General features: G+C 38.2%; 6 protein-coding genes and 2 pseudogenes across 11 annotated transcripts in view; 4 read left to right on the forward strand and 4 right to left on the reverse strand.

The window, feature by feature from the left end:
- Positions 1-16,534: 16,534 nt before the first annotated feature.
- LOC127939745 (dual specificity protein phosphatase 12-like) lies at positions 16,535-17,347 on the reverse strand (annotated as a pseudogene).
- An 8,786-nt stretch (positions 17,348-26,133) lies between these two features.
- Positions 26,134-46,433, forward strand: LOC128027352 (retinoic acid receptor RXR-gamma-A). 3 transcript variants are annotated; one of them, XM_052614899.1, is made up of 10 exons: positions 26,134-26,298; positions 39,352-39,557; positions 42,570-42,708; positions 43,124-43,303; positions 43,417-43,577; positions 44,287-44,416; positions 44,505-44,637; positions 44,934-45,025; positions 45,591-45,696; positions 45,832-46,433. In XM_052614899.1, exons 1-10 carry the CDS (start codon positions 26,268-26,270, stop codon positions 45,977-45,979), a joined length of 1,326 nt encoding a protein of 441 aa, XP_052470859.1. In that variant the 5' UTR covers positions 26,134-26,267; the 3' UTR covers positions 45,980-46,433. The 3 variants fall into 3 exon arrangements, with proteins under 3 accessions (XP_052470859.1, XP_052470877.1, XP_052470868.1); XM_052614917.1 differs by lacking the exon at positions 26,134-26,298 and adding an exon at positions 36,352-36,483; XM_052614908.1 differs by lacking the exon at positions 26,134-26,298 and adding an exon at positions 36,366-36,489.
- A 9,231-nt stretch (positions 46,434-55,664) lies between these two features.
- LOC127939761 (proteoglycan 4-like) lies at positions 55,665-60,099 on the forward strand (annotated as a pseudogene).
- A 39-nt stretch (positions 60,100-60,138) lies between these two features.
- On the reverse strand, positions 60,139-80,052 carry LOC128027364 (nucleoprotein TPR). Of its 2 annotated transcripts, none has more exons than XM_052614931.1 (51): positions 79,902-80,052; positions 79,294-79,398; positions 79,153-79,208; positions 78,960-79,056; positions 78,456-78,559; positions 78,170-78,334; positions 77,981-78,073; positions 77,808-77,888; positions 77,635-77,722; positions 77,216-77,356; positions 77,032-77,126; positions 76,747-76,944; positions 76,543-76,650; positions 76,052-76,272; positions 75,771-75,931; positions 75,555-75,682; positions 75,247-75,395; positions 74,007-74,169; positions 73,786-73,920; positions 73,560-73,700; positions 73,293-73,464; positions 73,040-73,206; positions 72,796-72,948; positions 72,593-72,709; positions 72,301-72,504; positions 71,726-71,916; positions 71,481-71,628; positions 71,100-71,237; positions 70,178-70,309; positions 69,893-70,023; positions 69,568-69,778; positions 69,321-69,467; positions 68,276-68,474; positions 66,593-66,789; positions 66,295-66,368; positions 65,974-66,164; positions 65,639-65,887; positions 65,147-65,295; positions 64,699-64,779; positions 64,422-64,622; positions 64,215-64,346; positions 63,543-63,633; positions 62,772-62,944; positions 62,568-62,639; positions 62,398-62,489; positions 62,202-62,311; positions 62,014-62,112; positions 61,763-61,922; positions 61,578-61,687; positions 60,709-60,798; positions 60,139-60,378 (listed from the first exon to the last, which is right to left on the reverse strand). In XM_052614931.1, exons 1-51 carry the CDS (start codon positions 80,050-80,052, stop codon positions 60,320-60,322), a joined length of 7,020 nt encoding a protein of 2,339 aa, XP_052470891.1. In that variant the 3' UTR covers positions 60,139-60,319. The 2 variants fall into 2 exon arrangements, with proteins under 2 accessions (XP_052470891.1, XP_052470885.1); XM_052614925.1 differs by having other exon boundaries at positions 65,138-65,295.
- Position 80,053: 1 nt separating this feature from the next.
- On the forward strand, positions 80,054-90,824 carry LOC128027384 (protein odr-4 homolog). The gene is made up of 14 exons (XM_052614956.1): positions 80,054-80,234; positions 81,158-81,263; positions 81,341-81,478; positions 81,573-81,668; positions 81,821-81,927; positions 82,022-82,058; positions 82,147-82,284; positions 82,387-82,482; positions 82,559-82,618; positions 82,719-82,850; positions 87,103-87,190; positions 87,606-87,785; positions 88,366-88,488; positions 88,776-90,824. The coding sequence occupies exons 2-14, from the start codon at positions 81,165-81,167 to the stop codon at positions 88,841-88,843; spliced, it is 1,362 nt and encodes a 453-aa protein (XP_052470916.1). The 5' UTR covers positions 80,054-80,234; positions 81,158-81,164; the 3' UTR covers positions 88,844-90,824.
- A 304-nt stretch (positions 90,825-91,128) lies between these two features.
- Positions 91,129-96,543, reverse strand: LOC128027393 (phosducin-like). Of its 2 annotated transcripts, XM_052614969.1 has the most exons (4): positions 96,404-96,494; positions 95,256-95,321; positions 93,772-93,920; positions 91,129-92,894 (listed from the first exon to the last, which is right to left on the reverse strand). In XM_052614969.1, the coding sequence occupies exons 2-4, from the start codon at positions 95,299-95,301 to the stop codon at positions 92,376-92,378; spliced, it is 714 nt and encodes a 237-aa protein (XP_052470929.1). In that variant the 5' UTR covers positions 95,302-95,321; positions 96,404-96,494; the 3' UTR covers positions 91,129-92,375. The 2 variants fall into 2 exon arrangements, with proteins under 2 accessions (XP_052470929.1, XP_052470941.1); XM_052614981.1 differs by lacking the exon at positions 95,256-95,321 and having other exon boundaries at positions 96,404-96,543.
- A 15,616-nt stretch (positions 96,544-112,159) lies between these two features.
- Positions 112,160-115,561, reverse strand: LOC128027375 (prostaglandin G/H synthase 2-like). The gene is made up of 9 exons (XM_052614945.1): positions 115,394-115,561; positions 115,150-115,266; positions 114,913-115,056; positions 114,498-114,802; positions 114,311-114,394; positions 113,701-113,947; positions 113,321-113,607; positions 112,871-113,018; positions 112,160-112,769 (listed from the first exon to the last, which is right to left on the reverse strand). The coding sequence occupies exons 1-9, from the start codon at positions 115,452-115,454 to the stop codon at positions 112,357-112,359; spliced, it is 1,806 nt and encodes a 601-aa protein (XP_052470905.1). The 5' UTR covers positions 115,455-115,561; the 3' UTR covers positions 112,160-112,356.
- A 1,329-nt stretch (positions 115,562-116,890) lies between these two features.
- The window catches only part of LOC128027394 (cytosolic phospholipase A2), a 12,905-nt gene continuing 4,488 nt past the window's right edge, over positions 116,891-125,307 (forward strand). The window contains exons 1-14 of one of the 2 annotated variants that reach the window (XM_052614996.1): positions 116,891-117,043; positions 117,253-117,353; positions 117,797-117,878; positions 117,968-118,116; positions 118,732-118,845; positions 118,957-118,994; positions 119,089-119,233; positions 119,342-119,478; positions 119,698-119,920; positions 121,130-121,244; positions 121,800-121,937; positions 122,952-123,041; positions 123,658-123,723; positions 124,810-125,049. In XM_052614996.1, the coding sequence (XP_052470956.1) occupies positions 117,321-117,353; positions 117,797-117,878; positions 117,968-118,116; positions 118,732-118,845; positions 118,957-118,994; positions 119,089-119,233; positions 119,342-119,478; positions 119,698-119,920; positions 121,130-121,244; positions 121,800-121,937; positions 122,952-123,041; positions 123,658-123,723; positions 124,810-125,049 (1,570 nt within the window). In that variant the 5' untranslated portion in view covers positions 116,891-117,043; positions 117,253-117,320. The remainder of the gene's footprint in view (positions 117,044-117,252; positions 117,354-117,796; positions 117,879-117,967; positions 118,117-118,731; positions 118,846-118,956; positions 118,995-119,088; positions 119,234-119,341; positions 119,479-119,697; positions 119,921-121,129; positions 121,245-121,799; positions 121,938-122,951; positions 123,042-123,657; positions 123,724-124,809; positions 125,050-125,307) is intronic. The other variant, XM_052615005.1, reaches the window with a different exon arrangement.

Consider the following 125,307-nt stretch of genomic DNA (forward strand, 5'->3'; position numbering starts at 1 on the left):
CAATTGGGCAATTAGTTGAAAGGGGTGTGTTCAAAAAAATAGCAGTGTCTACCTTTGACTGTACAAACTCAAAACTATTTTGTACAAACATTTTTTTTTTTTTCTGGGATTTAGCAATCCTGTGAATCACTAAACTAATATTTAGTTGTATGACCACAGTTTTTTAAAACTGCTTGACATCTGTGTGGCATGGAGTCAACCAACTTGTGGCACCTCTCAGCTGTTATTCCACTCCATGATTCTTTAACAACATTCCACAATTCATTCACATTTCTTGGTTTTGCTTCAGAAACAGCATTTTTGATATCACCCCACAAGTTCTCAATTGGATTAAGGTCTGGAGATTGGGCTGGCCACTCCATAACATTAATTTTGTTGGTTTGGAACCAAGACTTTGCCCGTTTACTAGTGTGTTTTGGGTCATTGTCTTGTTGAAACAACCATTTCAAGGGCATGTCCTCTTCAGCATAGGGCAACATGACCTCTTCAAGTATTTTAACATATGCAAACTGATCCATGATCCCTGGTATGCGATAAATAGGCCCAACACCATAGTAGGAGAAACATGCCCATATCATGATGCTTGCACCTCCATGCTTCACTGTCTTCACTGTGTACTGTGGCTTGAATTCAGAGTTTGGGGGTCGTCTCACAAACTGCCTGTGGCCCTTGGACCCAAAAAGAACAATTTTACTCTCATCAGTCCACAAAATGTTCCTCCATTTCTCTTTAGGCCAGTTGATGTGTTCTTTGGCAAATTGTAACCTCTTCTGCACATGCCTTTTTTTTAACAGAGGGACTTTGCGGGGGATTCTTGAAAATAGATTAGCTTCACACAGACGTCTTCTAACTGTCACAGTACTTACAGGTAACTCCAGACTGTCTTTGATCATCCTGGAGGTGATCATTGGCTGAGCCTTTGCCATTCTGGTTATTCTTCTATCCATTTTGATGGTTGTCTTCCGTTTTCTTCCACGTCTCTCTGGTTTTGCTCTCCATTTTAAGGCATTGGAGATCATTTTAGCTGAACAGCCTATCATTTTTTGCACCTCTTTATAGGTTTTCCCCTCTCTAATCAACTTTTTAATCAAAGTACGCTGTTCTTCTGAACAATGTCTTGAACGACCCATTTTCCTCAGCTTTCAAATGCATGTTTAACAAGTGTTGGCTTCATCCTTAAATAGGGGCCACCTGATTCACACCTGTTTCTTCACAAAATTGATGACCTCAGTGATTGAATGCCACACTGCTATTTTTTTGAACACACCCCTTTCAACTAATTCAACTAATTGCCCACTTGCACAGCCTTAAGAGCGTGCATATCATGAATGCTGGGTCTCATTTGTTTTCTGACAATCTACTGAACCTACTGGTAGCTTGTTTGCCACGTAGCAATAAAAGAATATACGAAAAACCTTGATTATTCTGGTTAGTCACATTGTACTGCTATTATTTTGAACAATACTGTAAATGTTCAAAGATGCAAACATATAGTGGGAAGAAATAGTAACTTACGTGTTTATTCTGTTACTTCATTTGACCAGACCATGTATATTAAATATTATATATAGCATTGTTATATTATATATTATATAACTGACAAATCAAAGGGAGACCTGTGATCGGAATATCATTTATATTAAAAGCCTATAAATAGATTCTCAGTTATTTGCATTCAGCTTGGTTGAAATGGTCTCAATGAAAAACAGCATGCTCGGTCTTTCTCCTTATCAAACGTGTGCATTCAGTTTCCTTTTTGGTTAAATCTGTTCCATTAATGTCAGTCTGGTTTGAGGAAATGACTTCTTGAGTGGAAAAGAAAAACTTAATAGAGATTTAGATAAGATGAAGTGACAGCTCTCAACATAATTTATATACTGTATGTATGACATATATGACAACCTTGTGGTTTAAATGACCTTAAAGCATTATGAAAATGGCAGGGAAAAGCATTGGCTGTGCTGCAGGTCTGAGGAAGCTGATGGTGTCACACTACTCCAAAGAATTCATATGCTAACACAGTCTGATGTCAGCCAAAGTCATTCATTGATGTTGATGATGGGGTTCCCTGCTCTTATTCTCATTCTCCTGTTGGATAGATCAATAACCCTTTACCATGAACCCTTGACAGCTAGGGACCTACTGCATTACTTGTTAACCAAAATACAAAATGAATAGCCATCAAGTGCCAAATTAGAGTAAAAGTTGGCTTTCCCGGTAAAGAAAACAGTTACTCGCCAATTGGCTGGAACTTCAGCATTACATGCTTTAAGTTGGACTGGACATATGAATGACCCCCACTGAGGTACGTACACGTGCCTTCAAAAGAAATAATTCTACCAAAGAAATCATTGGTAACTGTCGTGGCTTAAAAACAATAAAATTAAATGAAACATTTATGAATTAAACATTTACTACCAACAATGAAAAATGAACTGTGTTGACATTGTTCAGAAAAACAAGATGAGTGAGGAAGGTCATGAATCCCACCATACTGTCAAGAACTATAGAAATATGTTTGGGTTTTTGTCTGATTCTTACTGTGGGCCTCTTCATACTCACAATTACCAGGTGGTTCGACCACTAGGCCATGAAAAACCAGCTCCAGACTTTTAAGATAGTCTTTATAGACTATGTGAAATGGCTTTACAATGTCCTTCCCTGTGTTCACACATTTCCAACTGAAATAGGATGTTGGGGCAGGACATTCTGTATCATTCTGTTTAATCCTTGGCTAGATCAATACACCTTAAACTACAAGGATAGCGTAGGATTTAGCATATGTATATTCATATATACTCAAGGGTTATTGGACGTGGAGAAACTCTGAGCCAATTACATTCAGACATTATGGAAAAATGCTGTGTCTCGTTGGATGGCTGTATTTTCACGATTGCTATCCAACAAAGCCTTTAGTTCCAGCTTTTCAATCCCAGAGCAGTTTACCATACCAATGTGGTCCCAGTCTGTGCTTTCTATCACTGCAACAGTGGTATAATGTACGTGGATGTGGTCTGACCATATAATCAGCCCACGAAGGTTCTGAGAGCAGAACTTCTTTTCTTTAGCTTTGACCTAAAAGGAACTGTGTATTAGGATCTTTTCTCCTAATACACTAACTCCCAGATAAAACAACTGGTCATCCAAACCTGGAAAAGTACCATTCGGTTTAGCCTTTAGTTGTGCCACAGTCACTCAACATATGGCTTACTTATACGGTATTTGCCAGTACTTATTAAATTCAACATGAAATGGAAGTTGAGCTTCTTTTTCCTTTTGTGACCTATATCTGTCTGAAATAGCTGAAAGTAGGGCTGGGCTTGAATTAGTTTTTTTTTTTTTTTTTTTTTTTTTTTTTTTGTAAGACATAACTGTATATTTTATAAGCAGTCAAGAGCATTAAAAGAAAACACACACGAGAAACTACACACATGCATACAAACCTCATAATAGAACTGCCACTCTAAAAGTCCAGAGATTGAAATCAGGCATGGTGATTTTCTCTCATGAGTTCCCATGAGCCCCAGTCTGGCACATCATCAGACAGAAACACATTCGTCTGCTCATCTAGTAGTCATCGACTCGAAATAACGCTGAAAATCAGGTCTGAAACTTCAGAGGAGCTGTCTGAATACAGCTAAATGTGGGAGTGTTATCCCTGCATGGCATTAGGACTCCTTTCACTGTGAGACTCAATGGTGATTTGTCAGATTAGGATCAAGAGAATGCTTTTACCAAACCTCATCAGCCTATATATGCAACCATCAAACACAGCATTCCTGGAGACCTTTCAGAGGGGAACTCAACACGCTGTATCTGTATTAGATCAGGCTTTACAGATCATTCTTTGAAGTGAATGCAATTATTCCCATTTGGGCTATAAGGATGGCATGCTTTTACTAGCACTGAGCACTGCAGGTTTTAAAAGGCAAAACATTTGATTTTTTATTTATTTTAATTTTTTTTACTGTAATCAATTTTAAATAGTGTTGTGTATTTAAATTGTGTATTCTGAGATAAGTGTTAATACTTACATCAATCGTACCTGAAGAAAAACCAAATGTTAGTAAAATATTACACAACTTCATTGAAGAGCAAGTTTTATTTTATAAATTATTTTAAAGAACAACCAAAGCATCTGTACATTTATTCAGTTTTTCCATATTTCCACTGCTTCCACAGACAATCACCTGTTACAGCAGCTCCAGTACTCATTTAATTAAAAAATAAAATAAACAACTTATTATTTTGGAGGTTGCAAATATGCTTGTATAATATTCTCTCAGTTCCACATTTGCTCATAATTATATTACATTTTCCAACACACACTACCATTCAAAAAGTTTGTGATCTTTAAAACTTTTAAATAGTTTAATAGTTCAGAAAGGATAAAATGAACTGATCAGCAGTGGCAGTGAAGACATTTATGTTACAAAAGATTTCCATTTTAAATAAATGCTGATCTTTTGAACGTTCCGTTCATCAAAGAATTCTGAAAAAGAAATATCAGTTTCCATAAAAACATAACGAAATGTTTCAAATCAACACTTAAGAATGGCTTCTGTAGGATCACGTGACGCTGAAATTTCAGCTTTGCAATGACAGAAATAAAATACATTTTAAAATAAAAGAAAAAAAGAAAAAGGCTTTTATTTTATTTTTTATTGAATTAATATTTTGCAATGTTACTGTTTTTACTGTATCGTTGATTAAATAAATGCCAACTTGACGAGGGGACTTCTGTACAAAAATTAAAATAAAAATATAATCTCGAAAACTTTAATTGGTAGCATATAAAGAAGCGGACAAGGAGAAACAGACTTGAACATTGACATTTACTTTTATGCATTTAGCGGATGGTTTTATCCAAAGCGACTTACCTTGCATTCAAGCTAAATTGCATTCAACCTTTTTATAGTTAAATGCTTTATTACTCTAGTTAGTTTCAGCTAGTCAGTCTCGAAATATAATTCTATTTATATTCATATTTACAGGATTTAGATCTAAAACACATTGGAAGTCGGGGCACATTCAGATGCAGCTGAATCAACACACGGTTACTGATTTTCAGAAATCAGGCCTCATCACGTCCAGGATTTCCATTGACATTCCATGACCCTCTCAGGACTCTCCCATTACACAGAAGAGGGGGATTCTTCCGCCTGCAGCCGGTGGAGAATGATGTAGAGTCACAAACACTGTGTACAGGGTGATTAATGAAATAACAGCAGGTGGAGAAAAGGACTCCCATGTAGAGTCTCATCTGTGAGATCCCTGGCTCTGAACAGAGATCATTTGTGAGTCTGATGATTGTCTGATGAAGCTCTAATAGTCTGTTTAAAATGAGGCACCATCTGTTTGATAGTAGTGAGAGAGCTCTGCTGGCCAGCTGTGTGACACGTCACCGATATCTACTGCTTGAATGCATGATTTTTCTATATATTACAGTTATGTGCCTGCTGGGGCCCATGGGTATGTTTAGAATGGGTATGGTTTAGCCTGTCTGTGATTTGAAGAACCAAACGTGCAAAAGATTTTTCTTTCTCTCGCGTCCTGTCCTCATACAAGGTGACGTTTATGCTGATTTCCAAAGCTCCTTAAGTCAGAAACAAGTGAAACTTTCCAAGCCTGTGCTTTACGGAGCATTTCATTGAGCTCGATGGGGTGTTAAAACTGAGGACCAATAAAAGCTTGATATTTGTTAAAATCATTTACAGGGTGAACCTCCCCTGAAACCGTAGCTATAGCGAATTTATATTACACCAAAAAACTAGTGGAAAGGCTTGGATGAGATAAGAATTCAGTAAATGCCAGATGTATAATTCACGCAACAATATTAATTTGAAGTGTTGATGTTTCATCCAGCTAGCAAAAGAGATATAGCCCACCAGCAACTGTTGCTAATATAATTTAAAGAGTTCAACTTTTATCATTCAGGTTCTCCATGCACATATAAATACATCTACCATTTGTAGATCTAATTTTGTGACTTTAGAAGACATAAACAATAAACTGTGGCTATACAGTTGCATAAACTGCTAAGTCTAATGTTGTGAGTCTTCTAATTTTTATCCTTCAAGATTGGTCATAACAATTTTGAAAAGTAAGACTGATTAAGACAGAAAGACAAGCATGAAAACTAGGCCAAAAAGGCTTCTCTGCAGTTCTAAGATCATGGTAAGATGAGACTGACAGCTGATGTTTGACAGCATGCTTACGGTATATATTCTCCAGTGTGTAGAGAGCTGTCCTCATATGCTCTGAACAGTCCTAGAAAAGCACTTCAAAATAATAAAAGGGTTCCTAAGAAAAATGGGTCCAAAACTAAGTAGACCAATAACCACACTCCTGTTAGAGGTTTCTTGAACAATACAATCAACAGGGAAGAAGTACACAATACCTCTTGCAGCCATTTCCAGTGTTAAATTGAACTCTACTGTTGACAGATTGAGCAACAGATCTCACTGTTATAATAAATAAACTATGCAGACCTGTGTGCACCATTAAACTAACATTGAAAGACTTTGGGGATGAAATAGAAAAAAAGCAATGAGCCAAGATGACCTTGTGACATTAATAAATGCTATCGTTGAGAATCCTGTACAGGATGAAGGTCTGCGGTGGGTTGTGGAGTAATTTTGTGCCATCAGGGAGCAGCTCTACAGCAGAAGGGCTGCCAAAACTAGAAAGCTGGGCCATAACTCAGAGAGAGACTCTGGTTACATAAGCAGGTCCTGCTCTTACACTCCACTTCTCCATCAGCCACATTCACACAGACCAACTGCATTGAAAATCTTCATACGTCACCCAGAAGCCCACCAGACCACCCCATGATGATGACTACACAGAGGTTTACCAAATGTGCTGAGATAGAAAGAAGAAAGACTGCTTTGAGATCGGTGATTCTTAAAAGGGCTGTTGTGAAAAAAATTGTATAATACTGATTAACAATACAAAAAACATAACATTCTAATTAACCACAAAAATTTGAAATTACTTACAAGTTTCATGCTTCAGTACATTTCTGTTAAATATACTGAACTATTCATTTAATCTTAAAACACAAGCAAGCCTGACAGTTAAGGGGCACCCGTAAGCCAACTTTCAGCAACTTTAAAAGACCCTGAAAGACAAGCAACACCAGACAACATTCCTGACATCTGCTTTTGCTGTACATATAGACTCATGCATTGATGCACACAAGTCCACAAAGTCACATGACTGACCTTCGGCTTGAAAGTTATCTTGAAATCTCTTCTATTTGAATGGGGTACTTAAAACTTATGATAAACTCTGCAGACTTTTGTTAATAAGCAAATCCTTGGCGGTCAGCGATGAGAGCAAACAACAGCGCTTGCCAATTAGCAGCACAGCCAGGAAAAGCTTACAGTACATTCGTTCTCTCAGTTTATTTAACTAACATTAGAGATGGGTTGGAATTGAAGTGGCAGCTTGGGTTCGACTGAGCGCTTTATTTCTAAATGTAAGCATGTTTGTTTCAGTTGACATCTCAGCATTCCGGGTTCCAGGAAGCCTGAGCGCATGGAAAGTCCGAGCGGCCCAGAGTACCGGTGGGCCAATTTTATAGAGCATCCATCAGAAACTGCTGTTTCAAAGGTGGCTTTTCCACACATTTATGAGGAGAAAGAAATGAAAATATGAACTTAATTCAAGCAGGTTGTTCACGGAACAATGGACGACATGCAGCATTGAGCATCTCTTTTTGAATCACATCACTACTAGAGCATACTATCAAGAAACCAAAGTCAGACTTGTTTGGATTTCTCTCAGGGTTTCCACTATTTTCAAGACATTATATTTCCGGACATTTAGGGAACTAAAGAGATTTATAATAAGCATTCCATTAGAATCTCTGGTACAGGACCCATGGAAATATGCCATATGTTAGAAAACACTTTCTTACAAACACACTTTGGAGAATATCAGAGTAAAACAGGCCATTTCGGAAGTATTCAAGCGACTGTTTTTCCAAGATATTTTAGTTTAATTTTAGCATTTTCCATGACTGTAGAACTGTATTACTGCACCCTTACCAGCTCACTATTTTCCACAATGTTCTCTGTGTCTTCTGGTTGTCAAGCCTTATTACAAACAATCAAGTTCAATTAAAATGCTCTTGGCTTATTTTGGCTATGGATATTGCATTGGTAGCAGAATTTCAAAGGTAGTTTAGGTTCTTTTCATGTGGTCAGTGTTTTCAGTCAGGGGTTCTGTGCTCCTGTTGACTGGGTGGTTTCAAGAGACTTGAAAAATAAAGCCATGTGCACAAATCAAAGCCTGTAAAGCAGGATAAGTGTGACTGACAGGCGGTTGTTACAATTTCACTGATTATAGAATCTCTCAGAGTCTCAGAAACACACACGCATGACATGAGAGATGAATAGCCATTTGTTTTCAAAATTACAATTAAATTCAGTGTGGGTTTGGAGTCAAAGCAAGTTGGAAATGTAAGTTTTATGTTGTCATTTTCTACTCTGCACTGTCTAAAGCAAATACAATGTGGCAAATCTCTAAATAACCCTGAAAACTGCAGGCCAGACGGCAGCTAAATCTCATTCAGCTGGTTATTGCATAAGTCTATATTTTGCAGTGTCCAGACATTTTCTGAATTGACAAAAGACTATCATCCAGCCAACATGTGGTATGATGAGTTACAGACCTAACAAACAACACCTAACAAACAGGTGCCGCTGCAGCAATGGAAAGAATGACATATACAGTCGTTAAATGTAGCTTAATTATCACAGCTTGCTATAAAAAAAATTAAGCAATTTTCCAAGTCCCATAGATATTAACAAACATTATATTATAGCTGTGGAATATAGTGTGGAATGGAGAAGTAATTTGATGTATCCTCACTGTCCATCCATTCACAGATACACATAAAAAGTCAAAAGAGGATGACTTCAGTGTCCTCCTGCAGCAGAAAGCCCTCACTCAGCTCAACTTCAGACCTGCTCTGGGGTCAGTTTGTGTGGGCCATCTAATAGGGTTGACTTTAAAGCAGTTTGGGTTCCAACCACAATGTTGTATTTGGTTTCCAAAGAAACCTTTTCAATCTGGGAGCACAGCCATCTGTGTGGTCCGTAGGAAAAAAAAAAAACACTTTTCTGGAATTGGAATAAAGGACTGATATGTATGAGGAAAACGCCTTAGCAATCATGCTCAGCAAAAAAAAAAAAAAAAAAAAAAAAACCTACCCACTGTAAATATAGCAAAGATGGAGACAGGAACCTTATTCTTCGAATCATGCTACTGTAAACACTGAGACGAACACAACAAACAATTGATGCAAAATGAATACATCTTGTTTAGTTAAATCATAATTTTTAATGCTAATCTGAGGTTGTGCAAGTTTGTAGACCTATTTGTTTCTTTGGTGCTCTGCTTACTGCAGCAAAACTCTTTAAAGAACCAATTCTCAATTGAAAACACGTTGCAAAACCTCACAAATATCCTCTTTGTGGCAACACAAGCTTCTTCAGTATTAGACTCTGAGGCTCTCCAATGACCTAAAAAAGACCACTGACACAGGATGTACTGGATGTCTCCTGAGCCTTTTCAACAAATGCCAAAATATTTAGACTTAATTGCACTTTAATAGGGGTGAAAGAGTTTATAAGGCCACCCTGAGGAACACTTTTATTTCCAAATGCATTCTGAATGATTTGATAAGTGAATCAGTTATACTGTAGTAGCACGATAACTGACTAAACCGGTAGAAATGTCATGGTCACAGAGTCTGTTTACATTTGGTGACAGAAGAAAATCCTGCCTTTAAAGAGAGAATTACTTTAGGGCTTTCACGTCTACCTCCTCAACAACCGCAGCAACAAATCTGGGTTTCAAAGAGAAAGATGCTGTAAATTCTGGGGGACACAGGGGAATCGGAGTGCTTTTCCACTGACCGCATCCTGCATTAAAGATCAAACAGCTCCAGAGAAAAAACGATGAAGGACTGTAAGATTATATTATAAAAGGCTAAGTACACAAATGCAATACCAAAAGGCAAAAATACACAAAGCCTGCCAGTTTCACTCAAATAACATTCATGATCATTAATTGAGTGATTAATTTTTGGTGATTTTTAGATAATATTTGTTTAAATTAACACCACATATACGCCGCTTTTATTCAGCAAGGACACATTAATTTGATCAAAACTGACAAAACTTTCTATTCATCAATGAAAATGTATCATGGTTTCGCCAAAATGAATAAGTAGCCCGACTGTTTCCAACATGCGAAAATATTAAAATGATTTCTGAAGGATCAAGTGTAATGATATTTCACAAAATAACAGTTTAAAAAAAAAAATATTATCGAATGCTTAAGTTAACACGAGAGACCCCTTTCAAAACCGTTAATCTTAATGTTGATTTTCACTTGGTGAAAAGTAACACATTTTGTCATAAGGATGACAGTTAAGTATTTATCTATTGAAATATTACAGTAGTTTCTGATGGATATAAAGATGAAATGGTAAATTAAACAATTATTTAATGAAATGACTGGTCTGAGGTACAAATAAATTGCCTAACTGGTCATTAATGGAGTATGATGACCTTATATGTGTAAAATGAGAGCAGCTGCTCATGCCAGATATGCTAAAGATAGAGCAGACGGATCAGCTTGATTCAATTTTCTGCAGCTGCTTTGTGGCCACTTGCAGTTTGTGTCTTTGGTTGAAAGAAGCATGTATCAGTGCTATCACATTTCTGTAGGGGAACATTTGGAGACGAGGCATGAAGAGGTCTATCCCCTGAAATGAATTAAAACTAATCCAAGGTTAATTTATTTAAGACAGTGTCTTAATGCATGCCATGTGTTTAATGCGGACTGCAGAACAGGGTTGGCTGGAGACACATGGACAAAATGGAATGTGCTGGATATAGTTGAGAATCAGCTCTTGCCTTGCTGAAAAAGCTCATAGAAAACATTAACGTTTCATATTGTAAAGGGCTAAACTGTTAATTTAAAATGCAGTCTGGTTTGTAGTCAACATCACTGTGGGGAATAATTCACCCATAAATGAAAATCTGTTTCATGGAAAAAAAATACAATTTATAGGGGGGAAAAAGTAAACATTAAGGTCCACTCCTAAACCGAACCCTCAGTGGAGCAATAGCAGATCGTACAAAAATGTCTAAATGAGATGGTGTAAACACAAAATGGTTATAAATTTCAGTGATTGTGTTGGTGCTACTGTATTTTCCAAGACTTCTGAAGCCATATGATAGTTTAGGTCTAAGACAACAATGTAAGAAAATCTTACCTAAAAAATATTTATTGACAGCCACTTTAATTGTTTGGACAACAGAATCTTAATTGGTCATTCTGCTTGAGCTCCACGGGTTTTGATAGACATGGGAAATGAGATGATGATTATAGATTAATATTAATAGATCAAAATAAAAAACATTTCATTTAAAACAAGGGCAGAATTATTTTTTTTTAACTTCTGTGATAAACTAAAGAGAAAATACCAATACCAAAAACTGACACCTTACATTTGTTACCATGGTTACTGATTTGTTCATTGATTTCTTACACCTGTCCATAGTTTTACATCACTTTATTTTGTGTAACATCTTGCACTCATTCAGTTCAGTTCTTTGTCTTTACTACAGTATATTGTCATGTGGTTTCTCCTGTGATTTTTTTTTTTTTTTTAAATAAAAGAGCTGCAATTCTGCAAGAGATCCTCCTCTCCTTGTTTTCCATCCATGTGCTCAACATTTGATCCATATAATTTTGTGGTTTACTACTGCTGTCACATTCAAGAACGATGGAAACTGTCTATAGCTTGTTTGTGTAACTACATGGACTCATTTAAGAAAAAATGCCAATGTTAATTATATGCATTATAAGCATATGTATTGCTATCATGCACATCTGCATATAAAATTTAAAGCTGCAGTCGGTAACTTTTGACGCTCTAGCGGTTAATAAACAGAACTGCTTGCGTCTTGTGGAAGAACATTGTAGCCAGAACTACTTCTCTCTGTTTATGTCTATGAAGAATCACAAAGGTACTGGGTTACTCCGCCGCGGTACCCCCGAAGCAATCTAAAATAGTCCGAATATAAACACTTATTATAGGTGCACCCTAGTGATTTAGGACAAGCCAAAAACACGGTTTGGAAAATGGATTCATGGTGTACTCGCTTATTATATAAATTTTTTTACATTTTGAACACAAACAAAGTTGCGGACCGCAGCTCTGATTGGTTGTTTCTTACCAGGAGCGGATGACTTTCTGCAAATGGCAATAGGACCGCTGGGAGGAGCCAGAGGAGCTTGATTTTTTCACAGATTAACTGTCTCATTTTCTACTGTCAGGACATAATGACAGATTTAGCAAATATGTAAAAAATATATTTTTACAAAAGTTACCTACTGCAGCTTTAAGTAAAATATTATATGTGGGTCATTTTACAAGGATAGTTTACCCCCCAAAAATTAAATCTTTCTTTCTTAAAACACAAATATATTTTGAACAATGTTTCCTGACATAGTTTTGTTTGATTTTGAACAACTGTTCAAGGGTCCTAAATAACAAAATCTCTTTAAAACTGTATTTACTTGGAGAGTTGATGTTTTCAACAATAAACAGGATGCCTTTAAGAATATGCTTTGGCACATTGTCTTATTCTTTTAAACATTTATGTTATATTAACATTTTGATTTTGGAATTACTTTTGAAAATGCTAACAGCCAGGCTTAACAACTGTTATATTGATATTAAATTCTTGATAGAAAAAAGTCCTTACACTGGGACACAGTGTAATATAGGTAAGTGTACAGTATCTACATGTACACTCTCTTGTGCTTCAGTCTCACACACCCAGCCAATACCAGTTTCACAATTAAGGTAATACTGTCTGTTCCATTTATAGTCAGATTCCCAGTGAAATGCTCTCAGACAGCAAATGCAATGAGTTTGCTCCCTTCTTTTCTGAGAAGATCATCAATATCAGGAAGGTGATTAGCACATCATCAAGCAATGCAGAGGTCACACAGATTTGGTCACAGTTTCAAAAAGATATGTCTACTTTTGAAGCAATTGATAGAAAAATTTTGGAAGCAATAGTGCAGCACCTAAAATTGTCAACCTGCTACCTTGATACACTGCCCACATCTTTTTTCAAAAGTGTGCTTGATTGCTTAAAAGCAGATCTCTTAGAAGTGGTGAACGCCTCACTTCTTTCTGGGACATTTCCAAACTCTCTGAAAACTGCAGTTGTTAAGCCCCTCCTGAAAAAGAGCAATCTTGATAACACCATTTTGAGCAATTATAGACCAATATCAAATCTTCCTTTTATAGGCAAATTATAGAAAAGGTAGTTTTTAATCAGCTGAACAAATAAGTAAACTCAAATGGATACCTGGACAATTTTCAATCTGGTTTCCAACCGCATAACAGCACAGAGACAGCACTCATTAAGATAATAAATGATATTCGCTTAAATTCTAACTCAACAAAATATCGGTGCTGGTATTGCTAGATCTCAGTGCTGCGTTTGACACTATCGATCATAACATACTACTAGAGAGACTGGAAAACTGGGTTGGGCTTTCTGGGATGGTTCTCAAAAGTTTCAGGTCATACTTAGAAGGGAGATGTTATTATGTGAGTCTAGGAGAGCAAATGTCTAAGTGGACGTCCATGACATGTGGAGTCCCACAAGGCTCAATTCTTGCACCGCTCTTGTTTAGCCTGTATATGCTCCCACTAAGTCAAATAATGATAAATAACCAAATAGTCTATCACAGCTATGCTGATGATCCCCAGATTTACCTAGCCTTATCTCCAAATGACTACAGCCCCATTGACTCCCTCTGCCAATGCAATAATGAAATTATCAGTTGGATGTGCCAGAACTTTCTTCAGTTAAACAAGGAAAAAAATGAAATTATTGCATTTGGAAACAAAGATGAAGTTTTCAAGGTGAATGCATACCTTGGCTCTAGGGGTCAAACAACTAAAAATCAAGTCAGTAATCTTGGTGTGATTCTGGAGACAGACCTTAGTTTCAGTAGTCATGTCAAAGCAGTAACTAAATCAGCATACTATCATTTAAAAAACATTGCAAGAATTAGATGTTTTGTTTCCAGTCAAGACTTGGAGAAACTTGTTCATGCCTTTATCACCAGCAGGGTGGACTATTGTAATGGGCTCCTCACCGGCATTCCCAAAAAGACCATTAGACAGCTGCAGCTCATCCAGAGCGCTGCTGCCAGGATTCTGACTAGAACCAGAAAATCTGAGCATATCACACCAGTCCTCAGGTCCTTACACTGGCTTTCAGTTACATTTAGGATTTAAAGTACTTTTACTCGTTTATAAATCACTCAATGACCTAGGACCAAAATTTATTGCAGATATGTTCACTGAATATAAACTTAGACAGACCACTCAGATCACTAGGATCAAGTCAGTTAGAAATACCAAGGGTTCACACAAAACAAGGGGAGTCCGCCTTTAGTTACTATGCTGCCCGCAGTTGGAATCAGCTTGCAGAAGAGTTTAGATGTGCTAAAACATTAAATCATTTAAATCTAGACTCAAAACTCATCTGTTTAGCTGTGCATTTCTTGAATGAGCACTGTGCTATGTCCGAACCGACTGCACTGTATTTTACGTATTCACTGTATTTTATGTAAAATCATTTTCTATTTTTAACTGTTTTAAATTCATTTTAAATAAGTCTAAATAAAATAAATACGTTTTTATTTTCGTTATTCTTTTTCATGATTATTTTCTTTTCTTTTATGTAAAGCACTTTTAATTACCATTGTGTACGAAATGTACTATATTAATAAACTCACCTCGACTTGACTTATAAGAACAGCATCTTTTCTTAATTTCAGATGTGTGGCATGTCTGTAAAAACTGTTATTTACACTACTCTAAGTTTTTTTTTAGGCTAAATTGCTACTATTGAAAAGGTGAAGAGTGGTACATGCACAAAAGTGCCGAATTACAGCTTTAAGTGAGTCTCTGATCCAATCAGACGCCTAGCTTTTCCACACCTCCATCTCAGCTCTAACCAAATAAACCACGTATATTCCTGCCAAAACACCAATTTGATTATTTTAATTTTTAAATGTTCTTGGCAAAACAAAAACAACTAGTCTGTGTAAGAATTTCATTTTGAGGAGTGTGTTCCTGAAATCCTGCTCCTCTCTCAGCTGATGGAGTCTCTCTTATTATGCACGTGTGCAGCGGGTGGCTCTTCACTCCTTCACACTTCACAGAGAGAGTTCAGGTCATTACATGAAGGATATGACCCTCATAAACACAACAGGATCTCACAACTCAATGCCATAACCACCCACAATGTCACTCAGACTCCCTCAATAAACATCATATAAACATCCATGAACTGAGGGCCAGGAAGAAACCACATGGTCATGAATCTGTACTAGTGCTACATTTCAAACAAATATACAGTACATGATCTCCAATGGAGGAACTGTTTTCTGTGTGGCACTTCAGTGCAATTTATAATTTCTGTGAGCAGTTTATTTTTATTTATTTTTTTTATACAGCAGCAGATTAAGCGAGCCAGAAGCCAAAACTGTTAGAAGAGATTAACGCATTACACTAACACATCTATTACTTCATAACCAAGACAAATAGTATCACATTTGCATTAAATGCTGATCATATGTCATCTATAGCACCACTGTAAACGAAAATTAATCCTCCTTTGTCCTTCTCAGTTTTGATTATCACGCAAAATGTAATCCAACTGTACAGTACTAGCTATCTGTCGCCACCTACAGGATGGAAAAACCCATGTCTGCAGCACAATTGAGATCTTTGTTAATTTACAGTGTGATGCAAAAGTTGGTTGAATTAACCATACTAAGCTTCTTATGAACAAAGACAAACCAATTAAATATATCCTGAATATAGACTTATGTTTGGGGTCAGTTAGGCCTGTCGCGATAACAACTTTTTGTTTTGAGATATTTTGCCCCAGTATTCTGCATATTCCATATGCACAAAAGCACTTAACAAGGCCATATCTGCAGATTAAACTTTTTTGTAGACGCATTTTGAACTAGCACCAACTACACCACGTTATGTATGAGAAGCTGCAAAAGACACAGGTGTAAGTAGAATGCAAAAAAAAAACCAATTTTTATGTAAATATAATGGGCAATATATTGCATCACCAAAAATTATTGAGATCTTGTACATATATTGTGTAATAAATCGATATATTATTACGACAGTCCTAGGGTCCGTAAGATTTTTTTCAAAAAAAAAACTCACAAGGATGCATTAAACTGTTAAAAAAGACAACGTAACAGTAAAGAAAATGATCATGTTACAAGAGATTTCTATTTAAAACTGTTTTTTTTTTTTACTTTCTACTCATCAAACAATCCTGAAAAAATTGCAACACTGATTTTCAACACTGATAATTATAATAATGTTACCTGAGCAGTACATTAGCCTATGAGAATGATTTCTGAAGGAGCTTGTGACACTGGAAACTCATATGATACAGATCTTTAATGGCGGGTCATTTGAGTTCAGACATACTGATGTGTTTGAGTTAATCCACTCTGTTCTTGTGCATCTGCAAGGCTGGTGTTACCCAGCTCCCACACAAACACTGCTCACCAGACCAGTTAAAGGAGCCCAGCTTTGAGCTACACCAGGGACACAAAAGCCACAAGAGAGATATTACTTTGAAATGTCATTTAAAAACAAAGAAACAGAAAAGTACACATATTTATTGCACAGCAAATACAATCTCTGGCCTCCCAAGCACAAAATATCATGCAATATCTTTAACCTTTTAAATAAAGGATAAATCAATATTAAATCTAACTCCATTTTCTTTCTCAATAATCAAAGAATATACGCTTAGCATTAAACAAATGTACAGTTGAGAACAATGTTTTGATAATTCTATTTAATTGTGTGTCCAGATGTGTGAAGCAGTGAGGTATTACCTGTCCTTCCATAACACCCAGTAAGGCTCCATCCACTGCACCGGCTCTATAAAGTAAGATGTGCACTGTCTCTGATCCTCACTATCACTCACTATCCTCATCTTCTTATGAGAGAATGCAGAGGCTCCACTTCCCACACAGTGACGGAGAATGCTGGAGCGACGGAAAAGTGTGCATCTGTAGGGAACAAGACAACAGCAGGTTGTGACTGCAGTGTCGTGAATTCAAAATAACTTGAGAGGATATCAACAGGATTTTTTTTAAAAACTAAAAACATTTCACCTGCACTTTCTACATCTCTATACAGCTTCTGCATTCTGGGTTTGTGCAGGGTCAACAGCGAAGACATCTTTAGGCACATTCTGGAGTTCTGAATTGATCGAAACACGTGACTTCTGTATACGTTTCATTCATTAGTGTATTCATATTAAAGGGTGTAGAAAGCTGAATGAAAATCACAGTACACTGTTTTAAGCAAAAAAGGAAATTATGTACAAACCAGTATATTTCTGTCATTTTCTTCAACCTAAACTGTTTATATAACAGATCTGTGGCGCCTAAAAAGGGAAAATAATATATTACAATATATCACAATATATTTTAAGAAATATATTGGTAAATATATTTTCCTTTCGTAAGGGGTGCCAGCTGGTCCATAAATGCTTCATTCATTCTGAGAAAATGAGTGGAACTCTATTCAATAATAATGCTCTCACAAGTGGTTAGTATATGCATAGTATATGCATCCTGTAAATTCCGATCTTGTGTTTTCATCAGGTGAGCAGTCACCACAGTAGGACCCTGTACCATGAAGCTGGATTAGGTGGCTAGCCAGCTATGTTTCAGCTTAGTTTCCGCCAACCCTGGGTTTTAGGTACTATGAAAGTAGCTCGGCTTTAATGGGTGTTCGTTGCCATGGTATCTTACGCTGCACGGCTAACCTGCTCCGGGGCAGGTTATGTTCTGGATTCAAGGTCTCAAACTGAAGGTGAACCAATCAGATGTGAGAGAAGTGACACATGTCTGACACAAAGTCACTCCAGTTTATCTTGCTCCAAATTAAAGGTCACTAATGCTAAAAAAAAAAAAAAAAAAAAAAAAAAAATTGGAAGTCTGGCTTTAATGATAATAACTGAGTCATTTTATGATTTAAATAATTATTGTGATTCATATTATTATTTATCCATTATTAAGCCATTTTAGTTTAACAGTTATTTTAAATACATATTAATGTATACATATAATGTAATGTAAATAAGCTGTAGTATCAAAAGATTGCACTATTTTAATTTATTTTTTCAAATGTATAAACTTAGTTAACAAGTTCCACTTGTGACTACACTGATGGAGCAAGATAATTTATTTTATAAGTCCTCCTTCATTTTTCATATGACATTTAAATTTGTCATATTCTTCAATCTCTTAACCTTAAGCAAAACCTTTAACCTTTAGTTTTGAATCTCGCTGGGTCTCTCACGAGAAGTAAATCAAACAGCTTTGTGTTGCAAGGCTCGTGATTGGTTGTTCGCCAGTGATGTCACACATTCATGTACACGCGCTCCACAAACTCAGGATCAAAGCCTGAGTTGACAAAGAAAGTTGATGAACAGCATCATGGTACCAACAAAGCCGGATTGGAGAGGTTTGGTTTTGTCAACTCAAAACTATGTAACTCTGAATTTGTTCAGCTACCATCATGGTACAGGCCCCAGCACTTCTGCTTTGCCCTACATGGCTTTTTAAATTAATTGTAAAAATCTGAATCTAAATATTTCAATGAATACATTGATACTTTATCAAATAGTTAATTATCTGAATGTGTATTAATTAATGGGCTGTTGGGTATTACATACTTTTATTACATACACATTACTTAATACATAATTAGTTTCTTAGCTACACTTCTGCTTATAACTAAGTTAAATTTCCTGGGCTAGGTTTTGAACAAAACATAAAATTAGCTGTAGAGTTTATTCATTCAAAATCATTCTGTTTGCAGATCTTCTTAAGAAGACTTTAGTGTAAACATCAACGCTAAACGCAGGTGCTACTTGCTGTCAAGAAGGACGTCCGGTAAAATGTTCATAAGAAACAAAACAAAGTCAACTTGTTAGTTCCGGGCAGAACGTTGTTATTATTAAAGCTTCACAAAGCCTCTAGAGGGCGTTAATATGAAATAAATAAACAGTTGATGTTTATATTGCAATATTGAAAAACGTGTTAAGATTTCTACCAATAGGAATCGCAAGCGAATATGTTTTCATTGCTCTCTATGTGATTTATTTTCTAAAATTAATCATGTTTATGAGCAAATAAAGACACTGATATTTGCATTTTTACATCATTATTTTTCAAATGGAATTGAATTTCAATGTACGAGGACATTAAGCTAACTGTAATTGATATGGACACTGGCAAAATGACAATTTAAAAATGAAGCCCTAGAAACACTCCTTCAATCTGCTCCATTTTTAGACAGACCTTTCTAGTGTTGTAGTGTGATCTGCCATCTTCATGTTCAGCCAAGTTCATCGAGAACAAGAAACAAGGGTTTTTTCTAGATTTATTGTAGAACCATAATCAGTTTAAAACATACTTTTACAGTAGCTGTAGTCTACCTTACAATATTGCCAACTCAGGGATCTGCACTGTACTAGATTTGATCTCTTTTGCATCCTATCATTTCCTGTTGTGTGGTCTAGACCTGTAATCTACCCCTTTTGCAAAGCTTTTGGCTGTCCTGCATGTGCTTAATGAAAGCCAAAACTAGAACATTTGAGTGAAGGAGTCCAGTCCACTGCACCTCATGACCAGCACATGCTATCTCTTTCACTTACATATATGCTAATTCTTCCCTCATTCCTGTTAACTATGTCTTTTCTCAGAGATATTAGACTACAGTTGGATTAGAAGTCTTCGGTGAGCATGATGGTGGAGTAGGCATTCTATATGGCATCTAGATGAACACATAAACAAGTCACTGCACCCATTACAGAGCAGATGCCTGTGCTTTAATCTGACTGGTCCTCTCAGGACAAGTCCAACTTAGCCTCACTTGGTCCCTCAGAATCCCTGTCCAACCTGTTGCACGTATGTCTTTCCTGGGATTCACAAGAAAACTGATTATCACATGAAACCCAGATTAGCAGAAACACACGTTTTTTTTGTTGTTGTTGTTTTTTTGTCAGCAGCTGTCACGTGATGATTAGGGTTATTGATTTTGGGAAGAGCATCAGAAATTTGCACCAGAATTTTCAATTTGTCTGGACCCAGGAAGGCAGATTTAGGATTAAGGGCTTAAAGCAATAAGAACTGATGCTTCCTAGAAATGAACATCTGTGCGGACATCAACAGCCTTCAAGTTGTTCTCCTGCAATCTTCGTGGTTGTTCTCCTGCACCATTCATGAAATTTAGAGTTACAAAACTTCATTCGCTTTTGCAACAGGACATTGATAGGAAATGAAAAGTACAGATCATTGTTGAAAGTTCCTCCTTGACTGAGTATTTTCAATGAAGGAAATGTCATTTACATGCAACGATTCTTCTGGGCAAAATAAAATAATTTATAAAAGCATACGGAAATACATTTTGGGTGTCACATTTGTTCCTTGTCCGAAATTGTCAGAGGTTCTGAATTCTATGAAGACCTAAGAACTCAAAATATTGTTGAAATCTTTACTATAAAAAAAAAAAAAAAAAAAAAAAAAGGTTATGCTCTGTGCAGTAACTGGTCTCTTGGTCACTCTTACACTAAACTTTTTTGACAGTTTGACTAGTTCGGCAAAATTTTATATGAACATTTTTAAGCATTTATTGCATGAAAAACAACTAGGAAAGCAAATCAATGCAAATAAATTATATAAGACCTTTCCTCAGAACACACTTAACTTTTCGAGATAGTTTTTGGTATGACAATTATTTATTTTTTTATTTATTTGCCTGCTTGCTTTGAGGATGCCAATTTGATCCATGGTTGATCATTTAAAACCTTAGAAATGTATTTATATGAAAAGTTTAGATTAAAGAAATAGTTCACCCAAAAATTTAAATTTACTCACCCTCAAGCCATCCAAGATGTAGATGAATCTGTGTCTTCTTCAGAACAGATTTGGGGAAAAGATTGCATTATGAGGGTTCAAATAGTTGTTAAAAACCTCATAATAATCCACAAACAATCCACACAACTTTATCCATGCATGTTTCCTATGCAGTTTTCCACTTCACAAGATGCTAATTGATGGACTGCATGCAGTCATCTGGATTACTTGTGGATTATTGTGATGTTTTTATCAACTGTTTGAACTCTCATTCTGACGGCACCCATTCACCGCAGAGGATCCATTGGTGAACAAGTGATGCTAAATTACTCCAAATCTGTTGTGATGATGAAACAAACTTATAGTATATTGGGGTTGGCCTGAGGGTGAGAACATTTACAGCAAATTTTCATTTTGGAATGAACTATTCATTGAAATAGTGTGCTATATTAAAACATATTACTAAAATACATTTTAAATGTTATATGTTATAAAAAGTTTGTATATTGCAAAGAAGTCCAAATACTTTTTGTGGCCACTGTGTATAATAACTTCCTTACTATAGCCTTCCTTACTATTACCTTTCCTCAAAAGCACCTGGCCTTGGCAGCCTCTTTGAAAGTTCCCTGCAGAGCTCATGATTGTTATTCGTTCAAATGACTCTACTAGAGCTGAAGCAGAATGCATCACAACATTAGTTTTTCTCAGCTGGCAGCCCAAGACGTGTGCGCTCTTAAGGTACAATTGATTTCGCCCTGTTGTTTCCTCTTTAAAGTTCACTCAGGGTAGCCTTACTTCAGCTGTTTCTATTTCAGTGCTTCAAGAAACGAAAGCTTTATTGCCAAGTGTGTTCCTGCATTTGCGTACATTGATTAATTAAACCATTGTGTAATATATATTCTGATCGCTCAGTTCTTTCCTCTTTTCTATTTATATGCATTTGCTTTTTACTGACGCTAGAGAAAGTATCCCATGACCATGCTGACAGAAGTACTCACAAACTTTCACTTCACATTAACATTGGAGGGATTATGATATTTTAGATATTCTTTCAGTTTCATTATTCTCATGTTTTCCATTAAAAAAAATGCATGCCTGTGGAGAAACTCAACAGTGGTGTTATTTAGAATATTCATAGTATGTGGAATATTGCTAGTTAGTCAGATTAGGAATGAATGAATAAATGTATTATTTCTAATTTAGTCTAACCAGACTGCAGCATACTGCAGCAAATAAATAAATGATTTCATTTTTATTAGAATCCAACTGAAGGCCAACAATTAAATGCTTGTGAAGAAACTCATCAGTGGTGGGTTTCAGACATGCATTCTTGACTTTAAACCTTTAACCTCTGAACTATTTTTAAATGCTGGTCTGCTGGGTTTACAATGGTTTCCACAAAGACGCTTCCCTTGATACATATTTTATAGGTCTCGCTGCTTTGTGTGCCTGCATGTTGGTTTAAGTTTAGTACTTATGTGTTGATCAGTATGTCATGGGTCACATCCCATGAGCTTGTCTGTCATTCGGCTTGAGTAAGATTTATGACGCACATCCTGTGGTGAAAGAGTAGCAGGACGCCACTCATGAGGTGACGCTGGCAGTCCTTCCTGGAGGTCAGCTCTGGATCTCTTGCTTAAGGCTTTTCTCTCACTTGGTCACAAAGCAGCTGAAGGATATTTGATATTATAGCACTCTGCCATAATACTATGGAATGATTTCCGAGCTGGAAGTTTAACCCAGTTTTCTGGGGATCACACAGTTTTTGATCAAGTCAAATTCTTTTCATAACTCCTTAGATTGATCAAAGTGATTGTTTTTTCTTGTCTTATGCTTTTTAAAGTGTGTGAATGTCATATTTTTTCTCCTGTAAGAAGTGTGCAACAGCATTTAGGCTCCTCATTAGACATCTGAAGGCCAGAGCTGACCTTTAAATGCAATAAAATATAGTGATTAATTAATTAATTAATTTGCAATCTTGCTCTCATTCACACAACCTGATTTAAAGCAGACTGATATGGTTTTTTTGTGTGTGATTTGTTGAAATGGTCTTCATCATAAAGAGGTTTCACACCCAAAAATTGCAGCATGTTTTACCTTTGTGTTTAGATTAATGACCTGTGAGATTGATGATACATGGCGTGGTTTCACTAGTGTGTGTGCGTTTGTGTGTGTGTGCATGGGTGTGGTTTGCGTTTGGGGTCTGATTAAAACATGAGGGGGCTTTGTTAATGAGTGTATGACAGATGGAGAACCACCCCCCAAACACACACACACACACACACACACAATCTATCCTATGATATGATCAGTCGAGCAAAGAGGAAGGTTGTTTCTCAAACAGGTTTTCACTTCACTCGATCAGATAAAAAGCTGACCATTGTTGCACGCAGGGTTTAAAGCAATATTCCTGGTTCCATAGAAGTGATGCTCAATCAGCAGCACTTGTGGCATTATATTGATTAACACAAAAATGAAGTGGCACTCGTCTTTTCTTTTCTTTAAAAAGAAAAATCTAAGTAGTTGGATATTTTCAGTGGAAGTGAATGAGGCCATAAATGTTAAATGCTTAATTTCAAAAGTACAGCCACAAGATGAACATAATATGTGAGTTAATATGATTTTACTGAAAAAAAAAAAAATAATAAACCTTTTATGGACCTGTGTAAAATCTGATTTTACTTCTTCGTCATGGCATAGAATACCTAAAAGCAATAATATTTCATCATTTACTCACCTTCATTTCGTTCCTAACTTGTATGATTTTCTTCTATGGAACATAAAATATATTTTGAGGAATCTTGGTAACCAAACAGTTTTCTTCCTGTTGTATTTTGCGTGCGTATAATAGAAGTCAATGGGAACTGAAACTGTTTAGCTACAATCTTTGAAATATTTTTGGCTACAAGTGCTTTTACAAAATAATTTTATATTTCTGCATTCCAATTAAGAAAGCTACTTTATTCACTTCCATTAAGTTTCACTGTAGCCTCCTTTCTTTTTCTTTTTTTAAGAAAACAAAGGACAATTAAAAAATATTTTTGTGGTAATCAGCCACAAATGATGTCGGTTCATCTTAACTTGTATTGAGCTCTAAATATTAAGACAAAGACCAGAGATGATTAAATAGGCTTGTTTTGTTCAGATTTACTTTTTATTATTATTGCAGCACTAATTCACTTTACCAGTAAAAAAAAAAGGCAAGTGAGGGTTTGATATGGATAAATATTGATCACTCTTGCTTGCATTAATATTTAGCTTGAAGATGAACATTTTAGACGTTTGTGGCACATTTGTCTGGCTCTGTGTTTGTATTTGCCACATGGTGCCCCCAGACACGGGCTGTTGTCTGAGGGTGAGATGACCAGACTGCTCGTTTCTCCCGGCTGGCCTCAGAGCACTGACTGTTAGGTTAAGGGGTGGGCCGCTCTGCTTTTAACTGGTGATAGATGATTGCAAGGGTGAGGTCTCCAACACTCTGCAACTGAATGGTCCATTGGCAGCCATTGTTGTGGACAAACAGCAAGATAATCCCACAAGCCGTCTCTCAGATCTGCAGTGATTTAGAGCTTTCTTTCGACCACCTGATCTCCTTTAATTTCCCTATATTCCATTAGCCGTATTAAAAGCAATTACACCTATTTGCACTGAGAAAAAGAAAAGCATCATGCTTGCCATTCTCTCATTAACGGAAGCAACAGGATTGAATACATCACCGGGAATCATTACGTCGCTCATGTTCGCACCGAAATCTAATCCTCATTCTTGTTACCCTCTTTTCAGCTCTAATATTCTTTGCAGCTCAGGGGCGATTGTAATGCTCTGGAACATGTGGCTCCATTAGAGGGATAAAAGGGAGGTTGATAAATTGTCCTTTTAGTCCCTTTCTTTGACACCACAAATTTACATTATCTAACAGGGAACAAATGAAAAGGCCCTGATTAGTGTGGAATGAGTTGGAAGAGAAGCCATTCATCTTTGTTAGCATCCCCCTGTGTTCTTTTATGTTGGGTTTTTACAAGGATGGGAGCCAGTGTGCTTTTCCCATTCGACAGCCCAGCTCATGGACTGACAAGAGTGGTCATCACTAACACTCTCTCTCAGTGTCCTCCGAAAACAGGAGTTCAAAACTCTGAATGCTGGTGACTTCTGAATAACCTCCTGAGGTAGTGGGAGCTCACCCTTAAATGACCCCTCACTCTGAAGAGATCTTGGGGGGCGTCGAGGGGGTTTCAGACCCTCTGGTAGCTTTGTGGGGACTGAGCGCTTGGAATTTGGAGAATTTTTTTTCCCCCTTCTTCAAAATCTCAAAGGCCATGGTCAGCAGATCTTGCACTTAGCAGTTTGTAGACAGAGAACATTACGAAAATCCTCTGACCCAACAAAACTACAAATGAGAATGCTAATCTACAATGATTACTTGGTGTCGATAGGTTTAATGAAAGCTGTTTCGATTATTTTACACGGATAAAAACTGTAGTATTTTTTATTTGTATGAAAATTTTACTGTTTAGACATTAAATAAGAAAACTTCAAATTACACCTGCTTACTTTTAATTTATATATTTAGCTAACTGAAAAAATTTAAATGAGCAAATTGCTTTATTGATGCTACATGAGTGTTAGAGTGAGTTAAAGTCACTGAAAAAAACAGATGTGTAAATTTTCACTCAGATAAAGGCAAGTAACATTGAATTAAGTGTGAAATATGTAGTATTTTATTTACACTACAATTTATTAGCAACTTTGAAAATGTATTTTAAACATTAATTGTAGGAAAAATCTTCAATGGGTTATTAACACATTTTTAAAACATTGTAAATCACAGTAATGCAAAATAATTAAAAAGATAAGTAGCTAGTATGCATTCAACTGACTAGATAGCAACTGTATGTTGCATATGACCGAAATTGTATAATAGCTGGTATGACAGTTTACAAAACTAAAATATTAATAATAAATACAAATTCTGTATTTTTATTTTCTGTGAAACATATGGGGGGGGGGGGGGGTGCAGTATGTTGCATGCGTTTAATTTTGTAAATTGTACAGCTTCGGTAGGATGTCACTGTGAGAGGTCTGGCCCTCGCCTCCCCCTCGGTGGGGCCCCAAGTGTGCGCAGCGAATCCTCAGTCAGCTCGCGGACAGCAGCGGGGAGATGCTGCCGTCCAGAACGACAAACCTACACACTCTGCGAGAAAATTGGATAGTTCTTTCACATTCTTCCAAACATGGATAATAACGACACATATCTGCATTTTAGTAAGTGCTTCGTAGTTTTACGTCTTTTTTATTCCCGGAAGTCGTGCTATTTTCCTTCCATGTCTCTGCTTGAGTGTCCCCCCGTGCCGTGTGTTATCTGAAGTACGGATTGTTCCGACGGACTTTGGACGAAATGCTCATAAATTGTACGTGCTTGAGCTATCGGCTCAGTCGTGTCATGTGTATTGACTTGGAACCAGTGCCAATGTTAAAATCAGGTGATAAAGATTGTGCCTCTCAGTCAGGGTCAGGGGTTGGCACTTTAATTGCGGTTATGTAATTTATAGCTTTCCAGAGCGCCTCTTGTTAAACTGTTTGCTGTCGAGTAGTTATTAATGGCTCTCAGTTGGTATCTGGACAGCAGTGTGCTGTGCGTTATTTATTTGTTTATTTATTTATTTCGCAACAGTTTTGACTAGAAGGCATTTAAAATCAACCATTTACGAGCCCATTGAAGATCCGAACACATTTTAACTACATGTGGAAAATGTTTATTTATTTTCTTGTCATGCAGTTAGACTTAGGAACATCTACATTTGCCCCAGTCATCAAACTAAGTTAGAGGGAAATGTTGCCCGATGGGTCTCACAGATCACAAGCATGCGCAGTTTTCTTCTGTAACTTAACCCAGCATCCAGATTTATCGTATGTTTAATTTCTTTCTTGTGGTGTTGAAAAGTATGCACACACTCGTGTTTGTCTTAATGTGATGAAATTCTTCATCACTTCGTTTTTCCCATTATGAAGACTTCACAAACTCGGTTGTGAAATTTATTATTTTGCAGATGCTATTATGTCAGGTAACTGTCGTAGTTTAACGATTTAACAGAATGCATCATTTTAACCATCACGAGCGACATGTAATTTACCTTGAAAAGTAAAAAATAAATAAATAAATGAAAAGGCATGTTTTTAACATCTCTGACCATGAATGATCTTCCTGAGAATGGTTTACACTGCGTTCAGGTTTGTGTATCGTCCAGCTTTTGTTAGAATGACTTAGTGTATAATATTAGCTAACTATCACATGTAGAGCCTTTAATTCCGGTCTCTGTGCTTAAAGTGTGGATATTTACCACAAAACTTAAGTGCCCGAGTATGTCACAGCACATAACATCTGCCTGGAGTCATTTTCTTTTTTTGCTTTCATTAAGACCCTCATTGTTGTGTTTATTAATATCACCCCAGATGCTGTTGTTATTCAGAGACAATTTAAGGAATATGAAGTCTATTTTAAGATTTTATCAGACACTCAGTGAGTCGCATGCTCTCTGATGTCAGTCGCTGACTCGAGCTGCGTAATTTGTGTTTAGGCGCGTTTTTACGCAGAGAGCAGTTTCGCATGCTAAAAAAAACCAAGCTCCTTTTTCAGCTTAACCCTCTAGTATCCTTCGTATAGCAGTCCTTACTTGGTCTTTCGTGGACAAATTTGGGCACGAATGTCTCAGGTGTGATGCCATTTTGTTTTGTTTTTAAATAAATGTCATATCACTATATTCGATTATATATATATATATATATATATATATATATATATATATATATATATCTATATATATCTATATCTATATCTATCTATAGATATATATATATATATATATATATATATATATATATATATATATATATATATATATATATATATATATGTTTGTGTGTGTGATTATTTTATTTACCTCTTGTTATGTTATGTTTTATTTATTTTACGTCAGTAAAAAAAAAATTTAAAAAAAATAAAACAATTCCTGTAAGTTCAGACAACCAAAATCTAAAATTTGGGGACTTTGCTGAGATCTGGTGACATATGATGGTATAAAAATATGAAAATATCAAAAATATCAATAGCCACTATTTGGCTGTGGTACTCAATGGCTGCATATAGGCTGAAATCTATAAACCATTGTTGTAACTAATTTAACCTCTTGAGTTTAAGATTTTAAAATTGTGGAATATATATAAAACATTTGTGTTGGGTGAGACTATGCAAAGATGCCAACATGCTTACAGACGAATCTTATTTAAGTAATTAAATAAGACTAATTATTAATTTCTAACAAAACATCAGATTTCAATAACTCAAAAAAGAAAAATGGTACCAAATAAGTAAGAATAAACAATAAACCTAGCAAGAAGCATGTTTCAGACATGTTTTGTTTAGAATCAACAAGTCTTGCGGTAGGACTTTGATCTGACTTTGAAGTGTGTGTGTGTATGTGTGTGTTGTGTGTGCTCTTGTTTTTGTGACATATCAGGACACAACTCTGTATAATGACATGGGTATATGACACAGGTATTACAAAGAGAGGGTGACTTATGAGGACATAACCCATGTCCCCATTTTTCAAAACGCTTTTTTTTTTTGAGAAAGTAAAAATGCAGAAAGCTTCCTGTGAGGGTTAAGGTTAGGTGTAGGGTTGGTGTAGGGCCATAGAATATACAGTTTGTACAGTATAAAAACCATTACGCCTATGGGATGTCTCCACTTATCACAAAAACAAATATGTGTGTGTATAGTGGCTGAATGGCACAATAAAAAATGCTTTCATTGGCTCATTCAGTTCTTTATTTTTGTATGTGTGAGTTACTGTTGTGTGAGTGACTGTTTGTATTCGAACAAAAAAAAAATTGCTAATTCAATGCTTTGTTTATGGAGGTGTGTTCGTGTGTGTGGGGTGGGCTATATAAAGAACACAAAAGACCATCATGAATGAAGTGTGTGCAAGCCAAGAGGGATACAGCTGCAAAGAATTTATACTAATTATCTCCAAAATGTGGAATGGACAAAGCATCTGATGATCCCTGATTTTGTGTATCCTGAAAGAGAGAGGCCTTGGCAGGCCCTTCAGCATTGTTGTAGCCATGTGTTCAGCTCATGTTACAGTAGTCAGTGAATGGTGTGCATGATGGACAAGGCCAGTGTTGCATCTTGGGTGTTTAAAGACTTTTTCCTTCCTTGTGTTTGAGGTGGTCTCATTAGATAAACTGCTGTATCCTATTCCATCTTCACTGTCGCAGCTGAATGCCTGTGTTGTCCTTCTCCCTTCCCTAACAACCATTGCTTTGACTGACCTTTCACCTGTGTCTGTTTGATGTTGAAAAAGTATGGGATGATTCAACACTTTAGTGAATTTTACTTAACATAGCACAGGGCGAGCATTGTTCTCTCAGCATCATTTCACCATTGATAAAATCTATTGGGATCGGGATCAGCATGCATTAGTTTGCATTAAACGCAGTCTTGTAGCTACTGTATTCTAGACCTACACAAAAACACTAGAGCACAGAATGCCTGATGCATTAGATATCATTCAGCCCGAAAAAGCAATGGTGGAAACCCGCAACACAGGCCGGGATGTTATTCAGTTTGTTAATCTAATTGACAATTTTTCTGCCCCAGTTATGACAGTCTCTCCTAAGGACAGTTTCAGAGACAAACCATGTTCCAGATCCATGCTCTTGGTTGTGTCACTTCTGGTCCAAGGTTATTCCTAGATAGAATGTATACAGCTTCTTTACTTACTAATTTATATTGCTCTCTGTATTATCTATTGTAATTTTACACTGAAAAATCTGATGAATAAAATAAAGAAATTTCCATTGACAATGTGAAGGTTTTTTTTTTCTAGATCTCGTCATTCAGGATGATTTATTAAACACTACCACAAAAGCCAAATCAACACACATTCCTTCTCTTGACATTTAGAACTTAACCTTGTTATCAGATTTTGGGCTTGCATCAATAAAGCAGTTCCCCTGTGAGCCACGGGATGATAATCTCTTTAATCAGAGTAGGTAATCCAGCATCAGTCCACCACACATCCCCGGGCTGATTGTTCAATCCAGCCTCACCCCCTTATTTACCAGGAGAACATACTTTAGGATCCAGCATAGTATGTATATCTATGTTCCTGAAAAGATAAACAGACAAATTAACTGACTGCATTTTGTCAAAATTGCATAGCAGGTCATGGCAGTACCAAAACAGAACAATAATTGTAACTCGATTTAGGATCTCACTGGTACATTTTGGTACTCAATTTGCAGTCTCATCATTGGTAGATTTGTATATGATCTGTTTATATCTCACTGACAGATTTAGGGGATAGTTAGGTTTTCTGTGATCTGGTTGTAAAAAGTAGTCCAATTTTGACTGATGAAATTCTTCTCTCTTTGTAAAGTGGCAGTCCTGAAATGTTGGCAAGGAGTACAAGGCAAGGAGTACAATCAAATAACCACGATTTTCTCCATGTTCTTAAACAACGCTTTGCTAAACGCTAATAAGACAAAATGTTCTCTGTCCTAAAGTCAAGGTTTCCTTTTTTTGAGATAGAAGTCTAGGTGTTTTGGTTTAAACACTATACAATCATCTCACGGTTTGTTTCCATGCAATTTCAAATGACTTTGGGGGACTAACCTGAATTTCAGACTAGTTTTCAGCCTAATTTCAGTTATATTTTACATTTCCATGATAAGCACTCCCAAAGAGTCTTCTTTGAGATGAATTCATTTTCTTAGGGGGCTTTCACACTGGCAGTTTAGTGCGAAACGGGGCACGGTTCGCATGAAAAATCGCTAATGTAAACATTGTCATCAGACCCTGGTGCACACTGGGGTACCGAACCCGAGTCTACCTGGAGAAGGTGGTCTGAGATCGGTTGCAGGAAGTAAAGTATCCCGCGCATGCGTAACACTGTCGATATAATTGTTTCCTCAACACAGGAGAGAGCCAAGTTTGATTACACACACTCCTTAAAGTCAAAATTACATTAATTAAAATTAAATAATTAAAATGAATTATTATTCTGTGCATAATAGCACCAAAATAACAAAAAAATTGCAACTATGCTCAGTCGCGTTGTGTTCTCCATGCGAATTCCATGTGTATTTGCAATGCAGTAAGGTGACTGCAAACGCACATGGGTTCGATACAACTACTGAGTGTGAAAGCAGAACAACGTTGCGGGTGGCCCCGGGAACAATCACGCTCGGGCTCGGACCGCAGCAAACGAGCCCAGTGTAAAAGCCCTCTTAGGCTCCTTAAAATAATAAATGTGACCTACAGTACTATACATAGTCCATTATAAATCCACACTAAGTTGAATTGTACTAACAATACACTTCTTACACAAATGTACACTCCACAATCCTGTTGAAGAATAAAAAAAGAAAAACATTGAGAAAAGAAATGGCAGTCACATGTAACTTTACATGGTGTTGTTGAATATTTGAATGATTAAAGTGGTCATATGATGCAATTTAAATTTTCCCTTTTTCTTTGGAGTGTTACAAGCTCTTGGTGCATAAAGAAGATATGTAAAGTTGCAAAGACTAAGTCTCAAATCCAAAGAGATATTCTTTAGCCACTCCTAACTACATAAAACGGCTCATTCTATCAAACCCCCACGTCTAATTCATGTGGAGATGTTGTAGGGGTGGCGGTGGCTCAGTGGTTCATGTAGGTTGTTTACAAACCAGAAGGTTGATGGTTCAATCCCTGGCTCCACCTGACCAAGTGTTGAGGTGTTCTTGAGCAAGACACTTAACCCCAGCTGCTCCCGACGAGCTGGATGGTGCATTGCATGGCTGATACTAGAGGTGGGAATCTTAAGGCACTTAACGATTCGATCCGATTCCGATTCTGGGAGGAACGATCCGATTCCCAAAACGATTCTTAATTAATTATCCTGCTGTGCAAAAAATACTCTAAACTTTTTATGTTAACCAAAATTGGAGTTACTATGCTTTTTGTATATAGTTAGAATATCTGTTTGACAGTATTGCCAAATTAAAAATGATTATCAATATTTATTTTTTAATACTTTTAATTTATTAACAGTTATTTTCAGGATTAACAAACTCTGAATTAATGGTAAGCCATACAATTGCAATGAACAATCATTAAGAATAAACAGTTCTAAATTTGTATGACAGGGAGAATTAGGGATTCTAAGATGTGATCTTTAAACTCACTGTAGAGTGCGGGGACAGCCGTCTCACTAAAATAACGAGGCGGGGGCAAAGTGTATCGTGGCTCAAGTACCTGTAACGTCGTGCGAAATCCTTGGTTTTCCACAACGGAGTACGGGCACAGATCTTTGGCAATAAAACCCGCCACTGATCGGGTAATTCGTTTTGCCTTTTCAGAATTCGGTGGAAGCTTTGCTACTTGATCCAGGGTCCTTTGAATGTAACCGGGAGTGTTCGTGATTGGAAGAGAATGCTGTTTCTCCAGCTCTGAGTGGAACACACAGTATGGCTTTTATCAACGACACCTTCGGTGTCTTCAGAAAATCCAAAATGTTGCCACACATCCGACTTTAAATAAGATGGTGCAGGTCGTAGTTTGTCCATTTTATCTTAAACGAAGCTAATTCACCAGCATATGAACGGTCGTCCATCACCGTCTTTTTTGTTTGGTCACGTGAGTCTTGACAGCGCTCGCATTTGAATTGAACACAGAATCGATTCTGAATTTTTGTGAATCGATTCTGGATCGTTAGATAACGAATCGCGATGCATCGATGCATCAAGCTTTTCTCCCACCACTAGCTGATACCACTGCCGTTGGTGTGTGAATGGGTGAATTTGAGGTGCTTTGGATGGCCATGGGTCTGTTGAAAGTGCTATATAAATGCAGTCTGTCTGTTTGTTTCGTTGTGAAAGAGAAGCTCTTTGTGAAAGAGAAGCTACTTTGTTTGGCCTTCCAAAAGAGGACACAACTAGAAATCAGTGGTTAAGTCGTATTTACAACACTGTTCCAGAAAAGTTCAACCCAAATGTTCAGATGTGTGCAGCACATTTTACAGAGGACGAGGACTGTTTCCTGTGAGAGTAGCCTACAATGCATGTCTCTGTTTCTATAAAGTGGGGCAATTCCAACTTTGCAAGGATAGTCTGTCACTTCTGTCTGTAAGTACATTTTTACATTTAAAGAATGTACCACTGATGATGCAAATGCGAGTTTTGAGATGCAGAGACGGTTTTGTTTACGCAGGATTCCTGCTGGATGCAACAAATGTCTTGTTTGTAATGGGTTTTATTGGTTTTGTCTTGTCACACCAGGACAAGGTGTTACAGTACAGTAAGGGGCATAACATCTCCAACACACGCTTGAGGTATTCGGCCAATCACAATGCACTGGATAGATGGCTAATCAGTGTGTACCTCGCCTTTCAGACCGTTGAGCTTTGTAAATAACGACATGTTTCAGAAATGCGGGGCATAGAGGAGCAACAATAATGTACAGTATGTGGAAAATAATTTATTTTTTTAACCTTTAACTGCATAAACACAATGCATTACACCAAATACACAAAATAATGTTCTTTTTAGCAACATAATATGACCCCTTTTTAAATGACTATTGATCTTCCATAATCTCCACTACCAAACAAATTATTGCTTATCATTCTGTCATACAGATTTGCTGAATAATCAACAAAATGATTACTTCTATTCAGAAGTACCACATCCCATTTAAGAAACAAAGGCTGCATTTATTTTAAAATGATAACAGATAACGAACTAACGATTGACTCGTTCTCGAGTCAAGAACCGGTTGCATCGGTTTTCGGATCACCAGTACTTCTTTCGGACAGTTTGATTCAATAAACCGGTTGAAGAAAACAGTTATCTTGTTTTTTTGTGCTCGACGTAATCACGTTATTTGTGATGATTGCCCTTGATTTAAGCCTAGTTTACCCGCGCTCATAACACTAGCACAGAATCAGTTCAGAATCAATCACCAAAAGAATCAGTTCGGTTCAGATGCTCTGTGTGTCGGTCTGCTTCACGGTGAATCACACATGCGTAGTAACAACAGCTCCTCGGTTCACGAATCGGACGCGCCTGACAGAAACGGTTCTTGACTCGAGAAAGAGTCAGTCTATTGTTCGTTATCTGGCTCGGCTCGGTATTCATCTTCAGTTCTCTCTTCACAGCAGTTCAATCAGTGTACTGTTTGAGTACATGAATTACTCCGGGATATTGGTTTGTTTGAACTCAAGAGGGAGTGTCAGCCACATTAAAAAGTTAACAGCTTAAAGGGGGGGTGAAATGCTATTTCATGCATACTGACTTTTTTACACTGTTAAAGAGTTGGATTCCCATGCTAAACATGGACAAAGTTTCAAAAATTAAGTTGTACGTTTGAAGGAGTATTTTTGTTCCCAAAATACTCCTTCCGGTTTGTCACAAGTTTCGGAAAGTTTTTTTCGAGTATGGCTCTGTGTGACGTTAGTTGGAGCGGAATTTCCTTATATGGTTCCTGAGGGCACGTCTGCCGGAAGAGCGCGCGCTCCCGTATAGAAGAGCACTGAGAGGCTGAGCACAGACATTCATTCAGTGATCAGAGCGAGAGCGTCACGAAAATTCACAAAAGAAGTGTGTTTTTGGTTGCCAGGGCAAGACAACCCTGCACAGATTACCAAAAAAAAACATCATTAAGGGACCAGTGGATGGAGTTTATTTTTACAGAGCATCAACAGAGTTGTGCAAGTGTTTTTGTTTGTCCCTGCATTTCGAAGATGCTTGTTTTACAAACAAGGCCCAGTTTGACGACGGATTTGCGTATCGTTTATTTCTTAAGGATGATGCAATCCCAACGAAAAAGGGTCACGATCTTGTGTTGGAACCGCAGGCGGTGAGTAAAACTGCTTCAAATATCTCTGCCTCCTTGTTAGTGCGTCCGCCTCCCATGCCGGAGACCCGGGTTCGAGCCCCACTCGGAGCGAGTTGTTGCTGCTGCTGCTCTTGTTCAGTTTCAGCCTCGGGATCTGATTCTGGATCATAAATAAACGGCTGAATCTGACTGTTAGCCATGGTTTGTTTTGGATGATGGGTTTTTTTCCTCAAGGTAATGTCAAAACTTCCAAACCCTCTCAACACAAAAGCCTACTGGCGCGCGTGATTCTTTAGCTCCGGCCACACGTCACGCCTCCAGCCGGGAAAAATCGGTACAGACTATCTTTCTCTTATGAATATAATAAAACTAAAGACTTTTTGGAGTTATGAAGGATGCAGTACTACTCTATAGATACTCAAGATTAACAGGATATTGAGTGAAAACGAGCATTTCACCTCCCCTTTAAGTCATTTGTGGATTAATGCGTACTGGAGACGCGAACCATTTTAAACGATTCAGTTCGATTTGGTGAACTGGTTCAAGAAGATCCGGTTATATTGATTGATTAGTTTCCGGACTGGATATCACTAAACCTCAGTGTTTTGAAATCTCACAACAGACCGGAAGAGAAGACAATGCTGAATTTGGACCCAAATGTATTTTTGATGCTTCAAAAAATTCTAACTGACCCTCTGATGTCACATGGAGTACTTCGATGATGTTTTTCTTACCTTTCTGGGCATGGACAGTATAACGCACACAAAGCTTCAATGGAGGGACTGAGAGCTCCCAGACTAAATCTAATATATCTTAAACTGTGTTCCAAAGATGAACAAGGTTTTACGGGTTTGGAATGACATGCGGGTGAGTCATTAATGACATAATTTAGATTTTTTGTTGAACTAACCCTTTAACAATTCTGAAAACAGTTGATTAATATTTTTGTGGAAATCATGATGAATTTATTCAGGAATCTTTGATGAACAAAGTAAAAAAAAAAAAAAACAGCAAAAGAACATAACAATTTGAAAGTCTTTTGAATAATTTAAACCATACTTGCTAAACAAAAATTTCAACATTCAACTTTGTCAACATTTATTTCTAAATTTACATTAGTGATCTGTTAAGCTTTATAGAAGTTAGATGTTCAAAAAACAAATCAGCTTTACAGCACTTTTCTGAGGCTAAAAACAGAAATGGCTCATTATAAAATCTGTTCAGAACACTTGCACAAATTCTTACGACCTGTTAAAATTGTATTTTGAGTATTCAAGTTAAATAAAGTACTGTGGCTTTGAACATGCACACCCAGGCTTTCCAAGGATAGATGTTCCTTCTGATCAGAATGTGACATTTAGAGGTCATTAATAGCACCGGAATCAAGCCAGGGCATACTTGAGTAAGTGTGGGTGCTGAGGATTGCTTTTACAATGTTCCCACTGGTCATCCAGTGCATTACCGGGCATGTCACAGACACAGAGCAACTTCAGTGTGAGGAACAGCAGGCATCACAAGAAAGACATCTTTGGAAAACTACCACTCAATCATGCCTTTAAAATACAGTGAGTGTGAGTGAAAATGGTTTATTGGGATGTTTGGCTGACTTTGGACTGAGTTTGTGCATGTGGCTGATTGTAACATGAATGTTAAAATTAATGTGTATGTATTGTGAAGGTGTGGAAAATGCAAAGGTCTAAAACGGCATCTCCTTTGCATGATAGGCCTCTTGATTTTTTGGTGAATGCCATGTTTTGGTTTTAATATTTAAAGCGAAATTGATATTTTAAGAGATTTGTTTGTTGTTCATTCTACCATTTTAACCTCTTTCAAAAAGAAAGGGTTTTTGTGAAGAAAATTTGTTCTTGTGAAAGTGGGGACATCCCATAGGCATAATGGTTTTTATACTGTACAAACTGTATTATTATATCGCCCCTCACCAACCCTACACCTAACCCTAACCCTCACAGGAAACTTTGTGCATTTTTACTTTCTCAAAAAAACTCATTCTGTATGATTTATAAGCGTTAAGGGTGTGCATGGATAGTCGAACATTCGAATATTCGTTCAATAAATAAAAATGATATTCGAATTTCGCAAAAAAATTCACAATAAAACCTAATTTGGTCACTTTCTGTGAACGAAGTCTGCCGTTGTTAAGCATCAATGACGCGCTCTCTCCATGAAGGCGTGGATATTCCTTCATCTTGGCTGAGCTTTCAACGTTGTAACGGGAAAGGATGAAGCTGAATGTTTAGTTCTTGTCACATGACCTGCGGTGCGCTTGCGGCATTCTGAAAAGTTGAGATGTTTTTAACTCGATGCGGTGCGGACGCGCCTGGAAAAAGACGGGCACGTCGCACAACATTCGCATCGCGACCGCGTCGCTTCCCTTAGGGCCGTTACATAGTCAACGTGAGAAACGCGAGCAAGCAACGCGAGCGACGCGCTCCCTTTCATAGTCTAAACAGTGGACGCAAGCGTCACGGACGATGCATGTATGCAATACACCTCTCACGCAACAGGGGGTAGTAGAGTCGGGTGATATTAGTAGAGTTTTCCCATCGTGGTTGCAACCTCTCATGCATTTTCCAACGCTATTTTATTTGAATGTAATTGCGATTAACTATCATATAAATGTGGATGAATACGTATAAGTTCACATAATTTTTCCACTTCGCCCTCCATTGTATTCAAACCTGGCGGCCGAAGCCTCGGGGACGCAAATGCGTACAGATGCGTTGACTATGAAACGGCCCTTATGAGCGCACATACCGTGGGCCTTCATTGGAAATAACGAACTTGATCGCGCAAAAGAAGCGATATGTGAACGGCCCCTAAGAACTGCCATGGAGAATCACACAAAGTGACCTTGTTGTGGCATCCCTCAAGCAATGAATAAACACCACTAACTTGGAGAATGCAGTGAAAACTCCCCTTCTCGCATCTGCCCTAGACCCTCAGCACAAACATCTCATGTTTTTCATCTCACGAGAGAAATAAGAATTTTTTTTTTTACATTATTAGAACATTTTCCTTGATGCAAGTGGTGCGGATGCTGCCGCCGTCACCAAGATAAAGAGGATGCAATGCTCACTCGTCAGAAAAGGCTGAGCCAGTTCTTCAGCGATGATTATACAGAGAGTCCAGTCGAGATGTTTAACAGAGCCGACTTCCCCCGATCATGTAAATGTAAATGCCTGTGTTTCTCAACAAGAACATGTAAAAGAATAGAAAAAAGCAAAAAAGATTTGTTGACAGTTTAAAAGTTTCAAAGTTAAGTGTAGGCTAGAAACACATTGTGTAATTTTCAAGCTTATTGTGTGTAAGCTTATTCAAAATGATGGAAAACAATAAATGTTGCTGAAAAATAACGTCTGTCTCATTAAACTTCATTTAAATAAATGAATATTCGAATATTCGTTTTTTGTGAGCTCAAATATTCGAATGTGATATTTGCGGAAAACGACCATCCCTAGTTTTGAAAAATGGGGACATGGGTTATGTCATAAGTCACCCTCTCCTTGTAATACCTGTGTCATACCCATGTCTTTATACAGAGTTGTGTCCTGATATGTCACAAAAACAAGAGCACCTACACACACACACACACACACACATACCGTATTTTTCGGACTGTAAGTCGCACCTGAGTATAAGTCGCATCAGTCCAAAAATACCTCATGATGAGGAAAAAAACATATATAAGTCGCTCTGGACTATAAGTCGCATTTATTTAGAACCATGAACCAAGAGAAAACAGTCCACGAGAGGGCGCTCTATGCTGCTCAGTGCTCCTATAGCTTACGGTTATTTAAGTATGACAAATTGCATGTATGCTTTACATAATATTTACTCAAAATACACAAATATGTTAGTACTGTTATGTTAATCTGAAAATGGCCAAATATTGTCTGATTATTCGTCTGGCTGCTAGTATCCTTTCATTAGCTAAGTTACAGACAATTCATGCATATTCATGTATATAATGTATAAATAATGGTCATGTGAGAGACCTGAAATTTGATGTGTGATGATCCATTAGTGCTCGCAGTCACTGCTAGTCACTTTTTTGACCCCTACTACTGTGCAAATGCCACCAACCATTACTTCCATCATTGACATGGCCCCCAGATGTCTCACGGCATTTCTAGCATGAAAATGTCAAACTGTCACATTACATTTTCTGTATTTATATAGTAGATGAGTAGAGAAAATATATTTCTTAAACATTAACGAATCAACCACATATTCATATGTATTTAAGATCTGAATGATCATTAATGCATTTATTTTAATATATATTTTAATATTAATATTGAAAAAATATATATTTAAATCAAATATTTAGATGTACAAGCTGTTCATATTAATTTCCAATTGCATTTACTATTGATGGTGGATACAGGCTAATGCCCTCTTTCTGTTCTCAGGTTCTTCTTTGCAGGTAACACATGGTCACCTGAGCTCCCCTCCATCCCAGCCTCCTCTCGGCTCCCTGGTGTCCCACCATCACCCCTCCATCATCAACGGTCTAGGGTCGCCATACTCAGTCATCACTTCTTCCTCCCTGGGCTCACCTTCAGCCTCCATGCCCACTACCTCCAACATGGGCTATGTAGCGCTCAACAGTCCACAGGTACAGCACTAAGAACGACTCAGAAAGAGGGTCTGTCAAAGTGGTTCAACTAGGGGCAAACATTTGGAATAATTAAGATTTTAAAATGTTTTTGAAAGATGTCTTTTATGCTTACCAAGGCTATATTTATTTGATAAAAATACAGTAAAAAAAAAAAAAGAAACGTTATTACAATGTAGAAGAACTGTTTTCTGTTTGTATATATTTTAAAATGTAATTTATTGCTGTGATAGCAAAGCTTCATTTTTTTGCATCACTACTTCAGTCTTCAGTGTCACATGATCCTTCAGAAATCATTCTAATATGCTGATTTGGTCATTTATTTGTGGTGGCAAAGTCATTTGAAGTAATTAGTTAAAAACACTGGGAACACTGAAGAACAAACCCCGAAATGTAATTCTTTTATACTTTAATTTACTGTAGCTATTTTTGTAAAATATTACAGAAATTAGGAGTGCTCATAGATTTAAAATAAAACTTGAACTATATTGGAGGCCTTTGAATATTGAATATTGAAAATCAGGCACCTTGGAGTCAAAAAGGCTGGTCTATTAGACACGAGGACTTATATCACAAGTCTCAACATAAGGTCCGCTAGATTTTAACAGCAAAAATGCTCTTTTAATGCATTTCTCCTTTCCTCTGCAGGGCCTCCTTCCAGCCTGAGGGAGAACAGCCCATTCAGTTTAGTCTAGCCTAAAAAGAGCTAATGTAGCGTGACCGAAAACCCTAGTATAACCTTGGCTCACATGGAGAAAGATATCATTGCGTTGAGCCTGCGCTACAGCGGGCGCAATATGCGACACTTCAAGAATGCTGTGGAAACCTGCCATACTATTAGCTGTAAATAGCGTCATGTGTGAATGTCTTGCCTAAAAGTAGGGATGCCTTTATAGAGCAGTGCTTCTCGTGAGTGAGGGCCAAGTGCTCTAAATAATATATGGGCTATAGGCAGCAGATTAAAAGGAGTGAACATGATGGTGACTGCTGTGTTTCACCTTCTGAGCATCTTTCTGTCTCACTGAATGGCTCACCGTTTCAGGATAGCGCTCTCTCAAAATGAACATTTGTGTTGACTTGTAATCATAGAGGAACCACCTTAAGTACATTTTTGAGTGAAAAAATGATTATTTGTGGATAATTTTTGCAATGTTCACTCAAAATCTGAGGTGCATAAGCTCAGATCAGTTAGGCCTACAATCAATAGGTTCCAAAAAGAAATCAAGATCTTTTCTAAATGAAGGAAAGCAGGGACACCATAAGTGTAACAAGGTGGGAAACAATCACAACAATTATCACATTTTGGGGGGATCATCACATCTTGTGTGAGCAAAATCAGTAAGTTTTAGTCCTATGCAATAACATTATAGCATTTCCATTATAGCAAAAAAAAGTGCACTTAAAATAGCCGGATGATGTACTTTTAATACACATTTAATCAAAAACCTGTACTGTGGAATATTGGACACTCTGTCACAACTGAATGACAAAATAAGCATTTAAAACTCATACACAGAGTATAGTGTGTAGCACAAGTGACCTTGTATTTTCATTGATTTCATATTATCTGCAGTATTATACACTTTTAAGATCTGAAGTACATTTCAAGTGCACATTCAGAACAATTAAGCTCACTTCTTTTCCACAAGGTTAGTAAGTTCACATTCAGGTCTGACTCTATTCTGACTCCCACTTTTAACTATCAAATCTATTCAAATAAACTCACGAGCTTGTTGAATACATTAATTCTACAGCATTTATGTAGCAGGAGCTGGTTGTTGTGTATCATGTTTGAAGGCTAAGATTAGTGCACTAATCTCACAGAATACTTCTTCTTTGCAAAGTTTGGGAAAAGACAAAATTATAAAAAAATATGCACAAACAATTGCAGTGCTCCCAGCATCATTAAAAATGCACATCCTGACATTGTATTTCAGAAAAAGTTCAGCTTTTTAACCCTTTAACTGCCCCACCAAGAAAAAAGCATTTGAAAATTGTTTTGTTTGCATTTCTTATCTCCTTATGTCATTAGTTACCACACTCAATGTATTTTTTTTCAACACGTCCCATCATTTTTAAAACATTAGCTTAGCTTTTCTACGTTTACCATAAAGTGACAAATCAACCATTTGGTTGAGCACGTTTTTGAAAAATTATTGAAAACATACTAAAGTTTTTTCATGGCACCAAGTAAGATAATTTTGTAAAGTTAGGGCTCTTACAGTGTAATATGTCAAAAAAAAATTCTTACCTTGCAAAATTTCACCAAAAACAGTTTACATGGCAGGAGTGATTTCTTTCTCTCTGACATCCATCAAAGAAGAAGTGTTGTGACAAATGCTGTTGATTGACACTCTGACATCTAGTGGATTTTTTTGGCTTAACATACCTCTACCAGATGGTAGAGATGGCTCAATCAGCTTGAATTAAGTTATGTACTCCTCTCAATAAAATATGGTGACTCAAAATGTGCTCAACCATTTGGTCGAGCAGGCAGTTAAAGGGTTTAAAAGTCTGTTGACCCATTAGGGTTTAGTTGGTTTGTTTTCAGTTTCCATTCCATGACCTTACTATCTTTCTCTGGGTATGTGTGTCTAATTCTATAACAGCTTCTGAACTATTCTTGAACATGAGCTTGTTCCGCTCATAAAACTTGCCATGTGGAGTATGACCGTTTGCTGCCATCTAATGGTGAAGACAAGCTTTCATTGACATTCATTCATTGGAATTAATTACTTTTATTTATTGTAACACTCTAAATTCTATATTCCATAGTTTCAGATGTCACATTTCAACCATGTTAACATCTGGAAAACTGTATACTAAAACATCACATGTCTAATAGGGCAGACATAGAGTGAATGCAAATGGTGTGAAGGAACATTCAAAGGAATCAAGTCACATGATCCAAAAAGGAAGTGCTCATTGTGAAACAATTTGATTGTTCAGGTGGTGGGAAACCACACACACACAAGCTTATTCTGTTGATTGTTTCTCTCTCTGTCCTTGCAGATGAACTCTATGAACAGTGTTAGCAGTTCAGAAGACATTAAGCCTCCTCCAGGACTGGTGGGACCGGGCAGTTACTCCTGCAGCAGCCCGGGATCCCTGTCCAAACACATCTGTGCCATCTGTGGAGACCGATCCTCAGGTGAGTGCGCTCGCACACTAGTACATGTTTAGTTATGACTTCCTGGAGCCTGAGGGGGATAGTTCACAGAAACACATTATAAAGCTGCCATCAGTTATTATTATTACAAACTTGTATAAATTTCTTTCCTCTGTGGAACTTGAAAGAAAATACTTTGACGAAAATTTTTAACCCAAAAGTTTCTGCTCCTATGGTCTTCCTTTGTATTATTTGTCCATGCTATGGGACTCGGTGGAAACCGAAACTGTTCGGTTACAAACATCGTTCAAAATATCTTCTTTCATTTTCCAGAAGAAAGAAAATCATACAGGTTTGGAATAACATGAGGGCAGAAGTTTTGAGTGAACTATCACTTTAAAGACAGATCATTTATTATCAAATGATATGATAATATACCATCTTTATCTACCTACAGGGAAACATTATGGTGTTCACAGCTGTGAAGGATGCAAGGGCTTCTTCAAGAGAACCATCCGGAAAGACCTTACATACACGTGTCGAGAAAATAAAGACTGCCAGATCGACAAGCGCCAGCGTAACCGCTGCCAGTACTGCCGCTATCAGAAGTGTCTAGCCATGGGCATGAAGAGAGAAGGTGAGTGACTCAAATGAAAGAGGCCGTCAGAAATGACTTGTGCAGGTGTTTTTTTTTTTGTTTGTGGATTATAGTTTGAAGTTTTAAGTAGTAGAAATGTTCTGTGTGTACAGCGGTGCAGGAAGAGAGGCAGCGCGGTCGGGAAAAGAGTGATAATGAGGTGGAGTCTAGCAGCAGCTTTAATGAGGAGATGCCAGTGGAGAAGATCCTGGATGCTGAGCTTGCAGTGGAGCCCAAGACTGACGCTTACATTGAGTCCAGCACAGGCAACTCGGTCAGACGCCTCTTCCAGTTCTGGAAAAAGCTATGTGATGTCCCTTAATATTGTAAAAAAAAAAAAAAAACACAATATATATCATTTAAAATAATGGTATTCTATGGTAATATATGAGAAAATGTAATTTATCTCTGTGATAACAAAGCTGAATTTTCAGCATCATTATTCCAGACCAGTCTTCGTTGTCACATGATCCTTCAGAAATCATTGTAATTTGCTGATTTGATGCTCAAGAAACATTTCTTATTGTTATCAATGTTGAAAGCAGCTTTTTTTGCCTAAACCTAAAACCTTTTTTCTGGATTTTTTGAAGGAAAGAAAGTTCAAAAGTACAGCATTTATTTAAAAAGAAATAATTTGTAACATTATAAATGTCTCTCCTGTCACGTTTGATCAATTTAATGCATGAATAAAATAACAGGAAAAAAATGCCTTTCAAACAATAGTGTACCTATAAAATAATTGTATCTTCTCAATTAAATATATATTTTTTTAAGGATGAAGAAACAGGATTTGTTACAGTGCATTATTAGGAACTAAAGTTATCATATCATTAGCAGGATACTAAATAATAAATTCTCTATTTCCTCTAAAATAAATAACTGCACTCAAGAAGAAGCGGGGATATTAGAGAGATGTCATTTTTAGTTTGATTTTTGTGCCAATGGTCGATACTTATAAATATGTACATATTTTTGATTCTCAGACAAATGACCCAGTGACCAACATCTGCCAGGCTGCAGACAAGCAGCTCTTTACTCTTGTGGAGTGGGCTAAGAGAATCCCGCACTTCTCTGACCTTCCTCTGGATGACCAGGTCATCCTGCTGCGAGCAGGTCATGATCCCTCTATTCTGATCTTAAATGTGTGTGTAGAATATACGGGCCACTCTCATCATCAGTGTGTGTGTGTGTGTGTGTTTAGGTTGGAACGAGCTGCTCATTGCTTCATTCTCACACCGTTCTGTGACGGTTAAAGACGGGATCCTTTTGGCCACTGGCCTGCATGTCCACCGCAGCAGTGCTCACAGCGCAGGGGTCGGCTCTATATTTGACAGGTCGGGTCACAACACTCCTCAAACCCTTCCTAGATACACATACCCTACCTCCAAAATGATATGGACATTTAAGCCACAGTTACAACGTGTGAAGTTATAACAAAAATACCAAACCATAAAACATTTCATAGCATCAAGTGCATGTATGTACAGATTTTCCATTCATTGATGACATTGATTAATATGACGTTGTCTAATTTACTTTTTTTAATTTCAAGATGATTACAATTAGATTTTTGTATATTGTATAATTGAATCCTTGTAAATCCAATCGAAATACATGATAATGTTTGCAGGGTATTAACAGAGCTGGTGTCTAAGATGAAGGACATGCAGATGGACAAGACGGAGCTGGGCTGTCTAAGAGCTATCGTCCTCTTTAACCCCGGTAAAGACCCTCCTGAGCAACTAATAAATCCAATCTAAACACTCCTTTGACTTCTAATTCATTATTATAATTAATAGATCAAGTGTTACACTTTGGAATTGCAGTTAATTATATCAAAATGATTAAAATATATATATATATATATATATATATATATATATATATATATATATATATATATATATATATATATATATATATATATATATATATATATATATATATTTTAAGTAAATCTAAAATATATTCTTATAGAATTTATAGGGGCATTAGAATTTTAGGAGAATTGATATGTAAGAAGCATGTAATAAAAAATAATTGATCATTGCAACAGATCTTTTAAAAAGATGTTCATGAACGATTTTCATATTTAATATAATATATTTTATTGTTGCATTTATTATATTGATTATTAAATATACTGCATTATATTTTATTGTTATTGATTATTATAATACAAGATATACAAGATTTAGTATATAATACATTATATACAAGATTTAGTCTTCTTTTGCTGATTCAGTGTTTTACAACAGCTTGTCAGTTAAAAGGTTTTCTTCTATAGATGCTAAAGGATTGTCAAACCCGTCAGAGGTCGAGGCATTACGGGAAAAAGTGTACGCCTCACTGGAGGGCTACACCAAACACAACTACCCCGACCAGCCCGGCAGGTAGTTCCCGCTCTGCCACCTTGATATTTTATTGATGCAACAGCACTCCTGTTCTTCTTTGGCTCATTTCTAGTGTGGACAGACACATGCAGGTGTAGTGATGGAGTCTTGAGTGCTTTTTCTCTTTTCACTCAGGTTTGCCAAGCTGCTCCTCCGTCTGCCCGCTCTGCGCTCCATAGGACTGAAGTGCCTGGAGCACCTGTTCTTCTTCAAACTTATCGGAGACACACCTATAGACACTTTCCTCATGGAGATGCTGGAAGCGCCGCATCAAATCACATGACACAAGTCTTACTGCATGTAAATATTCCCCAGCGCACACTTAATATGCATTATAACAAAAAGAAGTTCTTATTTTGTACCAAGCACAATGTGAAAGACAAATAAACGCAAACGATTTGTATTGGTATTTTCAAAGAAAGAGACACTGTTGAAGTAAATTGTAAGAGTACTGTAAACCTTTCTTTTGTACATAGATTTTGCCATCTGTGATAGCTGCAGAAACTAAATGTGAAAATATTTAATTCAAAACAAAACTGTATAAACAGTCACCAGCAATGAGTTTAGAATTATGTGGTAATAAAAAAATTATTTAAAAAGATCTTTTAAAATGTTGTTTTATTGTTGTGTTATTTTGAATGATCTTCAATGGAAGAGATGTGGTGTGAGACATACAATTTCTACCTAAATATATGCAGCTAAGAGCTGTAAAATAAAATAGAAATTGTTATTTTGTTCTCTGGTGTTTTTTTATATATTTTTTTCATCCTTATAATATTAATTATTACTAATATAATATATTTATATATTTAATTTATGTATTTAATTAAAAAAAGAATCTTAACAATAATTATAACAATAATAATTGTATGAATTCAATATATTTCATTGTATTTGTGATTATTTAGTATATTTTAAATACACTGCCATTCAAAAGTAAAGTACTTAAAAAAAAAAAAAAAGTTAATTTTATTATTAATGGCAACAGTGCATTAAATTGATCAAAAGTCACCGTAAACATTTATATTGGTACAAAAGATTTCTATTTCAAACTGTTGTTTTGAACTTTCTCATTATCAAGGATCCTGAAATGAGAAAATAAATATTCAGTATTTTAGAATGATTTCTGAAAGTTATTTATTTTATTATAAAAATATTTTAACTATTTAGTAAACCAACTAAAATATGTATACTAATTATTTGATGTGATAATGAAAAACATCCATTTAGTTCCATTATGAGACCCCGTGCGGAAACTTTATGTAAGTGAGGTGTTGTATTATTCGCGTCTGTCTGATCTTTCTAAATCAATTAATCTGTGACTCACTGGACGGGAAGCTATTTTTCCCCCTAAAATTAAAAAGCTCTTGTTAAATGTCTGGAGCAGGCAGGAAAGGAACACAATGAATGTGTTTCTCAGCAGGCATGAATGAAATGTGCTTCTTTCATCTGTCTCTGTTTTGTGTCCAGACTGATGGTATTGGAGCTGAAAATGCATTTTATGTGTCCATGTGTTTTGATAAAAATGTCATAACGATATGTGATTATATGATTTCCTGATTAAACAGACACTTCACAAAATAGCAAATATTTCATGTCAGAGTTTCACCTGTGTTCATCTGATTCAGTCACTTGCCTCATTTGTCACATTTATGATAATCAACAGGGCAAAGTGACGGCAGTGAATATAACATTCAAAAACATAGATACCAAACAATAATTACGATCGTTGATATTCACTGTATAGTCAAGTCAAACTCTCTATATGTATTTTCATTATTCAAGTACATTATACCTATAGAGAAATAAAAAGAGGTTAAAATAACTAAAAATTAACTCAAAATATTAAATATATTTATGGCTATTTTAGGGGGTTTACAATCTCAGAAAGAAATGTGCAAAAGCTGTCACTGGGGCAAGTTCAACCTTTTTTTAATTGCTAATATTTGGGTACCAATATATGTACCCTTTAGGGATAAATAAGGTAAGGTACAAAATTGGATCTTTTGAAAAGGTAAAGCTCCAGTGAAAATTTTCTGTACCTCTTTTTCTGAGAGAATACAGTATATACACCTCCAAATATTATTATCTTATTTTATTTTATTACTTTTATAGCAAGGATGCATTTAAATTAATCAAAAGTGAACTTTCTATTCATGTATCAGTGTTTAGTGTTTTTCCCTTGTTCGGGTGTGTGTGTGGGAAGGAAGGAGACCAGGGCCAGCTGTCTGAGGCTCATGAGGACTTTAATTAACAAAATAAAACAATCGCGCCACTTGCGCCCACTTTCAATCGCTATCTTCCAACTTTGCTCTGATTTCCGGCTTCCGCTTTTCTGCTTTCCATCCCTCACGAGTCCTCAGCTCTCTCGCTCCTTGTCGGCATTCGACTGGCTTATATCCCGTCTCCCCATGCCCATTACTGCAACGAGACCCAGGTGTTAGTCCTTCCCGCTCTTTCTCCCGTCACAGACCTCGCTGAACCACGCCAACCCCCCCTCCATTCCTGGAGAGGAAGTCAGCCGCAGCCATCTGCACCCCAGGCCTATGAATCACGTTGAACTTATAAGGCTGTAAAGCTAGATACCAATGGGTGATTCGTGTGTGGGAGTCCTACATGCTGTTGAGCCACTGCAGGGGTGCGTGGTCTGAACAGAGGGTGAACTCCCGCCCCAGGAGGTAGTAGCGAAGGATGAGCACCAGCCACCTGATGGCCAAAAACTCCTTTTTTATGGTGCTTTACTTAGTCTCTCTCTTTGAGAGCTTATGGCTAATGTAAAGCACCGGGCAGTCCTCCACCTCCTGGGACAGGACAGTGCCCAGCCCCCTGTCCGATGCATCAGTCTGCAACAGAAAAGGGAGAGAAAAGTTAAGAGAGTTCCGGAGTGGCCCGCCACACAGGGCAGCCTTCACCTGGGTAAAACCCTGTTGGCACAGCTCCGTCCACTGGACCATATCTGGCACCTGCTTTTTAGTGAGGTCAGTCAGCGGGCTGGTGAGGTCTGAATAACCAGGAATAAACCCTGTAATATCCTGCTAGCCCCAAGAACTGCCTCACCTCCTTTTTGGTCTTTGGCCTGGGACAGGTTACAATTGCTGCAGTCTTTTTTGGGGACTCACCTGCCCATAACCCAAGTGGAAGCCCCGTTAGCCCCATCTGTCTCAGCACTCCCAGGACGGCCCTCTAATGCTCCATACACTGCTGCCAATCCCTATTGTAGATGATGATATCATCCAAGTAGCCAGCGGCATAGGCAGCATGAGGCCAGAGAACTCTATCCATGAGGCGCTAAAATGTGGCCGGGGCCCCGAACAGCCCAAAAGGAAGTGTCACAAATTGGTGTAAACCAAACGGCATGGTGAAGGCTGTTTTTTCTTTGGACATGGGAGATAAGGGGATCTGCCAATATCCTTTTGTCAAGTCCAATTTCGAATACACTGCTTCAGGATATCGTGTTGAGTAGTCTACAGGGTATTCCACTATATCCCCGTGTACACACCTCACCTTAACCATGCTGCCCGTTTCCAATGCCCCAGATTGTATCAGGCTTTGATGGATGGAGGTCTGGTTGCAACCTGAATCCACAAAAGCCAGATAAGTACCCCCCCTTAATACTCACAGGTATCTGGTATAACCCGGCTTGATCGGGGGCGGCCTGTGGGTCATCCGGGATCCGGACCAACTTCCCCACCTCCATTAACGAGCATCGATCCACGAAATGGCCGAAATCCCCTCAACGCCAACAGTCAGGCCCAGGCCTCCTCACTGCCCTAGTGGTAGGAAGTGTGTCAAGGAATGGGCATGAGGATACGGTAGGAAATTCTACAGCCCCCTCCAGATGGGGCCTCAGGGCCCGGCTGGATCCTCAGTTCCCGTCCTCCAGTGGGGGGAGGTCCAGCAAACCAGGTCCGTGGAGCTAGAACGAGTCTAGGGGAAGAGGAAGAGAGAGGGGAAGGGGACAAGAGAGAGAGAGAGAGAGATTGCAGGGATTCGCCGACCCCCGGAGCACACACCAGCTGGTCCTCCGCCAGTTGGATGGCTAGATCCAGCAAACAGCCATTTACGGCACGAGTCCTGGAGCCACTGCGCTGAGACAAAGGGTCAGCCTATTCCACCAATTCCAATTATCGGAAGTTTTGTTGGTGCTGTTCAGGACTGAGGCCGACCCTCTAGAGGATTGCTCATCCTAAGTCTGCGTATACCAGGAGGTTCTGGATGGGCAGTTGTTGGGCAGCCTTCTGGGCTTCCCCCTGAACTAGAAAATACAAAAAAACATCCAAACTAATTTAAGAGTAACAATTTAATTGATGTTCAACAAATATAAAACATGTCATAGTTTGGCTTGTGCTCTGTTTGACAGAAACCTGGCTAACACCTGATGATTACATTATTTTAAATGAGTCTACCCACCAAGATTGTTATCAACATGAGCTGCATCCCAAAGGTAAAGGGAGAGGTGTTGCTACAGTTTATAACAATATTTTTAGTATTTCTCAGAGGGCAGGCTTCAAGTATAACTCGTTTGAAGTAACGGTGCTTCATATAACATTATTCAGAGAAACAAGTGTTGATGATAAATCCCCTGTGATTTTTGTACTGGCTACTGCATACAGGCCACCAGGGCACTATAAAGAATTTATAAAAGAATTTGCTTATTTTCTATTCGAGTTAGTGCTGGCTGCAGATAAAGTTTTAGATGATGGTGATTTTAATATCCATGTTGATAATGAAAAAGTTGAATTAGGATCAGCATTCGTAGATATTTTGAACGCTATTGGTGTTAGACAAAACATCTCAGGACCTACTCATTGTCAAAATCATACTCTAGATTTAATACTGTCACACGGAATTGATGTTGATGGTGTTGAAATGCAGCAAAGCATTGACATCTCTGATCATTATCTAGTCTTGGGCAAACTTCATATACCTAAAAATGTCAATTCTACTTATTGTTACACGTATGATAGAACCATCACTTCTACCACAAAAGACTGTAAGTAATCTTCCTGGTTTATCTCAAATCCTCAGCATATTCAACAGAGAAAAACTTGATAATGTTTGTTTGTTTGTTTGTTTGTTTGTTTTAGAGCACAATTAAAACAATGCAAGGTTGACCAATGTGCTGTACAATAGTAACTAGTAAAAAGGAGACCAACAGCACAGAAGGGAAGAATAGTAATTAATAAATAAGCAAACAAAAAAATAAAAATAAAACAAACATCATAGCAAAGAAAGAGATCCACTTTGTTTACTCAGTGTGATGAGCCATAGGCGAACTCTAATAAATACAATTTCAAATTTATTTTAAAATAACCCAATGTAGGTAAAAGTCTAAGATATAAAGGAACCTATTCAAATACTTTGGAATACTTTGAAATCCCATTATACCTCAAGATTAATCCAGAAAATAGTTCAACATGTTACTGTGCTGTTGATGTAACAGAAACTATGGACTCTCTCTTTTCTAGCATTTTAGATAGAGTTCCTCCTTTACGCTTAAAGAAGATTAAGGAAAACAGTCTGACACCATGGTATATTGAGCACACTCGCACCCTAAAGAGAGCAGCCCGGAAAATGGAGTGCAGTTGGAGGAAAACAAAACTAGAGGAATTTCATAATGCTTGGCAGGAAAGTACCTTATCCTACAGAAAAACATTAAAACTTCTAGATCTGATTACTTTTCATCTCTTTTAGAAGAACACAAACATACCACCAGATATTTATTTAATGCAGTGGCTAAATTAATGAAAAATAAAGCATCAACACGTGTTGACATTTACCAACAGCACAGCAGTAATGACTTTAATTCTAAGATAGATACAATTAGAGATAAAATTGTAATCATGCATCCGTCATCTACAGCATCACATCAGATGCACTTTAGATCCCATGAGGAGCAACTCCACTCATTCTCTACTATAGGAGTTGAAGAATTGTAGAAACCTAAATCATTTAAACCAAAACATTTATATTAGACCCTATTCCTTCTAAGCTCCTAAAAGAGGTGCTTCCAGAAGTACTAGACCCTCTTTTGACTATTATTAAATCACAATTTTCAATGGGATATGTCCCCAAAACCTTCAATTCTGGCTGTTATTAAGCCTCTTACTAAAAAAAAAACTTGACCCCAAAGAACTTGTTAATTACAGACCAACCTCGAATCTCCCCTTTCTCTTCAAAATACTAGAAAAGGTAGTATCTCCACAATTATATTCCTTCTTAGAGAAAATGCTCTCTGTGAGGATTTCCGGTCAGGATTTAGACAGTATCATAGTACTGAGACTGCTCTCCTTAGAGTGACAAATGACCTGCTCTTATCATCTGATCGTGGTTGTATCTCTCTATTAGTCCTAATGGATCTTAGTGCAGCATTCAACACTATTGACCACAACATTCTTTTGTATAGACTACAACACTTTGTTGGCGTTAGTGGAAGTGCATTAGCATGGTTCAAATCATACTTAACTGACTGCCATTAATTCATAGCAGTGAATGAAGAGATATAATATAGATCACAAGTGCAGTATGGAGTACCTTAAGGCTCAGTACTAAGGCCGTTACTTTTCAAGCTTTACATGTTACCCCTGGGAGATATCATCAGGCAACATGTTGTTAGCTTTCACTGTTATGCTGTTTACACTCAGCTGTATATTTCTAAATGGCCCCGTGAAACATATAAATTAAATAAATTATCAGAATGCATAGTCGATGTAAAAAAAACTGGATGACGAGTAATTTCTTACTGCTAATTTCTGTAAAAAAAAAAAATTAAAAAAAACAATTAGACAAAAGTGGATCAGCCCAGATAGTGGATCAGCACCTAGAAAGGATCTCTACAGCCCTGAAAAACAGCGGAGACCAGGACAACTAGATGACCCCCATACAGAGATCCCCAGTGAAGACCTTGTCTCCTAAACGGCCACTGGGACAAGACCACAGGAAACAGATGATTCTTCTGCACAATCTGATTTTGCTGCAGCCTGGAATTGAGCTGCTGGTTTCGTCTGGTCAGAGGAGAACTGGCCCCCCAACTGAGCCTGGTTTCTCCCAAGGTTTTTTCTCCATTCTGACACTAATTGAGTTTTGGTTCCTTGATGCTGTCGCCTCTGGCTTGCTTAGTTGGGGACATTTAATATCCAGCAATATCGTCGATTTGATTATACAGATACTATTTAAATTGAATAAAGCCGGTTGATGACATCACTGGATTTAATGATGAACCGCCTTTAACTGAAAATTGAGTGTTTTATTGTCATTTTGCATTGTTGCATATTTGCACTATTTTTCTATTTAATTTTTGACCCAATCTGTATTGTTAAAAGCACTGAAGACAGGAGTAATGACTGAAAATCCAGCTTTGACTACAAGTATAAATTACAATTTGAAATATATTACTGTAGAAAATTGTTATTTTAAAATGTTTTAACATACACAAGTCCAGTCTTGAGTGCAACCTTTAGCAGACTTGGGACCCAGACTTGAGTCCACCTTTGTCCATTTTGGACTCGACTTTGGTGGACTCAAACATAACACTAATATACACAATATTAATGTTTGTTTGTTGTTTGTTTTTATATTTTATTTAAGCAAATGCATCTTTGGTGCTATAATGGACTTCTTTTAAACACATTTGAAATCAACAGAATTTTTATGTGCAGGTTACATGGTTAGTTATAAAATGTCTACAAATTCAACATCTTCAGACTATAAAGCAGTGCATGAGCAATCAAAAGCATGATGCAAACCTCAAAGTACCAGTGTCAACAACATCTCTGAGCTGGAACAGCACTAGAACAACAGCGATATAATGAAGCAAGACACTGAATGAAGTGGCCCAAAAGTGGTCCTCAAAGTCTCTCAAACACTTTGAGAACATGATCTGTCTCCAGGGTTTTGCTTTTTTAATTTTCTATAACTTTCTTCAGACTATTAACAACAACAGCGTCTGAACAGAAAATCTATTGACTTTGATTGTTGTGGACACGTGGACTAATGCGTCTCAATGGTCCCTGAGGCAACATTGAGTTTTGAAGCGCATTTCCAAACCAGAAGACAGAAATAATGACTGCAGTGTGTTTGGAGGTGTGGTACACTGCTTTAACATTTGAAAGACATTACTTCAGAACAAATACCACTTCCCATAAAGAGGATGTTTTCTCTCTCACTTTCTTCACAGCGCGTGAGCAATTTATTCCGTCAGGAACTGAGAGAAAAGCCAAAACATTTATTACATATAGATTTTTTTAATCTAAAATCTTTTTGCGGATGATGTTGTCGTGTTGGCATCCTCAGACCAGGACCTTCAGTGTGCATTGGGACGGTTTGCAGCCGAGTGTGAATCGGCTGGGATGAGAATCAGCACCTCCAAGTCCGAGGCCATGGTTCTCAGTCGGAAAAGGGTGGATTGCCCACTTCAGGTTGGTGGAGAGTTCCTGCCTCAAGTGGAGGAGTTCAGGTATCTTGGAGTCTTGTTCACGAGTGAGGGAAGGATGGAACGTGAGATTGACAGACGGATCGGTGCAGCTTCTGCAGTAATGCGGTCGCTGTACCGGTCTGTCGTGGTGAAGAAGGAGCTGAGCTGTAAGGCAAAGCTCTCGATTTACCGGTCAATCTACGTTCCTACTCTCACCTATGGTCATGAGCTGTGGGTCATGACCGAAAGGACAAGATCCCGGATACAGGCGGCCGAAATGAGCTTTCTCCGTCGGGTGGCTGGGCGCTCCCTTAGAGATAGGGTGAGAAGCTCGGTCACTCGGGAGGAGCTCAGAGTAGAGCCGTTGCTCCTCCACATCGAGAGGAGCCAGCTGAGGTGGCTCGGGCATCTATTTCGGATGCCTCCTGGACGCCTTCCCAGGGAGGTGTTCCAGGCACGTCTCACCGGGAGGAGGCCCCGGGGAAGACCTAGGACACGCTGGAGGGACTATGTCTCCCGGCTGGCCTGGGAACGCCTCGGGGTCCCCCCGGAAGAGCTGGAGGAAGTGGCTAGGGAGAGGGAAGTCTGGGCGTCTCTGCTTAGACTGTTGCCCCCGCGACCCGGCCCCGGATAAGCGGAAGATGATGGATGGATGGATTTTTTTAATGACTGCATTTTTGGATTTGGTTTGATTTTGGGTATTAGGAGATCATTATTCCAACGTCCTTCTCAGTCCAGCTTATGAATCAGCTTTGGCAGCTATTTGAGACACATGCATACTTACCAACCACCCAAACAATCACAAAACACTCAAATGACCATGACCTCCTACATGAAACCAACTCTTGGTCCAAATCAAGTGACTCAGATTTGAAACAAAAAATCTGTGGGGCCTTTTGTCAATAATACGTAGTTTAGTTTTCGTGACCACATTAGAAAAGTCAAACACCATCTGTGTCAACTAAATAAAGTCTGGGAATAGTGCAGGACCTCTGCAGTGACATGTCTTGGTTTCTCTGAATTTGATTAAAGAGCTTCATTTTGACCCATAAGCTGACCGCATTATGAGCTTTCATGCACTGAAACCCAGTATCAGAAGCACTGGACACTGAAGTTTTAATAGCCATAATAATATTTAAAAAATAATAATAAATTCATCCCATTTGTGGAACATTGAAATCCAAGGATATTTTAAAGAGGTCAATGACTCTTCTGTCAGCATTGTGGACACATTGCTGACAGTGTGTGTGTGTGTGTGGGAGGTTAGCCTTTACATCATCATGCTTTAATTTGGCTGTGGTGTTTAATTAAAGTTTCTGGCCAACAAGAGAAATCCAGCTGCCATACAGTATAAAAGAGTCAAAGCAAGGACAGAACAAGGTGAGCTCAGAAAGACGCTTCCCCTTGGTAAGTCCTTCTCTGCATGCAGACGGCTTTGATGATGAATGGCTTCTTTTTGAAATAAAGAAACTTCAGTGTTTTGTGATCATATCATGTCTTTTTTAGACAAACAGGTGTTTTTGAATCAGTGTGATCTGCTCTGTTGAGGGTTATCATGACTGGATCTGCTCTGGTTTCATTTCTCCTGGCGATGGCCTGTGTTCTCCTACAACTCTGTGCTGCTCGAGGTGAGTCGGATCATTTCTGGATCTGTCCATCTTGGTCCTGGTGAGGTCTGATGGACTCAGCCTGTATTGTTGTGTGCAGGCAGTTGTGTGGGCAGATGTGGCGAGCAATTCGCCCGCGGGCAGGTCTGTAACTGTGATTATAAATGTTTTGTCCATGGAGAGTGCTGCAAGGATTTTGAGGATGCCTGCACTACTGGTAAGACCCTACCATCTCACAATGTACCAGGTTTTGAAATTTGAATAATAAATAATCAAAATTATGAATTTACGTAGTGATTCAGATATATACTTTATTTTAGAATGCCGGATAATTGCGTTTACCGTACTTCACCTGGCCCAATTCATTTCTTTTTTCTTTTCAATTATTTACTATAACAATTATATATATTTAATATATAGTATATTATATTTTTATATAATGAAATATAATTATAATATATATATATATTATTAAATATAGTATATAATATATAATTATTTTTATTTTTATATATATATATATATACACACACACACACACACACACACACATATATATATATATATATATATATATATATATATATATATATATATATATATATATATATATATATATATAATTATTTAAATATATTTATTTAATATAATTATATTATTTTATGTAAACAAAAGCCTTAAGATCAAGTTTTTTTTTTCATCATGAGGGGTCCAAACTTTTTTATAGAGACTGTAAGTATTACTGTAAGTAGTGACTGATAGTTATTATCTGGCTCGGCTCGTAGTTCATCTTCAGTTTTCTTTTCACAGCAGTTAGGTCTGTTTGAGTACATGAATTACTCCGGGATATTGGTTTGTTTGAACTCAGAGGGAGTGTCAGCCACATTCAAAAAGTTAACAGCTTAAGTCATTTGTGGATTAATGCTTATTGGAGACGCGAACCGTTTCAAACGATTCAGTTCGATTTGGTGAACTGGTTCAAAAACTGGTTCAGAAATCCCCTTTGTTTTGAAATCTCTCTCACAACAGACACGGAAGAGAAGACAATGCTGAATAAAGTCGTAGTTTTTGCTATTTTTGAACCAAAATGTATTTTCGAGATCATTCACTCAAGCTGCAACATGTTAGAAATAAAGACCAAACTGTCCCTCCCAAAACTAAAACTAAGAAATCTGATCTGAAGCCCCTCTGAGCAGCTGAGAAGCCTTCTGACAGCTACATGTGATATTAAAGACAAACTGTATTTTACAGACTACTGAAGAGCATCACTGGCACAAAGGTTGGAGCAGAAAATAAAACAAAGCATATATGTATTGTGTAATTAAGTCAGCCATCCGCTGGTGATCCAGTCTGACTGGAACCCCTGTAGCTCTCACTTTGTATCAACTTCTGATTAGAGAATCAAAAAGTGTATTTTTATTCAAATTACTGTTTCTGTATGAATTTTTTTTTTACTGTAATTTATTATTTTTATCAATTTTGAAAACTGGTGCGCTTTGATATGTTTGTAGAAACTGTATTTTTCTAAATTCTTGAGTTCGTAAGAACAGGTTTTATTTGAAATAGGAATATTTGTCAACATTATATGTCTTTACTGTCACTTCCGAACAATTTAATGCTTCCTTGCTGAATAAAACTATACATTTCTTTCGATAAATTAATAGATAAGTCTTACTGATTCCACATTTTTGAATGATGGTGTATATGGATTTTTATTTATTTATTTTGTTTTCAGACACCAGACTGAATAACTTTATGGCACCATCTGATGCTGCATCACTTCCTGCGGGTGGCCCTCTGTCCCAGGACATCAGCCTCTTCGCTCCTCGGACACCCTCTGACATACCCGGTAACAGCTTTGTGAGTTTGCTTAAAAAGTAATTAACCTATTAAAACTAAAATTGGTTTGACTTATTCTAGGAACGATGCAACTAATTCAAATCTACAGACATTTCCATGTGAGCTGGTGATCAAAATATTAACCAAACTACATACATGCCCTTGCAGGCATCGGTTCCAATCCTTCTGGGTTCCTACTGCCGGAATCTGGTCCGGATCCTGCAGCTGGACCACTACAGGCAGCGGGACCTTCCTCTGGGAACCCCCTACCCATCCCAGTGCAGGCGTCCCTCTCCATGAGTGGACCTGCCTCTGCTGCAGGTAAACCCAGCACTCTTGCAGACATTGCCCAGGCCAGCAGCCGCAGCTCCAGGTATCACATCCTTGTAATTACCACCTATGAATGGAAAATATTTGAAACGAGTTGTATTCTGTAATTCAAACATATTTAACCACATAAAACACAATTGAAAATACTGTGTCAGTCTTTCATGTTATATACATCTGTTCAATCGATTCATTAAAATACACCACTGGTCAAAGGTTTGGAATTTGTTTGGGGAAAAATACAGGAAAAACAGCAATACTGTGAAATATTAATACAATATTCTTCCCGTGATGGCAAAGCCTCATCTTCAAGAGTCTTTACTCCAGTCATCAGTGTCATGTGATGCTTCACAAATCATTTTAATATGCTGATTTGGTGCTTAATAATTAAAAATGGTTCTTATTATTATCAGTCTCATTACTACCAATAAAAAAAATTATCACTTCTTGAGAGCTTTGTGGAAACCATGATGTTGATTGAGCAGCAAAAACAGTTTTCAACATAAATATTAATACTAATACTAATAATAAAAAAAAAAATGTTTTTCTTGAGCAGCAAAGCAACATATTAGATATTAGATCATGTGACACAGAAGACTAGAGGAATGATACTGAAAATTCAGCTTTGATCAGAGGAATACATTACAGTTTTAACACTGCATTTAAAAAGCAAGGTTCTTTTAAATTGTAATATTTTACTGTTTTTTTTTAAACAAATAAATGCAACCTTGCTGAGCACAGGTGACTACTTTCCAAAACATTACAAATCTTGAATATTTTAAACTTTTGAGCAAAAGTGTAAATTAAATCTGAATATATTTGAACCATTCATTTGTTTTTTTTAAGATGCAAACTCAAACCCTGATCTCTGCAGTGGGCTTGTCATTGATGGAATGGCAACTTTCTTCAACAACTCCATAGTTTTCAGAGGTAAAACTTCTTTATGTATGTACTGTTGTGTGTAGTGCAATTTTTTATGATTACACTAATTAAGAAAAGTCCTATCCATCTCAGGTCACTTCTTTTGGCAGCTGAACCCCAAGACTAGAAGAGCCGGTCCTGCTGGTGGAATCACTGAAGAACTGGGCATCCCGTCTTCCATCGACACGGCCTTCACACGCTGCAGGACTTTAGTGGGCTCACTGGTGAGATCACTGCTGCTCTTCCAGTGCCAGCTACCAGAAAGAGGCTGGAGTCTGTGTACTTCTTCAAGAAAGGTATTAACTAACTCTGTGTCTGGTTAGAATAATTAGAAATGACCCAAGTGAGAAAAGTAATGTAATTTATGTTTTCTAATTAGGAGGCACAGTTCAGAAATGATCTTTTCCTTATGGAAGTGGGCCAGCTTGCCGTGGAAAGAGATCCAAAAATTCAGACAAAATTCCAAAACAAGTAATCTAAATCTGGTAATCTAAATGATTTTTGTTATAATGGCCTTCAATGCACTGAAAATAATATATAAAATGTAATTTTAGCAACAAAACGGTTAAGTATTATTTGTGATAATGGCATTTATTCATTTAAATTTGCTTTTATTTTCTGTTTACATTTAATATTTATATATATATATATATATATATATATATATATATATATATATATTTATTTAGCTTCAACTTACTTTTATTGCAATTTTAGTCATTTGCATTTTATTCCATTTAATTACCAAAGCAACATTTTCATCTAATATTTATATTTTATTTCAAGTAATGTAAAGATTTTAGTAGAAGTCATTTTAGTTAACGTCAACGCTGCAGCAGAAAAACATACGATTCTTTATTTTATGATGCTGTTCTAATCTGACAGAGATGCAGTTGTCAGGGGAGATCAACATCAAGCTCATAATGAAGGGCTTCCCGACCCCGTGACATCAGCCTTGTCCCATGCCTAACCCCCGGAAGACTGATGGTTTCGATTACTTTGTTCTCTCTTGGTGTAAGTGACAACATTTAGTCTTGCAACACAAGTCTTTCCAGTGAAATTATATGAGAAGACCATTTGTGAGAGGATTTGAGTGTGAAATGTGTTACTGATTGAGTCTCATCTTGGTTTCTTTGAAGCAGTACATTTAAAGTGATGCATTTAATAACACCATCTCTGTGATTTACAGCTAAAGTCCTAAACGTCAAGGTTAGCGGTGATCTGCCCTCTTTGACAGCCCCTGTCAGCCATTCCTCCCAGCAGAATTACATCAGCAAGTGGCTCAACTGCGCATGAAAGACCAGCATGAAACAAACAGCACTAACAACTACATGGTGAGAGAGATTCTCCATTTATTAGCAAAAACCATTGAACAATGCGTCAGTATGATTACTCACAAAATATAAAATAAGTCTAACCAATGTTTTAAAACACACTGAAAGAAAACATTAAAGTAAAACTGCAGTAGGCTGAATCCGTGTTTCTGCTGGGCAGACGCTGGGAAGGGCGAGTGGATTTAGAAGGGGGTGCCTCTGTTGAGTCCTCGACCCCGACTTCCACGAGGAAAACCACCGCCTGCAAGACAAAAAAAAAAGAATTGAGATACAGACCCAGACAAACCAAATCTAATTACACTGAAGATCTTTGTAGACATCCAAAGTTATTAAAACATCTGTTTTCATAGAACAAACTATAGCAAATTATGCAAATTAAGCACAAAACTGACAAATGAAAAGCTTCTGTATGCATTTCACGTAACCTTTGCTTCATAAAAAATAAAAAATAAAAGAGAGAGAAAAGTTTTAAAAACCAGTCTGTGTTGCTTTTTGTGAGAAATGTGACTGATGATATACTGAGAGGTCATGAATGAGTAAGAGGATGGATGTAAAAGCATGGGCTCTTGACCTCTCCTGATGATCTGGTTCCTGCGCGGCAGCTGGTGCTGAGGAAGGAGCCGGCTCGCAGGTTTGGCCTGACCACTACTGGTGCTGGGATCTAAGAGAGGAAGAGAAATGTGGTGATAAACACCGTCAAATACTTACGGGTAGAAAGAAAAAGAATGGAAAAGAAGTTGGTGATTCACCGAGTTGGAAAAATGATCACCCCCCATACTCTTACAGTATACTATAAACCTTCAAAAACTCATACAAACACTGATGTAGGGTATTCGGCACAGAAATACTGTCATACGTCCAACTCAAGTTTAGAAATTTTGGCCATGTTTATAATAATAGAAAGTGACGTGACATTCACCCAAGTATGGTGACCCACACTTTTTTCAGAATTTGTGCTCTGTATTTAACCCATCCGAAGTTCACACACACACACACACACACACAGAGCAGTGAACACACACCCGGAGCAGTGGGCAGCCATTTATGCTGCGGCGCCCTGGGAGCAGTTGGGGGGTTCAGTGCCTTGCTCAAGGGCACCCAGGTCATGGTATTGAAGGTGGAGAGAGAACTGTACATGCAATTCCTGCCATCCCGGGACTCGAACTCACAACCTTTCGATTGGGAGTCCGACTCTCTAACCATTTGCCCATGACTTCCCCGGATTATTAACTAAAGAGTTAATAATCCAACTCTTTAACAGTGTAAATAAGGCAGAATGTTTAAATTAAACCTCCCCTTAATAACACACAACAACTTTATAACCCAACAAAATAAGAACATTTATTTAAATTTAGACTCAATAAGATCAGATTTAATTTGACATTATAATAGAGAAATTAAAAGATCCAGAAGTAGTGAAAAAAGTGAAAAGGTGTGTACCTGTGGAGCTGGACGTGGGCTCTTGACTAGTGGAGGGCATGCTTGCATCATCGGTCGGCTGTGCAGATTCCAGCTCCGACTGGCCCTCGAGACATGCCTCACTACTCGCCCTACACACAGATAACACTATTACTACAGCTCCCCTGAAAAAACTGAGCCACTCCGAAGTGAAGCATGAAACTCACCCTTCACTCTCAGCCTCCCCCACAAAAACGTCATCTCCATCGTCCCCTGGGACAGCTTCTCCTGGTGCGCTCAGACTGCCGGTGGACGTGCTGACCATGGGGACCGACTGAGAGGCCGTCTCCGACACATCAGAGGGGTGGCTCTCTGTGAATACGGTCACTGTCAAGACGAATGAAAGGAAGAGAGCAGTTAGGTTTGACTGAAACATATCAGCCAAACAAATCTGACAGGACTTCCACCAGCTGCTCACCTGGAGCAGCCACTTGTAGAGGGGTGGTGGGGACACTCCTGCCTCCAGACTCTTCTTCATGAGCAGGCAGGAAGAGAGGACTTTCATACATGCCCAACCCTGAAGAAAGAAAGAAGGAATGCCAGGGATTACTCAATGTTCACAGTAATTATAATATTTACTAGAATTAGTGTTGTGTTTGTACTCGCCTCCATGTGTGGCCAGATGGCTCAGGTCAGAATGAGAGGAGCTGGCCTGGGGCATCATATCCTCAGGAGGGCCGAAACGGAAGCGAGGAACTCCGGCTACCTGAGGGGAACTGAGATGGGGGGATGCATCATTAATCAAGATGTTTAATGATGTATCCTCCATGGTATAAATGAGTTAAAAGCTGCTGTGACTCACTGAATGGCCTCTGCAAAGCCATCTGTACGGTGTGGCACCACAAGGGTGGGAGTGCTAGGAACCATTCTGTCATCATCGTCAAAGAAATGTTGCTGAAAGAACCAAAACACTCGGTCAGAAATTATGAAGCACTCAAGACACAGGATGTTTATATTGGTTAGATCGCACACCATGCTTCCGATTCCAGGCGTGAGCTGGGGTGCACGACCCATCGAGGGCCGTCTGCTCTGTCCAGACTGTCTCTGTCCAAAAGAATAATAGAGTCATCAAAATTCTGTGATATAAAAAGTATTTAATTGATGCTGTGTTCAGGCAAACAAATAAGAATTATTATGATTGAGCTGCTTTCAAAGTATGGGAGATGAGCTATATACCTGCATGATGGGGGGTCCGAGCTCAGGGACGGGGTGGATGTTGAGGCGAGGGGGTGGGGTGTGATGTGGTCTCCGGGGGGGTTGGGGAAGCCGTAGGCCCAGGCAGGATGTGGTGGTGGTGGTGGGGACTGGCTCAGCAGGGAACGACTCCAGGGTGCTAACACTAGCTTCACCTGGGAACACACATAAGAGTTACTCGGATTCAATATTCATAGATTTGTCACTTACTCCTAAAGGCACCATATTGCACACTTCCATAGTCTAGACTTCATTGTACATTTACCATGACGGTCTGGGTGGATAGAATATGCATTTATTTTATATAAGGAATTTATAGTTTTATTCAGTAAGGACAAAAAAGTGACAGTAAAGATATTTGTAAATGTTACTGAGAATGAAGATTTCAATTTTTTTTCTTTCTTTTTTTAAATATCTGAACCATTTATTCATCAAAGAATCACAGTATAAGTTTCCACACAAATTAATTTTTTTTTTTAAATCACAATAATAATAATAAAAAATTTAGCAACAAATCAGTATATTTGAATGATTTATTCATGTGACACTGAAGACAGGAATAATATATTAAAATAAAAATACTTTTTTAACTGTATTTTTGAGCCAATAAATGCAGCATATCCTGAGCATAAGATAATTCTTTCAAAAACATGTTTTTTTTTAAAAAGTCACAGCGGGCCAGACTTTCACATAGCAGTGTATCAAAGCATCAGCATGAAATAGGAATGTACAGTAGTGTGTGTTTTTTTTTACCACTGCTCTGAGAGTCCGCTTGCTTCTGGATTGAATCGGATGCCTCTTGACTCTCTTCGTTGTCAATGCCTGGATCAGCTGCTCCATCACCCTGCCAACACAACAAAATCACGTCACAACAACCAGCCAAAAGTAGTCACAATCATTTCACAGAAACTTACTATAAAAATATATATACCGTATTTTTCGGACTATAAGTCGCACCTGAGTATAAGTCGCATCAGTCCAAAAATACGTCATGATGAGGAAAAAAACATAAGTCACACTGGACTATAAATCGAATTTATTTAGAACCAAGAGAAAACATTACCGTCTACAGCCGCTAGAGGGCGCTCTATGTCTTCAGTGTAGACTACAGGAGCACTGAGCAGCATACAGCGCCCTCTCGAGGCTGGAGACGGTAATGTTTTCTCTTGGTTCATGTCAAATTAATTTTGATAAATAAGTCGCAACTGACTATAAGTCTCAGGACCAGCAAAGCTATGAAAAAAAGTGCGACTTATAGTCCAGAAAGTACAGTATATACAAAAACCCTAAAAGGTTAAGATGCGATCACACTAACTGTTTGCAGAGACCGAGTGGCACAATGGAACAGCTTGTTTTCTAGCAGCCAACTGGCTTTCATTACAACAGAAGCTTTGTTCATCGCAGGGTTAGAAAAGTCGGGGTCACCTCTGCCTCATCCCCCTCGTAGGCATCATTGGCATCCGCACTCCCACTGCCTTCATTACTCTCGTCTGCTGCTTCTGCCATCCCTCCATCACCATCTTCATCTTCATCTTCTGCATCATCATCGTCTTCATACTGCAGAATAAAGGGAGGTTAATAAGCGCTGCTAATGACACAGTTTCTGCTTCTCTGAGAAACACACGCACGGACCTCTCCAGGCTCCCCCTGCTCCTCCTCTTCCTCCTCAGTGCCGCTATCTGTCTCTATGATGATGACGTCATGCTTGTACTCCTCGATGGAGTCCTGTCCGCTGATCTGAGACTCGGAGGGTTGGGACTCACTCACCTGATCCATCGGGACAGACTGAGATAAAGATTCTTCGTCTCCCTCACCTAACACGGGAAATGCTTCCTGTGAGAGATGAACAGACACGGTCAGTGCGCTAGCTGTTCATTGTTGGGATGAGTGGTTGTGGTTAAACGGTTACCTCACTGGCATCAGGAGGCTGCTGGCTCTCTCCTGGAGCTTCACCCATAGCATCATTACTCTCCTCAGTGCCTGAAGCATCCTAGAAAAAGAGCAATGCAGGATGATGTAGAATCGAAAGTGTGTATTTTTAATTGCTAAGGTTATAACCACTGTGAGTGTTTTCAGCAACACAAGTGCTGCATCTACAACAAAGAAATTATATTTTACATGCATTGAGAGCTTGTAAAGACTATAAAATAAAGACTATGTAAATAGAAAGATGTGGTGTCTGTTTGTATCAGAATGCCTTCACTGGCTTCAAGCAAAAGCATATATGCAGTGCGATCAGTGTACATTATAATCTCTTTCACAAAATAAGTTGCCAGTATAAATCAAACTAATTTCTCAACTAATAACACGATCCACTCCCACAAGATGACAGTTGCTCATGTACGTACACTGCTCACCTCCAGGCCTATTCTTCTTATGATACGGAGCTTCTTCGTGATGGGTTGGTGGGTGGAGTCTTCCTGTGTGGTGTCAGTCACCTCGGTGGAGCTCTCCTGCTCTTCCTCTCGCGCTCGCTTGGGCACAGATGAGCCTGCAGTTGCTGACACTGGCAGAAGAATGACATGTTAGTCAGAAACCTCATATCAAAATTAGGGGAAAAAACAGTCCATATTTATCGAACCTCTACCATTTTTCTCCCAAATTTCCCTTTATTTATAGGTCTACTTAGATTTATTGGTTAGTTAAAATAATCGCTGACCTAGGGCAAAAAGCAACTTGTTTAAAAAAAATTGTTCTATGGAATAAGACACATCAATTAAAGATGGCGATTTAATACTGATTACAGAACAGGCTTTACTGAAAAGATGCACATGACAAGTTTACTAGGGCTGCAGGATTAATTGAATGCGATATTCAAATGTTTACGACCTTTTCACTGTTCTTTGTACCTGAACCAAAGACAGCAGTGGAAGTGGATGGCCTCTCCATCTGTGAGCTATGTACTGCCTCCATAACGGTCGTTGCTGGCTCCGGACTGGTCTGCTGCTGAGTGGGCTGGACGAAGGCAGTGGCTTGGGTCTGCTGTAGGCCGAGGATTGGCTGTGTAGTCTGAATGTTAGGGCTGGTGGAACGCACTGAGCCGCTGGTGCTGCCGAAGACAGTCACATGTTCCACTGGACTCTCTGTGGACTGGAGAGCTGATGGAAAAAAACAATGACAATGTACAACTCATTCACTAATACGGATATCCTATCAGATGTCAAAGCCTGAACTCCACCCGTACCTTCCTGCGTTTCCACCTGTGTTGTGGGCATGACTGTGGCTGTGGGCGTGGTCACAGGTCCGGGTGTTATCATTGGGCGGATGCTTGCCCTAGGGGTAGACTTACTCCCTGCAATTGGTGAAGGCTTGCTGGGGGCAGCAGCCACTGGTGTGGGCTTGATGTTGGCAGTGGGCGGCTCGGATGTACTGGCACTGTTAACAGATGGAAAAGAGAGAGACAATATTTAAAACCACTAGAAAAATAAAAGATGCAGAAGTCTTACACATTCACGGAAAACAGATTACTTCCGCATTGCAAAATTAGGTGGATCTGAATCATTACCTTCCTCTGTCAGCAGCAGGTGTGGGTTTGAGAGTGATCTGGCGAGCATCTGATGACCTCTGTGCCTCCTGAACCTGTAAAAGATCAATTACTTTTATCCTTACCAAGGACATTTACATAAATACTTTCATTTAGTAAATAAAGACTAGGATTTCTCTTATAATACACATAAAACCTAATAGTAAAAACCCATCAATGCCAAAAAAAGTCACATAGTTTTCATACATATGTTTCAACATACGTAACACAGTATTTCTACATACATTGGTCAGACAATAGTGCATTTGTGGTGCTGTACCTTGCTCTGGCCAGGCTCCTGAGCTTCATCTTTCTGATCTCCGTGTCTCTCCTGTTGCTCACGGAGTTCCCTCAGCTCTCTCTCCTGCCGGCTCAACCGGCCTTCATACTGGGACTTCAGCGCACTCATCCTCACCTCCAGCTCCTCTCTTTGCTGCTTTAGCTCCTCATTCTCTTTTGCCAGCTGCTCCTTTGCACCTAAAACACATTGGATGTAGGGATTTTAGGATGCAAGACAATTGGATGTAGGATGTAAATAAAGCTACTTGCTAGGGAGAGGGAGGACATTTGCATCCTAAAGAGCATTTTATTAGACAAAAATGTACATATCCCCCTGCATACAAGAGTCAAATCTTTCAGCCCAACAAAAGAAATACTGTAAATATTATAAAGAATACATTTTCAAAACATGTCAAAAATATTTTCCCATTTACATATATGGTTTAAATATTTAATGTTTTTATTATTTTATCATTTTCTTTGAGGTTCACTTGTAATGTTAGTCTGATTTTACATTAAAAAAAAAAATCAGAATTTAGAATTAAACAGGTAATTTTTTATCCTATTTTTGAACCTGTCTGCAGAAAGGTTCAAAGGTTTTTATAGGCGGGGCAGATTTAAGACTTGCAAGTTAATGCCCACTGCTATGATTGGCTAAAAGATTTGTTTATTAAAATAACAGATTGACTGCTGTGAAGTACTCTGAAAATAACTTGGGTCATTTGGATTAAAAACAGTCTGCTACAGACAATACAATAGGGGTAAAAACACATTTACTAACACTTATGTGTTGACAATTACGGTTGAATCCACTCTAGTTAGACTCAGTGCTGCATCATCATTTATTTTCAGTTTTTCTGAAAAGTCTGCATCATACTGCCTGGTTTAAAAAAAATGAACCCATAGCAAAGTAAATCAAACAAACAGTGTTTCACTGACACGATCTGGAGCTCCTTTACACTGGATGCTTGCGGCGCAATGTGAATTTAGACAACAGAACCCGTTTATAATCTGCAAATCTGTTTTAACACTGGATGCAGAACGGATTGACAACAAATCCCAGACAGTAAACTAATGTCCTGATCAAATTCTGACATATAGCCATTCGCGCAGCTTCTGACCTGAAAGAGAAATTGATTCGCTACATGACGCAGCAGCAGGGATCTTGATATGTTAGGATCACAAAGAAGGCAATTTAAAGACTGTTTTTCACAACTTACACTACACAGCGTCTTAAAATCTTGTAATGTCATCTGTATGGTTTTGTTGATGGAGTAACCCTGTGTTTGCATCTCTCTAGTATTTCCCCTCCACCTACTACTAAAGAGGCAGTGATGTAGAAGCAGGCATAAATCTTCTCCTGCGGAGGCGGGGCTTAGCCACACTATTACATCATAAAGTGGCACAATCCAAAACAAGTTGTTTTTTGAGCTTGGTTTCAATAAAAGCTGTTTTTAAACTAATGAGAAAATTGTTAGTTTTTCAACTTGAATGTTGATGTTTTTTTATAGTTCATTGACCTGTTAAAAAGATGTCAAAAGATCAAGGGAAATTTGATTTCTCAGATCATGACCCCTTTAAATCATTAACTTGTAAAAAAAATGGTCATGATTATCTGGTTGGACTAAACTGCTTTGGACCATAGGAATATCAGCGAGATTAAAGCGTGTTCTGGTTTACTAACTGTTGAGCTGGTTGATCTTCTGCTTGGCACCCATGAAGGCTTTCTTGGTCTTCTCCTCTTTCTCAGCGATCTGCTGTCGGAGCTGCTCCTCCAGGTTACTCTTCTCCTGAAGCTCTGCTCTCAGACGACTGAGCTCCGGCTGCACCTGCGCCAGCTGCTCCTGCAGGCTCTTCACCTCAGCTTCACGCTCTTGCACCGTCTGTACGCACAAACATCACCACATGTTTTGAATGCACTACTGACAGTCTCACTGAGTTTGTTCACTTCATCACTTTTATGAAGTCAACAAACGCTTCATAAGCAACAATGAAAGAGGACCCGAAAAAAGAAAAAGAAAAGCTCTTTAAACTTTAAACTTCACGGTCTCAAAAGTTAATGAACACATAACACTCCATTACTCTTTCACTTCCTGGATTAAACACTTTTATTACAGTTATATAACGTGAGCCAAACCAGAGAAGCCCACAATGGCGATGTTTGGACATCCCAGTGCTCTGAAGGGTTATACAAACTGTGGATCTGTAAAAGCATTACTTTTGAGCCACTTAATTAACTGTTGTGATTCATTTAAAAAGTTTTGTTTAAAAAGAATTCAGTCACCCAAAAATTAAATACACAATTTAGCCTTTAATTCACATATAAACAATGATCAACATACACAGACAGGCTACATCAAATATGTTACAAAGAAGCTTAAACCAATGAGGTTTGTTCTTGTGTGTCTTGCTGTTCAAGTCTATTCAAGCTTCCGCAAGAACAACTGAGGTTTGTTCACGGTTGATCTTATGGGTTTACAATGCATTTCAGACCTAATGAGGTCAACACATTCAGTAAAAGGCTAATGTTCTACTAACATTCTACTAACTTGTGTTCATGTACTTGTTCAGCATGAATATATGGCTATTCCTGCTTGATCCAATAGAGGGCTTCACAATTTTAGCCTCTCTAGATACCAATGCAAGAAAGAATCATCTCGCATAATAGTTTATCCCACCTATGGGTAGACTGGTTTGTCAGAGCAGCACAGTAAGTCTTAAATGAGTACCTTCTGTATGCTGTCCAGCTGAGTTTCCAGTTCGGAGGTTCTGTTCTGTGTCTGACTCAGTGAGCTCTTCAGGTTTTGAATCTCCTGCACTGAGGCCTGACGGTCTTCATGCTCCTGTGCTGGCTTAGACGCAGCCTCTGCCACCATCTATCAGAGAGATGTGGCAGACTCCGATGAATCCAGGACATTTTCATTGCTTCAATTAGTAAACATGAAAAAAGAACAACCATCATAAATTGTGATGTACCTTATCATGCTGTTCTTTGAGCTCTTCATACTGGGTTTTGTACCGACGGCCGATCTTCTTGACCTGCGTGATGGTTTTGAGTTTCTCCTGGATATCCACGTTCTTTGCCTCCAGCTCCTTCTTCAGACTGTCTCTTTCAGTGGTGACCTTCCCAAGGCTATCCTGCAGGTTCTGCACCTGGCTCTGAGCTGTTGTGATTGAAGCTTGGCTCCTGTTTGGACGGCAGGGAATGAAGATTGTGGTGTTAAAACCTCTTGCACAAAACTAACAACAACAAAAATTCTTACATTTTCAAATGTCACATGATTTAAACAAGCACTCTGACCTGGCCACCTCATTCTTGAGTTTCCCCGTCTCCTCTATGAGCTGCTGGATGCGTTTGAGATGGGTCTCCCTCTCAGAATTAAGCCTTTTACTTTCCTCCTGATCACTGTCCTTCTGCTGACTAAGCAGTTGCTGCACAACCAATTGAATTACAGAGTTAGATACTGAAAACGACACTACCAGTCAGTTTGACTGAATTAAACGGACCAAACATACTGGTGTTGTTTAATATAAGATTCTACAGGTTACATTCAAGGTAGAGAAATCCATGCGTGAACAGTGAGACCTGTGTTCGAGTCTTCAAGCGCTTGACGTCCTCCTCCAGGAGTCTCTTCTCAGCCTGTAGCATGCCACTCTTCTCACTCAGCTCAGCATTGGAGTCCTGCAGGGGCTTGATGTCTGCCTCCAGTTTACGGATCTACATCATCATATGACAATCAATGTTATACATATGTGACCCTGCACCACAAAACCAGTCTTATGGGTATATTTATATATATATATGGGTATATGATAGTTAAGCAAATAAACAATATATTATACACAAATATGAACAGATATATCTGCAAACACATAAATGGACTTCTACATTAAAGCTTACTTATAGCGGAGTAATGTTTCATGATTAATTGACTTGTTTTAGAACAAATATAAGACACTCAACCTTTTTGACTTAAAGCCCTCCTGTTGTCCAACACAATATTTGAAAGACTACATCTCATGTATTATATATAAATATTTTCAACGTTTTTACTGTAATGACAACTAGGCTTTTCAGACAATCTAGGAGTACTGATATATTAATCATTTTCTGATTCCATAATTAAGTACTAAATGTTCTTCAATAAAGCCCATTGTTATTGAGAAGGCAAAATAAATATGGTTCCTGTTTATATATTGTTTCTTTGTGTTTTTAAATAAAACTTAATTTAAAGATTAATTTAAATACTTTTAAGACTCCTGTGGTCTCCTTGGATGATTGCTGAGGGCCTCTAGTGGGCCCCGGTGCCCTGGTTGAGTCATGTTGCAAAGCCTCTAATTACCTATAAACAATTACCTTGTTTCTTAAAACGACATTATATCTAAATTGTAAAGAAGGTGCCTGTAGGAGAGATTGATTCTTGGCCTCTGAAGATCTCTTAAACTAATCAATAAGACAGGAAATGGTCCTAAGAAGTGATGCACACAATGTGCTCTTAAAGTCTTGCCTTTGCTTGAGTCTGTTGTAGTTCATGCTCCAGTCTGTTCTTCTCATTCTTCAGCATCTTGTTGGTCTCAGTCAGAGCACTCATACTCTCCATCCGCTTCATTATGTCTTCCTGCTGTGTCAAGGTCTTTGTTGCTACCTGCAGATAGAGATGTTAACTGACTGAAAGATATGCAATTTTTCAGATCAATCAGATCAAGTTAGGTGACTTGACAAAAACCTACAAATAAATAAATATAAAAACAAAAAAAACTGATAAATAAATATATTTTTATATATAAAGACTGTTTGAAAAAAGGTTTCTGGCGGAGCTCTCAGTTAGTCCAACCAATAGCAAATGTACAGAAAGTTTGGGAAAACTGTTTGAAACAACTTTTAGGACCTGTAGCTTTTCCCTCTCCACATTCAGGCTATCCTGCAGTTCCTTTAGCTCTCCCTCCAGGTACTCCATGCGCTGTTTATATCGCAGGGTCTCCACTTCCGCCACTTCTCGCCGGGTCTCAGCTATCTCCTTCTCCCGCCGTACAAACCTGTTGGGAAAGAAAGGCCACATGAGTATTACCCCAATCTTCTTTAGTATTATAAGGCATTTTAATTGAGAGGTTTGCGCTTGATGAAGGGTTTTACCTGAGAATGTCCAGGATCTGTTCATGAGATTTGCCCTCCTCGTTCAGAGAGATGTTCAGACTGCTCTCTCCAGCGGTCTGCTGCTGGGTGGAGGCCATTATCTTGCTGCTCAGCTCTTCCATCTGATCATGAAGCATGGTGTTCTGCTTCTGCAGCTCCTCGGCTCTCTTCTGTTCTTTAGAAAGTTCCTCCTGAAAAGAAACAATATAGAAGTTGTCAACCAAGCATGAGCTCTACAAAGGCTGTTATGCTAAAGGGATTGTCCACACAAAACTGAAAAACAGTGTCATCATTTACTGAATTTGTTCTGAACTTGGAATGGAAGACAAAACAAGATATTTTGAAAAAATGTCGAGAACTAAACCGCCTCGGTTCTAATTTACTTCCATGGTCTGGACAAAAAAATTTAAGAAAAAAACTGACTGGTTAAAACCATTCCTCAAATATATATTTTTTGTTCAGAAATGCACACAGGTATTTCATTTATGATGATCTCCAAGGCTCTCTAACATCTTTATGCATAAGCCAGTTCCTTTTACTAAATTCTTCTACCTTTGCCAACCAGTTGATTTTACCTTCAGTCTCTTTTCTTTTTGTTCCCAGTCCACACGGCCCTGACGCAGCTCAGATGCAGCTTTCTGAGCCTTGTCCTCAAGCTGCTTCAAGGTCTGCACTGACTGCTGTCCCTGTTTCTTGGCGGCCTGTAGGGCTTCCACATCTGCAGCATGCAGCATGAGCTCTCGCTCATATTTATTCTGAGCCTCTGCAGCCAGTTTAGCCTGGAGCCCAAAATAAGACACGTGTGATTAAACATCGAAGAGAATCAGTGGGTAATAAGCTGTTTTTATCCAGCAGTGTCACACTCACCTGTAGTTTGCTGTCCTGAGTGGCTCTCTGTTCCTGGGCCACTGCTTCCACAGCTCTCTGGAGGGCATCCTGCAGCTCTGTCTGCATGTCTGTCATGCTCCTTTTCAGTTCCTTCACCTAAACAAATGGTTTCAATCCTCAGAACTTTCCTATTCAGATACACTCCAAAAACAATGGACGTGCCATCCGTGTACGTTCCATACCCGTTCTTCAATGCTCTCCACAGCTTTCCTCTTCTCCTCCTGGAGCTCTAGCTTTTCCTTTTCTGCTTCCACCAGCCGGGCTTCCAGCTGCTGGTTCAACTCTCGCGCGGTCTTCAGCTGGCTGTCAGTGGAGGTCCGTGCTTGCTCACCCAACTATAAGTGAAACATTGGGCAAATTTGTTTGTACTGTGGCCACTTAGGACTTGCAGTAAAAACAATTGGACAGGATGAAGTAGATTAATACCTGCTTCTCTTTGTTTACAGATTCCTCTAAGCTGAGCACCAAGGATCTGTACTGCTCTAGGTTGGTGTTGACATTCTTCAAACGCTCCTTCAGGTCAGAGTTCTGTTCTTCGGCCTGCTGTAGACATGCACGGAGTTCATCCACCTCTTGTTGAGGAACACCAGGAGCTGAAGTTGCACATAACATGACCTTGAGTTCCACAGCACTGGAAAATATGACACCCACAATTTCATTTTCCAACTTCTATGTTTACCTCTGGGTAACGTCCTCACAGGCTGCTTAGGAGCTGTGCTCTGGTTCTCGGTGTTGTTCAGTTGCTGCCTCATGGAGGTGACCTGCTGTTCAGCAGTTCTTAGCAGCTCTTTAGTCTTCTGATGTAGTGCTGTCTGTGTCTCCAACTGCTTCTTAGCCTCCAGAAGCTGAGTCTAGTCAACAGAAATGAAGGAAATTAGTCTTTCAGGTGTAGACCGTTTCACCAAGCAGTTGACATTTGAAAGTCACCCCTAATATTAAAGCTTACATCTTGGTGGCGTTCCAGTGCGTGTCTCTGTTCCACCTCCTGTTCCAGCTTCTTCTTAAGCTGGACGATATCTTTCTCCAGACGCTGAATCTGGTTATTGTAGCGCTGCTTGGTATCCGTCTCAGAGCGTTCCATGGTAAGCTGTGACACAATGAGGAAGTTAATAGGAAATAAAAGCAAAGAGTGATTTATAAAAAGTTGGTAGCGATAGGTAGACAAACTGTACCTGAATGGATTTGAGATTGGTAAGCAGGAGGTTCTGGCCCCGCTGCTCGGTCAGGATGGACTCTTTCTCCTGGGCCAGTCTGTTCTCCACCTGCTTCAGAATGTCTTTTTCCTTCCGGATGTTCTCAACGCGCAACTGGCAGAAAGAGAAAAAAAAACTCATCTGAATACTAGCCATCTAGTTTGCTGAAAGTTTATTCAATGCATTGAACTTTGGCTCACCTCAGCCATGACTAGTTTCTCATTGGCCTCCCTTAGATCTTGAGTCATTGTGTGAATGATTTGTTCATGTCTCTGATGAGTGGCAGTCATCTTTTGATTCCTCTCACGTAGGGCTTCAATCTCTCGTCTAAAGCCATTCACATTGTCCTGAAGCATCTCATACCTGCCAGGGGCCAATTCAGTACTATTTAATCCTTTACAAATGTAAGTCGGTATTTGAAATGAAATAACTATTCAAAAATGTTCAATTTTGTCAATCTGATTTGTATTTTGAAATACAGCACTATGAAATACCTCCATTGTGTTTTCTGGTTTTATATAGGTCATAATATATGGTTACAAAGCTATGTATTTATAAAGTTTTTGCACCAAAAAAGGTCCAATACCTCTAAAAATGACAATTTCCCATCCTCATTGTCACTCTTTGTGAAAAACAGTCAAATTCAAGGGACGCTACGCCTTACAGAAATGGAAGTAAACACCTACTGCCCACTGTGTGTTTTGATGCTTAAGATGGGACGTGCTGTGATAGAGCGCATATGTTTGAGCCCAACGGGACAAACATGAGTTATATAGAACACACCTCCTTGATTACTTTCGGTGATAACGTATGTTAAAGGGCATGTCGAAGAGAATCATCACAAGTCTCTGGATTTCAAACAGGCATTTCAGAGGGGTGGAAAAAGAATAATTCATTCATGATCTAGGGAGTTAGTTTTGTGTTCTGAAACATGCCATGTCTGTTTTTATCCGAAGCCATTTTTTATAAATCAAGAACAATTTGATTCACCTATTTAATATTTTGGTGTTGACAATGAAAAATGGATAAAATAAAAATACTAAAAAGCAATCGCGCATTCAAAAGCAGTTTCAATACCAGGCATAATAGTGGCTCCCTGATGCCCGCAATTTATATACGGTTTAATTGGCCAATGATGTAACTGCAAGAGAAAATACTGAAACATATTTTCCTCCCATCACGTATTTACTCCCTTTCCAGGTTCAGTATTACACATCATTTTGTTTCAGAACACAGTATTTGAGATGCAGCGGATGGGGATTGCGATGCCAGCTCAACATCGTGATGTCTATCAGCCATCAGCATCGTCTATCTGCCCAACCTATACATAGCTATGGCTTTAGCTTGTTTTGCTCAGATTAGAGTGAGGTAAAAACATTCAAATCCAACTTAAATGTATAATGCCATCAAAGGGAGTTCTTTCAGGAAAGTTGTGCTTACCGTTTGAAGGCAAACTCCAGCTGAGAGGAGAGTTTAGCCTTTTGTGAGAGCAGGTCCGACACTTGACCATGAAGCCTCTCAATCTGTTCGTTCAGAAGCTTGTCGTTTTCTGCCTTCTCTTTTTTATATGTTGTAAAGGCATCATTAAGCTATGAGGAGAAAACTTTCAGTTTAATGCTTAATACACAATGTTCAAATGAGATTTGTCTTTGAGTCCTTTTTAGGGAATACTTTACCCAATAATGAAGATTTTAATAATTTATTCAAATTTATGTAATTCCAAACCTCTAGAAGTCAATATGTCGAACCTGTTTAAGTGCTGCTTTGGCCTGAGTAGCCTGGACAGATTCTGCAGCTGCAGCCCTGAGGGGTGTAGATCTGGTAGGCATGGGTCCTGACCTGCTGGCAGCGGTGGCTTGAGATCCAGCGTCTGGACCTGAACACAACCATGGGTTACACGGAAGTGAACACTTTCGGTTAAAAAGTAAAAAAAAAAAAAGAAATTGATTAGAGTTAATTTTCACCCTGCGGTGGAAGCTCGACTCCAGCTGTCTGCAACAGGATACGGTACATGTCTCGTTGCCGGGCGGCTGAATCAGCCAGCTGCTTCTGGTGGTTATGCTGCTCCTTTATCTGCTCCAGCTCCGTCTGAAACTTCTCTAGATTCTGTTCCAACTCGGTTTGCCTGAGAGAACGAGTTTTGTTTTTACTGATTTCCATGGTGTTACTGTAGAATAGCAGGGCAATGTATGTGTTGGAAGATCTTTCCTAAGATGAACACTAATGTAAGGTAGATGGTCAGTACCTGGCAGTCTTCGCCTGGTTCTGGTCCCGCTCCCTCTGCTCCTCCAGATCTCGGATCTGGGCCAGCATGTTCTGGTTCTGCTGCTGAAGCTCTTGGACGCTGCGGAAAGCCAACTGGCGTGATCCCTGGACCTCAGAGCTGCTGCTCACAGCCGAGCTCACATCCTCACGCACCACCTGATTACCACGTGCTTCCTCCACCTCCACCAGCAGCACACGCACCTGAATCATGGAAAGAAATAGATTGCTATTAGAATTATTATTGTTTATAGACTAGGTGTTTATAGGGGTGTGTGATACTGACAACAACAAAAAAATTCAAAAGACACAAAATGTTTTTTTGAACTGCGTTCTACTAGGCTATATCACACAGAGACAGTGTGCACCCTTAAGGCACCACAATTCCAATATTATCATAAACTATACATATTTCACACCCCTAGGTATTACATCTCAATGTTTACTGTAACAGACAGACAGTGTGTGGCTTACCTGTTCAGACATGTCTGCTAACTGTCTCTCTGATCTCTGTTTATCTCGCTCTAGCCCTAAAGATCTCTTATTGGCTTCATCCGTCTCCTTCTGGAGTCGACGGACCTCCTGATATGCAAGAGAAAAGACACTGATTAATGTGATAACGGTCGAATTACCACCGTGTTTTTTCTGTGCAAACCTTCATAGCAAATATGTGCTAACCTTCATAGCCTGCTCCAGTTTGGCACATAGGCTGGTCATGGACTTTTGCATGTTTTCATATTCTTCCCTCTGCCGTTTCAGGATGGGAGCTTTGTTCTCCACCTCCAGAACGATCTCATCCAGAACCTTGTGCACACGCTTGCTCTCCAGCTTCTCAATATGCAGCTGGTCTTGCGCCTCAACGAAGGCATTATACAGCTGGGAGCGAATATAGAAAAGTTACTCAGAAAGATACACACAGTGTCACAAAATTCTGAGTAAGTTTGTGATAAACATCTGTTGTACCTCCATTAGCTTCATGCCGGGCTTAACAATCTTGGCCACTGCAGCTGCAGTTGGGGAGAGGTTTGTCAGCTCCTCTTCTGTGAGAGCCGGAACGCCTGTTGAAGCACACAAATACAGAATGAAGTCTTGCACAATTACATGATTTAACCTAAAATCTGCCCCTAAAAAGTTACATGCTCATTACCTCTCCTTTTAAAGTCTGCAAGTCGCGTGTTGGCATTTTCCAGCTCTTTCTCCAGATGCCTGACCTTCTCGTGTAGATCAGACGCCGCTTTCTCCCTCACACTCTGCAGCTCTGACAGCTTCTTCTCTGTGCCTTTATTGGCTGTTGATGAAAGAAGCAGAATGTCTGCTTAGCACCACATAGCATCCAAACTCGGCACAACATTCAATGTGAAGCAATGAGAGAAAATTAGCGAATAAACCCAAAACAAGAAAATAGATGTTCAGAGACGCATGCTACAATACTGCAGAAAAATGTTTATAGTATGTATACTGTGCACAAATTTTGTTAATGCAATGCCATTCTCTAATGTCTGAGCTACAGAAATGAACAAAATAAATAAATATATGAATTAACTGAAGAATATTTCATTTCCACACCTTCCATCGCCTCCTTCAACAGTTTGTTGAGCTCTTCTACAGCTCTGTTCAGTTCAGCGTTCTTAACTTCAGAGTCTGCTGCTGCGTTCTGTGAACACACAAAAGGATTCACATATGAATTATATGATACAGTAACACTGGACCCTGCACAACAAATATCAACATTAACTGACCTTGTACAAATTACAGAGTTTGAGGTTAGCATTCAGCTCATTGCGATACTTTTCCTCCATGGAGGCCCACTGGTCTTTAGCCTAAAAATAGACGACAAACAATGCAACCATTATTTAATTTCCATTTGACGTGAAATGGTAAACTACATTAGAACAGGAAGGTAATGGTGAACCTCTTTGAGTTTGTTCATGAGCTCCTCAGTACTCTTCTGCATGTTGTCATTGTTTTTCTTGAGCGTGGTCACTTGGTCCTGAAGTCTGGTCACCTGATTATAACATACAGTCCATATGATTGTTGCAGATAAGTGATCTAATAAGAATATAGCTCAACTGATAAATAAGGTCTCAAAAATGCCTCCCACCTCTTCCTTCTTGCTCTCTAAAGAGCACTTGAGCTCCAGGATCTCTTTGCCCTTGTCTCTGGATAATGCGTACAGCTCATCCGTCTTACTCTTCAGCTCTGCATTCAGCCATGTGTTCTGGTTCTGAAGGAGCTCCTTTTCTTGTTCCATTCGCTTCTCACGAAACTGATGAGAAAGAACTACAGTAAACCTTTCAAAAAAATCTACTTCAAGTATGGACTCAATGATCAGATGAATGATTTCATCGTAGAGACAGAATGACAGATAAATGAGAGTCACTGTTCACCTGAATGGAAACCTCAGAAGACTGAAGTTCATCCAGTTTAAGCTGGAGCTCCATCTTGATTGTGTTGGTCTCCACAAGTTTGTCGTTGAGACGTTTAAGATCCTCTGTATAATAACGTTAAGACACATTATAGCTGTTCTGGATGTCAAAAGCATTGGTTTAGGGTTACTTTAGGACTAAGTACCAACTCAATTTCACACGTGCGCAATCAGTGTTTGTTTACTTTTTAAAAACCAAAAAATATTAACAATACTTAATGGCTACATCTCACTGTTTTTAATTTGATTGCTAGCATCTACACTACCACTCAAAGATTAATTAAATTGTTCAAAGGTCATGATAAACTTTCCACTTCAAATAAAGGCTGTCCTTCTGAACTTTCCACAAAACATATTAAGCAGCACCACTGTTTTCAAAACTGAAAAAAATGTTTCTTGATCATTCAACTCCAAAGTCGGTGACAACCTTGATCACGAATGCAAATAACAGAGTCATAACTCGTACCGCTGAGGTTTTCCACTTCTTGAGATCTCTTCTCAAGCGACCGTGAGAGCTCTCGGTTTTCTGCCTCAATTTCATATTTGGCTCTTGGAGGCTTACTCTGAAATGCAAAAACATTGAGATATTTGCATCATCTTTAACTGCTCAAATATGAAGGTCCATATGAAGCATGACAAGGTGAGAGACTCATTGTTACCGCTTGTGTGGTCCCCTGCTCTTCCTCTACATCTTTTAGCTTCTTAAGTTCCTCCACTTTAAGAAAATCAAACACATGATGTTATACAGCAACACTGATTCAACACAATCCAGATATTAAAAACATAATGCTAGTACTTACAGAGGCGGCCGTTCTCCTCCTTGATACTGTGATACTCTTTACTTTGGGACAAGAACTGCTCCTGACTCTCGGCTAGCTTCTTCTCAAGACTGAAGTACTGTTGTTCTGTTCATTAAAAAAAATGCAACACGTTTTTACTGGGACAATTCATACTGACATGATTAAGACTGCTGATTTAGAGAGAAAGAACAGTTAAAAAATTAATTCATTATGATTAAGGTTATAAAGAAAGGCTTTATATGCTCACATAGCATTCTAGTTATTTCATCATCTATTCTAGACAGCTGATCAATAACGCACATAAAGTTCCTATTGGGGGGAAAAAACAGACAAACATGGTCCACACGGTTTTTTTTTTTTTTTTTTTTTTTTGGTGTGCCACTACATCTTAGTATTAACTTATACCAATACTTTTGCAGTAAACACAACTCGGTAGCTCATTTGTGGAGAACAAACAAGCCATTCAAGAATAATGAATCAGACAACCTGTCTTGGATCAGTACAAATGCATGTATGATGCCTAAACATGCTGTCTAGTTAGGCAGCACACTAGTGTTTAAGGCACACAGCTGTTGAATGACTCTGGCCCGCCTGCTACCGTTACTCACCGCAGTCTGCTTTATATCGCTCGTGCTGGGATTTCAGTGAGTCTACTTCCGTTTGCTGCTCTGACAGAACTTTCTCGAGTTTGTTCTGAATCGCTTTCGGCAGTTTGTTTATCTCGGTTCTCTCCAGCGCTTGCTGAAGAAGTGCCGCCATCTCTCCGACGCAGCTAAAGTTAGCATTAGCGGTTAGCTGCCCTCACGTCGTAAACTCAAGCCGCAAAGCACTGCAGCCCGGACCTACAGACGTATTGTCCAATCAGGTCTCTTGAAATGAAAAGCGTGTATTTGATGCGACGATGGTCCACAGCTGCTTGAAGAAGTGAACGTGATCTCAAGGTGCGTTTGGAGAATTTTATTGCTATATTTTTCGCTGCCCTGTCGTTATATTGTATGTTTCCTAAAATGTCATATGTGTTTAAAGAAGTGTACCCTTGCAGATGTTTGACTTTTGACTTTTGATGTGTGTGTTCATAGTATATGTTGTAATGTGTGATTCAAAACAATTATTTGTATTTCTTGTATTTTAATATTTAATAATATGAATTGTTTATCGGTCATAATATGCTAATTATTTTACACAATATTTGTCATGATCAGAAGGCTAACAAAACAAACTTGTTCCTCTTTCACTGTTATTTACTGCCATTAAATAGTTTGACACTCATTTAAACTCTCAATTGCACTTAACAGATAAGAAAAGTAGTAATAAAAATGTGTGTATATATAAACGGCAGCAACACTTGTCCAATTGTAAATATGTTTATGATATATGGAAACACAGTATAAAGGTATAACATTAATTTTCATCTGTTTTGAAAAAAAAAAGTGAAAGTGACGTGACATTCAGCCAAGTATGGTGACCCATACTCAGAATTCGTGCTCTGCATTTAACCCATCCGAAGTGCACACACACAGAGCAGTGAACACACACACACTGTGAACACACACCCGGAGCAGTGGGCAGCCATTTATGCTGCGGCGCCCGGGGAGCATCTGGGGGTTCGATGCCTTGCTCAAGGGCACCTAAGTCGTGGTATTGAAGGTGGAGAGAGAACTGTACATGCACTCCCCCCACCCACAATTCCTGCCGGCCCGGGACTCGAACTCACAACCTTTCGATTGGGAGTCCGACTCTCTTACTTTTAGGCCACGACTTCTCTGGAAATGTAACATATGTTGGATAGTTATTTTTCAGTTGCAAGCAGGTTAATATGGCACATTATTATCATTATTACTTTTTTTTTTTTTTGCATGTTTAGAGGCAGGATGGGTAGGAGTTACTTTGTAGATGAAGCTGTGGAGGACTATCTTGTTGGGATTCAGACAGCTCCTGGGTCATGTGTGACCGGGCTCCTGGCCGGTCAAGTAAGGATACTAAACTCATTTATATATAATAATGTCAGTACACACACTACTATTTTTCGTTACTTTTCTTTTCACAGTCCTCTCCTCAGAGAGATTTTGTGGTGTTGGCTGTGCAGACTCCTCACAGGGAGAGCGAGGGGCAGCCGAAGGCTTCGAGAGGGGTCAGCCCACTGGATGACATTGATGTGGAGTGGGTCACAGAACATGCCAAGCAGGTGATTACCCTGATGTCTTATCACTTGCATAGTGGCTTTAAAATGTTTTACTTTGAAGTTGTAAAATTAGGGATTTTGTCTTTCCCTATTCTAGGTGTCCTGTATGTTACCAGGAGGTCTTTGTATTCTTGGCCTGTTTTTAGTAACCCCACCTGAACTCTCCAAAGATGCCCAAAATACATTAAAAAGAGTATGGACTTTGTTGTATTTTTTTTTCAATAATTTAACTTTACCAATAATTAAAAAAATGGACCGGACTACATTTTTGCTTATTTTATTAAAGGTTATCTAGTAGGCCATCATCACTTAAGCACTTATTTCTGTGCTGTTCTCTTTAAGTAGCTTATATTTGCCATGGATAAATACATAACTAAGGGAAGATTGTGGGAATTGTCGGAGGAGGATGTGACTGATCAAGTCGTCCTGCATATCTGCTCCAAAACAAAGAAGTATCCTTCACACACCCTCTCTCTGTGATCTAAAAGCATCATTCTGTATGAATAACCACACAAGTTTGCCTGATCCTTGACTTAAACTGTACAGAACTGTCTGCAAAACAGTTGATGTAAAAGATCCAAAGGTAAGGGACCATTTTTTGTCTTAAAGCTTGGAATTTAGTGGCAAATAGTCTTGTGTTAAGCTGTATTTTATTTCTTTTGTATTTCTAGAGATCGGCCAAGCCAGCAGACTGGAAGTATCAGATAGGTGTCTCATCATCCTGGCCCATGTTGACATGCTCTGTTGAGGTGGATGTGCAGATCCCTGTGACAGGATCTTCTTCTGATATCACAGACAAGTGCGTGAAGGTGAGATGGGTGCATGGAAATGTTTTTTTTTTGTGGGATTTTGAGGTGAATGTAGGTTTGAAAATAGGTTGATATGTTGGGAGTTTCCCATCCCTTGTCCAGGATGGTCTTCGGAGGTGGGCTAAACAGATTGAGGCTGCTTGCTGTCTCATAAATGGCAGACATGCATTAGATGACTCTGACCTTGTATCAGGACAGGTAAAAACTTAATTCTGTCATTCCTCTGTTATACTGATTCTTCATTTGAGCTGAGGTACATGTTTGTCCCTTTCAGAAAAAGAACCCAAAAACAACCTATCGTCAGACACTTCCAGCACGGATCTTTGTCTCTGATGTGAGCGTCTTCTCTTATAATAGTGTCTTCTGATGAAGATTATCCATGGGGCATATATGTGTATATATCTGAATATATAATAGGTATATCAATGTGACAGGAACAGTCAGAGCTGGATGAGCGGAGCAGTGCTCTGGTTCAGGTGTGCAGGGGCTCTGTGAAGGTTCGAGGGGTGGTTCACTGCAGGGCCTACATCCACAACAACAAACCCAAAGCCAGACACGCAGCACAGGTCATTCAAGTCTATGCATACTGCTTCATGCTTGGGGATGTGCAATATATCACTACCATATTGTTATGAAACAGTTTGATATATATCAAATACACTGATATTGAGTATTTAATTGTCAGTGCTCATTTCCCCTGTTTTACTTTTAGTTTACCATTGCCATTATCTAACACTCACTTAAAATCTTTCAAACACTCATAATTAAATAATGCTTTTAAATGTAATCTGTAGCAAATCTCGAAGTAAATAATTTTTTATATATATACTGTATGTTATAATGTTGTAATGCCTAAATTCATTTGGAGTTTAATTAAGTTGGCTTGAGAGAGCCAACTTACTGATATTGTATTTAAACTTCTTATTATTATTATTCTTCTGAGACTAAACTGTTGACTGCTACTCCTCCTAGAGCTTTAACTCTACAAACTCCAAACTCAGCCCAGCTCTTCAGACTGATCTGAAGTTAGTTGCTATATCTTTTTAGACTGATCGGACTTATACTTTTCATAAAACTGAAGATTAAAAATCATAAAAATCCCATAGACTTGCATTGAAAAGCCTCTGCTCATCTGAACATTCCGTGAACTCCAACTGTCAAAAATTCAAATCTAAACACACTGAAGCCCATTAGACTCAATCAGACTAACCTATGTACTATTACTAACCCATTCAAACTCATTCAAACTCATCTATCTATCTATATTCAAACTCTATCTATCTATCTATCTATATATCTATCTATCTATCAAACTCATCTATCTATATTAAAACTAATCTATCTATCTATCTATAATCAAACTCATCTATCTATAATCAAACTCATCTATCTATCTATCTATATTCAAACTCATCTATCTATCTATATTAAAACTAATCTATCTATCTATCTATCTATCTATCTATCTATCTATCTATCTATCTATCTATCAAACTTATCTATCTATATTAAAACTAATCTATCTATCTATCTATCTATCATCAAACTCATCTATCTATATTAAAACTAATCTATCTATTTATCTATCTATCTATCTATCTATCTATCTATCTATCTATCTATCTATCTATCATCTATCATCATCTAACTCTATCTTTCTTCTGACTCTATCTATCTATCTATCTATCTATCTATCTATCTATCTATCTATCAAACTCATCTATCTATCTATCTATCTATCTATCTATCTATCTATCTATCTATATTCAAACTCATCTATCTATCTATATTCAAACTCATCTATCTATCTATATTCAAACTCATCTATCTATCTATCTATATTCAAACTCATCTATCTATCTATCTATCTATCTATCTATCTATCTATCTATCTATCTATCTATTCAAACTTATCTATCTATCCTAACAACATGCTAGTCATGCTAAAAATCATGCTAGCAACATGCTAGTCGCATGCTAATCATGCTAAAATCATGCTAGCAACATGTTAATCATGCTAAAATCATGCTAGCAACATGCTAATCATGCTAAAATCATGCTAGCAACATGCTAGCAACATGCTAATCATGCTAAAATCATGCTAGCAACATGCTAATCATGCTAAAATCATGCTAGCAACATGCTAGTCGCCTGCTAATCATGCTAAAATCATCCTAGCAACATGCTAATCATGCTAAAATCATGCTAGCATCATGCTAGTTGCATGCTAATCATGCTAAAATCATGCTAGCAACTTGCTAATCATGCTAAAATCATGCTAGCAACATGCTAATCATGCCAAAATCATGCTAGCAACTTGCTAGTCGCATGCTAATCATGCTAGAGACATGCTAGCAACATGCTAATCATGCTAAAAATCATGTTAACAACATGCTAGTCGCATGCTAATCATGCTAAAATCATGCTAGCAACATGCTAATCATGCTAAAATCATGCTAGCAACATGCTAGTCGCCTGCTAATCATGCTAAAATCATGCTAGCAACATGATAATCATGCTAAAATCATGCTAGCAACATGCTAGCAACATGCTAATCATGCTAAAATCATGCTAGCAACATGCTAATCATGCTAAAATCATGCTAGCAACATGCTAGTCGCCTGCTAATCATGCTAAAATCATGCTAGCAACATGCTAATCATGCTAAAATCATGCTAGCAACATGCTAATCATGCTAAAATCATGCTAGCAACATGCTAGTCGCATGCTAATCATGCTAAAATCATGCTAGCAACATGCTAATAATGCTAAAATCATGCTAGCAATTTGCTAGTCGCATGCTAATCATGCTAGAGACATGCTAGCAACATGCTAATCATGCTAAAAATCATGTTAACAACATGCTAGTCGCATGCTAATCATGCTAAAATCATGCTAGCAACATGCTAATCATGCTAAAATCATGCTAGCAACATGCTAGTCGCCTGCTAATCATGCTAAAATCATGCTAGCAACATGCTAATCATGCTAAAATCATGCTAGCATCATGCTAGTCGCATGCTAATCATGCTAAAATCATGCTAGCAACTTGCTAATCATGCTAAAATCATGCTAGCGACATGCTAGCAACATGCTAATCATGCTAAAATCAGGCTAGCAACATGCTAATCATGCTAAAATCATGCTAGCAACTTGCTAGTCGCATGCTAATCATGCTAGAGACATGCTAGCAACATGCTAATCATGCTAAAAATCATGTTAACAACATGCTAATCATGCTAAAATCATGCTAGCAACTTGCTAATCATGCTAAAATCATGCTAGCGACATGCTAGCAACATGCTAATCATGCTAAAATCATGCTAGCAACTTGCTAATCATGCTAAAATCATGCTAGCGACATGCTAGCAACATGCTAATCATGCTAAAATCAGGCTAGCAACATGCTAATCATGCTAAAATCATGCTAGCAACTTGCTAGTCGCATGCTAATCATGCTAGAGACATGCTAGCAACATGCTAATCATGCTAAAATCAGGCTAGCAACATGCTAATCATGCTAAAATCATGCTAGCAACTTGCTAGTCGCATGCTAATCATGCTAAAATCATGCTAGCAACATGCTAGTCGCATGCTAATCATGCTAAAATCATGCTAGCAACATGCTAATCATGCTAAAATCATGCTAGCAATTTGCTAGTCGCATGCTAATCATGCTAGAGACATGCTAGCAACATGCTAATCATGCTAAAAATCATGTTAACAACATGCTAGTCGCATGCTAATCATGCTAAAATCATGCTAGCAACATGCTAATCATGCTAAAATCATGCTAGCAACATGCTAGTCGCCTGCTAATCATGCTAAAATCATGCTAGCAACATGCTAATCATGCTAGCATCATGCTAGTCGCATGCTAATCATGCTAAAATCATGCTAGCAACTTGCTAATCATGCTAAAATCATGCTAGCAACATGCTAGTCGCATGCTAATCATGTTAAAATCATGTTAGCAACATGCTAGTCGCATGCTAGAAACATGCTAATCATGTTAACATCATGCTAGCGACATGCTAGTAACTTGCTAATCATGCTAGCGACATGCTAGTAACTTGCTAATCATGCTAACGACATGGCTAGTCACTTGCTAATTATGCTAGCGACATGCTAGATACCTTGCTAATCATGCTAAGTACATGCTTGTCACATGATAGTCACTTGCTTGTAATGCTAACAATATGTTAATCACTGTCATTTTTATACTTCTTAAACTTAAATCTTTTTAAACTTTTTAAACTTTTCACATTTTCAAACTATCTATCTATCTATATATCTATCTATCTGTCTATCTATCTATCTATCTATCTATCTATCTATCTATCTATCTATCTAGCTATCTATCTTCTGACTGTGTCTATCTATCTGTCTATCTATCTATCTATCTATCTATCTATCTATCTATCTATCTATCTATCTATCTATCTATCTATCTATCTATCTCAGATTGAAAACCATCAAACTTAAAACTTTTTAAACTTAAACTTTTCAATCTTTTCAAACTTTTCAAACTTTTCAAACTTTTCAAACTTTTTCAGACTTTCTGGTCAGGCTTTCTCAAGCCAACTTAAAGTTTGTCTTGACGAACTTTTTTATCTAGTTTCTTATTGTTATTTATTTTAGGCAATATAATTTATTCATTTATCGGTTATCAGCCGTTGCATAATTTATTTCAGACATATTTGTCATGATCAGAAAGCTGACTAAATACACTTTTTTTTGTGTGTGTGTGTGTGTGTGTGTGTTATTTACTTTCTTTGAGAAGACTAATACTGATCTATATTCTCTTTGTGCTGGTAGGCCATTAAGAGAGACATCATAAACACGGTTTGCTCCAGAGTAGAGCTGTTTCTGGAGGATCTTTTAATAAATGAAGGGAGTCACAAAGGTACAGTGGTCCATCATGTCTTACGTGTGCTGTTGAAAGGGAGAGTTCACCCCAAAAATATAAATTCTGTCATCAGTTATTCATCCCCAATTCGTTCCAGATGTTTACGACTTTCGCATTTGTGTCTATATAACTGAAGAGGGAAATAAAAATGGTTACCAACTTATCTTGTTTTAAGTTCCACAGTAGACAGAAAGTCATTCAGATTTGGATTGGCATGAGTTTGTGAGTATATATGCTGACAGAATCTTCACTTTTTGGCTGCACTATCCTTTCCACAACAAACCTTTGCCCACTAGATGGCAGTAGTTTGCCACAATACTCTTCATTGAGTGACTTAACTTTAATTTTGTACGTAGTACAAAAATAAATGTATTAATAATTCAAGACATATGTTCCCATATTGTTTCTCTAGGTCTGTGCAGTGGGCAGCAGGCTCTTCCTCGGCGCGTGTTTGCACCAATATCCGGCCTGTCTGTGTGTGACTACATGTTCCCAGATGAAAGTACAGCAGATGTGGCCGAGCGTCTGAAAGAGATGATGGACTGCGACGCACCAGAAGAGGACATCGATGCTAGTTTGGAGGGCAAACAATGTATGTTTCCCAGAAGTGACTTTTTAGGGTTCTTTAATTCTCTCACTTTATTTGAGTTTCTCATGTTATAAGATGGCTTATTTAAACAATGAAATGCCAGTACTTAAGGAATTGCGCTATGGTAATGGTTTGTATCACCTCTGGGCCTTTTTTAAGTGGACCTCAGATGTGTCACTAGGGTATTGTGGAACGGGGAGAGCAAGTCCTTGCAGAGTCGTTAGGATTCAGGGATGACTGAACACAAGTATTGTAGGGGCTTTATTGTTAAACGGTGAAGAATGTGTATAGGTGTGACTTATAGAATACCAAAGGTATACATACCTTGTCAAAATGGGTGCAAACAGACCTCTTGTGACACACCCTGCCTCCTTTCTCCTCCAAAATAATAGCCAGCTACACCTTGCCTCTTGTTCAGACCAGTTTAAGTTTGCCCTCAAATGGTTTCCATGTATGGTTAAAAGGAAGAATGTGGAAGAGGTAATATGGCTAGCTGCAGGCTATCTGATCCCTTGTATTAACTACGTTAAGTACTTAAGTACATAGTAATGACATTTTTTCATTTGAGTGTGTTTCCCCCCAGTGTTTTACTATGTTTCTGGATCAGAGATAAATGAAAGCCCCAGTGATGTTTCTAGTAAGCATCTCTTCTCAGAAGTCCAAGCTGAAAATCCTAACAATCAGAAAGCCCATCAATATTATGCTGGTAAGTGCTTAACATTAGTCATAATTATTCATATAGATGACTCTCTATTTCTCTATGAGTAACTAATTTATTCATACAATAAATAATTCTCTTTCTATCATGGTATTAATTGGGGCTCAACGATATAGTTAATGATAATAATATGCTGTAGAAGTGACTCCATGTTGGATTTGGGCTGATGTGATGTGACCATATTTGTCTTGGTGTGATTCCTATAATTCTTGGAGACATTTTCACATTCCCAGTGGTCTGTTCTCACCGACCTGTTCTCTCTCTCAAACACACAGGTGTGGTCGTAACAACAGCCGTTGCTCTCCTTGCCACAGCCGCATCACTACTGTATTTTAATGAATGACAATGGAAATAGTAACAGTTTGTGTGAGTGAGTGAGTGTATGTGGAGTACTCCATTATGATCAGTAGGTTTGGCTATTTGTGTCTAGACAAATCTTAATGTCATACTATGTCTATAATGTCTCCAACATTCACAGGCTGATGCCCGCTGATGCATTCATTCTGTAGCCATTCTTTTAAAGTTAAATGTTCATCTAGAGACAAGCATCAGTGAGGTCTGATTTTGGGTGGTAAGCTTTGTTCAGACCGATCAATCCATTTCTTTATGGAAATGGCTTTGTGTGGATTTCACAAACTGTTGCCACAAAGTTGTCCGCACACAATTCTCCAGAATGAAATTGTCTAATGTTGCATTGAAGTTAGTGGAATAGACAAACCTGCTAATTTGACAAGCAGTTCTCATATTTATGGCCACATAGTTTAGATCAATATATATTTTAAACCTTTTAATTGAGAAATAATATACCAGTTAAAGTGCAAATTACAATATTTTTTCCTAGTTTTCTTTGTTGGAAGACTGTTCACTGATGGCATGTTATCACTCATGACACATTAATAACGGATTAAGCATCGCGAAAAGTCACAAAAGATGTGTGTTTTTGGTTGCCAGGGCAAGACAACCCTGCACAGATTACCAAAGAAAAAACAGCATTAAGGGACCAGTGGATGGAGTTTATTTTTACAGAGCATCAACGGAGTTGTGCAAGTGTTTGTTCCCTGCATTTCGAACATGCTTGTTTTACAAACAAGGCCCAGTTTGACGACGGATTTGCGTATCGTTTATTTCTTAAGGATGATGCAATCCCAAGGAAAAATGGTCACGATCATGTGTTGGAACCGCAGGCGGTGAGTAACACTGGTTAAAATATTTCTGCCTCCTTGTTAGTGCGTCCCCTTCCATGCCAGAGACCCGGGTTCGAGCCCCGCTCGGAGCGAGTCGTTGCTGCTGCTGCTTTCGTTCAGTTTCAGCCTCGGGATCTGATTCTGGATCATAAATAAACGGCTGAATCTGACTGTAAGCCATGGTTTGTTTTGGATGATGGGTTTTCCCTCACGGTAATGTCACAGCTTCCACATGCTCTCAACGCAAAAGCCTACTGGCGCTCGTGATTCTTTAGCTCCGGCTACACGTCACGCCTCCAGGCGGTACCAATCGGTACAGACTATCTTTCTCTTATGAATATAATAAAACTAAAGACTTTTTGGATTTATGAAGGATGCAGTACTACTCTATATGTACTCGAGATTAATTTCACCCCCCCCCCCCCCCCTTTAATTGTTGTCATTCTGCACGTTTGTGGTTTTCCTTTATATCGTCAATGTGTCATTTGTCATGTCATTATCAAACCAGTTTCTTCTGGCTTTTGTACTGTCGGAGCATTAAAGGCATAAAGGAACTTTTATTTTAAGTTTAACTGAACGGAAAATCCTTTTGGCATGAAATATGATTGCTGGAAACAACTTGAGGAGAGTAAATGATGACAGGATTGTCATTTTTGGGTGAACTCTCCCTTTAACTTTTATATATATTTATATATAATTATATATATAATGTGTGTGTGTGTGTGTGTGTGTGTGTATATATACAAGTTAAAGGTCATCATTTACTCTCCCTCAAGTTGTTTCAACCCTGTATACATTTATTTCTTCTGTTGGAAACAAAATATTCTGAAGAAAAAAAAAAAGTTGATGGTCCCCACTGACTTCCACAGTATTTTTTCCATAATATGGAAGTCATTGGGGACCATCAACTGTATGGTAACCAATATTTTTCAAAATATTTTCTTTTGTGTTTAACTGAAAAAAGAAATTCATAAAGGTTTGAAATAACCTGAGGCTGAATAAATGATGACAGAATTTAAATTTTGGGGTGAACTATTCCTTTAATGCCGCTCCTCTTTTCTAAATCTTAAATGTTCTTCAGATCAAGGACCCACTGGTGGTACATACTTTACTATTTCTACAATACAAAGCCCTCAAAAATGTTCACGTTTTTTTGTTGTTGGTGTTTTCTTTTCTGTCTCTTTCTCTTAAGGTTTAACAATGATACGCTGACCTAAATCACATTCCCCTCCACCCTCAAACGAGCACTTACACATGAATGCTCTCTAATACACACAGTCATCCTGTGATTTGTGAGTTAGTCTTTACATGTCCGGACACGTTTTACCTGGAATGGCATCTGTAGCACAAAACTAGTCATGAAGACATATAGGTGTGAGGAGTGTGCTCGGCCTTTCAGTGTTTTCTTGAAGTCACTCTGGTGTCACAACATATGAAATCACACTTTTTCTCATATAATTTATTCATTAAGCAGATAGCAGCTCGATACATGATGGATGACAAGTAACGTGTGACAGTTTGACTTTCATGTCAAATTGCTCCATGTGGCAATCCTAAGCATGCTCAGAAGATTACAGAAACATGTCAGAGAAATTTAATTTTGAGTCTATATATTTTGAAAGAAAAAGTTTATTTTGCTCACTAAGGCTGCATTTATTTGATCAATGTCAATATTTGATCAAATACAATAAAACAGTCACATTGAGCAAACAATGAACAAATCAGTTTTAATGTATTTTAAAGTGTAATTTATTTCTTTGATGGCAATGTTGCAGCAGCCATTACTATAGTGTTACATGATCCTTCAGTAATCATTAATATGCTGTTTTGATGCTTACAAAACACTTCCTCTTAATGTCAGTTATGAAAACAGTTGTGTTGCTTAATATTTTTGTGCAAAGCCTGCGTTTTTACAGGCTACTTTGAATAGTTAATTTTACAAACAAAACTTGTAAAATTATCAATGTCTTTATAATCAATTTTCATCAGTTCAATGCATACCTAATAAATTAAGGTATTATCTTATTTAAAATAATAATAATTACAGACCCCAAGCCTGTTAACAGTAAGTGTACATTATTATTTATTATTAATAAAGATATCATCAGCTTCTCAGCAAATCATAATAATGTTCAATTTGTGAGTGAATAATTTTTACCTTGTCTTTTTAAATATTATTTTTTTGCCATTTTTACCTTTATACAGATATAATAGTTTAAAGGACAGACAAGGGAACAGGATTGAGAAAGGAGAAATCAGCACTTAAACTTGAGTAGATAAAGCACTGCGATGCGATACAGAGGAGAATTTCTCTGTGGATCTGAAAAATCATCCTTGTAAGTCTTTTCCTTTTCACTGCAAATCAGCCGAACTGCTTCATAAATCAGTCATAATGATTAAGGAGTTAATCTTAAATTGAATGGTTTGAAAAAAATCCTTATCAAGTCATCACAAATTACTATAAAGGTCATAAAATGAATGGAAACTCATTCGTCAAAAATTGTGGGAACGCTGGCAAATGAAATGATCATGAATGTATGCCTTCGACAACACTATGACGTATTTAAGCGCTGTAAATCACGTGCTACAGGTGTGTGTGTGTTTGTTGGAGTCACCACGGCCCAGTAGTCACAGCATCATTACTACTCAGATCTATCTCTGAAACTAGGTTGACTAATGTAATTCATTCGATCATTCCACGTCAGCATTCTCGTCCTCATCGGGGCCAGCTGCAAGCTCTTTCTCTGGCAGCAGTCCGTACTCATTTAGGAAGTTCTCCACATCCAGGGCGAAGAACTCCTCATTCAGGTGCTTTGTGATAGACATGAAGTTGCCCAGCAGCTCTCCGGCCTTGTACACCAGCAGAGCGGGCAGAACGTCGTCTGAAAAACGCTCACCTGCCCCTGTGGCAGACGCTCGGATTCGGCAGAATTTGACGGTAGAGTACTCTGCTGCCAGGCAAGTCAAGCAGTTGTTAAGAGCATCACATCCTCTGATCCCATCATCATAGATGTGCACAACCACTAGAGTTAGGCGGTGCTCTTTTTCGATGACATCCAAGAAGGCCTCCCCACTATCCAACTCAAACACCACATCGAATTTAGGCCCAAAACTCAGGTGCTCGTGCATCTCCTGCATGCACTGCCTACGATACTTACGCAGACACCTTTCATCCTCTTCTTGGATCATTTCGTACTCCTGAACGCTCATCTGCATGGGGGCAGACACAGCAACACATCAATTTTAATTAATGTGCAAAGCAAATACTGGACAAACTTCTAGAATTGATTCGGAAATGATTCTGATTATCTTTAAAAACCTTTCAGTTTTAGTGTTGAACACTTGAAATTATTTTTGTAGTTAATTGTACATTATAAATTGTGTATGTATGAATTTCTTTATAAAACTTAAAATTATTTTTGTTTTGTTTGAAGGAAAAGCATACACAATTCAAAAGTTTGGGGTCACTTAGATTTTTTTTTAACAAAGAAATGAATACTTTAACTTAGCAAGGACACATTAAATTGATCAAAAGTGTTTCAAATGATTTCTATTTCGCATACATGTTGTTGTTTTGAATTTTCTGTTCATCAAAGAATCCTTCAAAAAAGTTTTGTGGTTTCCACAATGACTAAATAAATACATATTGTGGTTTTCATGGAAAAATATTACGCAGCACAGGTGTTTTCAACATTGATAATAATAATAATAATAAATGTTTCTTGAGTAGCAAATCAGCATATGAGAATAGTTTCATCACAGAAATGTATTGTCGATCAAATAAATGTAAAAACATTTATTTAAAAAACTGTTAGAAATGTAGTCAAAACAATGTATTAGGCACTATGGTTACCTCATGAAGATTTGCTTAAATTGTTTTAATCACTGCATAATTTGACCTCATTTCAGAGTTTTGATGACTTCACTATCGTTTTAAAATGTGGAAAATATGAATTATACAGAATGAGTAGCTGTGTGCATTTGACTGGTATGCTATAATGATGGGATGGGTTTGGAATTAAAACGACTCACTTTCTGGTGTTTGTTATCTTTGTGTAGATGTCAGTTGGGAATTTTTCACTGTTACCTTGTGCAAGACTTTTTCCTGGGTGTCGTCTTTACTGGATTTGGGGTTGGACATCTGTCTGAGGAGCTCTCTCTTGTTGGAGGGGACGCTTTCATGGTCCTCACTCTCAAGTTTGAACTTTCTCCAGTCATGGATCACACCTTTGGGCCCTGAGATGCAATGGTTTTTAGTCATTTAATATCTGAATTTGTCCTTTTAGTCAGTCGGTTGTTGGATAAATCAAGTTGAAATCAGTTTCCAGACTGCAGCCTTTAATTACAGCTAATCTTGGGTGTATCACAGCATAATGAGGGAAATCTCCAGTATTACCTCATCATTAGTGTGAATAATGAATAAATCTCTTACCAAAAAGTAGTATACTTCAAGTTTATTTTACTAAGTATACTTAATTAAAGTTCAAGTATATTTTTAAGTATACCTTATGTAGCAAGTTTTCAGAAATTTAGTGTTCTAGTAGTATACTTGTAAGTGTACTGTTTCAATACTCCTTGGGACTAAATTGGCCCATTTTCTATATAACCGTAGCAAACTTTGAGTACACAACTAGTTAACCTCTATGTTCATAGTTTGTATTGCAATTATCTTAAAAGTGAACTTACATGTACACTGATAGTTTACTAATTAAAAACTTTGTACACTTTGAAGTATAGTCTTTGTAAACTACTAGTTTAGTAGTTTTATACTAAAAGTTTACTCATTTATACAAGTATACTCAAGTTTTCTTTAAGTTAACTTTACATTATGTATACTACTATGTCCCTATTTAGGTTTTAATTTGTATATATTTTGTCATATGAATATCTGAACATCCAAAACATCCAAAGAAAGAACAGGGTCTGCTTGTTAACAAAAACATTTTATTCTAGATTCCCGTATTCTTTTTTAAAACACTTTAATGTGGGGAAGTTTCATAAAAAATAAAGAACATTTTGAACAAAAAGCTGAAAAAAAGACTATGAATTGGATTCAGAATGATAATCAAAACGTAGATTGAGTCAATCAACACCATAGCTTGACTGTAATTATTATCTCTTCATCGGTCTACATTTTATTCCACAACGTTACAGTTTTGATGCTGTTTCATGTCAGATGATTGTTTTAGATTACATTTGTTAGTATCTGGTGTTTCTTTTGTCTTCTTCACTTGTGTTTCTTTGGAAATCCTGTGCAGAAGATGTGTACTAGCGCCCTCTACTATATAATAATGAAAACGCAGTTTCTAGGAGTATAGCTCAAATATATTTAGAATTTTTGTAAGTGTAAGTCAAGTATACTTAAATGTATACTTAAATAAAAGAGGAATACATAAAAAGTAAATTTAAATAATACTTTACTATTTTTAGTTTAAATGAAGTATACTAATTGCACGCTTGAATAAACTTTCTTTTTACGTAAGGGATGTTTGCAGGATGTGTTCTGCAATCAGAGCGATACTAACCTAGATCTTTCTTTGTTTCAATATCACTGATTCAATCTTTTTTCACCTGTTTGTGTTGCTGGTAGTTCCTCAATCTCAGGTGAACCTGACATGATGAATCCTCCTAGGAGAGCTGATGATAGAAATTACAGTTCCTATGAGCCTTTATTAATTTATTTGTGCTTGTGGTTTCAGTTTAAGGATTGAAGAATAATAGTAAATTGCTGCTCCATCTGGACTTGCCCATCTTGAGCAACTCCTCTAAGAAATGACCTGCCCTGGTTGATATTTTCTCACTGCATTTTATATTTCCAGACTATATGAGATGAACAAACAACTGGGAAGTTTTATGTCACAATCAGTTACACTTGTGCAGTTATTCTAATGTAACCAATTTAGATTTTATTTCTGCTGCATGAGCTCTTGACACTGTCAGATTATGTTACAATTATCCAAGTTGAGGTGGAATTAGCAGATTACTTTCTTGGATTAGAATTAGGAACAGATTATATCGTTGTGACTAATGGGTTTGCCCACAGTGCTCCTGTTTTCTTGCATTTTAAAGTGCTGTATTTATGTACTAAATATTATACTAATGTTACACATATACACGCCTGAATATGGAAATGTTGAGCATCTCAGTCTTAACAAACCACCTGCATTTATGTGGTTTTCACAGAACACTACCATTGTGCGTGATTTTAGCAAAGAATTGTGCTGATCAACTGGATTCTACGAACAAGACATACTCAGAAATATGTCAGTATAAGTAATCTTGTTCAGTCCAGCTCCTTCAGATTGCTTTGTTATCTCTCTATTTTTACCTCAGATTTTCATTCACATCAACAAGTTTCATTAGCAAAAGTGCTAGTTGCAGGATTCATGCACAGCAGGTCTATCGAAGGCAAGATTTAGATATGTTTTTGCAGTATTATAAACCTAAACACCAAAAACTGCATAATTAAACATTATTTATTTAAGGGAAACATATTTCTCAGCAGTTATTTATGTGAAATATACTGTTCAAGAGGTTATTTATTTTTTTCTATTGTTTGAGCATCCTGTATATACAGTACAACACCTGAAAGAACTACAGTATCTCAGAAAAAAACATGCTTAAGTGATCATTACGCATTTCAATATTTTCAATCTGTTAGTATTAATGTACAGTAGGTATAGTAAACAACAGAATAGTCAGAGGAATGTCATTCTTACCTGAGTGTTTGCTTTGACTACCTGCCTTTGCTATGTACTGTCTCTGATAATAATGCCATGGACATCATGGTTACATCTGAGAAATAATACGGTGTGATGTAATGGAATTACAGTAGAGGAATTAAAGAAGCCCGTCACAGAGAGAGATAAACAGACAAAGCACAGCCTGGCACTTACAGTGCAAGACATCCAGCTTCTAGTTTGTCACACACACACACACACACACACACACACACGGCAATACTGTATTTACCTGTAAATTAAACAGTTCTGGTTTGCTTTCAGTAAAGCTTATAAAACTGTATTATTGCACCTAATATCTACTGGAGAAGCAATGTGGCTAGCATGGTGGGAATACCCAAAATCCCTTGTGCTTGAATCATTTCATTTTATGTGGTTGGTCAAAACATGGGAAATTATGAGGATCTGTACATTTAGTTGTCCTTTATGTTGAAAGGATTAAACATTTATTTAGTGGTTTGATGTTTTTCTATGTCACCGTTAGTGTGATAAGTGTTTTAGGTTAGTTTTTCAACCCTCTATTTAACACATTTTACAAAAAAAAAAAAAATGCTTATGAAAGTTGATTTAACTTAAAATCCGACAGATTTTTAAGACCTGGAAAACTCACAGAAAAGCCTATTTAAAAAAGAAGAAGAAGAAGAAGATTTTTTTTTTAGAGGACATTCTCTATTAAAGAAATTTTAGTGTATTATTTAGTTTTAATTTTAGCATTATCAAGCTATAATGAATAATTGAAAATGGTGTGGGAACCGTAATTTCATAATGTGTTTTTCATCTTCATAAAGTTTGCTGGCGATTACATATCTAAAAATCATGTCATGACATGAATGTGAAGCGTTATGACACCTGGGTAAGGTAGTTGGTGTACAGACTGATCCCTTCCTGTCTGCACATGACTTGTGTGATTCTAACATGTTGTTCCATGTCCTTCTTATCTAATTTCAGCGTACTTTACATTCTCTCACCCTCTGCAATGGGACACAAAGAGTAAATTAGTAAGGAAACAGTTAGCAAAAATTTAGTTTTTCATGCATCACCAGATGGTGGTAAAATCCGTTAAAATGTCTTAAAGGTTTCATAAGCTGCTGTGTGAGTGGGCAGCAGAGAGATCTCCCAGCAACTACAGTATATGTTATATCAGCACACTCATGCTTTATCTAAGCAGGGCAATCTGCCAACCAGCTGTTTGCACAATAATTTCCTCAGGGTATTGACGCCCTTTATTTGACACACTTAGTACTTGGGTATTGTGTTGCATAACACATTGTTTAACTTTTTCTTCTTGATAAGTTTACTGTAAACAAATACCTTTATGACCCACATAGATCACAGCTTTGCACACACTATTCTACTTTAATCTCAACTTCATGAGGTAATTATATATATATATTATTCAGTTAGTCATTACGCATTATTCAGTTAAATTCAGTATGTGTCCAAACTTTGGTATAATAGTGTGCATATAAAAAACTGAGCATGTTAATGTTCATTTATTCTGTTAGATTTAAAAGAAAATATGGCAGCTGTGGTTGCCAGACATTTAAAATTATTTCAAATGTGATAACATTTCAGCAACCATTTGAAGCCTTTTTGTATTTTAGATTTTATAACCATTTTTATTATGAAATTCTATAATGTTATAAGAAAACAAACTATGTGAACAAATCTGCTTTATACTTTAAAACATAAACCACCATAGTAATCCAGTTACTGTGTTACCAGCAGTGCAGAAGCACCTGGCACGGGCCGGCACAGCTAAAGGAGTCAGACAGCCTGTTGTGTAAGAAGTGAAAGTTTTTACAACCCAGGCAGACTTGCTCTACACAGAAACAACAACACGTGTGAGTGTTTCTCAGGCTGACCTCATATGGTTTTATCACAATATGCAGCGGAAATGACAGTTTAAACAGACGTTAGAGCTGGATTGTGCTGGATTTTTTAAGTAATCCTCACCCACCAGGAATGCTTACTTCCGTATGACTTAGTAACCATATGATTTATATATATATATATATATATATATATATATATATATATATATATATATATATATATATATATATATATATATATATATATATATGATTATGTTTATATATAGTTATATTTTATATATAGTTATATTTTACACACACACACACACACACACACATATATATATATATATATATATATATATATATATATATATATATATATATATATATATATATATTGTTATATATTGTTATATATTGTTTATATTGTTTATGTTGTGAAATATAGCAAACTGATTAGGATCTTCAGACCATAAAGGAAAAAATTATTAAAACATTTTTAATATTCCAAACTGGATGGCAAAAGGGACAAAAAGGAAGTAAGGATGCTTTTTTGACATTGTCTGAACACATCGAAATGAAATGTACTGTATGATCTTAGAAACATGCCCTGAGAGTACAATAAAAGTTTAAATCTTTTTAATAATTGCCATGAACTGCTGTGATGTTTTGGATGCATGATGCACTGTCCTGAGACGACCTCTACAGCCCCGAATGTCAGCGGAGACAATGTCAAATAAGATGAGCCCTAGAGACAGAAACCCTGCTAAAACCTTGTCACCTTGATGATCATCGGCACGAGACCATAGGAATCAGAGGAGTCCTCTGCACAATCTGACCTGTGTTACAGCCTGGAAATAAACCACGCCATGCTGGTCATCTCCATTTCTGTCACCGATGGAGTTTTGGTTTCTTGCCGCTGTCGCCTTTGACGTACTTAGTTGGGGACGCTCTGACTGATTGCACAGACACTATTGGAAGAGAGCTGGATGATGACATCACTGAATCATCACTTAACTTACTTAGCTTTAGGGAAAATGACTCACTGTTATGTACTGAAAAAGTACTTTCCTGTTTGACACTGTAAATCTGCTTTGACACAATCAGTATTGTATGAAGTGCTAAACAAATAAAGGTGCTTTACTTGGCTTGAATTGATTTGAATGTTTTATGTTGTTTTGTGGGATTTTTCTAATGTAAAAGAAAAATGTATTTCACTTAAGTTCTCCAGTTTAAAAATTATTTAAAATGACCTCTACACCAAAGTCAGAGTAAGTTGAGAAAATTGTTTTCTGATCCGAAAATTATGGATACCCTTACCAAAAAGTAGCTTACTTCAAGTTTATTTTATAAATTATACTTAAGTTACTTCAAGTATATTTTTAAGTATACTTTATGTAGCAAGTATACAAATATCAGTGTTCTAGTAGTTCTCTCTTCACTGAATGATTTTTTTTTAATTCTATGCAGAACATGTGTACTAGCGCCCTCTACAGTATAACAAAGAAAACACGGATTCTAGGAGCGCAAGTATAGCTCAAATATACTTCAACTTTTTGTAAGTATAAGTCAAGTATTTCTGAGGAGTACATAAAGTACATAAAAAATAAACTAAAAGCATACTTTCCTATTTTTAAGTTTAAAAGAAGTATACTAATAGCACGCTTGAATAAACTTCTTTTTCATAAGGGTAAATGGAAGTTTATGAACATGGGCTAATCATCAAGGGAGTAGCTCTTGTTTCACTAGAGGGAAATTAAATAACTTCTGTGCCAGTTTACTTTTTGTGAGCATGTCTGAGATTAATTAAAAGTTTTTTTTTTTTTTGGTTTTAGCACATCTCCATTAGTACATGGAGTGCTATCTTTGTGAGATTCAAATATTGTGCTTGTCAAATCCATCTAGCACGCATTTAACACGATATGAGATTTAACATGATATGAACACCGACTGTATGACAAATCAACTGAATGGCTACAACATGCCAAGCAGTAACAGAGTTGTCATTATCACATACAGATCACCTACATCATAGATTTCAACAGTAACATCACTGTGATTGTGTAAAGTATAACAGGTGAAAATGTACACATCATTTAGTTTTGTACTGACATCAGTGGACCGCAACTATGACAAATTGATGATTAATGCACAAGATTTTACAGTTCTGGCATAAATTAATTTGGTGTTTAAGATGTAGAACGACATCATCATGTACTTTTTCTTTTTGACAGACTATCAATTTGTCATACACATAGGTTTCAGGTCACCAGCAGGTTCTCTCTGATAATGTGAGTTTCACCCACTGTATGAGTTCAGAGGAAGACAACAGACTAGACACTTTTCTCAACACACAGCATACTTCTTTTAAAAATGGCTAATGGCAACATTGCTATATGATTACCAGTTAAGTCATTGTTGCTTGCTGAAGGCCATAAAAGTTCATAGTTTATAAAAGTTCAAAGGTCCCGTTCTTCGTGATCCCATGTTTTAAACTTTAGTTAGTGTGTAATGTTGTTGTTAGAGTATAAATAATGTCTGTAAATTCTAAAGCTCAATGTTCAATCAATACCAAGCGAGATATTTTATTTAACAGAATTCACCTACAACGAACGACCCGTTTGGACTACATCCCTCTACTTCCCGCAGTAATGACGTCACAAAAACAGTTTTTTGACTAACGTTCGCCCACATGAATACACAATAAAGGGGGCTTGGTCTTGTTGTTCTCCGACTGAGAAGAGGAAGAGTTGCGTTTGTGTTTGTCGCCATGTCGTCGAAACACTGTTATTTTCATTTCAGAGTCCATTCACCTTTGTTTGGGCTTCCCAGGGACGCTGTACTGGGAGATCAATGGTTACAATTTATGTTTAACTTGGTTCCCGATTTTCCTGAGGACAGCTTCCTCAATCTCAATCAGTTTGTAACGATAAGACCTTCATAATCATCGGGAAGAAGGAGGCGGGAACCGGTGGACAATCAAATGATATTTTAATAATCAAAATAAAGACAAAACAGCGCGTCAGTCCCTCACGGACGACTGACACGCACAAACAAAAACAAAACACAAACTAAAACCCAGGCCTGGTCCTCTCTCGTCCATCACTGTCGTCGCTCCTGTTTTATATCCTTCCATCTCCTCCGTGGGACTCGAGACCGGTGGGTCGAGCAGGTGTCGCTCATCTCCAATCACTCCACCGGCCTCCCTCCGGTTCCCATGGCTCTCGGCCCCGCCCCACTCGTCACATACCCCCATCGACCCTCGCTGGCCGGGGGATACCCTCAAGACTGTGCTCTACCCCCGCACAAACCCCCCCCCGCCCCCTCCGGGGGGCTGCTCAAGGTGAACTGCGGGAACCTGGGGGTAGGACAGATGAAGCGAGAGAAAAGTAGATGGAAGGAGGAGTGACAGAGACGAGAGAGGGGAGAGAGGAGGAAAAAAAAATTCCAGTTCCCACACGCACTGCTGCTCGGCCCTCCACCAGCTGGGTGATCTCCTCCGCGGTGCCTGGCTGTAGCACTGGACGGCCCTCGGGTTTTGGACAGCCGGCAGGAGTCCCCCGTTCCCTGCTCCTCCCCATTCAGGCGGACGGCAGCAGGCTCCGGCCCCCTGGCGAATGGCGCCGACTCCTCCGCTCCCTACCAGATGGCAGCCGCCCCTCCACATCACGGGCGGCCAGCAGCAAGCTCGCCCGTCCCCGGCAATTCACTCCAGCCCACCACCTCGAGTGCTCATGGCGGCACACTCCCTCGCCAGCTCGATGGCACCGCGGATTCACCACAGCGACGAGGGATCTTCAGCAGTGCGTCCCTCCTTCTCCCTGGTTTCGGCACCACTGTAGCAATGTACAAACTCCATGATCACGGGAAGAAGGAGGCGGGAACCGGCGGACAATCATATCATGTCATATAATGATATTTAATAATCAAAATAAAGACAAAACAGCGCGTCAGCTCAAAACAAAATCAAAACACAAACTAAAACTAAAACCCAGGCCTGGTCCTCTCTCGGCCGTCACTGTCGTCGCTCCTGTTTTATATCCATCCATCTCCTCCGTGTGACTCGAGACTGGTCGAGCAGGTGTTGCTCATCTCCAATCACTCCACCGGCCTCGCTCCGGTTCCCACGGCTCTCGGCCCTGCCCCACTCGTCACACAGTTTAATGCCGCATTCGCACAAAGATTATTTTTGAAAGATGGAGCAGTTCCCTCTTTGTCTGGAGAAGGCGATGTTTATGGACCACAACCGGTAAGTGTATTTTATTATTTAAGTCGGTGTGTTTAACAGTTTCTGTAACTTATTACACAAAGGGCAAAGCTGTTTAGCTTTGTTAAAGGGTAACTATTGCATTAACCATTGCATTGGAGAAGCAATCCTGCATAAAATGCTCTAGGCGGGTGCATGCAACCACTGGCGCCAAATTTTAAAGTCTGATGGAAAACTATGCAGTCCAGCAGTCCAGCAGTGCTGTCGCTACCAGTAACACTACACATATGTACCATCCTGACCACTGTACTAAATACAGATAAATCTACGCCAACTTGAAGCTATCCTAACTGATGCAATGCTATGCTACTAACTATGCTTCTAACAATACTAATGTTACACTAACAACTATGCTAATTAACTACATAGGCTACACGAAATAATCTAAATAAGTATAGATAGATACTATAATAGTCTATCCTGGTCATTTTCAATACTCGCAATTCCAACTCCTGACTCACTACAGTGATTTTGACGGAACAAGACGGTTTTATACTGCCAAGGGTGTGGTAGCTCGTACCAAAGGGCGTGGTGAGCTGGAAACTGCTTACGTCACCTGCTACCGCTTACGTCACGTAACACCGTAAACATCCAATAGGAAAAATCAACTGCAGTAGCCACCGTTCAACCTGAAGAGGGCAGCACTCAGACGTTTTTACACCATATATTGTAGAATTAAAATACTTTATGCTCAAATGTCAAAAAAGTTATTCATATCAATAAACAGCACTAATAGAGCCCCATTCTTACAGATAATTAACTAAAAAAAGTTGGTTTAGGGTTTAGTTACTCTTTAGCTTAATGTTAGGGCTGTTCAAAAAAATCAAATGCGATTTGCATGCACATCTCGTCAGTAAAGGCTTTCTGTGATTATAATTACATCTCCAGCACGTGTGTTCAGATCAGGATTGCCAGGTTCCCCCTCAAGGGAACTTCGAACTGCGTCCTCTGAAGGGACACTATGGGGAACACCTCGTCGTGACCCGTGTCTGAAGCATTCTTTGAAAAAACGCGATGTCCTTGAGGGGGCGATCTGCGTGCACTGTGAGCGTTTTTCCATGAAAAAGCTCCGCTCTCGTTTGTCTCTCTTTTCGAGGAAAGAGGGACAGCCATCTGTCTCCCGCGGCTCAGGACCCGCCGCTGTTGAGGCACGGAGGAGAATGAGCTCGTGGGGATCACAGGTGGACCTCGTTGAAGAGTTTAGAGAGGGACTTTCCCTTTGTCGCTCTTCGGCGGCGGACGAGAATGAACTTCAGGAGGAAGACGTGTTATCATTAACCCTTTCTGATAATGAAGTTAGTGCTCTGCTGGGTTCTACCCAGGAAGAGCAGGAGATGTCTGAGGTTGGCGAAGAAGCTGAGGCTGAGCCTTCTCAATCCTCCTGCCCTGCGTATGAGGAGCTGTTAGAGGTTATGGATCGTGCCACAGCAAAGTTAAACTTGCCATGGAAACGTACCAGCAAAATAACGCCGCGAGGTCGCCTTGATGAGCGTTATTTATCTGACCATAGCCCTCCAGCCCAGGTGAGCCTTCCATTCTTGCCTGATTTACATGCGGAAATCAAGAAAGAATGGAAGAGGCCATTTTCTTCTCGCATCCATCGGTTTCAGCATACGAGTTATGCTAACATCGAGGGCATGCGCGAAAATGGCTATGAGAAGATGCCCCTTGTAGAAGAGACGCTGGCTAGCTATCTCTCTGTGGGGGAAACATCCTCTCTTAAATCTCCCTCTTTGCCATCTAAGCCCCTCCAGGATACATCCCGCTTAAATGGCAAAGCATACGCAGCAGCAGGTCAGGCTGTGGCTTCATTGCACACTATGGCGGTGCTTCAGGCCTATCAGGCTGACCTGCTGAGGGACCTGGATAAAGGCGAGGGCCTTTCAGCTGATCAGGTGGCTGAGCTGCGCCGCACCACAGACCTCTCTCTCCGTGCTACCAAGCAGGCCGCCTCCGCCATGGGTAGGTCTATGGCTGCCATGGTAGTAACGGAGAGACATCTGTGGGTGAACCTGGCAGATATCGGGAAGAAAGAAAGGGGCTTTCTTCTCGATGCTCCGGTCTCGCCTTCTGAGCTTTTCGGTACCTCCGTCGAGATGGTGGTCGAAAAGTTCAGGGAGGCAAGGGCGCGCTCAGCTGCTTTTAAAACCTTCATTCCACGAACGTCCAGGTCCGAGCCCGAACAACATAGGGGTCCTGGCGCGTCTCGTTCTGAGGATCAAAGACGGGCGCAGAAGGCTAGTGTCACGGCTCACGCTCCTCCCCCGCCTATGGGCAGGGGCAAGAGGAATCGTGGGTCGCGAGGAGGTAAGCAGGACCTGAGGGATGTGATTCAGACGAGGCAGCGTTCTCGTCCGAATCAGAGCAATACCTAGAGAAAATGCTTTTTATGTTTAACTTCTGCTCTTTTCCTCCCTTGCCTGAATTCCCCTGCGACCACCAGCTCTCCACCTGATCGAGGTTAGGTGGGGGAGAATTTCTCTCATAACAGTCTCATATGCTGGACCTATGATGTTTTTGGTTGGTTCTATATTCATAGTAACCACCTTACTGATGGTCCGGACTATAAGGAGGCGCCATGTGAGCAGGGTTCCACTACAGGAGGATGGGTGAGTATGTAACCCTTTTTCTGTATATACTTATGAGTTGAATTGCTGGTGGTCATATGTCTACTAACTTTCTAAGTGAGTCTCTTTTACAGTGCTCAGTTATGGCATCTACTAACACCCGTCAGCACCGTCCTTCCGGCCTCGTGCTCTGGTATTAGGCGGCCGAGATCACGGGCTTCTGTGGGAGCCTCGCTGATCATCAGAACTGGCACGGCACTGCAGGAGATTTCATGAATGTTGGCCAGGTCACCCTGAGGGGCCTCCTGACCGCTTATATACACTGTCACATCCAGTGGGAAGGGAGGAGGTGGTAGTTACAGAATTCTTCCTGTTTTTTTACTGCCTCAGGTGATGCTCCCCTCGTCCAAAGAGGTTTGTAAGTTTGGAGCTTGCCTCTCCCATGTGGCTCAGAATCTCTGCGATGCTTAGGAACCTGTAGGTACGCACGCTACATTCTGTGTACTTCTTAAAGTGGTAAGTGTGCACGCAAGTCTCTGCACATTTTTCTGAAATCCTGTATGGTAAGGGTTACGCGCTCAGCTTCGTTCCCTTTTTCGAGATGTTTAGACTTTGGTTCCTTTGGCTCCTTTCAGCCGGAGTGCATTTGTTTACACTCAAGCATTGCTTCCCTCATCAAGGGATATTTGGGCGGTTCTCGCAGTAGTTTTAACAACGGGCCCCTTTTTCCCAGAAAAGGGTCACGTGTTAGTACGCTACTCTGAATTCAGAGTTCCTCTCATTTGACGGTGTTCTCTGTTTTTTCCCCTTCAGAGTGCCACGAGAACCCCTCCCTAGAACAGTATTTTAAAATCCATACTATGGTAAGTGTGCACGTGTATTCTTTGCGCACTTTCTGAAATCCACTCTGTGGTAAGTTCGCACGCTAAGGCTCTGCGTTCTTTCTAAAAATCCTTTATGGTAAGGGCTTCGCGTGGTTGCTTCGTGCCCTTTCTTGAGTTGGTGTAAAGCCCCGTTCATCTTGGGCGCCACTCCATTCAGGTATCCTTGAATACCTATCTAGCAGGGTTTTTGCTACCAGGGTTCTGTTGAGACAGCTCCTTCGGAAAATTTTTGCAAGAGCAAATGGTAGCCCCTGTGTGACAAGCAAGACCTTGTATAATACTGGTTTCTTAGCCGTATCCCTTTAAAGGAATCCTTCCTATTCCAAGCCTTTAAGCTCTACCCCGGGTCGAGGCCCTGATCAATTAAATTGGGTATGTAGCTTAGGCCTTTGGCCGTAAGGGATAGTGTCACAGACAGCTGTCTAAACGTCCTAGGGGCAACTCCCATAGAAATGGTAGAGTTGGTACTTAGTGTTCGCCATGGTCTGGCCTGCGCTCCCCTCAGCATGGCGGCGTGGGTATTCTGTTCCCCATAGTGTCCCTTCAGAGGACGCAGTTCGAAGTTCCCTTGAGGGGGAACGTCTCAGGTTACGAATGTAACCATGGTTCCCTGAGAGGGAACGAGACACTGCGTCCTCTAGATCCCTTGCCATGCTTCGGACGCAAGCTTCACGAAGAAGATAAATGACGTGCTCTCCGGTCGCTTATTTATAGTCGCGCCGGTAGTGACGTCAGACGCTTTCGCCGGCCAACGAGTTGGCGTTTTTTCAAAGTATGCTTCAGACACGGGTCATGACGAGGTGTTCCCCATAGTGTCCCTTCAGAGGACGCAGTGTCTCGTTCCCTCTCAGGGAACCATGGTTACATTCGTAACCTGAGACGTTTTCAAAACAAATCCTGCCCACTTGCTTCTCAAAACTTGTCCAAAACTAGCCCAATCGCATTTCCAGGATGGCAGCCTGCGCTAAGCTGCTGTCGAATCACAACAAAGGAACCACTGGCACAATCAGAATTCGATACATATTTCTGAAGGAGGGACTTCATAGAACAACGAAGTCATCAGCCCGTTTTTATGACATTGAAAACAGAGGTATACAGATGGGTGAATTGTGTGAAAAATACTGTGTTTTTTTTAATTGCGAAACATGAACACGTTATATTACACACTGTTAACACAATCAAAGCTTCAAAAAAGCATGAAAAATGGCACCTTTAAATCATTCATACACTTCAGTTCAATGAGTTTCAAACTGACAATCAGGGATTCGAGATCTAATTTAAACCTTGAAAGAAAAAGGATTTTGAAAAATACTAAATAGAAGCACCTCTATATTTAAGGATGAGGTCATTTGAGAGTTAAGAGTTTAAGAGCCTCAAAATTTGATTTAATGAAACTATTTATTAAATAGTGAGTAGCGATTTGGTGTTGATTTCAATTGTTCTTTTTTAATAGTTGTTGTAATATGAGCCTTGGAAATGACCTATGACATCTGAATTAACAAAACAGGAACAGGAAACAGGACATTTACAGTAGTATCACCACCACAAGAAACACTGTTTATAAGCCAAATATACAGAGTGAAGCAAAACAAAATGAAGTGGTCAAAGACCTTTACACCTGTGTACACTACTTATGTCTGTTTATATACATCCCTGAAATCAGTCACAATGTCATATGTAATATAATCACCAAAATTAGATGTTGACCAGCTCTTTTTCTGAAATTCAGTTACTTGTAAGTTGCATTTTAGACCCAGTTGATGAGTTGAGTGGGTATGTTTTTACCGGATGTGAGGGCTTTTAAGGGTAAAAGTTATCTAGATTATCAATTCTCTTCAGCTCAGATCCGGCACTTTTTTAAAACTGCTTAAGCAAGTCCTGTTGCTAAGGACACAGTTCTGTTTGTTTGTTTTGAGCCGAGTGTAAACCTCAAGATCTCTTCCTTCGATGAAATCAACTCATACTCCCACTGATGTCAAAGTGATGTCACTGATCACTTTCACACAAACAGTTAAGTCGAATTGTTTCTCTACAGTTTTAAAAAGTATAAAAGGGTTTTCTGGGAATGCCACAAATCTGCTTTGTTACACCGACTGTTGTTTCTATTTACCTGTAAGGAAAAAATAATAATGATCCTTAAACACATTTCTCCCACTGACTAACGGTTTACTGTAAACCGGATTGTAGCTGGTCTGATTACTGTACTTTTTGTTTCTGTAATGAGTCAAGCCAGAAGACAGAATGATTCATTAAACCTGATGGTCTGTGCATGTGAAGCTGGAATTTCTGAATTGGGGTTTTGTCTCTGTCTACGCATTTGGGGTCGGCACTTTGGCTGGATGCACAACAGGAATCTGGCACAAGACTGGGAATGGAAACGTCTGTTCCTGGAAGAGATGCCAAGTGAGCGTTCAGACCACCTGTACAGAGGGGATGATTATGCACAACCATCATATGACAGAGAAGTCTTTGAAAACTTATCAATTCATTAAAACGTATATATATATATATATATATATATATATATATATATATATATATATATATATATATATATATATATATATATATATATATATAAAAGTTTAATGTTTAGCAAAAAACAGCCTCACTGATCAATGCAGTCTCTCTCTCTCTCTCTCTCTCTCTCTCTTTCTCTGTGTGTGTGTGTGTGTGTGCGTGCGTGTGTGTGTGTGTGTAAATAGCCTATTACTTCTAAATTGTTTTTGTTTTTTTAATCACACTAACATTACAAGTGATGGGGAACATTATAAAATAATAAATAAAATAAAAAAAATGCAGTTAATGACCCCATTAAATTGAATCTACTAGCTCATTCGAGGGGTGAAGTAACAGTCAGAGCTTCGTATTCATACTTGTTGTTCCATTAATTTATTACAATATTTAAGAAATTTGCATCACTGCGGAGAATTTAAGTTATGCTCAACAACTTTCAAGTAGATGCAGGCAAGGAAATTTAATGGAGTGCACAGACTAGCATGCTAATGGAAGCCCTATTGGCTCAGGTATGAACTGGTATGATATGTAATCACAATCATTCATGTTCACATATCTTTTTCTCACTGGCTCAGCAATATTTTCCAAACCCATTTCTATGGCAAGCCAATTTTCAACAGAGGATAATAACAGACAACCAAACCAGGCATGTTTACACCTGATTCTTGTCCTTGACAGCATCCAAACAGAGACTTTAAATCAATGTCTGATGGCAATTAATACTCACCTGTTATAAAATGATTTGAGCATGTTTTAATGTACTTTACACAATCTGTGAACAGTAAAAGCAGTGTATTGAGTGAGCATCAGGTGAAATTGATCTACACTAGAATCTGTGAATGTGAACATCTGGGATGTAAGTGTATGTTGCCATGGATACAAATCATACTGTGTCAATATGCTTATGACTGTATCACATGCTTATACATTTTTTATTTAGAAGCTACAAATGTAATATGTAATGTAATGTGTAATGTATTTTTTGTCTAATTTACGGATTTCATTTATTAATATTTTTCTTAGCTCTTACTTTTAATTGACTAAGAAATGAAATACTTGACATCTGTCACGGGTCTCCTACTGATTCGAGTAAGGCGCAAGGGGAGACAATCAAGCCAGAGAAGTTTAATCATAATAAGGAAAACTAATGTAGACATAAACAATACCACACGCTGATCACATTATTAATGCACATGACAAGATGCCTGGGATCAATAGAAAAAAACGTGGAACACCTGGAATCAAATTAACACAATGGGGACAGGAACAGGAAGGACCAAATATGGGCATGGAAGGCACATGAGGAGCAAAACACACATATATTCTACAAACACTATTTTTCATTTTTATGACAGAATAAGGCAGAAAATACTTTTTATCATTTCTAAACTGTCTGTCACTGCATTATACATATTTTATTTATTAGAGATTGCTTAAAAAAACACAAATAAACCATATATTGTCGCAATCGTGAGTTTATTGTCTCAACACAGCATGCAACAGCTACCTTTGTCCATATTAGGAATTTCCTGGTCCATGTTTTGGACTTCTGCACAAAAGCACCGTCTGCTTCCAGTATGAATGAAACATACACGTGAGAGTGTTTAGCACTCCATACTGTTCAGGTAGCCTTGTTTTGTAGATGAATAAAACATCAGGTCATGTTTAGACTATCTTGTTACCTCTGCGTGAACACACTTGCCCTAAAAAAGTGCGGGGGATGGATTTATGTTTAACTAAATGTGGCAGGGACAAGTCCCCCACATCTCCTGTGTATTTTACACCCATAGCCAAACTGTGGAAGTCAAGCTTCTTTTACGTTCCACAGAAGAAAGAAGCTCTGAGTAAACTGAGTAAATTTTCATTTATGGGTGAACTATCACTTTAATGACTTGCTTATTTAAACAAATAAACACAATGGAGACTATAGTTGCTAAGGCAAATCCTGAGTTAGGTCTGACCAATTTTTGTTTTCTTGCCCAGCCGGTTTCCAGCTCTTTCTTATAACACACGTGCAGTGAGCATGTGGATTTCGTAACTTAAATTGCATCACAGACTTGTAACCCTTTTTGAACTTTGTGTGTGGTGGAAATCCAAGCCTTTGTGATTTCTGCTCTTCTTTTCACCTAGACTAAATATCCGTTTCACTTTCTTCTGTCAGGTAGGTCATTTGGTCTCTCCACACCAGTGAACAAGACATTTTTCAACAGCTTTTTGTTTGGCATGTTGGTGCTTGTAGAGCCTTTTTCCTGCAAGTTCCCAGTAACACCCAAAGAATTGCCTCAGTACAATAACCCAGTTTCTCCAATTCATTTCTTTTATTTAGAGCATTTACATTCTTTTCATTTACGGTTGTCAGACATATCTCTATTGCAGTGAAATTGGCTCATATGTTTCTGTCTTTGCTCTGTTTCTAAACAAACAAACAAAAAAGTCATCATTAATTTTTTTTCCCGTAAATACAATAAAATATAACATTTACGTAAGAGTGGGCGCAGCCATTTGTAAATTAAATATGTCTTACTTCCTGTCTGTTCCTGTGAGCATTCCTGTCAACAGTCTATATTTAGATAGCCCAAACTAAACATTGTATTTGTGCACACTTCCCTTAAATATGTGTATTAAAAAAGAGCAGAACATGCAGTCTTCTGCATTTCAGCTTCGCCTGTTGTCTGGGAAAAGTAAACTCTACACCACTAAACCACTTCCCCAGATCGGTGGCCAATGCCAAATTGTCCTGCCCCACTACAAAAGTACAAAAGAGTTTTTCCAGCTTGATTATTATGGAGCTTGACTATTTATGTTGAGTCAGTTCAGTGGCACCATGTTATTTTGTCTGGGTTCATTTCAGTCAGTACGCATCACGTCTTTTAAAATCATGAGGACGTTGGATCTGCTGAATCACTATTGGCTCAAGAGCTTCACTGAGTTTCACTTTTTTATGCGGCTTCATTTTTGGCAGACCGACTGCTTTGAAAGTTCATTAAGTTCAGCAGTTTCACTTGAAAGTCTTTTAGTAAAAGTCATGTAAGAAAAGTTTAGCAGTTACAGGAATTACAGAGCCAAGCATAGAGTGAATGATACATCAGAACTTAAGCATGATCCATAGAATTAGAGAACAGTAAAACAATTATTTTAATATAATCTGTTTTCTGCAGAATGCACACTTATTAATACATGATACATGTATTATCATACACATAATACATTTTGTTGTCCAGTTTTTGAGATTGGACAGAATTTGTAGGACATTTTTAAATGCACAGATGTTCAGTTTGGGGTAGCAAAGATTTTTAAAATGTGTTTGAAGTTTGTTATGCTCCCCAAAGCTGCAAAAAACCTTAAAAAGGACCAATACTCGTTATTATTATTATTATTTAAAACAACTATTTCCTATTTTAATATATTTTACAAATATATTTTAGTTCTTTGATGGCAAAGCTGATTTTTTTTAGCAGCATCTGAAAAATTCACATTTATTCGACATGTTATTGAAATAGAAAAAATAAATAATAATAAATGTCATTTTTGATCAATTTAATGCATTCTCTCTAAAGTGGTAAAGTGGAGTTTTTCATTAATATTTTTTTTTTCAGCTAAATGCTTGAGCATTAAATTGTGAGTAATTGTAAATGTTTGAAGAAGAATAACTGACAATGAAATGACACAAAATACATATGCAAAATATCAAAATGTTTTATTAAAAAATTTGCATTATTACCAACAGTTGGATGTCCAATGCATTTTGCAGGTCATTAACAAATAATACAAAACCCCATCAATAAATACATAATGAATTCAATCATTTAAATAAATAAATAAATAAATAATCTGACATCAAGTATCACAGTGAAAGCAATCAGGCTTTCAAAACGTTTCAGAGCTCTGAACTTCGCTCGTTCAAGACAACCGTTGGATTTATATTATTTGGTGTGGAGTGCCCGGAGCTTGAATTCACGTTTTCTGAACTCTCATATTTCACATCAGGCACCTGAAAGGACACCATCGGACAGGGCCCGTTGATATTCAAGCACACCAGCTTCTTCAGTGACGCCGAGTTAACAATGTCAAATCCAACTTTCCCACCAAACGTGCTCGGCATCCAGTATTCAGGAGAACAAATAGCATTTCCCATGAGCCCTTTGAGAGAGTAGGGGGCTCCCATCTCTACCATAGTCTCCCCAAACACAGCGTTGGGTCTGGGTTTCTCCACAAGAAGGCCAGGATACAGCTCAACCGCATCTATGTGACCATACAGCTGCTGCATTTCGGCTGCCAGCTCCTTGTCTCCTGTTTTACCATTCAGAAAAAGTTACAATTAAATAAGAGAAAACAGTAGGGTTTTTCCTTTAGTTCTGAATGGTCTAGTTGATATTCACTGTTTATCTTACCTGTCATCTCCTCAAAAGACGAGTAGGGCTTCATGTTGAAGCGTATCCTATAGGCATTGAAAGACTGGTACCGCATCTGTCTGGAATGCTCCAGAATGTTAACAGCCACTCCTTGAACTGCAGCAGGCAGGTTACGTCCACCAGCAACCTGTTCACACACACAAAAAAAAGATAAACATTAGCAGAATTCCCTAAAAATGAACATCCGTCTTCATTTACCCACTCTCATGTTGTTCCAAAACTGCATGACTGTGGAACACAAAAGATATTTTGTTTGTCCAAAGAATAGAAGTCATTAGGGTCTAAAACAACCCTGGACCCCAGTAACTTTCATTTTATGGCATTTTACAAAATATATATTTTTTTCTTTCTTCTGTGGAACACAAAAGAAGTAATTTGGAACGACATGAGACTTCTCTGAGAAGCTTTCCGTCTGTAAGTGAAACTCACCCTTCCAGATGTCTGTTTGGTGAAGGATTCCACCATGTTGCGGATGCCGTGTTTGGTTAAGATCGAGTTGTTAAACACAAACTGGTGGTGGCCGTAGAGCTGGTCCTGGATCTGAAAGTTGTCGGGCATCAGCGGGTGCCAGTGATACAGAGTGTTGAATTCGGACGCGATGCGGTTGTGGTACTGAAAGCGTTCACTGAAGAGAAGCTCTGGGTCAAACTTGAGCTTGAAGTTGTAGCCGCTCAAGTGCTGAACGTAGTCCTCGATCACGATTTTGATGGTCTCACCTAGGAGAAAAAAATCAGGAATATTTAATCCCTCTACAAAGTTTTGAAGTTTAGGAATGTTTTTTTTTTTTCGATGATGCGACCAAGACTCACCAATCAGGATGAGACGAGTGGTTTGGAAGATCCTCTCATCGTCCCAGTCGGGATGCTCTTGCTTCATGATATCACAGACACGGTTGTGCTCACGAAGCCAAATGCTAGCATACATCATCAAACCTGGAACCAGACCGAAGACCTCATGGCCCACAGCGAATCTTTGATCTTCTGGGATATGAGGAGGATAGTGCATCTCCACCTGGACATCCTTCACCAACGGAGGATACACCTCACCATCCACAACCTAAGAGTCAAATACATTTTTCCATTTAAGTTTTCACTTTAAAACGACAAGCAATACTTTTGGCCGTTTTAAAATGTTAGTTCAACTGGGCCATCATTTACTCACCCTCATGTCATTCTAAACCTGTACTTTCTTTCGTCAACATAAAAGATGATATTTTGAAGAATGCCTTGAATGAAAGTCAATGGGGTCCAGTGTTGTTTAGGTCCCTACTGACTTTCATTGTACGGACAAAAATGGTTCTTCAGAATGCACTCTTGTGCTTTGCAAAATAATGAAATTCATACACATTTGAAACAACATGAGGTTGGGCGAATGATGACAGCATTGTCCTCTTGGGGTGCGGTTTTGATGTCCACAAACCTGATACTTCAGCTTTCCATCTTTAAAAAGACGAAGTTTGTGTTGTCTCTCCAGCGTCTCTCCATAAATATGCCCCAAATCCACCTAAAACATTAGAGAACCTTTAGAAATTGCATTGCAGTTCCCTATACACTTCGGATGGGATGTCAAATTTCCCCAAATACAGTGGTTAAAGAATTCTACTTACTCCATGGCCCAGGGCTTTGGTGAAGGCTGGTCCTTTTTTGAAGTCTGACTTGAAGAACTGGTGAGAGAAATGCTGGGCGAAGAAAGCAAACATGAGACTGGTCCTCTGGGGATCAGGGATGAACTGTTTCCTCACCAGCACCCTTTCCACCACCTGCTTTGCATTTGGGAGATCAGGTGTAGGGCAGTTCAGGGGCAATGGGGCGAGGGTGCGGGTGTAATAGGACAAGTTAGAATACGCTTCCCAGCTTTTGTAGTTATAATCTGCATTGTACGTCGGTGGACTGCTGACCAAATGAGACCTTGCTGTAAAAAAAGAAAGAGGTATAGTTTTATACATTTATTTAGTATTTTATTATTATTCTTATGTTCAGTTTTTCTATGAATCCACTTCAAAATGACTTATTTTAACTTACATGTCAGGATATATCTCATTATAGCATCTCTCAGGAAAGAGATGTTGTTGATGATGTCCCAGATCCATTTATAATGCGTTAAAATATGATGCAGTATGCTTGGCCTTGGTTTCAGATTTGTTTTGACAAATGTGAGAAGTTCGGCTGTAAGGCAAAAAAAAAAAAAAATTGGTTGAGGAAACACATTTTCCCTTGTGTAAAAATTTGTCTATGTAAAAAATCCATTGCCAGACTTACGGGTAGTGCAGTTTTCCCCATAATATCCTGTCCTGGTACAGTCACATTCATAAGCATCAGCACCCTTAGATAAACAAACACCCTGGTTTTGGCAAGGCTGTGCACAGCATGGGTCGTCTGCAGGAAAGAGTCATAAAGAAATGAAATGTTATTTCCACGCATGGTTAGACTGAATTTGTGTAGAACAATCAAAACTCTGAAAGAAGCATGTAAGTCTAACATTGCTAAAGCTGAGTTAACTTACATCCTTCACCGGGAAAGATCCAAAAGGTTGAAAGTAAGACCAGGCAAATCAGTCTATTCATTCCAGAAGTTGTGTGTAGAATGTCTTACTCCGAAGCAGAAGCGCGTAACCAGGTTGAGAGAGTAGAATGTGAGTGCCTGGATGCGCTCCTGTGCCTTTTAAATCCTTGAGCATGAGATGCTTGCGCAATTTACAAGATGTTGGAGAGAAAAAAAACATGGAAGGTTTGTGACGTCAGGAACTGACTGAATTTCTGGAAGAAGTAGGCTATTGAATAATTTATTATTAGGCCTCTGAAAACTTAGTTTCATAGTCCTCTTTTTTCTATTGCATTTATTTGTTGTTTTCCTTTTTTTTATAATAAAGAATTTATTAATTTGAAATAGGCTATTTATTGATCAAATTATTATTTGTAAAAACAATGACAAATTTATAATAAATAAAAAACTGATAAAAAGATAATCTTGATTACATCTATATTCATTTTTACAACTAGCCAAATTACTTATATATGTTCAGGTTTCATAACAAAGCCTACTCAAATGTCCCTCCAAAATATGTGAAATTATTAGCCTATAATTTGTTATTATAATTATTATACATTTGATCAACTAGAGATGGCTTTAAATTGAGGAAAAAAACTGTAACCTCTGTACTTTTCCAAACCAGACACCGTCAGAGATGTGTACAATACTGGGATTCCACTGATGATGAAAGCATGACTAACTCAGGAGCGCCACCTGTCAGATAATGTGTCACTCACCATACAGTCATTTGCAATCTTACATTGTGGGATCATTTTTATACTTTATTATTTAACCAGTCTATCATAATCTTAAATGAAAACCTGAACACTTAAATGCAACGTCAAATGTATATATATATATATATGTATATATATATATATGTATATATATATATATGTATATATATATATATGTATATATATATATATATATATATATATATGTGTATATGTGTATATGTGTATATGTATATATGTATATATGTATATATGTATATATGTATATATATATATATATATATATATATATATATATATATATGTGTGTGTAAAATAATTCCCGTCGGAGTCAGTCCTAGTGAAATATGAGAAGCAGGGGCGGGGGAAGAGTTTGGGTCCGCCCTGAAATCGACTGATTTTAGAGAATCGATTCGTTTGAATGAATCGTTTGAATGAACTGGTTCAGGAAACTCAACATTCAAAATTCATTCAAGTCATCGATTTGACGCTTTCTTGTTTAAGGTTCATTAGATAATCCATACTGATATTATCACTGATTTTCGATCACGTTTATGTATTAACGTTAGTTGTTTTTAGCGTACATTTTGGTGGTCCAGTTTGGTGTATTTAGTCAAATTAAAACTCTGTCAGCTTTGCTGTTTTGGCAGATAAACTTTCTCAGTAGTTTAAAAGATAGTGTTAAAAGATGCGATGTGTATAGTTCCAACTTTTTACCCAAATTTACAAACCTTGTGCGAGTCGGTTCGGTTGAATCATTGCAATGAACAGAATCAAATGAATGATTCGATTGAATATTTAGTCCACGCAGTTATGCGCATTCCTTTTGGCTTCCTGAAGTAACTTTTTGTCGGAAAGGGTCCATCATCACTGCACCACTAGCTATGGTAAGTTCTTGCATGTTTCATTTCTCTGTAAAGTCGTAAAACTTTTAGTGTCCACGCGTGTATGACTTACACAACAAAATCCTTCATAAGCAGTTTCTGTGAAGGCGAACTTTTAGGTTTCAGAGCGTTAAACTCAGCTTATCATGTTTCAACCGCTTGAGCGTAGACTGTATGTTGTTGTTTTTTTCTTCCTCTTTTTTTATTGTCAGAGTTTACAGATGTTTCCCGGACTGTCTTGAAATAAAGTGTCTTTCCTGACCTCCACATCGCTGTCGGAATGTCCTCCATAGACCCCTATCAGTACATCATAGTAAGTTATTACGTTTCACTAAGTCAAGAGAGGCATTTCTTGAAGAAGAACCTGTTTCATCAATCTCTATGGTTGACACGCTAATTAGAGGTTTTGAAAGGTCTATTTAAAATTTTAAGAATTAATTTTAATCGCTGGTGCTGTCATTATGCATTAACATTTCCAATTATGGGTCACCATGCTTGGCTGTATGTCACGTCACTTTCACATTTAGTCTCGAAGTTAGAAATGGAAAACTGTAAATCTGCTGCTCTTTTGCGTTGTGCTTGGATTCATTTGCATACAGACAGCTGCTGAGTTTATGAAACTCGAGACGCATTCACTGTTTGGGACTCACATAATATCTATTTCCTACTTCAGTAGTTAAATGAGCTTCCTTTATACATAAATACACATTTTACTGCTCTTAATATTCTTGCCATTGTGGATCACATTATGTGCAGGTTGAGCATCAGTATTCTCATAAATTGAAGGTAAATGTGGCGAGAGCTGAAAATGTGACGAAAGGAGCATTTGGGGATTTATGTAAGTATATATTTATACTGCATTCCTCGCTATTTAAATAAATCCTCGAATGAGTGTTTTTACTTAAGTGATTTTGTGTGGTTTCACAGTGGACACCCCTGACCCTTACGTGGAGCTGTCCATTCCAACCACACCAGAGTCAAGAAAACGAACACGCCACATAAATAATGACATTAACCCCACATGGAATGAAACATTTGAGTTCATACTGGATCCTAATCAACACAATGTTTTGGAGGTGAAGGATTTCTACTCAGATTACTTCTTTTTTATTTTACACTTTCCTTTAAAAGCTTTATTATTCTAAATACTTGACTGTATTTATTACCATCTCCTGATTCAGTACAGTGGTCCCAAAAAGTACGACTTAAGTCACACTTTAAAATCTATGGATTATTTTGAATTATATAACCGCATCAAATCAAGTATCTGCTTGACAAATTACACTATACCTTTTACTAGACTGATTTCACATTTCCCAGCTGCTTTTGCAATGACTTTTAACCAGCAGGTGTCATGTGATATTTAGCAGATGTTTAGGAAGTCGGATTTCCTCAAGTTTACACAAGGGGCCCTCGGAGCTACAACTTTCCCAAACACTCTTTGTCTTAATGTTATACTAGACTATTACTTAGACTAAATATTTGGGGTCAGTCATTTTTTCAACACCAAATCAGCATATTAGAATGATTTCTTTTTGTGAAACGTTTTGCTTGAAACGTGCTCCCGTGCTGTTGTTGGTTTATATGGCACAGTCTATGCAGTGTTAATAAAAGTGTTGTATTAAATTTTAAAAGTCTTTGAAAATACATCAGCACTTTGTTTTAATGCTGTTTGAATGCTCTTTATTTAGATGACACTGATGGACGCTAATTATGTCATGGACGAAACCCTGGGCACAGCTAAATATGCCCTTTCGAAGCTCAAAGTGGGGCAGACGGAGCACGTGACCCTACCTATTGGCAAGGTAAAGTTTTTTTTTGTTTTTGGTAAACACCATCAATCTGCCATGAACTGAATTCATAGTAACTGCTTTACAGTATCTTGCTGTTTACTATTATTCTCTGATTTTTGCTAGACGACAAAAGTGTTCCTCGACTTGTTCTTAGAAGTGTGGTATGTATGAAGAAATGTTTATTTCTATACATATGTGCAAATTGTATGCATACTAGCGTGAATGAGGGACTGGAAGTGAGTGGTTTTTGTGCAGTGCGTCCACAGACTTGCGCTTCAGCATGGCTCTGTGCGATCAGGAGAAGCTCTTCATGCAGACGCGCAGGGACCGAGTTATGCTCGGCATCAAGAAGCTTCTTAAAATGGAAAACCCTCGCTTCCTTCCAGCCTCACCTAGAGAGGTAAAGTTAAAAACCACCAAAACTGCCTTATAAACTGTGTTGTACTAAAAAAGAATCGTATCTCTAGCGAGCGCGATCCTTTCTGATAGCAGCTCTATTTTTGCTCAGGTTCCCACGATCGGTATTCTGGGTTCTGGAGGTGGTTTCCGTGCCATGGTTGGCTTCTCTGGTGTAATGAAGGCTCTGTATGAATCTGGGGTGCTTGACTGTGCAACATACGTGGCAGGACTTTCTGGATCAACATGGTCAGTAAAAGTCGTTCCAATTGTTTTGATTGAAACCGATACAGAAATCCCAAAGACTTCTACAAACTTAAAAATACCAGTGGTTCCAAAAGGAGATTTTCACAGCGTTGCTATAGAAGAACCATTTTGGGCTTCCCCTAAGAACCTTTCAGTGAACAGTTCTGAAAATATAGAGTGAAGAACATCTCATTAACATCCATATTGGCTATATTCGCACAGGTATATGTCCATGCTGTACTCGCACCCTGAATTTCCCGCTAAAGGCCCAGGGGATATTAATAAGGAGCTGATGAACAGAGTCAGCAATAGTCCACTCAAACTGCTCCTGCCCCAAAACATCAATCGCTACGTCAAAGCACTGTGGAAGAAGAAATCGGCCGGACAGCCTGTCACTTTCACTGACATCTTCGGGATGTTGATCGGAGAGACTCTGATTCCGGGGGTGAGAAATGTGGCCATACAGACTGGGTTATTGATGGTTTTTACTGCAATAGGGCATCAAGAACTGCGTGAACTCCACTGTACTCTATTTATACACTGTAGTTTGTTCAAGAACAAAGACTCCTTTGTATGTTGTCTCTCTATTATGCATCCCAATGCAAATAGACCCTTCTCTTGGGGAGGAGCGTCCTTGTAAAACAGGAAGTTACTTCTCAGAACAGGAAGGTAGTAGCCCCAGTATTTATGAATCTACACTACAGATAATATATATTTTTTATTTTAAGAAAAAAAGAAAAGAACGCTTTAATTCAGCAGGGTAGTATTAAATTGAAATTAAAGACATTTATAATGTTCCAAAAAGATTTCTATTTCAAATTAATGGTGTATTTCTATGGCTTTTTAGTCAAAGAATCCTAAAAAAAAAATTTGCAAGGTTTTCAGAAGCAACTTAATAATGAACTGTTTTCAGTATCTAATCAGCATAATTAAATACATTCTGAAGGATTAAGACTGGAGTAACAAGTGCTGGCAATTCAGCGGTTCTGTCACAGGAATAAATGACACTTTAAAATATAGTTGAAAAGAAAACGGTTTTATTATATTGTAATAATATCTCACAATTTTACTGTACTTAAAAAAAAAATCAGTAATAAAAAAATGCATCCTTGGTGCACATAAGAGACTTTTTTTCTCTTGACGACTCTAAACCTTTGAAATGTAGCGTATGAGAAAATGTGTGCACATGATATTCCACGTTCATGTTGCTTATCGGTTGACTAGAGTAAGATAGTTTTGAATAATTTCCCCAAATCACACACACACACACACACACACTATTTTATTGTGACATTTTATCATTTGAATGGCTTTACCTGCAGAAATATTTGTAGAGATATATTAGTGTGAGGAACAATCCTGTCGGACCAGCAAAGTGTTTAAAATTTCCTCTTTCAGTGTTCCATGTAAAGAAAAAGTAAGTCAGACAGGTTTGGACATGAGACATGAGAATGAGTAAATGATGATGAGACTTTCATTTTAAGATGCACTGCTCCTTTAATTATACAATACTGTTGCTACCGTCCTTTTAGAAAATGCTATGTAAAAAAATTGTTAATTTCGTTTTTTAACATACATTGACACAGATGCTGTGAAGACCTAAAGGAAACATGTTTTGATCATGGAGCTTACGGTGTGTGTGTGTTTTGCACAGAGAATGGACGCTAAACTGAGCTCCATGCAGACGAAGATTAATGAAGGTCAGAGCCCCCTTCCTCTCTTCACCTGTCTCCACGTCAAACCTGACGTCTCTGAGCTCATGTTCGCCGGTAAGATCACAGTTCACATAAACATTAACAATTGCTATTAGCTCAACTGGTACCGATTGCTGTGTGAAATGAACAATTCTTCTGTAAAAGAAATGAGAAAGACACAGCAACTATCCCTATTTGTAATGACTGACAAAAACATTTGTATAAGACCGCTTCAGAGCCTCTGTGGTGGCTGAACACTACGGATTTGTTTACATTTGTTTAATACTGTAGAAAACATGCAAATATTTGTTATGGTGCCTAATGATTGACCCGCTGTGAAGTCATTATGAACTTTCCCAGCTCCTCCCACACACTCATTTAAGAGACTTGTCATTGTGTGGATGGGTTGTTTTCTGATGAATGGGATCAGAGATTGTAACTAAACAGATGATGATGATGATGGTTAAGTGGAAGTATTTGTCGGTTCAATGGGAGTCACTTACTGTACATTACTCTTTGTATCTGTCTGAACATGAGTCACTGAGTCAAGTAGAATTTGGTAGTGCAGTGTAATATATAAAAATGCCTTTGACTTAATAATATTGGGTTTGTTTCCTCTGTCTCAATCAGACTGGGTGGAGTTCAGCCCGTATGAGATTGGCATGGCCAAATATGGCACCTTCATGTCTCCAGGGCTCTTTGGAAGCAAGTTCTTCATGGGCAGCGTTGTTAAACAATATGAGGAAAACCCCTTGCATTTCCTCATGGGTAAGACTGGGACTGCTCTGAATTTCAACAGAACCCCACAGAATGCATGTAGTGTCACTGGATACTGAAGTACAGTTACTCATGAACTGTGTGATTACTCATACTTCCCAACAATATATAAAATATTCCCAAATTATAGGTTTGCAAATATATAAAGTTGGATTAATTTCAAAATCTATTCAAACTGTTAGTTCAGTGAACTGATTCACTAATTCACTGAATCCCTCATTTAATCATTTCGACAATTTGTTTGTGCCACCCAAAAACATCTCTGCATGGTATTTTTTATGTTTTGTTAAAAAAAAAAAAAAAAAAAAAAAACTAAATTATATGTTGTTTTAAAGTTTGGGGTCAGTAATATTTTTATGTATTTATTGTTTTAACTAATTTAATAAATGTATTCAGCAAGGATAATTTTTAATTGATCAAAAGTGACCCTAAATACATTAATAATATTACACTATAAATGTTTCTTGAGCACCAAATCAGCATATTAGAATGATTTCTGAAGGAAAATGTGACACTGAAGACTGGAGTAATGATGCTGTAAATTCAGCATATTTATTCCAGGAATAAATGAAAAACTTAAATACATTACAAAATAAAATACTTATTTTCAATTGTTTTAATGTATTGTCCAGCATAAGAGACTCTGTAAAACATTAAATAATTCTTACAAACCCCAAACACTAACAACAGTGTAAGTAAACAAAATAGATAAATAATAATAAATCAAAATCATGAAATGTCATTTTGAAATGTCGGCTGGAATATGCCGAGATAATATCCCACTCTTCATGCTTGGTTCTTACGAGAAACCCATTATATAAATTATTCTTACGTCGACTCAAGATCACCTAATTTGCACAAACATCTTGCTCCCTTTCAAGAAAGTTTTCTCAGTTGAAGAGGGTCAGAGTTGGAATGAATAATCCTTCCTTATTCTGTTTAGTAGAATATTGGTTCCAGGAATTGTTTGCCGTAGCATGTTTAATGAAAGTGTATGTGCTGCAGGTGTATGGGGCAGTGCTTTCTCCATCCTGTTCAACCGGGTTCTGGGGGTGAAGGAGACGACCAGTAGCAGCACAATGGAGGAGGAGCTGGGTGAGGAAGATTGTATCTCTCAGCTATCAGATACAAAGAACTTTACGATAGAGAAAATGTATTCCGCATTTCAAAAGAAGCCAGTGTAGGCCAGCTTAGATTGTTATCATACTGTCAGTTCGTATCCTTGTAACATGTTGAAATGTGCCATTACTTGTTCTTCTGGCACAAACATGTACAGTTGACACACATTTACTGCATGAGTGCACAGTTTTAGCGTGGAAATGAAAAAATTAGTGCGCAGCCACACTGGTCTACACACTACTGATGTGTGACCTCAGTCAAACCCTCTGCTGACATTCAGGGTTGAAGTAAAGCCTCATATAACATTAACAGATGGGTTTGTTCATGTTCAGATGTGTGTAAAATCAAACGAAGCATTAATTAAATCATATTTTGAGTCTTTTTTGTATTGTCAACGATTTTCTGCACAGGGACTTTATTTTCAGCCACATTCTCGTTACAGTAATAAAGAATGAGGGATCACAATGATTCTTTTATGCAAAATCTCTATATCTTTTTGTGAGGTTGACCCCATCAGTTGAAACTCAGGACAGGGAAAAGAAAGGGCTCGTCTCATATCAGTCTAAAAGTGTTTGCGTTTTCTGTTTTTCAGAGCAAATTAAACCCGAGCATATCGTGGGTGATGATTCAGCAGATAACGAGGAGGAAACTCAGAGGGGTGAGAAAGTACTCCCTGATCGTTTTTTTCTCTCGTTTTCACTTTCTCTCGTTCAGACACACACTTAAAGTAGTTCAGTTGAGGGCTCAACTTTAAGACTGGTTTGGAGTCGGAGGTTGGAGGTTTTATAAGATTGGGAAAAAAAAACGTTCTATTCATCAAAGAATCCTGAAAAGTGATACGTATCACGATTTCCACAAAAATATAAAGCAGAATTTTTTTTATATGGATAATAAGAAACATTATTAATGATTAAGCACAAATAATAATTGATCATAACGGAACAAACTAGCACATTAGAATGATTTCTGAAGGATCGTGTGACACTGAAATGATGCTGAAAATTCATCTTTAAACCGCAATAAACTACATTTCAACACACAGTGTTGTGCAAAGGTATTAGGCCACTAGTTTATTTCACCAAAAAAATGGTTTTAAGTCAGTTATTTCTGTTTTGCTGTAGAGTCAGAAGGAAAATATCAGTTCACATTTCCAAACCTTTTTTGGCCATTCATTATAATAATCCAGTGAGATTATGCACAGTCAGTGCTCCACACACACAGATCTGATCTCAGCATCAGCATCAGCATCATCATCATCAGTCTGTCTGGAATATCACGAAGAAACAGAACAAACTGAGACAGACTCAATCCAGAAGAACTATGGCAACGTCTCCAAGATTTTGTCTTTTTATTAATTAATTTATTTGTTTGTTTAATTATTACCAAGGAAACATTATGTAGTTGTCTAATGGCTTATTTATATAAATTGTTACTAAGGTAACATGTTTAACTCTCTAATGTTTTACACCATATCCCATAATTTTCCTGTAAAATTGTATGTATTCATTAAGTTACATCATTGTTGCACAATTTCCAGCTATTATTGCAAATTAAAAACCTAATAAATGTATAGTGGTAAAAAAAACCAAATGTATACACTAAAGATAAATATATGTAAGTATGTCTTTCTGATACATTACTGAAAATGCATTTCTTAATTGGTAAAAAATATGAGTAGAGTAGGTAAAAATCTGGGGGGAAAGGAGCCAGGGAATCACTGATTGTCTCTGTCTCTTTGATCCAGGAGGCACAGAGAGCGCGGAGGCAGAAGATGAGCGGCAGCGTCATGCCCAGGCGAGCTGGGTTCAGCGCATGCTGACCTCTATAATGGGGGACACCACCCTGTTCACCACACGTGAGGGCCGTGCCGGCAAGGTGCACAATTTCATGCTGGGACTCAACCTAAACTCTACACTGCCCTTCTCTCCCTTCAGTGGCCTCATGCACCAGAACTCAGTGGATGAAGAGGTTGATGCTGTTACAGGTACGAATTAGCCGATTTCAATACATTTGGATGTCAAGGACCCCCCCCCCCCACCTTAAAAAGACAGGCTACTTTAATTAGAAAAGTTGCATATATATATATATATATATATATTATGGTTAATTTAGCTTTTCATTTTTAATCTAGATTATTAAATATTATTATAGAAAAATAATAGTTTTTCAGTTGTATTTATAAAAACTCAGTCTCAATTATTTTTCTTTTTTTTTTTCTTTTTTTTACCAATTGTATTTTTTT

Source organism: Carassius gibelio, chromosome A2 (genome assembly GCF_023724105.1).
Source record: "Carassius gibelio isolate Cgi1373 ecotype wild population from Czech Republic chromosome A2, carGib1.2-hapl.c, whole genome shotgun sequence".
NCBI classification, from domain to species: Eukaryota; Metazoa; Chordata; class Actinopteri; order Cypriniformes; family Cyprinidae; genus Carassius; species Carassius gibelio.

Coding starts and splice junctions, on each gene's coding strand:
- LOC128027375 (XM_052614945.1), bottom strand. CDS start 115,454: ATGAATAGACTGATTTGCCTGGTCTTACTTTCAACCTTTTGGATCTTT. Junction 115,057..115,149: donor TGGGGAAAACTGCACTACCC/GTAAGTCTGGCA, acceptor TTTGCCTTACAG/CCGAACTTCTCACATTTGTC. Junction 112,770..112,870: donor GTCTTTTGAGGAGATGACAG/GTAAGATAAACA, acceptor ATGGTAAAACAG/GAGACAAGGAGCTGGCAGCC.
- LOC128027384 (XM_052614956.1), top strand. CDS start 81,165: ATGGGTAGGAGTTACTTTGTAGATGAAGCTGTGGAGGACTATCTTGTT. Junction 82,619..82,718: donor CACGGATCTTTGTCTCTGAT/GTGAGCGTCTTC, acceptor TCAATGTGACAG/GAACAGTCAGAGCTGGATGA. Junction 87,786..88,365: donor TAGTTTGGAGGGCAAACAAT/GTATGTTTCCCA, acceptor GTTTCCCCCCAG/TGTTTTACTATGTTTCTGGA.
- LOC128027393 (XM_052614969.1), bottom strand. CDS start 95,301: ATGTCAGGTTCACCTGAGATTGAGGAACTACCAGCAACACAAACAG. Junction 93,921..95,255: donor ACTACCAGCAACACAAACAG/GTGAAAAAAGAT, acceptor ATTGCATCTCAG/GGCCCAAAGGTGTGATCCAT. Junction 92,895..93,771: donor AGGAAAAAGTCTTGCACAAG/GTAACAGTGAAA, acceptor GCCCCCATGCAG/ATGAGCGTTCAGGAGTACGA.
- LOC128027352 (XM_052614899.1), top strand. CDS start 26,268: ATGGATAATAACGACACATATCTGCATTTTA. Junction 43,578..44,286: donor AGTCCAGCACAGGCAACTCG/GTCAGACGCCTC, acceptor TTTGATTCTCAG/ACAAATGACCCAGTGACCAA. Junction 44,417..44,504: donor GGTCATCCTGCTGCGAGCAG/GTCATGATCCCT, acceptor GTGTGTGTTTAG/GTTGGAACGAGCTGCTCATT.
- LOC128027364 (XM_052614925.1), bottom strand. CDS start 80,052: ATGGCGGCACTTCTTCAGCAAGCGCTGGAGAGAACCGAGATAAACAAA. Junction 76,945..77,031: donor CCGGCATGAAGCTAATGGAG/GTACAACAGATG, acceptor ATTCGCTCCCAG/CTGTATAATGCCTTCGTTGA. Junction 76,651..76,746: donor AACTGGAGCAGGCTATGAAG/GTTAGCACATAT, acceptor CTTGCATATCAG/GAGGTCCGTCGACTCCAGAA.